Consider the following 144,179-nt stretch of genomic DNA (forward strand, 5'->3'; position numbering starts at 1 on the left):
AACTATCTGATCATTTAACTGAGAGATAAACATTTTTTTACTACATCAGTGACACATGTTTACGCAATACACAGTTGGGTAACTTCACACTTATGAAACTGTATTTTGTCTGTACTTTGTAAACTGTTCATATTTTTTCGGAATCATTGTGATACTATGAGAGCTTTGAATGATGTATTTGGTATGAGATCATGATTTTTAAAGTACGTTTAAGGCAGATGACACTTTTGACATGAGCAGAGAATTTTTTTTAGGCTTAGAAATTATTGGAGGAAGCTACGACGATTTTGAGATTTGACTGAGGTGTTATGATGTTATTTTTACGACGACGATGTGTATTATGCTGCTGAGGTATGTTTATGATTAATAGGCTGAGGCTATATGAGTTATTTGAATATGCTTCATATTTATAGTGACGAAATATTGACGAGTGTCGATGGATACGTATATGTGTAATAAGGTAAGGAGTAATGAATAGTGGGTAGGGACTCTTGACTTGTGAAAAAGGATGTTGGAAACCAAGAATCGTACTTTAAGAGTTATGAAATGAGTGAATGTATCACAACGCTGGTGAAAATTTTTTGGACACTGTTATATTTATAGGGTTTTGTTTCTACAGATTTGCAACGCTAATTCTTGACCTGTGAAATATTTTTATATGAGACTACCACGGTAGTGCTGTCGTAAATATTTCCGTACGAAAGTTAAGTGACCACCTGCACGTAATGCGTCGCGGGCACCCAGCTGTGTCAGACGCCTGGAGAAAAAGCCATTATTGCGAGCCCTTTTCAGCGGCACAGGTAGAAAAAAAAAGGGGACGTGGGACGTGTCAAACACCTGGAGAACAAGCCATTAGGGTGTGCCTTTCATCGCTAATGCGACACCCTCGTTACTTGAAAACATATGATTACTCGCACTTTGTGCTAATTACTGAAATGCTTATGAATTGATGGGAAATATTCGTACATCTGCACACCTGATTATGACAAGCGTCTTTCTATGAGAGTTGAGAGAATTTCTACTAACTTATGAAATGTCACATGACTACTGAATGATATTTTTATGCTTTGCTTTTCATAGTTGCTTATTTCATTTGATATCTGGTTTCCAGCTGTGTTGCAGCATTGCTTTTATAAAATGAAATGCATTTGCTAATGTGAACACTTTCTGTCAACAGATCTATTAAATAATTATTTTATGATCCACATTCTTTAAAAAAGGAGCACTTGGAATGGAGAGAACAATAAGAAGGAACTAGTAACTGCATTCATAATTTTCTTTTCAAGTAATAGGTAACTTTTTGGTAGAATAACTTCTTGTGGTGCACCACTTTAATTACATAGACATTAAGATGTGAACATACATTTCCCTTATCTGCATTGTTGTTTACTGTAATATTTTTTCTGCTTGCGCTATGTCATGTTTCAGTATAAGTTGCTGCTGTTTGCCAGGCATAGTGTTATTGAATTTGACTTTTGCTCATTTATGCTGCTAGCTTTGCCAATTTGCATTTTTTTGCATTGCTGTTTGTGTTGATTTGTTATGTGATGCTGCATTGCCTCGTCCCTTAGTTTAGCATCTGAGCTCAGTAGATTTAAGTTAGCTTAAGAGGGGGTAGCCTCTAAGAGAATGAGTTGCGATGAATTGGAAGAAATGCATTGAGAAAACAGGTTTAGGTAGGATTTTCTTGGAAATAAATGTTGAGGTAAGAAATGTGTGAACATATAAATACAGAAAGCATGCTTAGATAGAATTTTTTTTGGTGGAAACAAAGGATGAAATAAGAGGAAAGATATATGAAGTTTTGGGTTGGACTGCAGTACCACATGTTACACTGAAAACGAACCCTGTCCTTTCCCTTTTGTGTTATCCCACTATATGTTTGTGTACCCTTGTGTATTTGTTTTCTTCCTGTCTCTGTGTACAGTTTCATAGAATTTTTTTCTCTTTTAATATTAAGCTATATTCACTATGAGGAGGAATACTGTTATCCTCAAATATAAGTTGCATTAATAATATGTTATTTTCTTTGTAAAGTTGTTTACAATTCTGTTCTGTTTCAATGCTCATGTGTGAAGTTGATGTTTCAATAATTATTCTGATCTTCTATGTATGTACTCATGTCATAATTCCTGTAACACTGACGTATATGTCTATTTCTATTCTTTTGTAACGCCTGTTTTACTACAAATGTTATCTGTATTGTTATGTTCTTTAATGATGTATTTTGTACCTTTGTTATTGTATTCTTATGTTATAAAATTATAATTTACACCAGTTCATCAAATTAAGTAACTTGTAAGTTACATTTCACTGCACACGTTTCTGTTGGTCATAGTATATGGACAATATGTGAGAAGTAGGGACTGATAGTGTTTGCACGTGTGTTAATAATTCAGCAAGGGACTGGATAACAGCATTGCTGGTTCTGAGGACAATTCCAAAATCTTTGTGAGTGCACAAGTGGTGGTTATGGACTTGCTATATTGTCCGCAAGACTCTTCGATGGTGATTGTGCACCTGCACAGTCGCAACAGATGGCTGCTGGCCATTTCTACAAGGACAACAGTAGGTCTACATCTTTGATGACCCACCAACGCCATTATTTCTACAAGGACTGCAGTGGGTCTGCACCTCTGGTGGCCCACCAATACCACAATCTCTACCAGGACTCCAGTGGGTCTGCTCTGTGATGACCTACCTACCAATATTCTTCCAAACTTCGAATGACTCTGCTGTGGGTTTGCTCTGTTGTGGCCCATTACCTGTCAGCATGTCGAGAGTCAGCACTGTCTTTCCATTGGAAGGACAACACTACTTCTTCAAGACTGCATGGAAATCCACTACTTCCGTGTGCATTTTCTTTTACTGCTCAGACTTTGAGACAAACACTGCTATTCTCCTGTTATGTACGATTAGGACTGTCTTTAGGGACTGTGAGAAAATTTGAGCTTTTGACCAACGTTGTATCAATAAGTGTGTGCATTTTATATCTTTGTTACTGTAATTGTGAAAAATTTTTGTCAAATCTGTATTGGCCAGTGCCCAACACCATTTGTAAAAATTTTTGTGGGGAGCATGGGGGCTATGTAAGTAGGCTGTTTATGTTTTCTCTATGTAAGTAGGCTGTTTATGTTTTCTTATTGGCACCGTTACGTAGCGCTCAATATGAAAATCACTGGCTGTGCTGTGTGCAGTCTGTGGCTGCTTTGCATTGTTGTAATACTCGCCATTGTAGTGTTAGGCAGCTGGCTGTGAACAGCGCGTAGCGTTGCGCAGTTGGAGGTGAGCCGCCAGCAGTGGTGGATGTGGGGAGAGAGATGGCGGAGTTTTGTAATTTTTCATGAACTGATATATATATTATGGCATGTAATGATATTAAGGTAAATACATTGTTTGCTCTCTATTAATATCTTTCATTTGCTAACTATCCCTATCAGTAGTTAGTGCCTTTAGTAGTTTGAATCTTTTATTTAGCTGGCAGTAGTGGCGCTTGCTGTATTGCAGTAGTGGGAGAAACGAAGATTATTGTGAGGTAAGTGATTTAGTGATTTGTGAAAGGTATAGTTTAATGTTAGTCAGGGCCATTATTTTGTAGGGAATTTTGAAAGTCAGATTGCGTTGCGCTAACAAAATATTGTGTGTCAGGTTAAGCACAGTCTTGTATAATTGTTCAAAAGGGGACGTTTCAACATGTGATGTGTTACGACAGCAAATGGGACCTGTGACCACTGAAGGCAGTGCCACAAGTTCCTCCAAAAATCATAACACATCACACACACAAATGTAATACTTATTAATGTAAATCCACCCGATGATGGAGGTTTAAACCTTCGAAACGCGTCGTGGAAATAAATAAAACGGTGACTGGTAACAGTGAACTTGTGTTTCATGAAATGGTGTAGATTGAGTCAGTTCGTAGGATATGTAAACATGATTTAAACATTGATGGACGCGTTATTTTTCAGTTCTGCTCATACATTATTTAAGTACTAGGTTCTTTTTTCTTTTTATGCAGAATGGTCACAAACACTGTGAAAAGCTTGTAAGGATGTCGCAGGGTTAGTTCTCCTGACGAATAATGGTTAACAAAAAAAATTCGATACGTTGAACTGTTTCCAAGTCAACTGGCATTGAAGTTAGCCAATCAGCTTGTTGCACGTGCAAATTCCAGAGCCCTTACAAGAAAGTGACAGAAAAATTGGCCATGGGACAGTAGTAAGGATTTATTCCGAGCCAGAGGCTGAGCAGTCTCATTTACGCTATGAAAACAACTGACACTAACTGTGTCTAGTGGACCGCCTGAATCTGAGCGCGCAACAGCCTGAGTAGCTAATTTCAATGCTAATTAATTCGGGAGCGGCGCAGTATATCGAATTTTTTTTCTGAACATTGTTTCTCAGCACAAGCTATCCTGCATCACCCTTACAAAATTTCAGACTGTTTCTGACCACCCTGTAGACTAGTAATTCCTAAATAAAAATTCGTCTGAGTGAGAAATACAGCTATTCAAAAGCGACATTAATATTTAATCTTTAACGTACAGACAAACACAGATATATTTTAGTGCATTAGCGGAAAAAGATAAAATATTCAAATGTACCAGGTGGGCAAGAAGTTCCTGTTCCCACGCAATCCCACATTAGTACCAAATGTTTTTATGTAGGATGGTACGAGGGTTGACTGAAAAGTAATGCCTCCATCTTCGTAACTCTTCAACAGTTGGCAGCATTGGTATGCGGCAGGTACTGGCTTGTTCTGTAGCCTCTTCTCTACAGCTCCAGTTGGAGGGATGCCTTAGCATTGAAAAGTTGTGTGATACAGTGTAAAGTATAGAACCCTGCGTAGACGGTCGGTCAATGCGATTTAAGCAAAGTGCAGTCACTGAATTCTTGACAGCAGAAGGTGTCACGCCAAAGGAGATTCATCAGAGAATGAAAGCAGTTTATGGTGACTGTGTTGATGTGCCTACTGTGCGTCGTTGAGCGATTTAGTTTAAAGATGTTGAGGCGGGAACATCTGACCTGCGTGACAGACGAAGAGTTGGGCGGGCTGTGACTGCAACCATCGAGTTTCAAGGAAAATGTTGACAGATTGATTCAGGACGACCGTCGCGTCACCCAGAGAGAAATTTCAAGGACAATCGGCATTTCACAAGAACGCGTGGGTCACATTATTGCTTTGCTTGGCTGTCGGAAGATCTGTGCACGATGGGTACCCCGGATGCTGACTCCTGAAATGAAAGCACACAGACTTGAAATTTGCCAGGAACTCCTCTCGCGTTACGAGAATAAACGTGACGCATTTCTCCATTTAATTGTGACAGGAGACGAAACGTGGAGACACCATTACGACCCGGAGACGAAACGTCAGTCTATGGAATATCGACACAAAGGCTCGCCCCAGAAAAAGAAATTCAAGATGCAGCCCTCAGCTGGAAAAATCATGGCCACAGTGTTCTGGGATGCAGATGGTGTTAGCCATGTTTATCTCCTTGATTGTGGTACACAAATAAATTCATAGTGTTACATCACAAGGCTGCGAACTCTCAAACTACGGCTAACAAGGGACCGAAAGGAAAAGGGAAATGTTTTCCTGCAGCATTACAATGCCAAACCACACACTTCACGTGCCACCACAGCAGAACTTCAGAGACTGAATCTCACCATCGTACACAGCCCAGATTTAGCGCCGTCTGACTTCTATCTGTTCCCGATCATGAAAGACGATCTGTGGGGACATCATTATGCTTCTGATGAAGACGTTGAGAGAACTATGCGACTGTGGTTGCGGAAACAGAGTGTCGACTTCCTCCGTGACGGCTTCATAAAACTTGCTCATCGTTGGCAGAAATGTATCCAATTGGCTGGTGATTATGTAGAAAAGTGAATATTGGTAATTAAAGATCACATTCTAAGGATTATTTCTGCGTTTGATTTATTACAATAATGTTTTCGCAATCGCTGTCGAGATTTAATTTGTAGAAATGGCAGATGTCAGCAGACGTAGTTACACTGCTGGGGGCGAAACAGACTATAGGCATTCCAGGAAAGATTTAACAATGCTTCTCCGCGAAAGGTAATATTTGAACTGACAAAAGCGTGCTTTTGGCAACGTTAAAGACAGGCCAAGGAGTGGAAGGAAGAAGATGCGAGAAGAAACATGTGCCGGAGTCCTTGCTTCGACTAAACAGTCTCCTGATTAGTCTACATGTAAACATTCTGCAGAATCGGCATACCAAAGACAACAATGCGAAATCACATGAAAAAATACCTTAAAGTTAGACTTCTTCGAACGACTTTCGTAAATGAGTTATCGGATACAGACCGGAATGGGCGCGTTTTATCGTGCCGCGCTTTGTTAACTCAATTTACAAATACAGATTATGTTTTCAGATGAATGAGCGATTTATTGCAGCTCACATCCTAGAAATATTGTCCTTCGGGCCAAAGAGCTCATATAATGACATAGGTAGCGATGACATAATAACATCTGCTTGGACCGTACTTTTTTAAACGGGCTGTGAAAGGCCCTCTTTTTTTTGCAAATGTACAAATATGGTTAATACCCAAGCTTGAGGAAGGAGGCCTCGTAGAACGCTTCTGGCTGCAGCAAGGCGGAATTCCTCCTCACTCTATACTTGGTGGAACGGAGACTTCTCGCCCACCCTGATGACAATTTTCTTTTTTCATGCATATTATGTGTCGAAGTGGTAATTCGCTGCAGAGAAAGCCTGGAAAACACTGTAGTCATTTAGAGGTGAGTATAGGTACATAGTACGCGACTGCCTCTGAACGGGATACAATGGCAAACATTTTTGTGACATTACACTAAAAGAATTTTCCAAAATTACCTTGAACGTTTCGATGAACAGCACATTCTCGAGAGGAAAGTATCAGATCTGCTGCATATAAACAAGCCATGACTTGAAACTCATTCTGAAGCCATGACTTATTGTTTAAGTGAAAATGAAGGGAGTCAGAAACAACCATAATCCTCTTTTAGCATAATTGGTTACGTGTATTAAATGTCAACTTATGAAGGTATTTCTACTTAATGGCTGCTCGTGGAAGGGTAGGGTCTGTCCTGACCAATAGGAGCACCCATTTTTTAATTTCCCGCTAAGTAATTTGACCTAGAGAAGTGGAGGAGAGGGCAGGTGCAGAGTAGAGGTGGAGGGGAAGAGATCTGGCAATAATGCAGACTGGGCCACGACTGGCACTGCCCCATTACTTCAGTACAGTTGTTCAGGTAAAAGGGCGCAATTAGAGTGTGGCCTGGTGATAAAAAATATATGGCACTACGAAAGGCAAGCCTTCAGAGAACGCAGAGCACAGCTTCACCTCCAGTCTCATAAAAACACAACGCCGTAAGAAAGGGATTTTTCCGACGACTACGATTTCAAAGGGACGTTTTGTAACATTTCTGCAACGCACATCGTGTCCTCGTTATGTCACACGGCATTTAAGCCTGTCGTCTCTGAAGAGTAATTACTAAATGAAGAGTTAGAAAAAATTGGCGAGGAAAACTCTACGAAAAGATATTGCCAGAACGAAGCGCAGGTTATTTAGACATACGTTAATATTAGAATGAGCATTATAGCGTAAATCTATGAGAGCAGAATTTGAAACCAGATTACTTAGGGCCGATAAAGAAATTGCCACAGGATTAGAAATACTAGAGGAAGTCATCAGTCTTGACGAAATACAGATGATCCTCAGAAACATTTACGTATGTCCTCCCATTACCAGTACAAAGACTCTGCACTAAGCTTCAGTGTACGTCTGTAGGTATTTACTTCCGTAGCTCTTCCTATACATCAGTAGCCGGTTTGTGGTTGTTTGGTGTGGCTGGCAACCAACACCGTAACTCATCCCACAAATGCTCAGACGTCCATTTTCTGCTGTCATCTGCAAAGTGCTGTCGCTTCAAACACGTTAGCGGTAGAGACAATTGCACAAAATTTCAGAACAATATATGGACTCAAATAACTTTTACCGAGCGAGGTGGCGCGGTGGTTAGCACAATGGACTCGCATTCGGGACCACGACGGTTCAAACCCGCGTCCGACCATCCTGATTTAGGTTTTCCATGATTTCCCTAAATCGCTCCAGGCGAATGCCTGGGTGGTTCCTTTCAAACGGCACGGCCGATTTCCTTCCCCATCCTCGACACAATCAGAGCTTGTGCTCTGTCTCTAATGACTTCGATGTCGACGGGACGTTAAACTCAATCTTCCTTCCTTCGTTCCTTCCTTCAACGTAATTATTCCGAAAATACTCAATGCGTTACTTACTGAGAGCTCTTCTGGTTTCAAGGACGAATGCAGACGCAAATACGCTCTTGCGTGGCACACAGTTATTAATCAGCGTTAGTTACAACATTTATCAAAAACACCACTAGTATGACTTAAACCAATTTAGTGATTCTTGTAATGAGTCTGGCCTCTGAGCAGTAATAGATCATATTTTCTATCACACACTGACAATGGGCAGACTGAGGAAGTTGTCCCAATGATTTCGCTACCTATTCGGAGCATGGCATGCCTGTGGAGCATACAACAGTTGCTATAGGTCCTTACTCAACGCAAGTATGAGACATATTTTGACTTACTGATTTCTTTCTGTCAAGAGTTTACATTTTTTCTGGTATAAGTTGCTGAACATGCCATTCAGCAAAATTCAGTTTAACTGCTTCACCAAACAAGCTTCCAGAAGTTTAGATAATTCTACTCTTCTTGCTTTCTCGTCGGAGAATTCCACCACTCCCGCTAATTTTGCTTTGACCGTCTTCTTGTTTACTGTATCTGCTTTACTCATCCCACACTTACCTAGTTCCGATGTTGTTGATTCACTGGTGGGATTTGTATCTTTTTGTTCTCCTTGAAAGTCATATATTATTTTCAATCCTTTCTGGTTCCATTCTTTTAATGCGTCCTTAGGACGTTGGCCTCATTTTCCTTATTGTGGTTGAGATCTTCTCAGACGTACCATATAATTCTTTGTTTGATCTAAAATGTAATGTAAAGTATTTGGCTGCATTTTTTTGACACCCAGGATCTTTCTCTGACGTTTGGTCTTTCTCTGTTTCTGCAAGTCCCTTTCTGGCCATTGTCTTTGCTGCAGTTAAACATGCGGGATTAACTACGGACCTGTAGTAACTGACGTTGAAGTTACATTTGTAAGTTTCCTGGTATAATCAGAATAGCAGTCTTCATCTTTCTGGCTTTTCCTTCGACTACTGCCTTCTCAATGATGTTCAGGGTGAGAATATTTTTCCTTCGACTACTGCCTTCTCAATGATGTTCAGGGTGAGAATATTATCTAGGTTTTTTCTACGCCTGTGCTCTTTTGATGTCTCTATATATTGCCATCAATGTCCGCGTTGAATCTTGTCATCTATGTTCACGTACTCAGTCCCTTGTAAAGTAATTTGTAATCCTGTCTTCTCTGGTGCTTATTTTAGGACTTGTGTTTGTTTTGCTGCAATGTCCAGATTTTGCGTGATAAATACCTGATCATCTACGAAAACTAGCATCCGAATTCAACGCCAGTTACATAAAATCTTTTAGCAACATTTGTAAAAATTTTACGTATTCGGCGGCACAAAGTTTAACATGCAGGTATGTCATATACGTAGTGATACACGTTTATATTGCTGTTATGTTGTTCATAGGGCGGCGAGCGTCTGTTCGTTGTCGGAAGCGACTTTCAGAGTGGGTAGCATCGCTAGTCGTGTAAGTAAGAGTGTGCTACAGGGAGCAGTCTGCAGTCTCTTCCGCAGATAGCTTGTAGTTTTGATTAGGTAACACAGGATGACGCAAGACGTCCGTAATTCGGCGTGGTGCTGTCACAATTCCCTCAGTCTCTACCAGTCATGACAAGTCTTGCCCTAGCCGTGAGCTGAAGTAATACCCGAGGTCTCGCCACAGAATGACGGCAGGACTTAAATGGCTGTGCCTCTTCAGTACACTGGAAGAACAGAATTTCTCACCAGGTCGGCGCTGTACTCCGCGACGATCGTCACACAACGTAGTGCAGATCTGCGATTCATCGCTGAACTCAATGCGACGCCATTCACCAGCAGTCCATACCTCCAGCTCCTCAGCACCACTCCAAATGCAGTTCGTTTCTGTTGTAAAGTTAACGGCAGCCTAGGCATGGAACGGTAATATCCTACTATGGCTGCTAACAGTCCCCGACCAATGGTTCGGGATGACACAGAATCTTGTACGGAGTTCATTGCTAGTTCTTGGTTGCCAGACCCAGATGTGAATGGGTTACGATGTACTTGGTGCACAGTCTTGCTGGCCATGGTGGAAGTATCACAATTCATAGGGGCATGCGCAATGTGTGGACGAGCAGGTTCCTGTTGAAAAATGGCACCACAGTATTGCTGTATGAGAGGTGCCATTGCGACATCACAGTACCCTTAGTCACTATCAGCCAAGACTTGAAGTCATACCCGAGGCTACTCACAGCATGATGTCAGGTGTAACGCCGTTTTCTTTCTTTCTTTCGGCCTTTGTCTCGCGCCAGCGCCGGGTCGGCCGTGTTATTACGGATTTGTCAGTGTTAGCTGGAGAGGGTGGCTGGATGCCCTTCCTGACGCCACCCCGAACCCTCCCCCAAGATATAAGTAGTGCACCCCAGTTGTCTGCGACTAGTGTAAGCTAATAGTGTGAATGTCTTCAAATATCTGCGAGTTGTGTAACTGAGGCGGAACGTGGGGACCAGCCCTGTATTCAACTAGCGGGGTGTGAAAAACCGCCTAAAAACAACGTCCAGGCTGGCTGGCTTACCGACCCTCGTCGTTAATCCGCTGGGCGGATTCGATCTGGGGCCAGAGCGCCTACCCGAGTCTAGGAAGCAGCGTATTAGCGCTCTCGGCTACCCTGGCGGGTTCAGGTGAAACACTGTTGTTACTCTCTAAATTACTGGAAGAATGGAACCTCCCCCCAGATCCCTGCAGTACTCGCCGACGATGGTTACCAGGGGATGTGTAGAAGTGCAGTTCGTGTTGTGATATTAGTATTAGCCTAAGCAAGGAAATTCCGCAGGCCAGTTGTTGCTAATCTCCTACCAAAGGTGCAAGATGATAGAGAATGTTGCAGGGAGTCCATTACTTGTTTTCAGCTCGCAGATGCAGATGTGAAGGTGTTACAGTTTGCCTGGCTCGCAATAAGACGATCCTCCGTTTTGGTGTCAGGCATGGTCGACTGGAATCTTGAAGACGAATGTGTTTGCACTCTCATTCCAATGCATTCCACCATCTGGCCACTGTCACACCCAAATGTTGGACAGTTTTGGATATTACATGATTCGACCAGTCCGCCAGCAGTGCATCCACAATAACGCCTCTTTCAAATTCTGGCAAATGCTCATAACGCTGTCTCACACGGGTGCGCGGCCCCTCCATGTCCGTCTCAGCCGGCGCGCAACATCTGACGCTGTTCACATCCCTTTTATCCCTCACAAGACCTGGTAACAACATTATATACGAACAACACTAATGCACTCTGGTGGCCTTTCTAATTGTCATAGAGAATTGCAACTCTAATACACATCCGCCAGTTGTGTGTATGTGTGTGAAGTTACATGGACATCTGACCATGTCTTATGGATGCTTCACTCTTTTTAGTGGATAGGGTATTTCAAAATCTGTCTTCCGCTAGAGTTTTTTCTCGTTTGTCCAGTACCGCTGAAAATATTCCTCGATGTTTTAGCACAAGTCCCATCGTCATCTTCCTGATTTTCTACATTCTTCCGTAACCCACATCTCTAATCCTTCGATTCTCTTATCTTCTAGTTTTCTTTCTCGATAGCAATAGTAAAATGCAACAGAATGCCTACAGATATATGGGATTAGATTTATTTGTTGGTGAATGATAATGAGTTACATTCAGTCATATTGCACTAAGGCAATGATGATTGCATGCATTGATTGCTGCGTCTTCTGAACGATGAAAACCAAATTAAGGCAGTGCTTGTTAAGCAGAGTGAATGCGGTGTGCTCTTAAACAGCGATATTAAGTAATTCTGTACCAAGCAACAGCAGTCCATGGTTGAGGAAGGAGGAAGATTACGATTAACGTCCCGTCGCCAAAGAAGCCTTTAGAGGTTACAGACCATGAAACCGTTTCGCGGTCATTATAAATAGCAAAATGCTCTTGGATGCTCGATTCCTCGTGAGGTAATTTTTGACGCTCCATTAGCTCTGCTCACTTTTGCTGGAAATGGCGGTTTGTTGGGTTGTTTTACTGGGCTGGCGGCGAATCTTTCACCACCTGTATGATGCTGCCATTTTTCCACAGGATAATAATCGTCCGCACATGGCAAGTGTCTATGAAATGTTTGTGTGATATTGAGATACTTTCATGGTCATCGAGATCCCCAGATCTGTCCTTGATAAACCATGTTTGGGAACAGCCTGGTTGTCAACTCTGTGCAAGTGGGGTATACAGAATGTCAAGGTTCAGCCTCAACAGTTGTTGGCCAGCAAACCTCAGGAGAATATGCAGTGGCTACATGATAGCCCACTCAACTGAATCAGGTCAGATGGGATGCAAAGTCATGCTAATAAGTGCACTATTGCTGCCAAATTCTTTTTAAATTTGATTCTGTTTCGCAATCACTGAATTAACATCATTTACCCTCTCAACCAGTGAAGTAACATTTCGTTTCCTTCTCCTGTTCTGGGTGCTTTACTTTTTTTGTCAGACAGTGTCCGCAGGAGTTCCGCATGGTATCGTCCAGAGATCGTAGTGCCGCACCAAAGTCGGCAACGCTAATGGATACCACAGACATTATCGAAAGCTTTCTGCAAACTGCAACGACGAATCACAGGTGCTACTCAAGACCACGCCTCTCATCTCAGCATAGCAGCGCCCTCACACTGAGGTCAATATAATGTCAAGCATGCAAGAGCTCAGCAGTTCGAGACCTCAATTACAGCAGTCAACATCATCCTCTAGGACCAACGAGTAGGTAAAGCATCAGATGATCTTGTAGTTACTGTTGAACATTGTAACTCAAGAGAACAGTTTATTAATTAATGCTGTTAATTAAAGCATCAAGTGATGCTTTGCTAGTCTACATCCACTTTTACATAGATACTTATTAAGCCAACACACGGTGCGTGGTAGAGGGTACCCTATACAGCAACTAGTCATTTCCTTTCCTGTTCCACTCACAAGCAGAGCAAGGTAAAAACGACTGTCTACATGCCCCCGTGTGAGCCGTAATTTCTCGTATCGTATATTCATCGTCCTTATGCGCAACGTATGTTGGCAGCAGTAGAACCGCTTTGCAGTCAGCTTCAGATGCCGGTTATTTAAATTTTCTCAATAGAGTTTCTCGAAAAGAACGTTGCCTTAACAAATCTAGCAGCCCGCCTCTGAATTGCTTCGATGCGTTTCTTCAGCCCGACCTGGTATGGATCCCAAACACTCGAGCAGTACTCAAGAATGGGCCCCACCAGCAACTTATATGCAGTCTCCTTTCCACTTTTTCCTAAAATTCTCCCAATAAATCGAAGTGGACCACTCCCCTTCCCTACCACACTTCTCACAAGCTGGTACCACTTCATATCGCTCTGCAACGTTACGCCCAGATATTTAACTAGTAATACTGTATCCGAACACTGCAGGTTTGTTCTTCCTACTCATCCGCACTAATTTACATTTTTCCACATTTAAAGATAGTTGCCATTCATCACACCAACTGAAAGTTTTGTCTAAGTCATCCTGCATTGTTCTAGTCGCTCAACTTCGATGCCTTATCGTACATCACAGCACCATCAGAAAACAACCAGCATTATCAGCAAACAACTGCATATTGCTGCCCGGTCTGTCTGCCAAAACATTTATGTATACAGAGAATAACAGCGGTCCTTCAAATTGCCCTTGGACACTCCTGACGATATTCTTGTCGCTGATGAACATTTGCCGTCAAGGACAACATATTGGGTTCTATAACTTAAGAAGTCTTCGAGCCCCTCACATCTCTGTGAACGCATTCCATATACTCGTACCTTGGTTAGCAGCCTGCAATGTGGCAGCCGGCCCCGGTGGCCGTGCGGTTCTCGGCACTGCAGTCCGGAACCGCGGGACTGCTACGGTCGCAGGTTCGAATCCTGCCTCGGGCATGGATGTGTGTGATGTCCTTAGGTTAGTTAGGTTTAAGTACAGGGTGAGGCAGTGAAACGGCACGATTTTGTAAAACCACCAAAGATTTATTTACAAGTAAAATCATAATAGTTGAACATGGATCTCAAGAACAAGAGTGGAAATTAAAGATTTAACTTAAAAACAATCATTTTTTAAATATGGTGTCAGTGAGGTGTCGTCCTTGGTTTTGCACACATTGTCTATGCCTGAGATGAAATTGTCCCATGACGTTTCGTAGCATCTGTACTGGAATGGTGTTAATTTCCTGTCGAATTCGCTCCTTCAGGTCTTCTTTTGTTCTTGGTGGATTTTCCTGGAAGACTTTTCACTTGAGGTAGCCCCAAAGAAAAAAGTCTGGTGCCGTCAGATCTGGTGAACGGGCAGGCCAGGGGAAATCGCCATTCCTGCTGATTAGACGTCGTGGAAATGCAAGTCTGAGCAATTCCATTGAGACATTAGGAGTATGGCTTGTTGCACCATCTTGCTGGAAGAGTGTTTCAGCATCTGGATCATGTCGATCAATTCCAGGCAGACCAAAAATGGTCAACATGTCAGCATAACGTCCAGAGTTTACCGTCACTGTGTTGCCATCTTCATCTTCAAAAAAATAGGGCCCCACGATTCCACGAGATGACATTGCGCACCAGACTGTTACTTTTTCAGAATGGAGAGGTTTTTCATGAAGTTCGTGCGGGTTATCTGAGGAACAATATCTGAAGTTTTGCTTATTTACGTACCCACTAAGATGAAAGTGGGCTTCATCACTCATCCATAAGTTATGCACTCTTTCTTCATTTCGTTCAATAACGTTAAGCATTGACTGGCAAAAGCGTATACGGTTATTGTAGTCATTAGGTTTAAGGGCTTGCACTACCTGAATTTTGTATGGATGATAGTGAAGGTCACTCTTCAAAATCCGTCTTACTGATCGATTGCTGAGACCAAGTTCTGCGCTGTGCCGTCTCGCGGATTTTCGCGGACTTAGTCCCAACGCCTCGCGCACACGATTAATGTTCTCGGGTGTCCGGATTGTTTTTGTGCCGCCGCCTCTTTTCTTTGTTGTGCTAGCAGTAGCTTCAAAGGTTTTAACCCAAAGGAGAATGGCTTTCCTTGATGGCACGGGAGCCCGTGGCGGCAGGTTGAATTCACGATGAAAGGCGCGTTGAGCACCAACCACACTATCCGCGTTTTTGTAATATGCCTTTACGGCATATGCACGTTGCGCACTCGACCAACGCTCCATGGCTACTGAAACTTCCACCACTCTAGACGCCCAAGGTCACTTCCCCCACTCTCGCAACCCCCCTCCGCGCCCGACAACCACTATCGAAATCGTGCCGTTTCACTGCCTCACCCTGTAGTTCTAAGTTCTAGGCGACTGATGACCTAAGATGTTAAGTCCCATAGTGCTCAGAGCCATTTGAACCATTTTTGCAATGTGGCACCGTGTCAAACGCTTTCCGGAAATCTACAATTATGGAATCCTCCTGTTGCCCTTCACCCATTGTTCGCAGCAGTATATCATGTGAGACAAGGGCAAGCTGAGTTTCAATCGAGTGATGCTTTCTAAAGCCACTTCGATTCATGGACATAAGCTTCTCAGTCTCAAGAGAGTTTAACATATTCGAACTGAAAATATGTTCAAGGATTCTGCAGCAAACCGATGTTAGGAATATTCGTCTGTAATTTTGCGGGTCTGTTCTTTCACCCTTCTTATATAGTCGAGTCATCTACGCTTTTTTCAGTTATCTGGGACTTCGTCCTGGGCGAGAGATCCACGATAAATGCAGGCTAAGTGAGCTGCCAATGCCGTAGATTCTCCAAGACAATTTATTGTAAATTATTCAATACTCCTGTGGCAAAGAAGTGTGTCAAAGTTTAGTAAGTCTTTCTTAAATTAATATAGTCACAATAATCGTCTTCACATCAATCATTAAGACCTTTTTTTTATTTGCCTGCTATGATACCCATCGCTTCCTCGGACTTCCTTGACTTCTTCTCCAAACTGGCTTAAATCTTATTACCTGAAGAGATAATCTTCCTCCGCTCATTCTTTCGAGGTGTTCATGCCAATTTTTTCTATTGTCTTCTATTTTATTGAGGATGTATAACATATTCAGCTCTTGCCTAATTTCCGAACTTCTAGATCTGTCGGCTTTTGTGCATCCCTTTACTACTCTTAGAAATCATCTTCGCTGCCTGTGTGCCAGATTCTTGATTTTTGCTTCTAATCCACGATTCACTTCCTTAAACAAGAATTTGAACTGCCATTGTCTTATAACATTTCAATCTTTCCTCTTTCTTCGTTTTATTTTTTAGCCATGTCTTTATTATTCTACACATATTTCCAAATTTTTCTGATTTCTTCTCTATGTCTTCGTCATATTCATATGTGACGCCCCAATCTAAGCAATTAAAATGTTTGACCTCTTCTGTTGTTCTATTATTACTCACAATTTTTGGCCGTACAGGCTATATCCCTTCGAGAACCATTCTTTTGTCTTCTTTCCTCAAATCGTCAAATGGTTCCCTTCACAAGCCCCACCTAGTAAATGTATTCCCCTTCGTAGATCATCTTCATTATCCACCAATAGTGTGGCATCGTCTGCGTGCAAAAGACAATCCAAGTGGGAAATCCTGTTACTTTTAATTCCACCGTTAAAAATGTTCTTCCATTTCCTAATTGGGTCATTTCAATAAATCTTCCGAAGAATGAATGAAAGGCTGCACCCTTGTCTTCCTGGTTTGTTTGTCGCTATAGGCTGTATTAGTGTACCATTTATATCTAAAATTGCAGTCGTATGTTTGCACAGAATTTTTAAAACATTTATTAGGTGTGTTCCGTATATTCTCTTTTCCACAATTCTCAACAGTTTCTGTCTAACCACATTATCGAATGCCTTAATAAAATCAATGAACGCTAGATGGGTTTCCCTATTATACTCTCTCTGTTTTTCGGTTATTTGTTTTATTTCACTACTGGCCATTAAAATTGCAACACCAAGAAGAAATGCAGGTGATAAACGGGTATTCATTGGACAAATATATTATACTAGAACTGACATGTGATTACACTTTCACACAATTTGGGTGCATAGATCCTGAGAAATCAGCACCCAGAACAACCACCTCTGGCCGAAATAACGGCCTTGATACGCCTGGGCATTGAGTCAAACAGAGCTTGGATGGCGTATACGGGTACAGCTGCCCATGCACCTTCAACACCATACCACAGTTCATCAAGAGTAGTGACTGACGTATTGTGACGAGCCAGTTGCTCGGCCACCATTGACCAGATGTTTTCAGTTGGTGAGGCTGCACGATCCGTTACAGCCATGAGGATAAGATTCCTCTCATCTCGACTGCTAGTGATACGAGGCCGTTGGGATCCAGCACGGCGTTCCGTATTACCCTCCTGAACCCACCGATTCCATATTGTGCTAACAGTCATTGGGTCTCGACCAACGCGAGCAGCAATGTCGCGATACGATAAACCGCAATCGTGATAGGCTACAATCCGACTTTTATCAAAGTGAGAAACGTGATGGTACGCATTTCTCCTCCTTACACGAGGCATCACAACAACGTTTCACCAGGCAACGCCGGTCAACTGCTGTTTTTGTATGAGAAATCGGTTGGAAACATTCCTCATGTCAGCACGTTGTAGGTGTCAGCACCGACGCCAACCTTGTGTGAATGCTCTGAAAAGCTAATCATTTACATATCAGAGCATTTTCTTCCTGCCGGTTAAATTTCGCGTCTGTAGCACGTCATCTTCGTGGTGTAGCAATTTTAATGGCTAGTAGTGTATATATACTGCATCTGTCGTCGATCTGCCCCTTATAAAGCCTATTTGTTCGCCGCCTGATAAATTTTTAGGTATAATCTCTTGTTCAATTTTCTTTCATATACTTTCTATGCGGTGTCAAACAAGCTGATTTATCAATAGTTCTCGCAGCTATTGCAGTATCCTGATATCACCTTTGCTTGTGAACATGTTTCTGTAATAGCCCCTTTCTCCAATACAAATTAAATAAGTGTATTAATGTCAGTAATGTAATATAGTTGTTGTTGTTGAAAATGAACCATCTGCCAGAACATTCACAGAATTCATAGTTGTGGCCGGCCGGACGACTGCAGTTTCACCTAGTCACAACATACACAACACGTAACTAACTGGGTCAACCAATCCAAAGCGAAATACGTGTCAGGCCCAGTAATTTTTTCCCCCTCATAGCAATGCGCGACTCTACGAAGATAAGATTTCAGAACGTTAAATTGTATGGTTTTGTGTTGTAATACCGGGTGATCAAAAAGTCAGTATAAATCTGAAAACTTAATAAAGCACGGAATAATGTAGATAGAGAGGTAAAAATTGACACACAGGCTTGAAATGGCGTGGGGTTTTCTTAGAACCAAAAAAAGTTCTCAAAATATCCGACAGATGGCGCTGGACAGCAAAATGTCAGTGACTGCGCATGACAATCGTATATAAAAGGAGCTGTAATGAGAGAGAGAATCAGATGCGCCAGCAGTCGCAGCATGTTGACGTTACCTGAAAAGGCGCTTTTAGTGAAGCTGTATTATCAGAATGGGGAATGTGCTAGTTCAGCGTTACGATCCTATCGCCATAGGAAGGTGATTCGAACGGGTAAAGGTCCGTTGACAAATGCAGCTGTGGAGAGAATGATTTCGAAGTTCGAAGCCACGGGTTGTTTAGACGATAGATCCCGTAGTGACCGACCGAGCACAAGGCGCAATGCTGCTGAGACAGTTGAGGAAGAAATGGAGACTGAAGCGGGTTCGTCAATGTACGGGGAAGTCAGCGCTCGTGCAGTCGCACGTCGCATCGGCATTCCATACACTACTGTTTGGTTGGCGCTTAGGCGTGCCCTCCGATGCTATCCGACAAAATCCATCGGCATCATGAACTTTTACCTGGCGATTTAGTGAAGCAGAGGGCATTTGCGGTATGGGCGCTTCAAAAGATGGCGGAAGATGACGATTCGTTGAGTAACGTGTTGTGGACCGACGAAGCTCATTTCACGCTCCGAGGGTCTGTCAACGCCCACAACTGCAGAATTTGGGCTACCTAAAATACTAGAACTGTTGTGGAACCTCCATTGAACGACGAGAAAGTCACGGTATGGGTTGGATTTACCACATCTACCGTTATCGGGCCTTTTTTTCTTTGAGGAAATGCGTGATACTGGTTTTGTAACTGCTACCGTGACGGGTGAGAGGTACGCCGATATGTTACAGAATCGCATCATCCCCAGCCTGGCTGATAAACACCTGCTGGAACGTACGATGTTTATGCAGGATGGCGCTCCACCCCATATTGCTTGACGCGTGAAAGATCTGCTGCGCGCGTCGTTTGGTGACGATCGTGTGCTCAGCCGCCACTTTCGTCATGCTTGGCCTCCCAGGTCCCCAGACCTCAGTCCGTGCAATTATTGGCTTTGGGGTTACCTGAAGTCGCAAGTGTATCGTGATCGACCGACATCCCTAGGGATGCTGAAAGACAACATCCGACGCCAGTGCCTCACCATAACTCCGGACATGCTTTGCAGTGTTGTTCACAACATTATTCCTCGACTACAGCTATTGTTGAGGAATGATGGTGGACATATTGAGCACCGTAAAGAACATCATCTTTGCTTTGTCTTACTTTGTTATGCTAATTATTGCTATTGTGATCAGATGAAGCGCCATGTGTCGGACATTTTTTGAACTTTTGTATTTTTTCGGTTCTAATAAAACCCCATGTCATTCCAAGCATGTGTGTCAATTTGTACTTGTCTCTCTACATTATTCCGTGATTTATTCAGTTTTCAAATTCATACTGACTTTTTGATCACCCGGTATATTGATGCTCTTTTTAACATAAAACCGCGCCTGTGGTGTGGAGCTCGGCGGGTGACTGCACGTGGTGGCTGTGCCGTGTTGCAGCTGGATGCGGCGGCGGCGCTGGAGGAGAAGGGCGCGGGTGCGGCGGTGACGCGGACGCGGAGGCGGAGGCGCCATGCGCGGGGCGCCGCCCCTCTAGGCGCAGGCGTCAGCGAGTGCGTGCGCGTGTGCGTGTGCCTGTGCACGCAGCGGCCGCACGCTCCACGCTGGAGCCCCTAACGCAGGCCGGCATCATGCTCATCGTGGGGGTAGCCATCGTCCTCGCCAACATCCTCATCATCGCTACCTACCTCTCCTTCCGCGGTGAGTACACTCCCACAGCCCTGATGCTGCTGTCTCACTCTCTTTTGCTCGAACAGGAATAGCACCGTGTACGTGTTGTGGCGGTACACGTAACCTGCCCGCTAGTACCTCTGACACAGTCATCACCAACCTTTCTGAGATCATTACGAGTGAAAGAAGATAGGGATTACTCAGTATTCCCAACTAAATTTAGAAACGACGTCTCAAAACACCGCATGCTCAAAGTCTAAGAAACACAAGTCTCAAACTGGGGAACAATCAAGAATGGGGTGCCGCAAGGTTCGGTCTTGGGTCCTCTGCTGTTCTTAATATACAGGATGTTACAAAAAGGTACGGCCAAACTTTCAGGAAACAATCCTCACACACAAAATGGTTCAAATGGCTCTGAGCACTATGCGACTTAACTTCTAAGGTCATCAGTCGCCTAGAACTTAGAACTAATTAAACCTAACTAACCTAAGGACATCACACACATCCATGCCCGAGGCAGGATTCGAACCTGCGACCGGAGCGGTCGCTCGGTTCCAGACTGTAGCGCCCAGAACCGCACGGCCACTCCAGCCGGCCCTGACACACAAAGAAAGAAAATATGTTATGTGGACATGTGTCCGGAAACGCTTACTTTCCATGTTAGAGCTCGTTTTATTACTTCTCTTCAAATCACATTAATCATGGAATGGAAACACACAGCAACAGAAAGTACCAGCGTGACTTCAAACACTTTGTTACAGAAAATGTTGAAAATGTCCTCCGTTAGCGAGGATACATGCAACCACCCTCCGTCGCATGGAATCCCTGATGCGCTGATGCAGCCCTAGAGAATGGCGTATTGTATCACGGCCGTCCACAATACGAGCACGAAGAGTCTCTACATTTGGTACCGGGGTTGTGTAGACAAGAGCTTTCAAATGCCCCCATAAATGAAAGTCAGGAGGGTTGAGGTCAGGAGAGCGTGGAGGCCATGGAATTGGTCCGCCTCTACCAATCCAATCCATCGGTCACCGAATCTGTTGTTGAGAAGCGTACGAACACTTCGACTGAAATGTGCAGGAGCTCCATTGTGCATGAACCACATGTTGTGTCGTACTTGTAAAGGCACATGTTCTAGCACCACAGGTAGAGTATCTCGTATGAAATCATGATAACGTGCTCCATCGAGCGTAGGTGAACGAAACAAATGAGCTCTAACATGGAAATTAAGCGTTTCCGGACACATGTCCACATAACATCTTTTCTTTATTTGTGTGTGAGGAATGTTTCCTGAAAGTTTGGCCGTACCTTTTTGTAACACCCTGTATATTAATGACTTGCCATTCTATATTCACGAAGATACAAGGTTGGTACTTTTTGCCGATGATACAAGTAAAGCTATCACACCCAACAGACAAGAATTAACTTGTGAAATTGCAAACGATGTTTTTCAGAAAATCATTAAGTGGTTCTCTGCAAATGGGCTCTCACTGGACTTTGACAAAACACAGTATATATAGTTCCACACAGGAAGTGGAATGACACCATTAATAAATATAGACTTCGATCAGAAATCGGTAGCTAAGGTAGAATATTCCAAATTTCTAGGTGTATGCATTGATGAGGGGTTGAACTGGAAAAAAAAAAACCACTGAGGGTATGCTGAAACGTTTGAGTTCAGCTACTTATGCTATTAGGGTCATTGCAAATTTTGGCGATATACATCTGAATAAATTAGCTTACCACGCATATTTTCATTCTCTGCTTTCGTATAGCATCATATTCTGGGGTAACTCATCATTGAGTAAAAGAGTGTTCATTGCACAAAAGCGTGTAATCAGAATAATTGCTGGAGCTCATCCAAGATCATCCTGCAGACACTTATTCAAAGAGCTAGAGATCTTAACTGCAGCCTCACAATGTATGTATTCACTTATGAAATTTGTTATTAACAATCCGAACGAATTCAAAAGTAATAGCAATGTACATGGCTACAACACTAGGAGAAAGGATGATCTTCACTACTCGAGGTTAAATCTAGCTTTGGCTCAGAAGGGGGTAAATTATGCTGCCATAAAAGTCTTTCGTCACTTACCTAATAGTATCAAAAGTCTGACAGATAGCCATACACCATTTAAAAGGAAATTAAAAGAATTTCTTAATGGCAACTCCTTCTACTCATTAGATGAATTTTTGGATATGGTAAGTGGGTAATTTCCCTTAACCACCACAAAAAAATGTTAAAAATATTAAGTGTCATGTAATATTTTGTGTAATGTAATCTCTTGTATAGACACCTTTTATTAACCTGACACGTTACACATCATTGCGAAGTGTCGTATTCATGATCTATGCAACAAGTACTAATCTAATCTAATCTAACAATCACAACACTCTGGTGCGAAAGTTGTTATCGTTTGACAGCTAGCGCGACACTAGCGCTCCAAACGGTGAGAAAGAATACGATCACATGCGCCGTGACGATAAGGTTTGTTTTTAATTACTTTCTACTTAATTAACTGAATAGATGTTATATTTTTGCGTTCCATGCATTAGTAAGTTACCAAGAGACACGAAGTATCGTGAAATACGTGTAAAAACAGCAGAATCATACTGATTCAGTGACATAAGCTACAATTCATTCAGGAAGAAATGATTACGAATATGTCTACATTTACACCTTATTCCGTCTGAAAGCAAGAGAATAAAAACGTATTTCTTGCATGAGAAGCACACACTTCTGTTATTGTCTGTTATTAACAGACTGATGACCATCGATGTTAAGTCCCATAGTGCTCTGAGCCATTTGAACCATTTTTGATGTTAACGTCATAGGCACTTTCCTCGGGACTTAAAAATTTTTTATTGAGTCCAATGATTCGCCCTTTCTTACACTTCAGTCGACTTTCTAATACACGGATATTTTTTGTAAATGTAATTACTTTTTCTCCATAAGCGAATGTGTTAGAGATTCTTGCCGTTTGTGGCTCAGATCTAGCAACAATAGTGCAATTGCTTTCCCCAGTGTTGGGAAAGAGTGTTATTGTTTTTGACCAGTTATTATCACCTTTACGTGGTTTTTCCGTAACCCACAGTTAAGATGGCTTATTTCAACATAAAATAATGTAGTTATTACATTCCATATGCGTTTCTTACATTCCACATCCACTGATTTGGCTGAAAGTGTAGCAAACAAGACTGTGCTTTACCGCTCGGCCACACCGGTCGGCCCTGGATAACTATACGACGTCTTCTTGTAAATGGTCAAGTCTTCCGGTGTTTGCTAATAATTTTTTGTTATTAAAGGAAAACGACATTATTCAGGAAATGTCTGTATATTACAAGAGAATCGTTATTAAACTGTCCTGTAACGCACCGTTTCGGACATCCCAGGGTCCTTGGGAAACTAAATAATCATAATGTAGTGTAATTTCTTTAGTTATTGTCGATTATTACATACCCTCTCTATTCTATAAACTAAGTTAAAATAAATATAAGCGTTAGTATGCGCACTTATCCCATATCGTGTTCGGAAGTGTTGCTTGCTGGTCGCTTGGAGCGCTCCTATCGCTGGGTGTAACAAAAACGAGACTGTTTTGTTTGGGGGCAGGGACCAAACAGCGAGGTCATTGGTCCCATCGGATTACGGAAGGAAGTCGGCCGCGCCATTTCAAGGGAACCATCCCGGCATTTTCCTGAAGCGATTTAGGGAAATCACGGAAAACATGAATAGTGGTGGCCGTACGCGGATTTGAACCGTCGTTCTCCCTAATGGGATTCCAGTGTGCTAACCACTGGGCAACCTCGCTCGGTAAACAAAAACGAAACGGTATCTCGCGACTATTATGTTAGACTGCGGTAAGTTGCCGTTAAAAGTATTCTTTAATATGGAACCGGTTTTGGTTAAAGATTTTTTTCTAGCACAACTTCGGTTAACAGCAAGAGTTACATTGAAATGAAATGACATCAGAAAAGGAGCACAGTGTCAGATATCGACTGGAAACTGTATAGCGAGTAAATAGTAACTACAGTTTCCATTCGACTTTTTTTTAATATTGTGCTCCTTTTTTGACGTCAGTTCATTCCAATGTAACACTTGCTGCTAACCCAAGCAGTGCTGCAAAATGGTCTCCGATCGGAAACTGGTCGCTTTATTAAATAATACTTTCAACAGCAGCGTATGGTGTTACATGATGCCATTTCTGAAGTTTATTGAAGCTATGCAATACAACCACTAGAATGTATCTCAAGATTCAAAAATTTTATCACCTGACTATCAATTTTTTTAAAAAAAATCAGTTCCTTTTAAAACTAAAGATAACTACTTACTTAAAAATCGAACAAATAAAACTCACGTGTTTTTGCAGATGATTTATTGAACCATGAAAATGAGTAAATGAGACGATGCGTACTGTTTATTTCTCATAACCTTTACTATATTTGATTCGTGTCAATGAACGAATATCGTGAATCATGTTCTTAGTTCAATCCGTTCCTCGTTTTCATTCTCATTCACATTTTTTTACTGATAGTCCATCATCAAACTAGCTGAATGGACCCGACATTTTGTACGACATTTTTTAAGAAGTTGTACAGAAAACACATCAAGTATGCGTTGCTCAGCACTCGTTTCTTCCATTATAACTACTTATTGAAACTACCTTGCACCTAATATTACACAAAATAAAAATAAAAAGTGAGAGAGAGGAAATGCGAAGAAGAATAGACAGGAGAAGAGAAAACATGAAATAATTTTGTCAGCATCACAAACAATATGTCGAGGAAGCGACTGGTTGTAGACAGTTTCTTTAGTGATATAATGCAATCTCAATTGTTATGGTATGGAAGTCGAAGGGAAATTCACTTCCCGTTTCATCTTCCCGTACATCTACATCTACATAGATACTTCACAAGCCACAGTTCGATGCGTGGCGGAGTGTACTCTGTACCACTGCTTGTCATTTCCTTTCCTGTTCGACTCGCAGACAGAGCGAGTATGAGCCCCAATTTCTCTCATCTTATCTCCGTGGTTCTTACGCGCAATGTATGTTAGCGCCATTAGAATCGTTTGGCAGTCAGCTTCAAATACCGGTTCTCTAAATTTTCGCAATAGTGTTTCTCGAAAAGAACGCCGCCTTCCCTCCAGGAAATCCCATTTGAGTTCAAAAAAATGGTTCAAATGCCTCTGAGCGCTACGGGACTTAGCACCTGAGGTCATTAGTCCCCTAGAACTTAGAACTATTTAAACCTAACTAACCTAAGTACATCACACACATCCATGGCCGAGGCAGGATTCGAACCTGTGACCGTAGCGGTCGCTCGGTTCCAGACTGAAGCGCCTAGAACCGCTCGGCCACTCCGGCCGGCCATTTGAGTTCCCAAAGCATCTCCGTAACACGTGCTGTTCGAACCTACCAGTAACTAACTTGGAACTCCACTCTGAATTGCTTCGATATCTTCATTCAAACCGACCTGTTACGGATCCCAAACACTAGACCAGAACTCAAGAATAGGTCGCATCAGCGTCCTATATACGGTCTCCTGCACAGGTGAACCACTCTTTCCTAAAATTCATCCAATAAACCGAAGTCGTCCATTTACCATCTATGTGGTAGGTTAGACCCTGAAGGCCGGCCGTGGTGGCCGAGCGGTTCTAAGCGCTAGTCTGGAACCGTGCAACCGCTACGGTCGCAGGTTCGAATCCTGCCTCGGGCATGGATGTGTGTGATGTCCTTAGGTTAGTTAAGCTTAAGCAGTTCTAAGTTCTAGGGGACTGATGACCTCAGCAGTTAAGTCCCATAGTGCTCGGAGCCATTTGAACAATCAGACCCTGAAGATCCCTTCCAAACTTCATTTGCGTAGATAACTCAGCCTCGGAAACGAAAACTAGCTTACTTTCACTAGACCGGTTTCCCTTTATTTCGATCCTGGTAACGAGCTATCCGCTTTCTCCACGGTCCGTCATGTCCTTCGGCCCTGGGCACTCACCTGTTGTTCAGCGTATTCTCTTTCTGCTGTCTATGATACGACGGAGGCTATTTCGTCGAGAAGCCAAATATTTCCTCAGTCTGGAACAAGGATGCCGTGCAGTCTCCTTCTGGCACAAAGAACTCATAAACTGGACATTCCAGCATACGTGGCCTGGTGCGTTTGTTGCTTCGTAGTAACAACCAGTTTGCTAATTTCTCTGCGCCCTGTGTAAATAATCTCAGTATAAACAATGTCCTGTCGGACAGTGCACAAGAAGTTCCAGCCATTTGGAGCGTTTCCCTGACATTGGGAAGAAGTAATATTTCTGCCCTCCAGAGGCAGAAGAGTCCCATTTCTCTTGCAACTAATCTATAACACACTCTCTGATGGAGATGAGATTATCTTCACACGAGTCCCAAATATTTACACCCTCGCCACAAACATTTTCTGACTGTAGTATCAGTCTATGCACCCAGACGCTAGCACGATAACGCATTATATGATTCTTTCATATAGAGATGAAAATATTTTAGAGTTAGTTCGAATCTTATTACTTTAACATTAACAATTTTCTTTGTAATAGTCAAACCAACTCATTATGCAGCATTTACGTGGGCGTGAACATAGAATTTGTCTTACAGGTGTACCTCAAGGTCCATACCGGTGGGCATATAGCGATATAGTTAATTCTGATTACAGTCTTTCGGCTACAACTTAGTCTGCAGTGCGATGAAAAGTTTATTTACTCTGTACCAGTCCTGAGATGTGTCCAGCAGAACTCCCAAGTTTGTTTCTAATTGTAGCCTGAAGTTACCTTTGGCCAGTAGCAGGAGATCATCAACATACGTAATCACTGCCAAAGTACCGAGTTTTCCTCGTGGGTTGTTCAAGTGAAGTTCAAAATTAATGTTCCAGAATGTAGGGATAAGGACTGCTTTTGCTGTCGTTGCTATAGTAGCCGATAAGCCACTTTCACGCCTTCAAGAAATTGAAAGAATATTTTTCGGCTTTTCCCGATAATAATGGGTATTCGCTACTAAACTTTAACGAAAATGTTCTCGTTTAGGCATTCCCAAAGTCTTTTTGCAGTGTGTCTAAGAACATGAACTTTGGCCTAAACTTTACACCCTGAAAATGTTCCTTCATTCACTCATAACTGTGTTTGAAACTACACTTTTATTTGCTGAATTCCCAAATTCTGAAAATAGCTCCTAATATAATTCTTTACTTCTGAAAAAAAGACAGAATTCTACGACGTGATGAAAAATGTATGAACTAAACACAAGAATGAAGAGGGCGTATGCTGGTTTTGGTCAGTTAAATAGATTTCTCAAAAATAAGCTTCAAATATATCGAATTCATTTCATGATAGGTTTGATAGGCTGAGTGTACCTGAAGTCGTCATGGACGAACTGGAACGAGGAACAATCCCCACCCTTATCCGGGATTGAACCCCAGACCTCCACTGCGGGACTGAGTGCTACAGCAGCAAGGCCGTAATAGACTGGACTGCAAGACGTAATCATTATTCTGATGAGAATGAAACGGACGAGGACGGAGAGGCAGACGAATGGATGATAGATGATGAATTTCAAAAACAAAGAAAAGACAGAGACAATGATCTATGGAGTGTGGGTGAATCACATTAGAAAACAGACAAGAATAGTAAAGATGTGTGCAGTTGAATATTACAGTACATGGAAGGATGAAGAAGATGCCTTCGTTCAGCCGTGGATGTCAGGTGACTGATGATGATCTAATGTCTGTTGCATTCTAATGAAGTAGTAATGCTAGACATTCTTTTAAATAGTCTTAACTAAACGATAATCGATCGCTTTTTGTTTTCACTCTTCAGAGGGCAATTACTTCCAGATTATGAACCACTGGACTAGTAAATGGGACCCAAAGACACAGATTCTGTTCCGTGTGGAGCCGAAAGCATTGCACTCGATCCTACTTACAAACATGAATCAAGCAGTCAGTGTCAGCCTTTTTAAATGATGAAACCATTTAAAACGATCGTGCGTTGTCAGTTTTATTATGCAAGATATCTTTACTGCAGCTTGTATATAAATCATATTACTGGCCAGTTTCCACGTCTGGCCATTTCCGAATGTATGGGGTTGGTGATGTGTGTGTCACATTTAAAACACCATACACAGGTTGTTTGTTTTAACATGAAACAATTAAACAAAATGGTTCAAATGGCTCTCAGCACTATGGGACTTAACATCTGAGATCATCAGTCCCCTAGAACTTAGAACTACTTAAACCTAACTAATCTAAAGACATCACACACATCCATGGCCGAGGCAGGATTCGAACCTGCGACCGTAGCGGTCGCGCGGTTCCAGACTGAAGCGCCTAGAACAGTTCTGCCACAGCGGCCGGCGACAATTAAACAACTCGAAGACTACGCACCATACGAAAAAAATGTTCTGGGTGAAAGGATAATATTAGTTAACGAGACACCTGTCTGTGCTACAATTGGCTACCTCCTGAACATCCCTTCTGCGTGAGCGACGTCAAGTTTCTATTTTCAAATGGGAAGCCCTCCATTTTATTGCATATTACGATTCTACAATAAAAAGTACTTACTGTTTACTCAAGCCACTGTTTACCATTCGTGGGAGGTAGCACCGTAATTGGCAAATAACATGTATGCCTGTTTTTGCAATTAAAAACCGACGCATTTTGTTCTAGATTTCATTTATGGTGCTTACGTAGACCTATATGTTCTAATGATTGATATTTACTTTCGAAACTTACCCTAGTGTTGCAAATTTGATTGTACGGCACAATATAGTCAGCCTTTTCAATGTCTGGTTAAAAACTAGGTTTAACGCTATCCAGAAACAACGACGTGGATGTAATAGTTTTCTGTTCCAATCGGGACGCTTGGTGTCGGTGAGTTACCTTACCTTTCACCATTGGAATGCTTGATTTGGATGTGTCTTCTTGTCTCTCACCATTGCGGTTCTTGATTTCGGGAAGTCGCTTTGTCTCTCACCACTCGGGTGCTTCTTGCAGCTTTGCCACAAATTAAAGGTCTTTCGATCGTCTCTGCAACATATATAACACCCATTACGCCAGCTGTGCCAGAACAGCTTCCAGAGAGCTTTGGTGCCGAGACGTTCGGTGTTCGTCATGAAGGCCCCAGCGCTGCAGTGGGGCATGCCACATAGTGGGGCGCTGAACAATAGGGCGCCCACGTGAGTGTTTACACGATATATGTGTATCCATGGCAGCTGCACCTGTCACGACCACTTCATCGACGTTTTACCTTATTACAATGGTTATGGTTTGTATTTCGCGGGTAGCCTCGAGAGCGGCCAGTGCGAAAGCCTCAGCGATGGGATGGAAACACAAAGTCTGCCTGCTTAGCTGGGTGGTAACGTGCTCCCTCCCGTGCAAGCAGGCCTGGGTTCGATTCCCGGCCGGGTTGGCGATTTTCTCCGCTCGAGGACTGAGACCTGTGTTGTCCTCATCATCATTTCATCCTCGTCACCGGCGTGCAAATCGCCCAATATGTCGTCGACTGAAATAAGACTTGCACTTGGCGGCCGAACTTCCCGGATGGGACCTCCTGGCCAAAGATGCCATACGCTCATTTCCATTTTTAACACACACTAAAATCAGTCCTCTGATGGCGGTGTTCGAGAGCGGCCACTGGAATCAAGTATTCCGATGGTCTGGGGACTCATCACAATCAACCCTGTAGGGCAAATAACCTACTTGTATGATAAGGTAGTTTTCTGCAAACTACTTTATCATACAAGTAGCTTATTTGCCAGAAATGTCAATGTCTAGTTATGTTATTTGTACTGTACAATCAAATTTGTAACACTCAGGTAACGTTTGAATATCAGTCTTTTCTCCTTCTTCTTCTTTTGCTAGTGCCTTTGTCCCAGATTTTGTGCAGGGTCGGCACGGTTAAGGCATGGTTAATTTTAAGGGGTGGCAGATGCCCTTCCTGTCACCACCCCATACCCCCCAGGACGGAATGAGTGTACCCCAGCTGTCTGCGTCTAGTGTACACCATGAAACAGTGCGAACGTTTTTCAAATGACGCGAGGCGTGTAACTGAGGCAGGACGTGGGGACCAGCTGAGTGTTCACCTAGTGGGATGTGGAAAACCACCTGAAAACCACATCCAGGCTGGCTGGCACTCCGGCCCTCGTCGTAATCCGCCGGGCAGATCTGATCCGGGGCCGGCGCACCTACAAGCAAAGTCAGTCACTGAAGATGAGACTGCTGCATTGTACCACCTTGTGAGACACGCCAAGAATAGAAGAAGAAGTTTCATGGATGAACTTCAAATAGATGATGGTACCGTAATCACCACCCAGAAGGAAATAATTAAAGAGATCTCAGCGTACTATGAACGTATGTATGCGGCAGGGGAAACAAACGAAGAAGAATACGATGAGCTCTTTGGTACATATCTTCCACGAATATCGCGAGATGATGATGAGAACATTTCTTCGGACATCATCAAGGAAGATGTATGAGAAATCGTGTGCAGCTCCCGTGCTAGAAAATCTCCAGGACCTGACGGATTGCCCATTGAATTCTATAAACGATTTTGGACCCTAATAGGAGAAAAGTTCACCGAAATTGTCAATGAAGTCTTACAAGGAAAGCCAGTGCCTGCAGAGTTCAAACAATGCAAAATCGTGTTGATCCCGAAGAACAGAGGCTGCAAAAAAATAAACAACCTACGGCCGATTTCGCTTTTAAATTCAGATTATAAAATTATAGCTCGAGTAATTAACAAGCGCTTTACACCATGCACTGCTGACATCATAGGCCAACAGCAGAGTTGTGCTTTTAGAAGAACGATTTTACAAACTGCGGCTTTGTATCGCGATGTCATTGCGCTAGCGCAGGCAAGTAACATGAAATGTGGACTGCTTTTCATAGACTTCCATAAGGCATTTGATCAAATTAATCACAAATACCTGATAGAGATAATGCGCCGAATGGACTTCCTGCCAAAAACCATCGACATCATCAAGAACATGGCAATGGGTGTTACTGCACAAATCTCCGTTAACTGTCAACTGACAAAAAAAATTGAAATAAAAAGGGGTGTTACCCAAGGAAGCCCATTATACATGCTCCTGTTCGTTATATCGCTGGAACCTTTCCTGAGACAGCTACAGCACAGGCTGACAGGCCTTACCATTCAAGGAACAAAGACCGTGGTAGGTGCTTACGCGGACGATGTAGGCGTAATCATCAGAGACCAAACAGATGTGACACAACTAGAGATTGATACTTGCAAAATACTGTTCCACATCAGGTGCGAGGGTAAATGAAAATAAAAGTAAATTTCTAATTATAAAGCAGCTTGCTAACTTACGCATTGAGTGGGCGAACCATGTTAATGAACACAAAGCTCTTGGAATGGCATTGACAACGTCCCTTTTAAAAATGATAGCAATAAATTGGCGGGAGGTGGCAAGAAAAATCAAGGGAGCTTTGATTGAAAACTGTCAACGTAGCATAGACCAGTTCCAGAGAATACTGTTTATCAACACATATATTTTATCTAAGGCCTACTACATAGCACAAGTTCTCTCCATTCCATCGATGGTGGCGAAGACGATCATGTCCACCTTAGCAAAGTTCTTGTGGAAAGGGGAATTGTTTCGAGTGCCGGTGAAGACAGCAGTTTTGGATCCAAGCAATGTAGGAATGGGTCTAACCGACATCAAGTCCAAAGCGATGGCATTGTATGTCAAACGAACATGGAGCATAATGTGTAATGATCCAGGGTGCATTACAGCAAAACTATACGATATTGTCAGGCCGAAAGTGTAGAGCCGCCGATAAAAATACAAAAAATAAGTTTTAAGCTGAAACACATTAGGGAGTATTATCTTGAACTAAGTCATCTCAGCAAAAAGATTTTAAACTCCAAAAACGTTACAGCAAAGGCGATTTTAGCTGAAAGACGGAAACATGAAAGGAAAAATAACATAGAAACCAAATATGCTGGAATAGCATGGAATGTGGTCTGGAAAAACATCAGTAGTGATGTTCTTTACTCTGACGTGAGAACCGCGTGGTGCAAGGTAGTCAGTAACATCATCAGCACTAATGAGCGTCTCTTTGCCATCGGTTTAAGTGACACAAACCTCTGCAGCAAATGCAACCTCGTTGATAGTGTGCCTCATCGTTACACTTGTGGAGATCGGATTATCAACTGGAGGTGGACCAGGGAAAAAATTGCTCAAATAACAAGAACTTCAGCAAACAATGTACCGACTAACATTTTCTTCAGACCAGAGGAAAGTTACTATCCTCAGGCAAAAAATAACGCAGTGATTTGGTTAATGGGCAAATATACAAGTTATGTTTTTAACAATATTGGGAGCGATGAACATATTGAATACAAGATGTATATGGAAAATGAATTCGAGAAAATACTCAAATATCAGAATCACAATAAGAAATATGGTAACATGCTCCTAATTGTCTTCAATCGAATGTATATAGGTTAGGAACTGGATTCCTAGTAGAGAGGGAATGGATTGGGTCACGTTCCCGACCCTAACCTCACCTGTAAGTCACACATGAAAAATAAATCAGCAGTACAGCAGATACAAGAATATGGCGAGAAACATCTGGTGTCTGATATAAAGGAAGATCTTGAACTCCCTATAGATGCGTTTAGAAGGCTGGAACTGACAAAAATAACAAGGCGGTGAAATATTTTGCGATGTCGCTGTTCGGGATTTCTCTTCTGTCCATGTAATTTACACTGGAAGGAACACACATCAAGGATTTACTGAAAGATTAATTTGGATCTGGGAAATGATGATGAGGAACCTCAGGCAGCAGAAGAAGAAAATGTGCATGCTGATCTGCCACCAGTTGAAGGTGACAGTGAAGGTGCTAAATTGTGCTACTGCTAAAGACTCATTTTTTTTAATGCTGTAATTTATGACTGCAATTATCTGTCACCTTATTTATGTCATTTCATTGTAGCCATTTTTGTTACTGTTTTTGGTGAATAAAAAAAAAAGTTCAAAAAAAATAAATAAAGTCGAGGAAGCAGTCTCGGCTAACCCGGCGGGTAATGTTTGAATATCAGTATCAACCGTTAAACACAAAGGTTTACATTTACATCGTAGATAAGACGTAGAATCAAATGCGTCGTTTCTTAATTTTAAACACAGGCACACTTGATATTTGTCGATTACGGTGCCACCTGCCACGAATGGAAAACAATAGTTTTAGTCAACCATACGTAATTTTTGGCGTAGAATCAGAATATGTAATAAAAATTGGAGGTTCCCATTTGAAAATATAAAGGTGTCCTGTCCACGCAAGAGGCCACTGTAGCGCAGGCAGTTGTCCTCTACACTAATATTAAATTTTCACCTGCAACGTTTTTCTCGAATGATGCGTCGTTTTCGAGATATTTAGTTGTCTCAAGTTAAAACAAACTCCCTGCATGTAAACGTTCTATTTATTGTATCCGTATTGTTTATCATCCACGTTTCACCTTTCCTACAGGCCTACACTCCACACAAATACCTTCAGAAAAGAAGTGCTACCACTTAAATTTACGACTATCGTCTATGTTATCAAATTTCTCTGGTTTTGAAACGCCTTTCTCGCTATTGCCAGTCTTGATTTTATATTCTGTCAAGTTCAGCCATCGTCAGTAACTTTAATGCCCAAATAGCGAAACTCATCTACCAATTGTAACGTCTTATTTCCTAATCTAATGTCTCCTGATGTGAATCGACAACATCCCATTAACTTTCTTTTATTTTCGTTAATATTCATATTATAAACTCTTTTCAAGAAACTGTCCTTTTCGTCGTTCAGTTTACCTTCCAAGTCATTTGGTCTCTGACAGAATTAGCTCATTAAATTTTTTATTGTCTCCGAGAACTTTAATCCGTTTTTAAATTTCTCTTTGGTTTCCTTTACTGCTTTCTCGGTGTACAGATTGAATAACATGGGGGATAGCTTCACCCCTGTCTCACTCCATTTCAACCACTTCATCCCTTTCATGTCCTTTGACTCTTATAACTGCACTCTGGTTTTCGTACATGTAGTAGATAACCTTCCCAATCTAGTATTTTATCCCTGCTCTCTTGAGAATTTCAAGATTGTATTCTAAAAAATGTTCAAATGTGTGTGAAATCTTATGGGACTTAACTGCTAAGGTCATCAGTCCCTAAGCTTACACACTACTTAACCTAAATTATCCTAAGGACAAACACACACACACACACCTATGCCCGAGGGAGGACTCGAACCTCCGCCGGGACCAGCCGCACAGTCTATGACTGCAGCGCCTTAGACCGCTCGGCGATTGTATTCTACATCTACGTCTATAAACTCTGCAAGCCCGCAATATATTCCAGGAAATACTGTCACAACCGTTCTTTAAATCTCCAAATGGTTTAACTTAGGTTTGCCTTCCTTTAGTCTATCTTCTTAGATAAACTGTAAGGGCAGTATGGCCTCACATGCCCTGCAGTCCTTTAAAACCCAAAATGATCTTCCCCGAGGTTTGCTCCGGTAAATCTTTGAATTCTTCTGTGAATAACGTGTGATAATATTTTCCAGCCATGATTTATGAAACTGATGGGTCGATAACATTCACACGTCAGCACCTGCCTTCCCTGTAATTGCAATAATTATATTCTTATTGACGTCTGAAGGTATTTTTCCGGTCTCATGTACTTTGCATATCAGGTGTAATATTTTTCTTATACCATGCGTTCCCAAGAATCTTAAAAATTTTGGAAAAATACGTCAGGTGCCTTGTGTCGAATTAAGCCTCAAAATGCTCTGGCAAATTCTTCTCGCTGTGTCTTATCTCCCATCTCACCTCTATGTACTTCACTTCCGTTTGCATGACGCTCTCCTCGTTTTCTTTATACAGTTCTTCTGCATGGGGCTTTCATCTTTCAGATTTACCTTTTTCGTTTAATATTGACTTGTTATCTGAGCTCTTGATATTCATATAGGTTTCCTATAGGTGGCACCTATGTTTCCTATTGTCACACAAGCTTCTACCGCTTTTCGTTTTACCTCTAGCCATTCCTGAATCTGACCTTTTCCACTTAGTGTCAGTCTAATTTTTTAAACATCGGTATTCCTTTTGCCTACTTCTTTTTTACAAGACCATGTCAGTCAGTCATCTCCTGCAACTTCTGAAAGCCCCTCTTTAGGGACCATTTGTAAGTCTATACTCTCCTCAGATAACGCTTCGACGTGTTTGCACCTACGTTAGGCTATATGTATCGTTGAGACACACAACCTATTTCAACATGGCAATATCCATGATTCGTGAGGTGCATTACAAACTTGGAAGGCACTCTACGGTTGAGAGAGATAACTGCGATTAATGAGAAGCAAAAGTGGAACATGTCGGACCTTTACCTAGTTGTAGAGTGTACCATCTCTTTGATGTCAGGTGTCTCCAGAAAATGCAAATACAGATCTTCTCAAGAAACACAACAAAATCAACACACGACGTTCCTTTCGTTTTATGGCACAAATTCGAATACAATTGGACTAATCTAAGACAAAACCGATTTTCGGCCACATAAGAAAATCGAAGAGATGTTGCGCCCTGTGAAGGATAGTTACAACCTCAGAGTCCTGGGGAGTAGTTATGTGGGACAGCCTATTCGAATGGTTTCCCAGCGCTGTACAAAAACAGAAGCATCACATGAAGTATGGAAATCTAGGAAAATTCGCTATTGCCGGACACAACCTCACACGAATAAGCTCAAAATCTTGTCTGAGCAAAAATCGATTCCAGTCCACATTTCAAACTATGGGGTCCCAGTTATACAAGAGGCAATGTAAATCAGAATATGTGTGAAAACTTACTTTGAGATATGAGACTTGTGCTCATAGTGCATGCAAGCGGGTACTTGATACCGAGGGACAGTGTAGGAAAGGAAAAGGTACTTTTCATTCCCTGTCCCTAAATGCAGAGCTGGCTGTTTGAGTAATAACCCATTAAAGAGTCAGGAACAAGCAAATGATAACCTTGTGCTAGATAAAGTGTATTTGTATATGTGATACGTATAGTTGGGTCCTTAGGATTAAAGGGGAGAATCGACTGACTGAGTTTGGGTTACAGGTAAGGTACAATATTTATACTTATATCTATAACCTGAATAAACAGTATCATACAAATACAGATTTTATCTGATCAGGCCAAACGGCTACAACTACAGCATTTACATACAGAATGTTTCCAATACTAAATATTGACACAGCAATAAATTATTAGTAAAGACTCAGATTAAATAAAATTTAAATGAAATTGCATCATCAACAATAGAATGAGAAAACGAGCAGGTGCAAGGCTACTTTAGAAATCTGTTGAGTCTGAAATATCAAATGTTTACCATCAACACTACGAAGTTAGGAACGTTAGCTTCCCTTTTGAAGGACCATGGGTGCTTGCCATTTGAAAACGGCCATAAACATGCACCTTGATACACAGTCCACATCTGCATGTACAAGGCGGAAGATAATACCACAGAAAATAACCAGAAACAGTTCAGTGTTAGAAACAGAAAACAATCATACCTTATTCTATCATGCTACTCAGGGTGCACATCATTACAATAACAGCATCGTTAATCATAACATACAAAAACATCTAGCAACCGTCTGTCCAACTGTTGATATACAATCTATACTAAATCTGTGTCCTATACAGCAATATAATACACTCTGAGTAGCCGCCACATATCATTTATTAACACAGTCTAGCAATGCACTGTCTGTTGATAGTTGTCACATGATGCCGCTTTTAGAAAACTTCCTGCTGAGTACAGTGAATGATGTTGCTTGGCACAGCTAGCTACATGCACACCATAACTTAGTGTATCTGAGATACAAGGAACACCGAAACACTACAACCAATATCCAAAAGTCAGAGGTTCCACTGCATCAAGTCTGCTCCGCTCAGAATGCCACAATAGCTGCCATGCACATGGGTGACCTCACACGATGATGTCCAGCATCTACCTGTAGCCAGTCTTCTATCGGAGGCCGATCACCATTGTCAACACTGGTGGTTCCATTCACAGTCTTTATTCTCAGCCTACTGCATCACTAAATAAAAGCCTCGTGATGCCTGGGTGTTGTGTGATGTCCTTAGGTTAGTTAGCTTTAAGTAGTACTAAGTTCTAGGGGACTGATGACCTCAGATGTTAAGTCCCATAGTGCTCAGAGCCATTTGAACCATTTGAACTAAATAAACACTTCCTCCACTAGAGAGTCACGCCACGCTAACCAGCGGCAAATCACAGGAAGTAGTGCCAACCTAAGAAAACTAGGTAAGATAGTGCTACAATTGGTGCATAGCCCTCCCTCTCCCCCCTCCGCCCCCCATTTTAGTAACCAGATCAGCCCTGAGAATACAGATTAATCTGAGAAGCCTTGATTTCCTTGCCCATGTGTAGGTCACTTAACAAAACAATAAGGCGGTGAGAAACCTTTCAATCTCAAATGGACCCTTAAATCTGGGAAACAACTTCTTGGCCAGCATTACAGAGGCCTTACTAATCCTGAAAATTCCTAAAAAAATATATTCTTTACATCTTGGCGTGTATTTGGCCACCACTCCACATTACATATACCGCATAGGTTCCCCCTTTAATATTCTTTTTTGACCAAGCTCCATTGTGCAACCACGTGTTCAGCATTTCTCTTTTCGGGCAAGAGTTCATCAGTAGACCACAATTCACACAGCAAAGTTCTTGTACAGTAACCAAGAAGCCAACTACCACGTGTGGACTGATGGCTTTCATGACTTTCAACGTGAAACGCCATGCTTAACCAAGGGAGCAATCGATTCAATCGACTTCATCATTGCTGTAGTAGCTATCTGGACCAACCTAAGATTTCTATTAATGCGGGCCATGTAAGATGGATTACAATAGTAAGGAGGTGTTGTTACATGACAAAATCCCATGCCAAGGTAGAACTGCTTGAAACTATGAGCTATAAACGGGGTCACATTATCAGTCACTTAAGTCTGTGGAAGCGCAAAGGTACCGAAAATCCTCTGAAAATTTTGGGTAATAACGTGAGCAGTCGCCTCTTTGGTGGGTAATAACCAGACAAAATGCTTAAATGCGTTAACACAAACCAAAATACACCCGATCGTGTGTTTGACCTAGGAAACAGACCCTTAAAACCTACATGTGTTCTCTGTAAGACCATTTCTACTGGCTTGGAGGCTAAAGATCCTATCTCGGTATTTTGGGCCGGTTTACTAGCAGGACACATGTTACAATTTGATACTCTTTTACGAATTTCCTTATACATACCTGAGCATGTAAGCTGCTGCTACATTTCTCACACGTCTTCTGTACTCATAGATGGCTCCTTAGAGCTGATTCGTGAAAACACCACAACAACAATGGAACCAGTTTCCTGCTAACCATTGTCTTGGATTCATCACCTGAAAGTGACAGACAACACACTACTTTCTTTCTCAAAAAGGAGGGTTTTATTGTTTCACCGTTCTGAAGCCTTTCCTTAATTTCACGAATGCACTCGTCTTTGACTTGGATTTCTCAAATATTGTGAAATAAATGTGGAATCTGAGACAGCATCGAACTCATTATTGAATCAGAGCTGATCATCTCCTTGGTTATTCTCACTGCAGTCAAACATACTCATACGACTCAAAGTCGCATATGTTATGCACCTCGTACTTAAAGGCTAGAATTCTCATTGCCTGCCTGATAATACGAACAGTTCTCGAAACTCTGGCTGATATCCACGTGAGCGCTTGGTTTCTCTCTCTAGGACGAACTTTCAACGTTCCAGATAATATCTAAACTTCTCCATGCTACACAATGCTGCCAAGGCTACCGTCTCCTAAGCGAGGTACCTTTTTTCTAGTTCATTTAATCTCCCATGACATACACTACCATCTTCTTACCCCCTTTTTATTCCTGCAACAATATCGCAGCTATTCCTAGAGCCGACTTATCCATCTGAAGAACGTACTCCGCTTTGAAGTCCAGTAGTGCTAACAACAGCGCCGACATCAGTGCTTGCTTCAATGCCAAAAATTAAGCTAACCGTGAAGGCCCCTAATGAAATTGACATACTTTTATACATAACTTGTTAAGTGGAGCTGCCTTCTCTGCAAAAATACTTATCGAGTTCCTAAAAAAAGTTGGCCATGGCCACAAACCTGACAACTTGTTTGACATACTGTGTGGCTGGAAATTGATTAATTACTTCCACTCTCCCTGGGTCAGCATGGATCCCTCTACCTGAAACTATATGCCCAAGGAACTTGATAGAGGACATGCAGTAACAACTTTCTGTAGATCAACCATCAGCCCTGGGTTTCTTGATCGCTCAAAAACATCACACAGCTGTTGTGTACGTTCTTGAATTGAGATACTACCACCAAACCATCGAGATAATGGTAAAAAAACCTAAAATTATGTCATAAAACATGGCATACATTGCCTGCCAAAAGAAAATGAGACTTGTAGCCTAACCAAAGAGGACAAAGTTGAGCCCAGATCTGTTCCCGTCCAAAATGTGTACAAGGCTGCTTGGGCATATTGTAACCTAGTGCATGTGACAAGCAAGGAACCGTCGCAAACCGGTATGCCCTGATGGCTTAATGTGATCCGTTCTGTTGATTCTCGTATGTGGTGACAGTTGATAGAGGCCGAAACTGTATCCCGAAGACCAGGGCAGAGCCGACCATGTATGGCATCCGAAAGAGAGGACTGTTATTTCGTCGTACCGCTTCAGCACTGCATGGCAACTGGCATCTGACCTCACGGGATCCACTGGACGAGTTGCATCGAGGCAAACGGTGTACAGGAGGCTTCAGCAGTGTGGCCTTTATTGTAAGAGGCCTGCTGTATGTGTGTATCTGACGATTCTTCACAGAAGGGGACGTATATAATGGAGTCGTCAGCATTCCACCTGAACGGTCGAAGAGTGGGCCAATGTTCTTTTCACAAATGAGCCCCGATTTGGTCTGATGAATCATTCTCGACTGATTCACATCTGGATGGAAATTGGAACAGGATTTTGGGACCCCAACATTGTGGAAAGAGACTGATATCGAGGAGGGTCCCTAATGGTGTGGGCAGGCACCACTCGACCACTCGAATACCTCTTCATGAAATTGTGTGGATGAATCAGCAAGGTTTATCTGCTGACAGGTATCGTGAAGAGATCTTGGGTTCTCATCTGCGGTTGTTGTGAGATGCAGTGGGCCTAGACTTCATAATGATGGACGATTATGCTCGCCCTCATACAGCATGGGAGATTGATGTTTTCTTGGAAGTGGGAGATGTTTTGTGCATGGCGTGGCCTGCTCGCTCTCCCAATTTGAATCCCATTGCGCATGTCGTGGATGTACTAGGAAGACGGGTAGCATTACATCAGCATCCACCAACCACTCTCTGTGATTTGCGAGCAGCTCTGCAGAAAGGATGGGAGCTACAGCCATAACATGAGACTGATGACGTCACACACAGTATTCCCCGTTGTTGTCAAGCTTGTATTGCTGCCAGAGCTGGTCACATCCCATAGTGAGCACATTAAACAGCTGTCAGAATATTTGTGCAAATGCGTTAAGTTCGAAAAAATTAAGGACATTTTTGTGTACCGTTATGCATGTCACAGTTGCTGATGTTGTGTATTCTTTGCATTGCTTCTACTTTACTATCACCTGTTTGTACCGTTTTGTTGCAAAGTAAATGCAACCTCGCAAAATTTTCGTTTGTTGCTTTAATTTTGGACACAACTGTATTTGTGACCAATTTGCGGAACTCCATCGTGGTGTGTCACCTGTTTTTTTTTTTCTTTTTCTCTTTTGTCTTAGACCGTACGTCCAATTAAAGAATAGCTCAAACAGTCTTTATTACAAATGCTCAATGTGAGCACCATTCCTCACACGGAGTACGAGTGACTTATGAAGGTGCTGAACAAATGAGAGAGTGTCTCATGCGTAGCCCCAATAAAACAGTTCGGAAAACTAGCCGTGAATTATCAATTCCAGTGACGTCTGTATCGAGGCTTTTAAAGATGTGCGTACTACTACGTCCTTATCGTTTGCAGTTGTTACAAGCTCTAAAACCCACAGACAACGATTTACATGCCAACTTTGCAAACGAAATGGTGCTTCATGACAATGAAGATTTTTTGTGTTGGGTTGTCTTCAGTGTTGAAGCGACACTTCACGTAAGTGGAAATGTTGAAGTCTGGGGTCAGCGAATCCCCACGAGATGGTGCAGTTGCAACCAGACTCCCCTAAATTGAATGTTTTTTGTGCCGTATCCCGGCGGAAAATTTATAATCCTTTCTTTCTCGGTGAAGCAACTGCGATTGATGTTTTTTATTTTGATGCGCTACTAGAGGCATGGCTCTTTCCTCAATTGGAAGAAGCTGAACCATAGACCTTTATTTGGCATCTAGAAGGTGTGCCATCTCAGTGGCGTAACTCAATACGCGACTGTTTACGTTGTACCCGACCGCTGGATTGGTCCCAAGGAGATGGAAGACGGAGATTTTTTCGGTGGCCTCCACGTTCACCTTATCTAACGCCATGCGATATTTACCTTTGGGGGTTCACAAAGGATCGTGTGTTTCTACCTCCGCTACCAGGTCATCTACCCGACTTAAGAAACAAGACTAAAGCAGTTCTTGCAACAACTGTTACTCCAGACACACTGATAAAGGTTTGGGAAGAACTTGCGTAATGACACGATGTGTCCCGTGTAAAGAACGGTGCTGACATTAAACAAGTGAAAAAAAACTGTTTGAGCTGCTCTTTCAAATTCAAATGGTTCTAAGCACTATGGGACTTAAATGGGACTTAACATCTCAGGTCATCAGTCCCCTAGACTTAGAACTGCTTAAACCTAACTATCCTAAGGACAACACACACATCACGCCCGAGCCAGGATTCGCACCTGCGACCGTAGCAGCAGCGCGATTCCGGACTGAAGCGCCTAGAACCGCTGGGCGACAGCGGCCGGCAGATGCGCTTTCAATTGATGTATTATTTATAAGTTGAATGTAATAAATGCTACAAAACCATAAAACCCCAACATTCATTTCGAAATACCTGGCACACGATGATGGAAACAAAGGATCTGCGAGTGCTATTTCATCGTTAGCGCTAATATTATCTCTGGACGCAGTGTGCAATACTACATCAGTTACATCTATATAGTTCTCTTACTTTTTCGGCAGTGGGCTGCTTTTCTGACGATAATAATAGTGGATATGGTTTATTATTACTTTACATTCCCTACCCCTAAAGGAAGAGGGAATAGTTTGATTAACAATCCGTTGAAGAGTCAGGAACTTTACAGGCAAATATCTCACGACTGGTAATGAAACATAGGGAGTCCCAACTGGGAGAATTTCCAGCATTAGGTTTATAACAAAGGACAACCTCCCGAAAAACTTGATGGAAACTGGAGTAGGAGGTCTGGAGTAGGAGGTCTGACAAAAAAAAAGTGAGAAGCACTAGGATGGGAGGAAGAAACGAAGTGAAACATCACGATACAAGAGGTCATTTGAGGTTTTTCAGAGACCATAAAATCTTTGACTTACAAATAACTTGGCAATACAAGCCCACTCATTAGCAGGACGTTACATCCTCTCTGGCCTGGACGCATTCACTGAATCGGTTGTTAGTTAGTTAGTTGGTTGCGTGTTCCATTGATCAGTCGCACAGTACAGTAGCCGTTATTATGTGGAACGTGTCAATTGCACGAGAAATGCACATATGAAACTCGATTTTTAATATATATATATTACAATGCAGAGATTAATATTTCTATTATTTACCCCATTCCCTTAAATGGCACAAAATGTATATACTATATTTGTAGATTTATTTATTCCTATTCAAGAATTCATGGTCGCAGCCATATTCGTCGACTATGGTCATCCGAGGTTCTGCAGAACCGCGATTAATCGCTAAAGTAATCCGACGCTATTCACCGGCCGCCCACGCTTCTGGAACACGGCATACTCCAAACGTAGACATTTGTGTTGTGGTGTTAACGGCAGCCCAACCAAACATAATAATTCAATAGACCGCCTGCTTCAAGTCTCCGACCGATTTCGAGGTGCTTGGTGCATATTAAGGCAATGCTCCCTTGTGGTGGTCAGACTTGCTCGATCGGAATCTTGGCGATGGGTATGCCTGCGCTCAAGTTCCTATGTAGTCCAAAATCAGGCCACTGTCACATCCGAATGCACCATAAACCTGGATACTGCACCGTTCGACCAAGGCCACAGTGAAAACACTTTCAAACTCTGTCAGATGCTGATAACGCTGTATCACGTGAGTAAGCGGCAGCTCCATGTTCTTCACACTCATCATTCAACATCTGACGCTGTTCGCGCCCCTTATATACCATGGTATGCCTGGTAACAACATTAAATACGAACAACACTGATACACTCTATGAGCTGTTATATAGTTACACATGACGTCATTGACATGTATTCATTGTTGGACGATCTGTTCAAACGTTCTGTTCAGTGTGATTAATTCTCTGTTACCTCATGGTAGCAAAATAATATTTTTTTACTTCACTCAGATATATAATACGCTGAAATCAACGTCTTCAAAACAATGCTGATTGTAATTCTGTTTGTAATAATAATTAATTAATTTCCTCTTTCCGAACATAAATGCGAGCGTTGCTTTTCCGCATCTTAACAGTTCTTCGCTATTTTTTTAATAAATTCTTCAATGATCCAATGACATTAACCACCATTAACCACCATTCGTTAACAACCTGATCTTGCAACATAATTTATTTTATCAGAGTAGGAACTGAATGAGGATTCTGGGCCAAATTGTGCCTTTACTTTGGACCCTGACTTTCCCTTCTCCTACCCCTATCCCCTCCTCATACCCTCCCCTTCCCTCTCTAATTTCATCCCTGTCCCTCTCTCCCTCTCGTCACCCCCTCTTTCTCTCCTACCCCAATTACTAAGTTATGCACCTTTCTTGGAAATAGTCCTATCAGAGGTCTTCCAAGCCAATTGTGTTAGGCATTATTTTGAGCTAATACTTCAGTACATGGTATCATCTCATGTGCGTAACAATTAAAATTTACATCTTTCACGCAGATACAGTACATAGGTTACATTTTCAGTACATTAATTCAAGACGAGAATTTTACTGTTTAATCAATTTAAAATTCCCCCATCCTTGTTGCGCATACATCTTCTGATCAGCCCTGTCTGCTCGAAAATGACCCTGCAATGCAGTAGTCGCTTTATCATCGAGTATCAAGGGTTTATGGCACTTTGTCCACAATGCCAATTTACATCGCTTTATAGTTGAAACTGTCCACCTTCATAGTTGAGTGGTCAGAGTGGCTGACCGCCAGGTAGAGCCATAGGTTCAATTCCCAGTACTGACAGGAATTTTTCCTCAGTGGGAGGATTAGAACAGTATGTACTCAGTGCCGCGATGCTAACTGAGGAGGTACTTCACCAAGTAGTAGAGCAGCCCCATGTCTGCTAACCTGGTAACAGCCAGGTGAATGATCTGCTAACCCCAAACCCCTCCATACCTCATAATAATGACGTCATTGTCTGAGGTTGACATGGCGGTCGGAAGTACCTGATTGGACTGTCTGTGACCAGAATGGCAGTGCAAAATGTGATAAAGGAAACTGTATATAGCTTGGATTGTATTATAAACTGAACAGCCGATTCACCAATCATTTAATACATGTTCTCAGTATTCATCAATGCTTAATTCCTTTTATGAGGAGACTTTTCGCACCCATCACTTCATCCAATACATGTTGTGTTTCAGTTTAGAGATCATACATTTTGCCCTCAGTCCTGTTCATTCTGTAATAATTTCCCTAGTAATTCATCTTTAGTTAAATCCATTTTAGTAATGCTCCCCAGTAATTCATCTTTAATTAAACCCACTTTATAATTACATAACATGCTAAGCTATCTGTGTCTGTGTATTACATTTTAACATTGTTCGTCCAAAATTTCTTCAACATATAGCTGTAATGGAAATCTACAATAATTTTAGAAGTATCCGAAATACCTATTCCTACAACTATGTTTTTGTTAAAAGCAGTGTTTCGACTACTAAATTCAATAGAAACTTAATTTTCCTCAAATATGAAGTGTCTGAAATACCCATTCCTACAGCTATGTTTTTGTTAGAAGCAATATTTAGACTACTAAATTCAATAGCAACGAAATTTTCCTTAACCTGAGCTAGAAATTCGGTCTTGCAATCAAATCAGCAGTTCCATATCTACGCTCCCAACTTGTTACTTGCTTCACGTCAGTCATTTTTCGGACACTCTCCATTGCCACAAACACTGTTATTCATCAGTTTGACAAAATTCTTTTCAACGTCCATCTTTTTTTCCCAGTACTCATACATACGTTTCTCAGCATTAATATCAATAGACAGTTTCACGCAAGGAGCTAGGTGGAATGGTAACGGCCAGTGAATTTTGCCTAGAATAAGGTTATTTTTCAGGCATTGCTTTAAATCTGTGTAATGAATGACATAATATTTTTTTTTATTTTATAATGCACAAATCAGTTTATTTGGAACTTGACTTGTTGATGCTTGGTGGTGGTCCCGTTTTCTCTGTGCGTAACGGCAGATCGAAGTGAATTTCATGGATATTTCCTGGATACTCAAGGTGTACATCTAAATTGTAAAGTACGTAGTAGTTTTCAGCAGTGCATCCCACACTGAACCAGGCGTATTCACCTAACAATTTGAGGCACAGTACGCGAAAATTTTCAGCCACATCTACCAACAGCAATACCTTGGTTTTTAACTATGTTGTAGTAATCTCTTAATGTCTTGAATTTAAATGGAGACCATACCTTGCAAGCTCTTTTGTATTCATATTCTTTGATAGTGGTTTCATCGGCCAGCACGTTTTTGAATGCTTCAGTTGACAGGAACTGTTCATCCAACTAAATAGATTCATCAGTTATATACTCATGGTGAAATACAAGTTTCTTATTAATCAAATTAAATTGTTCACTGTTGTGGAAATACTTCCTTGTTATTTTCAGCTCGCCAGTTTTTAAACATAATACACGTTTTTTCCAACTAAGAAGCCAGAGAGTTGAAAGAATCTCTAGACTGAAATTTTATGTTGCAATGATGTTCCAATGCGACAGATTTTATACTGTTCCATGTTTGTTACAATCACAAAAACATTTCCTGCATTTATTTTCACCGTTTTATTATGCTTCATTTGTTCGCTTAGGTTCATAATTATAAAATGGGTCTTGTAATTTATCAGATTTTTAAAATCAGTAGGCACTACAGTTAGCATGTGCAGTTCCTCGAAATCTGCCTGTAAAATGGCAAATGATCTTTGTGTTTCACTTCATTCTACTTGAAGCGTTTCTTGCAGATGTGACAAATTTCTGTTGCTGGAAACTTTGCTTCCTCTTCAAGGTTAATATTCATCTACTTGTTTCAGAAAAATTAATGGTTCACGTATTCGGCAATCAGATCCAGCTGTCTGTTAAACTATTCCATACAATCAGAACCTAGATACAACTGAAACTCTGCACATTCCTCACTGTAACTACAGTGCATGTCCAAAACAATTCCGTCTGGTTTGTGCCCACGGATTTCTTCACCAACACGTGGTTGTAGCTCGCATTTGATATATGCATATACCACAAACATTGGCTTTAATTGCTGTTTACACTTGTCGAATTTTTGTACAGTTTCTCTGCTTTGGGCGTGACATTGTTGACTGGTTTGAATGGCAAAAAATCAACTAAGTGAGCATACAACTTCCCTTTAGAATGAGAATATCACTAACAGCGCTCACTTCTTTCAGTTGACTGGTGATGGCCAGTAATGCTACTGTATGTTAATCTCGAAAGATCTTTTATGTAACAGAAATGATAAATTCCTGAGTTTTCAACAGGCAGCATTAACACCTTCACATGTTTTGCACGTTTATGATGGTTCAAGACATACAAATGGAACAACTTAAAAATCTTTTTCCTCGTATCCTTATTTCGCTTCTATAATCATCCACTCGTGGTCATAATAATGAATACCATACACAATAACAGACACGTTTTGATGTTTTTCTCAAATATTTCTACACGATTTAAATTGCTAGTAAATTAAATGTTCGCAAAATTTAACGTGTTATAATTAGGCAACCGGTTCATGCGGCCATTTGCTGCGCACAAACCAGCCATAACTGTGCATTTGAACTAATAATTACCAATGTTTGAGGCAACATTTATCATGGCATGTTTATCTCCAATGATGATTGGTAATGTTCTAGACTTTCCTGCATCATAGCCTTTACTTATATTCATGTTAACATGAAATTTCAGAATTTCTTTTAACGCCCAAACTGAACCAAAAACTTCGAAGTGGCCAGTTTTTTAAAAAATAATGCTGGTCTGTAACATTGGTTGATTAACATTCCCTGACGTCAATAGGCAGCGACAGGGACACATTCTTTCTGTCCATAAACTTGATGTCCGGGTTAAACATATAATAATACCAGAATGAAGAATGCTCCTATCATGGCACAAAAAAGGCTAACATGTGCTGGGCAGACTAGGGACGTAAACGAAACGAATTAGCTTCTCGACTCATCTGGCAGCCTCAAAGACATTCAAATCAAAACATCTTGACATATTTGCGCTTTTTTACTTGTTAGTATTAGTACCCACGTCATCTAACGTAACAGATCCTGTCCAGTAAAGTAACATGATACATGACGTGTCATATAACATGACGCACACCATCACGTCATCCAACATGGCATTTGTCATGTCGTGCAGTATGATAAAACTCGTCTTTAAAGTTTAGGATGCGCCATCCTTACTCTGGGATATTTCCTATTACAGATGCACCCCCGCTCTTGGATACTTCCTATAGTAGATGAAACCCACTCTCTAGAATCATATACATGTAACAGGGGATGGGTTTGGGGCACGAATGGACCCCTCGGGAATAGAAACAACCCTCCAACCACAAATCAAAACATTGTTTTAGTGTCCCCCCACCCAGGAACAAATCCACCCCCGGAAATCCCCCCCCCCCCGGAAAATTTTTTTAGCTGTTACATATATGCCCTTCAGTCGTACAATATTATATATTGTTTACTGTGGGTGGCGAATCGGCACAGGATCAGAGGCTTAAGTCTACAAACTGCAAGATGCACACGTGTCAGTTCCTGCAGCTACGAGAGCTCACTGCTGTGGGGAAGTAAAAAAGCGCGAATATGTTAAGATGTTTTGATTTAAATGTCTTTGAAGCTGCCACATAAGCCGAAAAGCTAGTTCCCTTCTGTTACATCCCTAAGTCTGGCAGGGCACATTGGCCTTTTTTGTGCTATGACAGGAACATTTTTCACTCTCGTTACCAGCTTTCACTCTACGGTAATTTTGACAATAGAACGTCATAGACTGGCAACCAATGTAAATTGTTGTTGACTCGGGCTACGACTGATCCGGTATAGGCTTTTTTATTGACTATCAAACCATGTTGCTTGAGTTGAGCATCGCTAGTATGCATCCTCTACTTGTTACATCTGAACGTATCGAATATAGTCTGTCCTCAGAGCACTTAACCCTCACTACTCAAGGTTACATACCCGGAGAAAGCTTTTTTTTACTTCTATTTTTTCACATTTTGTGTTTTCTATTATTAATCTTATTTTTTATATTTTTAATTTTTTTAAATTTTGCTTGACTTTTATCGTTTTCTTTTATGTTTATTTCGCAGTTACACGCGTTTTATTCACATACGCTTGAGACTGTATACGCAAACATCCGAAAAATACCCATAAAGACTTAATACACTGCACAAAATAACAGCGAACATAAATACGATACCAAACGAAACATTAAATACTGTGAGAAGTTTATAATGATAAGGTATGTAAACAACTTATATTTCGTAGATAAACTTACGACACGACCACATGACATAGATAAACTTGCTTATAAGCTTACTCTATCACAAACTGAACGATTCATGCAACAAATAATAAACTACTGAAAAGGTACATGTTGTTCTTATCTCCTATTTTCAAATTCTTGTCGTTGTTTATTTTAAGTATGCAGTAGTAAAAATTGAAAATTAAGAAACCAACACTAGAAAAACTCACGTTAAGAAATTTGGCGCCAAATGTTGCAACAACCGATCCGACTAAATATCAGTATGACTGACTGAAATAAGCAGAAGAAATACAAAACAATTTATGCACAAGAAAATACTGTCAACTTTTTAGTCCTGTAGTAAAATTGACGAATTTAAGCTTGTTTTGTGGGAAAATAAATTCTATATCGAGAAAATGCAGTAAGACACTTTCTATTTGTTAGAAATAAGGTGACCTTTACTCTCATAGTTATTTTTATAGCAATTTTCAGGTTAGTTTAATTTTCTGTGTGGTTATCAATAAAGCTTTAAATGCTCGATCAAACAGTATATCAGCTTTTCCATGGCTGGGCATAATTCTGGTCTGGTACATGCTTTGTTTTGCATGTCAAAACATTTTTCGATAATTTTAAGCCAGTTATATCCAAATGCGTTACTTAAAATGCAAAGTATTTCTACGAAAGACAGGTCATGTGCAAAGTGTGATTTTTCGTACGTAAGTTCCGAACGATGAACGGCTTTTGCGAACTCTTCTAACTGTTACCGTAACAATATATTTTCTATAATATCTGTATCACTTTAAATCGTCTCAGCACTTGCGACTAGCGTAAAACCGGATTTTACGTGCATCTTATGTGCGACTTCAGACTGCTATATCGTGGCGGCTGATAAAGCTTTCACAAAACAACAGGACAGCAACTTGTCACATGTGTTTGTCTACCTCCTTACAAAATTTGAACCGATTCGCACAAGTTTGAAACATTGAAGTTGCGCGCGTGAGAAAAATGAGTCTTTTGCGAGTAAAATCCAAATGAAGCTAGATTCTTGAAAGAGAGTTTTCAATTTTATCGTAAAAATGCATTTTTTATTTACTTCATTCACTTCAAACCGTTCCAGGACATTCAATTCACGTAAGAAAGAATTTTACGTGCTACATTGAGCTCGACTTTAACCATCGTAAATCGACAACGGATAAAGATTATTGGATAAAATTCGTTTTGACTTTATTCCTTTATCTATCTTCTTGCAAAGTTTGAACCAATTCGTGTAAGTTCAAAGCATAAAAGTGGCACGCTTCAAAACCCTCCCAGAAAAACATTTTTTTCACGTAAAATCCAAACGAACCAAGGTCTTTTCAAACGGTTAAAACTTATCTTAGACCAAGGTCCGATACACCTATGGACCGAATCTGAACCATCAGTCCGGAGTTGTATAAGGATGACTATTTTTACACGTAAAATCCAAATGGTGCACATACAAATGGTGCCATTATTTGAACATTAATTTCATCCCATTATCGGAGCATTAATTTCAGCGCAATTAAAATCTGTTGCAAAGGGATTTGATCGATTCGCAAAATTTGTCTGGGTGCCAGCTCCAATTCGTCGTTCAAACCTTGCTTAATACACTGTAACATAGCTACAGCAAGACATATGTCCGAATGGCTAAAAAAATTTCCCAGGTCCAGGCTAAACCAAAAACTTTTTACCCCCTATTCTCAGCTCAAATAGGAACCGACCACCAACCGCGATTTTGCGCGCATCTTTTTCGAATATATTTTTTTACAGCCATTCCTCGCGGTAACGATGCAATGCAATAACTTGAGAGGTAACTGAAAAGTTTGTAGGAATTTTGTTTCTACAAGTACGGTAGCTCCAAATAGTTTCTGTGTTTGCTTGAGGCAGTTGGTAACGCGCGCGCACGCGCGTGACTGCTTCGTTCACGTAAACCCGCGTCAGTAGCCATGTAGTGTGTGGACTCTACAGCAGAAGGTATGCTGTATACTTTCTCTCGCGGAACCTGAAGTGTGTTACACTGGTACAACGTCGCTTACGGAGTGAGTACGGACTGCAATCAACTAACAATGTTCTCACTTACATAACAATTAAAAAATCGGACAAACGGCATCGGCAAACAGGGAGTTACTTTCGATGTCGGGCCACAAGAAGCACGCAGTTCCACGCCACTAATGATGCCTATATCGAGGTATAGTAGATGTGTAAAAAACCATTTTGAATTACCATTCTTGTAAAAACTTATCGCCAGTAATTATATCAATTACTTCTCGAATTACTAAATTTTATATCAGTATATGCTTAACCCGGACACCCTGTGCCTTTCCCATATATCACGTGTCTTGGGAAACAGGAATTTTTGCACGCAAGTGAGACATTTATCCCAAGAGGTAGATTGAAGTCATGTACTGTGTTGATAAAAACCGGAAGACAAGCGTCAGGAAGTAATTGGCTATTACGCTAGTGTATATTCGACTTTTAAAAGCATAATCGAAACAAAACCATTAAAGAGTATTTTAACCTGCTTTGCAGATGGTTCATCCAATTATTTATATTTGTATAGACCCTACTACTGAACTAACTGTAACAGCACCACTTCGTCACCAACATGCTGCAAATGGTGATATACGTAGTATTCCGGAATTTCGTAGTAATGTTGCGTAGTTGCTACATGCATGAAGCAGATTGTCTGAATACTCTAGTGCACAAAATACAAGTAACGTCCTTACACTTACGTTTTGAAGCTAAAAACAGTTATGTATGTGCGTAAGCAGAATCTCTCGAACACACACACACACACACACACACACACACACACACACACACACACACACAAATGAAAGGTAACTGTGGCAGCAACAGTTTCCATGATTTGCTACCACTTCCTACCTTGCCTTTAATATCTATCTTAGTGTATAGTTAGCAAGGTCGCAAATGCGTCGAGACGTGTTGATTTCTGCACATGTGCGTGCATTCAAGGAATTGCTGATGCATTTTCCAATTATGGTATATTTTTCTGAGTTGACGTAAATATACGTGTGACATGTGTTTATCTTGTCACCTGTGAGCTATGTTCCTTCATGCAACATGTTTTGATCTGCCTAAAGAACAAAGCGATGTGAGACATCTGATGATGTTGAGCAGATTTTGCAACAGTTCATTCAGTAATGGCGTGACTTGCCATAAAGAATGTATGGAATACTGTAGGCAGAAAATGATATGAAGTAGTAGCTGTTACTATTGATGAACTATATTCCCTACATCATGTTTGATTAAATCCGTTTGAGGGTTTTGCTGCAGCTTATCTGCAATGTAGTGCGACTCCGAGGCGGCTCTATAAGCACCGACATGTTGGCAAGGGATCAGCGTGGCACCGACATGTTGGCATGGGATCAGCATGGCATTCGTCTTCCCGAAGTACGTGCAGTAAATGCGGAAACCTGAACTATGGCGACATGATTACCAAATGAGTTGAAACAGTACCAACGTGGTGTTATTCTTTTCTTGGCTGCCGACGGACAAACACCGGTAGAGACCCATTGAGGAATTAAGAATGTGTATGGGGCAGCACGTCTGTCGAAAACTACCGTTGCGAACAGGTGCACCAAGATCCGTACTGTTTCACGATAACACACGTCCCCACATTGCAAATGTCGTAACGCTTAAGTTTCGCCAATTGGGAGATAATCTAGCATCTGCCCTACAGTCCTAATCTCTCCCCGTACGAGTATCACGCTTTCGGTCCCTTGAAAAAGGCACTGACGGATCAACGATTACTGTAGGACGAGGAAGTGATGTAGGCAGTTACAGTCTTCTTCACGCAGTAGATACGGTGTTTTACCACACGATATCTTCAACCTGGTGCGCCGGTGGGATGATTTCCTCAATGCTCACGGAAATTTTGCCTGATGGGCATACCGATTCTGGAATATGCAGCCATCGAACGGAAGTTTTTTGATAGCCCTTATACCACACCGTAAGTCCGTCACAGATGGTAAAGGACCTGGAAGACAAGTGGAAGTGTCTTAAAAAGAGGTTATAAGATATCAGTAAAAGTACAAGTAAATCAAGATAATGGAATCTAATCAAATTAAATCAGGGGAATCTCAGGGAATTAAATTAGGAAATGAGACACTAAAAGTAGCAGACGAGTTTTGTCATTTGGGCAGCAAAATAACACACTTTGATCTAAGGAGGAAGAATATAAAACGTAGACAGGGAATAGCAAGATCCGCCATTTCTGAAAAAGAAAAAGAAAATTTGTTAATACCGAATACAAATTTAAGTATCACGAAGCCTTTTTTGATGATATTTGTCTGTAGTGTAGCCCTTATATCGAATTGAAATGTGAACTATAAGCAGTTCAAAAGAGAATAGAGCTTTTAAAAAACGGTGTGACAGCATGTTGAACACTATAGTCGGATTAAAATTACTTGATGATTGACACTTTGCGCGTTAGAGCTGCTTTCCCCCAATCACAGCGCTCAACTTCACGCCCGAAACATTCACCATTGCGAAACCACCACAACGATTTGTCAGTTGACTTCCAGTTTCTTGTTCAGCATTCTTTCCTGATGTGTTTGTATCCCGAATTATGGGTCACAAACAACACGCACGTAAACATATCAATGCTAATGAAATACACAAGTTTCATACACAGCACTAACTAAACACTACTAGATACTTCAGCATAAGACGCGATTCAGGGCCACAGATGTGGCCATCATAATCACAGAGATCGGCTTATGTCAGATAAGCTTCGCACAAAACTGCACAGAGCTTTTGAAGGCTGCAATTCATCACAGCGACTGAATAATCACAATCAAACATAAAACAATTAGACTCGGTGTTATACTTTAGTGAAACGGTTAGCATATTAACCGGCCATGCGAAATGATCAGACCTTCCATAGTGCTGTGGAATTTTTTTTATTTCTAAATATAATCAAAATAAACTTTGATTATCTTTTTATTCGGTTAACTGGTTTAAATGTAACTTTTTTTTCATTCTTTGCCAAGTCATTTTCATCATCTTATCGACTTCTTTATTCGCTCTTATTTTTGTACTGAAATGAAATGAGCGTTTGGCGTCATTGGCCGGGAGGCCCCTTACGGGGCAGGTCCGGCCGCCTTGGTGCAGGTCTTATTACATTCGACGCCACACTGGGCGACCTGAGCGCCGGATGGGGATGAAATGATGATGAAGACAACACAACACCCAGTCCCTGAGCGGAGAAAATCCCCAACCCAGCCGGGAATCGAACCCAGGCCTGTAGGACGGCAATCCGTTACGCTGACCACTCAGCTATCGGGGCGGACATTTTTGTACTTATCATTCTTTTTTCGTCTGGAATCTGCTTGTGTCGTCTACAATCTGCATTCGAGTGCCACAAAAGATTGCTCATCGGTTGGTAACACGGCAGCTCTTGTAGCCATGAGATGATAGTTTCAGGTAAAAAACGGCAGCAAGAAATTAGTTTGCTTTTAGCGCTGAAATTTTTCTCTCTTGAATTTGCTCGTAAAGGTTAGCTTTAATAGCCGGCAACAAAGTGATCATGGTTTCAGGGCTGCAGCACATTGTTAACCACCGCTTTCTCGGGTACATTACACATTGCGAGGTTGTGGTTAGGTAAAGACACGACTTTAAATTCAGGGCTACAAAACGCATCTCACGCCGTAGTTCCGTCATTGGACACCTAAAATCACCTGTCAATAGAGCATCTCGCATTTCCAACTTACCTTGCGGCGGCCACTTCCAACATTACGCATTAATAACATTTGTGAAGTTATTTCCGCGTCTGTGTGTTACCTGTAACAAAGAGGCAGCTGGTGGTCGATGTGGCAACACCGTAGCGGCAAGTGACAAACGTCAACTACCAAGTAATTTTAAACGGTCTACAGATGGTACATCAGATGACAAATGAGCTACTGAAATGAATTGGGTTTGACTGAAAGAAGGGATCGACTGGTAACACACATTCTGAAACGTCAAGGAATAGTCAGTTTGCAAATAGGGGGATGTGGGTGGGGTTGGGAGGAGGAGGGGGCATTAGGGAATTGTTGAGGGAGACCAAAGCACGTAAAACATGAACGTAGGTTGCGGTAGTTATGCAGAGATGAAAAGACTAGCGCAGAATAAATTTGTGTCGAGAGTAGCATCAAAATAGTTTTCTGGAACTACATTCTATTTTATTTTCGTAATTATACCGTCCTCTTCTTGTCTTTTATTATGTCTGGTCGCGCCTATTAAGCGGCATTACCTCACTAGAACATTGGCTATCTAACTTCTCTCGCTACTAAAAACTTTGGAGATATTGCAACTAGGGTCTTTTAATTACACAAGTTACGCTTTTGTATGCTAGTGTCGTGGACGTTGGAGATATGACTGGGTTGCTGTAGAGTAATATCAATCGAGCGTGTATTTATTTGTATACTAGGTTTTAGACGGTGTTTTACATTGTTTATGTATTAGAGGTCATTAGAGTATATGTTATTGTTTCAGTGGGTATCCATCTTTGATACAAGTCAATAGCCATGGTAATTTCCAAGTCGCTGCTGAGGTAATTTGTAGTTTATGTTTGCTGAGTGTGTTACCGCAAATTTTCCAGTGAGTGGTATTGGAATGGTTTTGCAGACCATTCGGTCTGGATATTTAACGACCATTTCCTCTTTTTAAGGTGTGTCGTTTGTTTGCCCTTTTACTACTTTGTACGTGTGTGTGCGAGGTATTCGATGATTTTGTTGCGGGTGACGTTACACTATATAATGAATAACTTCAACTGCCACTTTTGTTTTTGTTTAAAATGTGTGATTGGGTCTGGTTCATAAGTAACTGGTAGAGGGTTCAGTGTTGATTTCTCTGTACATAGTGCTTTTTGGGCGCACAGTTTAGTTCTACACTGGTGTTCCGCTATCACAGTGTAGTTTAGGGGTGCGGAGTTTTAAGATATGAATTATGCGTTTCGTCTGTATTACTTCGCGTAGACTGTGACTGGGCATTGGTTGTATGGCACCACATTTTTCTAGGTTAGCGAGGACATATAACGATGTGCTCGGCGTTTGTCAGGTTAGTCTAAGTACTTGTCTGGATTCTCCTTCTTATGGAATCATCGGAGTTCATTGTCTTGGTCTTGTATGGTAATACATATGTGTTCTTGATTTTATTCTGCTGGATTTCCATACAGACGTTTCTAACTTCATGGTTCTGTGTGTACGTCCAATTATGTGGCAACTGGTTTTACTGATTGCCTTCTACTAGATTACTTTGTAGGCTATTGTTGTATGTGAATAGTGGATTTTCTACACGAGATGTTCTTTGGCAATTGTTCGTCGACATGTATAATTTATGTTACTTTTAACCCTGTGGATGCACATTGACTAATGTGGGCAACATTGTTTGACGTCAAGTAAGTTTCTTGCACTTAGTAGAAACATTGGCGACATGTCTCGATGTTACTTTGGAGACATTCCATTACTTAAACAAAGGCACATTTGTATGCTAGTATCGTGGGCCTCAGGGATTTGTGGTTGCTATAGAATAATATCAATGGAGCATGTGCCTATTTATACACTGTATATGTATTAGAAGTCATTAGAGTATATGTTATTATTTCGGTGGTTCTGCATTAACCATTGCACGTTTATTCATTAGGTTTTTTTGCATTTGTTCACCATAGCCATTTGGTATTATGTTATTAGTTTGTATCATATTTTGTTATTAGTACATCCCATATTCGTAGGTGTTCCAGTTAGGGATGTATGTGACTTCGACTGCTTTGCTGATGTAACTCATTATATATGTGAGTTCCTTGGCGTGCATAATGGCATTGGTGTATGTTATTATTGGATTAAAGTATATATAAAAACAATTAAGGAATATAAATCAGATGCTGAATTTACTTTTGTATGAATAACAATAGTATATTTTTATTATGCAATTTTACAATATTGTTTTTCCCCTTCTTAACCACGAAATATGATTTCTGTTGTTTGTACTCTCACACTCTTGTATCATGCTATGTGTGTTTCCATGTACAGAGGCCTCAAGATGAAACTTTTACAAATTGGTAGCATGTTTTGAATAAACGACATTGGATTACAGCACAGCTGTTGGTTTTGATTATCGTAATTCGATGGATTACCGGAGACTATTATTGCAGAAGTGCTAATTATCGACCTCTGTCATAAATTATACCAATGTTAGCACAAAATATTTAAAATCTTGACGAGCACATCAATGAATGACTTCACTCAACTAATGTTAGCTGCATGCGGTATACATCTTTCGTCATAAAAGGCTTTTCAAAACACTGAAACCTGAAGGCATATCTGGCAAGCCTATCTGGAAGCCGTCCACTGAGTCAGCCTACTGCGCATTTTCCCACATGGAAAATGCGTTCCCGAAACGGAAAGACAAGTATAGAAGCTTCACCGTCCTCAGGCCTAATGGCTTCCACATTTCTTCCGTAGAATACTAACTCTTTTCGTAATAATAAAGTTAATCCTTAGGAAGAGATCAGATTTTTACAATTACGATTTTCTTAAATCTTTGAGTATTTAATATTGCAATAAAATGCAATTACTAATCACGGTTTATTTTTACAACTATTTGATAACATCAATTCCGCACAGGCATCATTAAACAATCATTACTAAATCATTTCAAATATCGACAACACACTACGTGAACACAAAAGTAAAGCTGTTCCGTTACCTTGTCGTGACACTAACAAAGTTCAACATCCGGAATGAATTTTCAGTCTGCAGCGGCATGTGCGCTCATATGTCACTTCCTGGAAGACTAAAACTGTGTACCAGACCAAGATTCAAATTCGGGACCTTTGCCTTTTGCGGGCAGGTGCTCTCTATCAGGTGAGCTACCCAAGCAAGACTCCCGTTCCCTCCTCTTAGCTTTACTTCCGCCAGTACCTCGTCTCGTACCTGCCAAACTTCACAGTTCTCCAGCGAAATATTCAACGGTTAACTCTCTTGACTGTAATTCTGTAAATAAATGCACTATACTCCATTCACCGAAACGAGAGACGTACTGTAAACACGGCAAGGCGCGTGACCACGGCGCTGCCGTCGAGGGGTGTACAAGGCAGGGGCGTCAGAAATTAAAAAATGAAAGTCGTGTTTTTTATAATTTGGCACCTGAACATGATAAAGTGATCCGAGAACTACCTTCTGACACTTTTTTTTACATTACATTAAAATTTAATGTCACTGAAAAAGAGAAATAATCTAAGCTTTCAGGAAAACTTGTTTTTTCGCGTTACTCTATATTTATCACGCCATATCTCCTAAACTCTGTGTCGCACAGCAAAATAATTTCATAATTGTCTTCAGTACTATATGTCGATGACGTCTGCAAATTTTCTGCCCAATAGAGTCAGTAACAGTGAAGTAATAAATTAAAATCTCACGTCTGATGCAGAACTTTTACCAAATCATCATTCGAAATATAGCAAGCGACAAACTTTTCCCCTTTAAATTTTTTTGTGGGGGTGTAAGCGAGAAAAGTTTCAGAAAGGTTTGAATTTAATTTTGTAGTTTGTCCGAATGCGATGGGTGCAACCGTTTGTCCTTTATGAGCGACGCATTGTGCGGTTTGCAGGCGCGGCGCTCAGTCAGCGTGGCCGTCTCAGTTGCAGGTATGACCTCGTTAGTGGGTGTTGTACAGTGGCGATTTCAGTATATCTTCAGTTCATCTGTAAAGACGCTTGAAGGACTAGTTGTTGATTATTAGAGTAAGTATATGTGTTAGTAGTCACGCTGAGTATTCACTGTTTATGTGCGCATCCAATAGCATCGCATGGTTTCTTATTTTATATATTCCCTTATTTCATTAGCATCACATACGGCTGTCCTCATTATGTCATCCACGGATTCAGCGAGCGAGGTCGACGTGTCAGTTCTGAGTCCACCAAAGAAGCGAGCAAAGAAGAAATCATAAGTTCTTCTGAGAAGCACATGGTGCTTAATGTGTGTAAAACGGAACTGTTACATCCAGAGCAGTCGATGAGTGACATTGTTTCGAAAACAGCTGCAGCTACAGGTGTTGGACGTTCTTCAGTGTATCGTGTGATAAGTGAGTACAAAGCCACACACTCTTTGAAGTCTCCCAAGAAAGGAAAATTACGACAGAAACTTTCTGAAAGTGTTGATGACCTCGGTAGAAATGCGATACGAAGGAAAGTGACGAATTGCCAACAATTGACAAAGTGCTTACAGTCGTGAACGAAGATGCAGATCTGGGCAATTTTCGGAGAACTACATTTTATAAGTTATTCAGAGAAATGAATTTCAAATATGTCCGACGTGGGCGCGATAGCTTGCTAATAGACAGGGATGACATCATTTTATGGAGGCGGCGTTATCTTCGAACAATTAAATGGTTGAGAGATGAAGGCAGATCCATTTACTATTTGGACGAGACGTGGATGAACGCAGGACATACCCGAAGTTACGTCTGGGTAGATGACACTATAAATTCCTCAAAACACCGTTTCTGTCCGGATTATCCACCGGAAGCAAGGGCCCATAAGGTAAAGGGAAACGTCTGATTATCGCGCACATTGGCTGCAAAGCAGGGTTCGTTGAAGGATGTTTGTGGACTTTCGAATCCAAGAAAAGTGGAGATTATCATGAGGAGATGTGCGTCGAAACCTTCGAGAACTAGTTTCAAGATGTTCTTCCTCGGCTTCAGCAAAATGCAGTTATTGTTCTTGATAACGCGCCGTACCATTCTCGGAGAAAAGAAAAAGTTCCCAATGCGAATTCCAATAAGCACGAAATATCAGAGTGGCTAAAATCTAAAAACATCGATTTCGAAGACGGTATGTTGAAGAAAGAACTTCTAGATATAGTTAAAAATCACAGAACAGCGCTCAACGAATACGCAATAGATGAAATGGCGAAGAATGCAGGGAAAACAATTCTCAGAATTCCTCCGTACCACTGTGAATTAAACGCCATCGAGTTAGTGTGGGCCAGAATCAAAGGCTATGTTGCAGCGCAAACAAAACATACAAAATGTCGGAAGTTAAAAGTACTGCTAGAAGAAGCAGTAAGAACAGTGATTGCAGAGGATTGGAACAAGTGCGTCCTCCATGTCGTAGAAAAAGTGGAAACTCAAATGTGCAAAATTAGACTGCATTATAGAGGAGAGAGAGGAGCGGTTTGTTATAAACCTCAATGCAAACAGTTCAAGTTCGACAGAGTGGACCTTGTTTCATCCTTTATCATTATTATTACTGATATGTTATTAAAATTAACAATTAATTGTGTTTGAATGGAGCGTTTTGTTAGCAACCTGAATGAAAATAAATCTGCTTCGACAGAACGATCTCAGTTTAACATTATTTTGACATTATTGTTAAATTTATTTCGTACATTGTTGCCCAGGTTTCTCACGGTCCGCTGTTGACAGCTCGGCAGCCAGCCGAACGCCGCCGGCTGCAAAGCGTGCGCCGACGATTTTCCACACCCCTACATATCACGTGAACACCGAATGCTTTCTCTGGAAACGAGCGTAGTCGCTCACATGACACTGTTTATGTTTCGTCACGTAATAAATGACCGTACTCCACGATAGTGAATCCTTCACTGCCATTGGCGGAAGTGCTCGCCAGTGCTCTACAACAAAAACAAAAAAGGACAGACTTGCAGCCTATACAAGAACTTTCCAAAAAGACTCAAACATTTAACAAGCCGACCCTCCAAGCACAGAATCTACGGGGTGTTCAAAACGTCTCTCCGCAGTGTCGTATGATTGTTAGTCACGCGTGCCGTATGATTGTTCGCCTGCCTGGGTTACTTCAAGTGGACTCTCCCAACATTCCACTGTTTGGTTTTTTCAGCCAGCGTAAGTAGTATTGTTGGTGTGTGTCGTTACGTGTCGACGTGATCATTTTAGGTCCTTTGTTCGTTTGTCTCGTTTTTGTCACTGTTAAAATGCTGACCATTGAAGAATGTGTGTTTTTAGTTGAAAAAGTGTTCAAAGTTGGCGGTAAATACACGGTTCAGTTCGTCAAACATTCAATTCTGTTTTCCCGGGGACAACACTCCCACATCGCGATACTGTGCGAGACCTGATTAACAATTTTCGAAAATGGTTCAAATGGCTCTAAGCACTATGGGACTTAACATCTGAGGTCATCAGTCCCCTAGACTTAGAACTACCTGAACCTAACTACCTGAACCTAACTAACCTAAGGACATCACACACATCTATGCCTGAGGCAGGATTCGAACCTGCGACCGTAGCAGGACCGTAGCGGACTGAAGAGCCTAGAATCGCTCGGTCACAGCGGCCGGCAACAAATTTCGAAGTACGGGTTCAGTGACAGATGCACCGAGAAGTGGTCGTCCTAGCTTTTTGTCTGAGGATAAACTACTCGATATTTCCGATAAAATGTCCATGAGTACGAACAAGTCAGTAAGAAAACTCGCCCGGGAAATCGATGTTAGTGTCGGGACGGCCCACACAGCTGCAAGGAAAAAATTAGAACCTTTCCCATACAAAGTGACAGTTGTGCAAGAACTGAAAAATACTGATCAAGGCAAGAGACTGCATTATTGTCAATTGTTCAAAAATTTCGTTCAACAGAATGGCAGGGATATTCTTAATGAAACGTTTTTCACTGATGAGGCGCGGTTTCATTTATCTGGGTACATGAACTCGCAAAATTCTCGTATGTGGTGTACTGCAAATCCATTGTGTATTCATGAGGAACCACCTCATTCTGTGAAAATAGGAGTTTGGATTTGAAGCTTCTAGACGTCGGATTGTGGGTCCCATATTTTTCAACGAAACAAACGCACAACGATACTGCAGTGATATTCTGTACCCATAACGCGCATACAGCTCGCGTTTCAATGTCACTGCTTGTTGATGCTTTTTGTGATCGCACAATTTCACAGGGACTTTGGCCTCCACCATCGCCTGACCTAACACCATCTGACTTTTTCTTCTGGGGTGCAGCGAAAGCAACTGTCTATAAAAACCGTCCAAAATCCATCGATGAATTGAAAACTGCAATATCCACTCTCACTGCTTCTGTTACAGGTAAAATGTTACAGCTTGTGTTTGGAAATATGATTAGACGAATTGAATTGTGTGTTCAACAACAGGGGGGACACTTTCAACATTTGATGTGAAAATTTGTAAGTAAAAATGAATATTCAATACATTAATAACTTGTATTTCACTGAGTTTCATTTCGGTATATTCACTGCGGCATACGGCACGCTCGGCTAACTATCATACGGCACTGCAGAGAGACTTTTTGAACACCCTGTAGTATTGAAAGATACTGTACTCATACAAGGTGATATCGAAGTACTCATACAAGGTGATATTGAAAATGTATCTCCACAGATGTAACTGCCTTCCCTTCAAAACTACCGACGTCACCTATGTCATCAGGCGTGAACATAGTTTCACGACTGAACAAAGAAGTCCACGATTAGCAATTCAATTACTCAACTACTACAGTCCAATCGTTGAGGTTCATTGTCAGTGGGACGTTGTTGCTAACACAGAAGATAAGTCTTGCTGACGTAATATTCGTTAAATTCTTGTACGTGATACACGTTACAGCTATTTCTGTGCTTGTCACAGAGCTACGCTAAGCTGAGCGATGAACGACTTCTGCTTCACTGTTCCATCCACTTTCTTCAGTCGCATGTTCAAAATAAATGTACCTACTGCGAATTGCACACATCTCATAACGTTAGTTCAAACCTAAACTCTGCCGGCCGGAGTGGCCGTGCGGTTTTAGGCGCTACAGTCTGGAACGGAGCGACCGCTACGGTCGCAGGTTCGAATCCTGCCTCGGGCATGGATGGGTGTGATGTTCTTAGGTCAGTTAGGTTTAAGTAGTTCTAAGTTCTAGGGGACTGATGACCTCAGATGTTAAGTCCCATAGTGCTCAGAGCCATTTGAACCATTTGAACCAAACCTAAACTCTACGCTTTTGAAACCGGTACGCTACACTCTGGAAACAGTATTCTTAACAAGCACTATACTATCTCCCTTCCAAAACCTGTAACCTTATACCAAGGCATCGTATCAGCACGAGTAAATGTGTTTGGCGTCGCTTTAAATACTCATATTACTGCAGACAGTCACCATGAAATCGCAGCCTCGTTTGATTCGGCGATGAGAGTCGTAATTGGCTGTCGTTTATTTCGTAATGCATAGACAACGGAACTTACGCGTTGAATTTGAGCCACTGGAGAAACATGCATACTTATTTCATTTAGCTTTTTAATTCGAAATTGTTGAAATAACAGCTTTCTTAAATATTTCCGTTTCCTCCTCTAATTTTACTCTGATGCAGTTACAAGTGTTTACATTTTGACACGATAGACCCTTGTTTTATAGTATGGGAGCGGCAAGATTTTCCGCTCCGCAGGAACATTTTTCTCATAGCTCAAATTTTGTCAGGGCGACTAACGACCATATACATTGTACTTAAGATGCAGAAGCCCTCGAAAAGGATGGAAGATTAGAGTAAACAACCCGTCGACAGTTAGACCATTAAGGACAGAGCTCATACTAGGATTACGAAAGGGTGGGCAAACAAATCGGCCGTGACCTTTTCAAAGGAACCATCTCGGCATTCGACTGGAGAGATTTAGGGAAATCAGGGGAAACCTAAATCTGGATGGCCGGAGGCGGTTTCAACTGTCGTCCTCCCGAATGTGAATCTAGTGTGCTAACCACGGTAGCAGCCCTCGATTCCTCGCAACTGCCAACCACTCCGGGGCTAATATTTGAGGGCGATATATTAGCCCAAACAGTGTATGTAACAGACATACTCATTTCAGACCTGTAAGAACATAGTATATCGATCACTGTGTTACGTTTATGAGTACCACAGAAAAAGGACTCTCAAGCAACAAGACCCATGGAAAAATGGACTGTCCTTAGCAACTTTACGAAGGTCGCTAATAAACTTCGTATCGTTCCGTATAAATAAAGTGAATATCTATACAATTCGCATATCGCATATATGCATATATGTTAAACACAATGTTGCAGATTCATTGAAAAGATGGCTATTACAACAAATTCATGACAAGGGACTTACCTAATTTAGTTGCATTTTTGAGGTCGACGTTTAGGTTTATTTATAATGGTCCAAGGACCTACATAGGAACGTGAATTATCTGAAAAAAAGTCACGTTTTCCTTATCTTTACATACTACGAGGGGCGCTCGGTAAGTAAAGTGACCTTTTTTTCTCGACAAATTTCGGTTGAAAAAACGCGGAATTTGTTGTGGGTCATCGTAGAACATTCCCGCTTCAACCCCTACACTTTCAAGAAGTTCCGAAAGGGGGGCGGTGCTATACGTGACATTCAAAGTGGCGTCTGTTACGGAGGTGTGTTCCATGCGGAGAGTCGTCATTGAGTTTCTTTTGGCGGAAAACCAGAGCAACTCAGATTTTCATAGGCGCTTGTAAAATGTCTATGCAGACCTGGTAGTGAACAAAAGTACGGTGAGCCGTTGGACGAGGCGCCTGCCATCATCGCAACAACGTTGCGCTAATCTGTCCGATCTCTCGCGCGCCAACCGACCGCAATGTCGGGACGTCCGGACACTCTCATTCGAGATTATCGACGGGTCACAATCAAAGACCTCGCTGCAAAGCTGGACGTCTCTGCTGGTAGTGCTGACACACTCGTTGATCAGTTGGGGAACTCAAAAGATGTGTGCCCGCTGGCTTCCTTGCCGCCCGACAGAAGACCATACAGGGTAACGAAGAACCATCTGTGCGGAACTGCTTGCGCGTTACCAGGATGATGGGGAGATTATTGTTGAAGCAAGACGTTGGATCCGACGTCGACCAGTAGAGTGGTATCATGCCGGCATACAGTTCTTTCAAGTAAGATGACGTAAGGCCGTCGCACTCAACGAAGATTGTGTTGAAAAATAGGGTTTTGTAGCCAAAAGAGTGGCTCAATAAAAACCAACTTGCTTTCAGAAAAAAGAACGGCTCTCGCACTAAAGTCCCTCGCCAAGTTTTTCTGTTGTATGTGAAGGCTAAGCTCTGACACGACTTTCACTAACAGATAGACTGATTCACGAGGAAGCTTTCTGTTTATAATGTAGAACTGTTACGGCAGACTCGTTGTCCGGGGGTAGATACTTGGTGATTCCCTTACAAACACACGCAGCCAAAAGTGCAAGGTAGGTACTAGCTTGCGCTTGTATATGATAGAAACACTTAACATTTATAATGTCATCTCTCTTGGACGCCTATGTGGACAATTTTGTAAGGCCTCCATGTTATAGGCAACTATTAATATCACCATTGTTTGCCTTGATGTTGTAACCTGTATGTGTCTTAAGATCCGATGAAGGGGGCTTAGTTTCGCTGAAACCGGTAATCATGTAATAAAAAGGATTCTTGCGATCTTGGCTACCAGTTTATTGTTTTACAAGCCTTTAGACCGCTCCCTCATGAGCAAAATGTTACTCCAGACCGAGCGGTACAAAAAGGAACATGCATAACCCACTGTCTCTGAACCTATCTTGCTACTCTCCCATGCAAACCACACATACTTAAATTACATGAAATACATCACACTGGCAACATAGAATACATCACAAAGAATAGTCAAAACGTTAGAATCACTTCACTTTCAGCTTTCCCACTTCAATTAGTATTCATCCTAGTTTCACACGACACTGCCCCATTTCGTAACTTTTCTTTCCTACTACGAACTCTGGAGGATATATGCACGTCTTCCTGTGGAATGCAAGCCAAGTGGCGTTGCTGGATAGACGGCTGACTCACCTTGCTTCTCTCTCAGAGTATTAGAGTTTGAATCTCACGTCACACGGAAACATAGCACGCAAAGTAATATCAAGATCTTATTCGTCGCACACGCGAGCCCTCAACTGACACCTTGGACGAGTACTTCTCTTTATCCTTTGTCTCATACACAGATTGAGACTCACACAGTACTCACCATGTGGAAGTACTCGTATCTAATTTCAAGTCCTGCACACGCCATTTCTTATACCTCTCCAACTTATAGTACATACGCCAGTAATTCAGCTTAACTTTAGCACTCGGAAGTTTTTCAACTTAGTACTAGCACTCGCAAGTATTTCAACTTATTGCTACACGTGGCTTCATTGTGACCGTTGGTCACTTCCGAAGATTACTACGATCCCCTTAATATTACCTGCCTGTCATTTAATTCTCCCCCCAAAAGTTACTGAAATAGAGAAATAATTATTCCAAACTACTCTTAAGTATTTCACATGCATACCATTCTCTCCACTCTTTTGTCTTTACGGAGCACACCTTAGACAGGTCTTACCAACACAAGATCCAGCGCCAGAGTGTTGAAACATGGCCGTTCTTCAGGTCATCTCGCACCTCCGCCGAGGTGGGGGACCACCATGCTACCGTATTGGTCAGCCACATTTCAGGCGCTCAAAGCTCGGGTAAATTTCATCGCTTTGGTTCCACCAAAGGTGGCCAAAGGACCGTCTCAAAGATGATCATATATTGCACATTCACTATCTGCGGTTAGCAGACGACCATACATTTATTCATTTCGCAGATCTCACCAAATTGGATGTATGGATTTATTTTGTGGGAGTGCACATGTGATCAATTAAATAAATAACTTGTCCTTCTTTCCTACGCTGCTATCCGGCTTCGGTGTATTAAGTAAAATTGAGTTATTATTACAAAAAATATGTTGTTCTGACAAGAATAACGAAGAATGTTGCACCTATTTTCAATGTCGGGCGGTACTGTACCCTTTGAAGTTCACATAAGAACGAATTTTAGGTGTTACATTTAGCTCTAATTTAAACCATCGCATCATGACAACGAATAAAGATTATTAGATTAAAAAAATTCATTTTGACTTTATTCCTTTATCTACCTTCGTGCAAAGTTTGAACCGATTTAGTATAAAGTACGGAAGTATTCTTTTTAAAGTGTAGAAGTGGCGCGCTTCAAAAACTTCCCAGAAAAACTTGTTTTTTGAATGTTTTTGCACGTGAAATCCGAACTGTGCATATGCAAATGGGGCCATTAGCTTAGCATTAATTTCAGTCCAATTAAAATCTTTAGCAAAAGCATTCATCGATGTGCACAATTTACCTGGGCGCCAGCTCCCATTCATTGCTGCAGCCTTGCTTAATACACTGACGAGCCAAAACATTATGACCATCTGTTTAATGGATTGCTTCTCCGTCTTTAGGACGAAGTACACCACTGATTCTGCGCATCAGGGATTCGACAGTTTATTGGTAGGTTTGTAGCGGTATGTGGCGTTAGATATCTACGCACAGGCCACGTAATTCGCGTAAATAACGGGCTGTTGATTAGCGTACGCGGTGATGGCGTCCAGTAGCGACCCAGGTGGATTCCACTGAATTTACATCAGGCGAATCTGGTCGCCGAGACATCAACGTGAGTTCACTATAATGCTCCTCAAACAACTGTAGCACGGTTTGGCTTCGAGACACGGGCAATTATACTGCTGAAAGAGGACATCGCCGTTGGGGAAGACATCTAGCACGAAGAGATGCAGGTGGTTTTCTGTTGCAGCGTGTCTTCGATTACTGCCATAGGTCCTTCGCCAGCGCAGAAGACTGTCTCCCATAACATAACAGTGCTCCCACCAGCCTGTGTCCGAGGCGCGCTGCACGTTTCGATCCGCCGTTCACCTGGATGACGGCGTTTGTGGAGAACACCAGCGACCTAGTGTAGCAACAATGTGTTTCACCCGAAGAGCCGACAGATTTCCGTTGATCGACGATCAAATTCCGAGGGTCCCGTGCCCACTGCAATCGTAATCGACGATGTCGTTGGGTCAATATGTAGGGGTAAAATGCTACGGAGCTCCATGTTCAACAATGTGCGATGAACGGTGTGCTCAGAAACACTTGTGCATGTACCTGTATTGTGCTCGTTCAGCAGAGATCCTACTTTACAGAGCTGACAAGCCTCCGAACCCCGCGTTCTGTGAAGAGTCGTGGACGTCGACCATTTAGCGCCTAGAGGCAGTTCTACTGTCCTCCTGCCTCTTTTCGTAGATGCTCACGACAGTAGCACGTGAGCATTCGACCAACTTCGCCGTTTTCGAGATACTCGTTTACAAGCTGTGCGTAATAATAATATTCCATTTGTCAGAGTCGCTTATCTCAATGGATTTCCCCATTTGCAGCCCATATCTTCGCTAGGGTGATCCCCCATCATGTCTGCTCCGCTTACATACCTGTTACTGCGTCAAATGCCCGCAACGCAAATAGGCGGCATCCAACGTCACGGTGGGCTGTGATCATAACGTTTTGGCTTATCAGTGTATACTGTGACATAGCTACAGTAAGACAAATGTTCGAATACCTATACAAATGGCTACTCTGTGTTTCTAGGTCAGACAGGAACAGAGCACCAAGATTCCGCCCCCCCCCCCCCCCCCCTCCGTAACCGCGATTCTGGGCGTGTCCTTTTTAGGCGTATTAGGTACAGTGGCTTTCCGTTGTAATGATTCAGATAAAAGTTACTACAATAAAGAAATCGGCATACCGCAGCTACACTGCTGCTGCCACGGCCCCACGGTCCGCATCTAAAGTATCATAGTAATAAAATAATATATATTTTTAAAAATTCAATTAAGAGGTACTCAAGTTCTAGACAAGTGTCGCAAGTAACGGATAACCATTGTGACGGCCAGCGGCTCGTTTCGGTACAGGAAGAAAGAAATTCCAGAACAAATAAATGTCGGTAAGACAAATCTTTTCACTTACGTATTGTAAACCTAAACAGGGCTGATATTTAAACGTAACGCAAGCCACTTCAAGCAATCAATGCAACAGACAGGCAACAGTACTTAGTGGTTCCAATAACGGCCCAACCGCCCTTTATATAAGGAGGTGAGCAATCAGTCAGTACGCTATATCTATTAACACTATGTAAGGGGAACAGTAGAGAATTTTAGTTTTTGGAAGCACCAACTACACGAGGATCATAACAATGGTTATCCCAAGCAGAAAGGTATCAGAGACAGTTTTCAATCAGGTAACCCCTTATTCGCAGTAACGGCCAAATGCCGATTTGAAGTTCTTTTGTAGGTACATCCAACGGTATATGAGGAAACTCTCTGCGAAAGGCGTTGCGAATGAGTTTAGTTAATGAAGTAGTAAATTAAAACATCATGCCTCATGCGGCAGTTTTACTGCTTGAACAGTAACAACGTAGTAACCTATACAGTTTTTTTGTTTCATCATTTTATTCATGGCGTCAGTGAGAAAAATTCTCGTAAAGGTTTGAAATTAAATGCAAAGTTTGCTGCAAGTCATCAAGTCCTCTCGTTCTCAAATATTGACTATTTGTACGTCGTGAGCTACGATCCTTTTTTACCTCCTTCCCCACCCATTTGATAGGGAGTTTGTTCTTATTCCCACAGACAGTAAGTGACATGTGTGTATAAAGATTGACTGAAATGGATCGATTGGTGTAGGATGGTATGTAGAACGTACATACATACATATCCTACACATTTAAATTATGTACACACAGATGCTTTAACAGCTCATCTGAGCTGCATCCCTAGAGGACTAAATTCTGTGTCTATAGATTTCTGATCTCGTGACTCCATACACAATGTTATTTTGTACAGCGAATTGTACCTGTTGTTTTTCTTGCTACATTCCAAAACATTTTAATGCAAATTCTACAAAAAAATATCACCTCCAGTCCTTGTAAAATACTGCCAAATTTATGACTTTTGCTTTTTAAAATAGTGCGACAACAGCATTTTCTGTTTGAAGGCTGTATAGTTCAGAATCGGTTGCCAATCACGTAAAATCGCCTTGCGAATTGAGGAATTCATCCCACCGACGCACCAGGTTGAAGATATCTGTTTGATAAAACACCGTGTCTTGCTGCGTGAAGAAGTCCTTAACTGTTCGTTACACATCCTTGTGCGGCAGGAATCGTCGATCTTTCAAGAGCTGTTTTAGGAGACTGAAGGCAGCCGCATGGGGGAGATCAGACCTATAGGACGAGTGTTCAAGTGTCCCCCACTCAAATTGGTATACCTTCTACGTTACAACATTTGCACTGTGAGCACATGCGAAACAGTAGCACCCTTTGTCGCAGTTTTCCACAACGGTGATTTTCAACATACATGCTGCCCCATGCACGATCTTCTTTCTCCGATGCATGTCTACCGTTGCTGGTCCTTCGGCAACTAATAAAAGAATGACAGCATGTTCGTCCTGTTTGGACGCATTTGGTGACAACATTGCCATATTCCACGTTGTGGCATTTACCGCACACACACTGGAAAGATGCGAATGCCACACTATCCCTTGCCTGCTTGTCAGTGCTTACATACCTGCATGGGAGTTGCGCTAATTACTTATACGCTGCAGCAACGCCCTCAAACGGAAACTTTTTGATTGACCCCTATAAAAGTGTAACACGGACAGAAGGAATACCGGAAAAAATAATCAACGGGTCTCAAATATGGCGTTATGTAAAATCGCTGAAAATTACGTGAACTGATATAAAAATACAGATGTTTGTGTGTGTGTGTGTGTGTGTGTGTGTGTGTGTGTGTGTGTGTGTGTGTGTGAGTGTGTGTGTGTGTGTGTAAGGTGAACTGCACTTGTAACTTTGTAAATTTAAAGTCTTCGGAAGAATTGCTATTGGCAAGGTATTGTAGCGTAATAGGTAAACGCTGACTTAGTGGAATTACGTCGCTCATTGCAGTATTTTGTCCTTTCATCGAGGGAAATTTAACCGACGGGTGGGGGGGGGGGATGATACTTTAAATTGCCATTTTTTATGTGAATGAGTTGGTCAGATTTTGGATGTAACATGCCTCAATATCTAAATTTTATAGGTGACATAAAAAAACATTGTATCTCAGATGTTGATGCTTTATCCAATCAATATTTGTTACAAGAACATTGCTACGATACTTAAAACAACAAACGACTATACAGCATTTGCAAAAACCATAGTATTGTCTCCCTACGAACAGCCACGTAGTGCTACATTCGGTTAAACGAGAGGCTAGGCAGAATCATGGTTTATCACTTGTAGAAAGTAGTAGGGAGCTGGGGTTACAGGTGCAATTTTGATATCAAATTGATATGCAAATTGATTAAATTGACTAATTAATCATCCCTGTCCCCACCCACCCCGCCCCCGATCAAGCCAACCCCCACCCACAGATGACGTCACGTGTTTTTCTCAGCCTGCACGTGGGCCCCTGACCCCTCCTACCCTCCCGGCCCTATCCCCTACCCCAACCTACCTTATTGATGGAAATTTTGAATTTTGCCAGGAACTTCGAATTTCAGTGGGAATTTCTTTGTCCCAGGGCTGTGCTGACATCCCACCCCACCCCCACCCGGAAATAGGCGGGAAATTAAAATTGGCGGTGAACTTTCCAGGACTCGAAACCTGGTACTCCTCGACGGAAACCCGAAGTGCACTGTCCTAACACAACTAAACCACCAGAGGCACTTGGAATTGATGGGAAATTAAAATTGGCAGTACCCCATTTGGACTCTAACTCCAGTCCTGTTCGATGGAAAGCCCAAGTGCACCCCCCTACATATTGTAACTGTCCATAGGAGTTTGGAATTGACGGCCAATTAAAAATGGCAATGACCTTTCTGGGACTTTAACCCTGATTCTACTGGATGGAAAGCCCAAGTGCACGCCACCTACACATGGAAACTGTCCAGATGCGGGAGAGGAAGGTTAGGTTAGTGTACTTTATTTTGCTCGGGAAACTGAATCAAAGATCGGTCCTAATTATGTAATTAATCACAAATATCGGGCCTAATTACACAACTATATGATTAGCGCTACATAAGGACTGCATAAAATCGCAATACAACTCAAAAACTGATGATGCCATACATCTGGTGTTATCCTGCTGCGAAAAAATTTCGCAGTACCACTCGAAACTCTACCCTACACCTACAAACTGGGGAAAAAAGGCAGGGGTGTATGGTCCTACTTTTATTCTTTTTGGCCGGAAATACGTTCATTCGACAAGATGCTGCTGTTGGACAGAGAGGATTTTAAAAAGTGTATTACCTATAACCATACAGTACCCACCACTGTTTGACATCAGAGTTCACTACAGACGCCTACTCAAAAACCATCCTGCAGCCCAGGTAATCGAAGCCAATACATGATGTCACAATTAATGGAGCAAAATGGGTCACAGTTCAAATTGTACTTCGAAAATGTCATGAAAAAACTAGCACTCTTAAAGAACAGGTCATAATGTAACACATGTACTGCGGAAAATCGTCGTCCTAAAAGACTGCAAAGGGGGCAGTAGTTGAACATGCATTCTCCTCGATATACAACCACAAACTGCTTAAAACCGAGGCCCTCTCCGTTGCCTCCGCCCTGCCTCCCTCCATCCACCTATGGGGAGGACACACGATTCTTCCAACGGCCATATGCCCAGCAGAGTGTCTCACTCCCCCACTACCACCCCTCTACGGTCGCTGGCCGCACCAGGCGTTTCGCTATCCTCTGTGGTCGCTCGCGTCAGACAGCCTGCCTCGAGGCGGCGCCCCTTAGCACAAAAGGGTAATTTACCAGCATAACCCCGCCCATCTGAAGAATGGTCCAGATGGCCCGCAGCACCCGGCTTTCCACCATCTGGACGACGCCTTAAGGCGACCTTTCTCTGCCAACACAACAGCGTGTATAGTCAACTAAGCAAAAGGAGATAAAACGACAGCTGTCCTAAGTGCAACTTGTTGGTCTAAAGTATAGTGAGACAGCCGCCCCTAACGATTAGCGGGCGCTCCTGTGGCGGCGATCTGACACAGACTAGACATGCCCCTAACACCTCTAACAGTCCTCTCGTACTCTGATGGGAAACACTTTTATTTAACGTCAACAATTCTTTCCTGCTATCTGTTAAAAATATTGCGATAGTAATAAATGCCCTCTTTCCTCTAAAATAGGGAAAGTCCATTTTCTTTTAGTTCTATGAACAAAATCTTTACAGTTTTTACGTTCGAATGCAGAATACAATTCGCATCTCATTATTTTGTCACGTCCAACAAAGTGCACCACCACCGATCACAAATGATCAGCGGAGACATGTCCACCATGTGTAAAATCAGGAAGAAAAAACTTGGACTATTTTGCTGCGAAAGTCACCTATCACCACGCAATGTCCTCGTTATCTCGAAACAGTCATCGGAGTAAAGAAAAAGCGAGAATTTAAACTCCAAAGGAAAAAATATATATATCTTATGCAATTTCTTTCAGCTTGTTGAACAAATTACACAACTTGAGAGCGTCTCTTGCGTTCAGTGTCTGTAAATAATCCGACATGCACGTGTGTATTACATACGTTTCCAACAATCTTTCACGCCATTGGCTCACATGTTGACATCTTGGAAAATAACACATTTATTTTGCGTTTGACAGCAAGAAGCTATAATTCAAGAGAAAGTAGCAGCATCGTACACTATGACAGGTCTCCTTTTACCAATGGTGCCCTAGCCATCTCCTCCACCCACCAGACGGCACGCCATTGATGTTTATCTGATAGGCTAAGTAATTAAACTGATCATGAGTGTCAGTTTGCATTTCAACTTTTTTTTTTTTTTTTTTTTTGAGTGGTCGAATTACCACATTCTTATGCATTGCATACACACGGAAATTACTGTTACAGTGTACTTATGGAGCCCAATGAGTGAATTGCGTAATTTCCGGTGAGAAAGAGCACTGGCAAACAGTCTTCGCTACATTAGGTTACTTAATCTGGTGTCACTCTGAGCTAGAATTTATGGTCAGCGATTAAGTGTAAGGTCAACGAGTCGGATGCGAGTTTTGCAACTGTGAAATACTTTCCTACATTATAGAAGCGAATATTAAATGTGAACTAATATAACAAAAATTTGTACTAGGATAAGTAGAATGAAAATCTTTCTGTTTATTGCGAAGGAAAACAATTGATTTTCTAAAACATTGTCTGTCATGCACAACTTGGCACAGGTCATGTCGACCAAATCATATGGAAGAACTGACAGCGACGTATATCGGAAGGCAGTAAGGTCTCTTGCCTTTTGGTTTGGCAGTACTCGATAGCCATTTCTAGGCGCAAGTAAATTAATAAAGCCAGCGCGTTTTTGTTACCAAATAACGTCTTCATCAATTACTTTACTTTTAATGTAATCTACGAGTAATTACTGATGACTGATATTAACATGAAAAGGATTCCGTAGACAGGGAAAGAACCTGTTCTTGGGAAACTACTTCTATAGTGACCAAAAGGCATCACATGATCTTCAAGTACAGTGTTCCAGCAGCGGTATGAAGGAAATGATAGTAATAATGACGGTAATAATCGAATTATACGGTAACTTCACACTTCCCAGTGGATTTTCTCGAACTAAGAAATTTGCTGAATTTGTGAAAATTTCAAAATGGCTTCACATCGGGCGTATGATGCCTAGAAGAGTCTTTACATCCTGCTGACATGAGAATAGCATAATCTCCGCTTCAGAAGCTTGCTTCTACTTAACCATTTAATAGACTCGCGTTTTTTCCACCGTGACTAATTTTGTAAGCTAAGCACATCATCTGTTACAGCACACTCCTGGGGCTGGGAAATGTGGCCACAATGGTCTGCAATGCGTGGGTTCAGGCATTTACTTTTAAGAGGAACAAACAGATTTACTTTACCCCTGGTAACATAAAGAGAAAGACGTTATAATCCAGAATCCGCATTAAACATCACATTCCTTCATTACCAACTGGGCAGAGCCGGTTTACGTTGGGAAATGACATAGCGGAAGCCATGGTAAACAGAAATATAGTCGCCAGTAAACTTACTTACATTAGAATTTTTTTTTTTATTTGATGAACCGATAGCCATTTAAAGGAACAGGGCTCTTACTTTACTTGTACTTGATTGAACTAGAGACGTAGAAAAATTTAGTGCTGCATTGTGATTAGCGTTCGAATGAGGATCCGCCGAGCGTTATACCGGGAGCGATGTTGGGATGCGAATCCACAACATACCACATCTGGAATGGGATTTGAAGGTGGATCCGCTGCGCGTTATATCCAGAGCGATATTGGGATGCGGATCCCCAATATACCATATCCGGTATAGGATTTGAAGGTGGATCCGCCATGTGTTATATCCGGAGTGATGCTGGAATGCGGATCCACAACATGTCACATCTGGGATAGGGCTCCAAGGTGGACCAATCATGTGTTATGTACGGAGATGTGTTCTATGCTCGAAGTTGGACCCACCAACGGGAAGATCACATCACTTGAACGCTAACTCGGGTCTGCTGTGGGAACTGCGAGCCTTCTGCCCCACATGTACAGACAGAGACATACATAAAACAGAGAAAACGTGTTGCAGCTGTAGGATATGCTGCTGGAGGTGCCTGGTTGGTTTCAAGCACAGTGCTATACTATGCCGCCTGACCAGAAAAATAGTGCATTTGCGCTAGGTGTTGGCCATTGTACTACATTTACAAGCAGTTTTAGAACACGGAACGAGTAGTGATATCGTGGTAGCAAGGACAGAAGTGACATAAAATCGATAAAACGACGGAAAACACGTATTCATTAGGGGAAAATACGCTGAAACGCGAGGAAATTGAGGGAGTACTTGCATGTCTTCTGATTGGCGCAGAACAACTCTTGTACATGGCAACGAGTAAACGACAGCAAGAGAAATACGGAAAACGTTCAGATGGAAGCACCGTGAACCAGGGAAACAATCTTTTACTTTTCGGCAGGGCAACATTGTACTGTATGTCTATTGGGGTAACAGCGACATGTAACGAAATGTATGACAGTGTACAAAGCGTGTTACAGCAGAAAAAGCGATGTATCGAACAAAAAAACAAGGACCCTCTCCTATGACTGATAACCGGTGGGAGATGGTTCTCATACAGTACAGACGATGAAAGTTCACACTTGTCTGTGCAAGCGACGTCGATCATTGCCAATGGATAAATACCTGTATATTTAACAGGATCACCACATATGCTCGATGCCGGCATGTAGACGGTATTCGTTTTCGATACATCGGAAAAGCGACATGCAGCAAAAATCTATCAGATGAAGTTAGCTGAGCTTTTATAGTTCGTGATTTTGCTCTGTTGGATGGTACAGAATAACGATGATAGAATGTTTGGGTGATAGACGTGAATGGACCCTGAGGGACATGGATCTGCTTCGGCTGCAGTACCTGTATGATGTTGAGTCTTCCCAGTTTTCCCAATAAGAAACAACACCATAACTGTTCGTACTGTCTTTTATACTACGTCATGTTGCAGGAGCAGGGTTCATTTGGCGCTGACCTTGCACATCGTACAGGGGTGGTGGAGTTAGGACAACGTTCCCATTTCCACTGAGTGACCAAAACACGGTCCTACAACATTAACTCAGCTCACTCTGTTTCTACATGAGTTCCTCGATGCCGGCACATAGACAGTATTCGTTATCGATATGTCGGAAGAAAGATACGCGGTAAAAATCTATTAGATGAAGTTAGCGGAGCTTTTATAATTCGTAACTTTGCTCTGTTGGATGGTACATACTGTCTTTTATAATAGGTCGTGTTGCAAGAGCAGGCTTCGTTTGGCGCTAACCTTACACATCGTAAACGGGCGGCGGAGCTAGGACAACGTTCCCATTTCCACAGAGTGGTCAGAACACAATCCTATAGCATTAACTCAGCTCACTCTGTTTCAACACGGGTTGTAGAATGTGATAGATATTGCTCTCTCAAACTTCTGGGTAAAATTGATCTCACTATCAACTGCGGTGTATATTAGAGTACATCATTACATATCAACGGTGTCTTTCTCATTCCGACCGTCCACTGGGTACGCTAACGATTACCGCATAATTATTGACAGACACCACTCGGCTGAGGTGGAGGGAGCCTTCGAAGAACATCAGATACCTGCTACTTGTCCCTGTGGAACATGGGATTAAATTTAGACGACATCACCTCCATATAGTTGTTTGGTAGCGTTCATCAATGCTGCACACTGGTCCTATTTCCATATGCTGCGATGCCCTCCACGTTTTTTTTTTTTTTTTTTTTTTTCACTAATACGGTCACAGTACCTCGTTATTTGCACTGCCCCATGCGTAATGTGAACTTTCTGGCGATGGTCAACATTGGAACAGTAATCATGTACATGACTACAAAATGAAGGAACAATGCTTTTCGAAATGGAACTCTGAGACATCCGCTACCCTGTCGATGGGGAAGATAAGATTAACTGTACAGGTCATCACCTTCGAATAGCTGTTGCAAGCGTTCTTCAATACCGCAAACTCTTTCAGTTCCATATGTTGATATGTCTTCCACATTTTTGTCAATAAGAAACGTCGCCTATGTGTTTTATTTCTACCAGCCTGTGTTGTGGTAGCTATACAGTTTATGTCAGGCAATGTTCAGCCTTCTGTGAGAGCTGGAGGTTCGAAACGTGAGCCGGCTGTTGTGATCGTGCGGTTCTAGGCGCTTCAGTCTGGAACCGTGCGACCGCTACGGTCTCAGGTTCGAATCCTGCCTTGGGTGTGGATGTGTGTGACGTCCTTAGGTTAGTTAGGTTTAAGTAGTTCTAAGTTCTAGGGGACTGATGATCTCAGATGTTAAGTCCCATAGCGCTCAGAGCCATTTGAACCATTTTGAACCATCTAAACGTGTTAATGTCTGTTTAGCAGCAGCTGACACGGATCTCTAAGTTATGGTAGAAAAAATAAAGTGTGTCATGGTGTACACTGATTGGGTGTGTTACAACAGGAAAAACAATGTATTAAACTGCATATGAAGGAAAAATGCAGGTGTGATTGATAATCTGTTGGATATGGCCATCCTGTAGAACAGGTGATGAAACTTTACACTGGTCTGTGGAAGCGAGTTCGATCATGACCAAGATGCAGAGGGACTGTCTAAAATGCAGCGCTGAAGTTTTTGCTCTATGGGATCTTTAGCAGATAGGTTCGAAAAAGGTGACTCGTTTCGAGATATGAGAGTGGAAAGAATATGATTCACCAGTGGCTGTAACCATTAAGACATCTCTACGAGATACAACACAAATATGTAGTAGAATGGATAGACTTGATTCCAAATCTCAGACAGCATAACACTATCAACGACTCGAGTGTGCGCCTGTAAACACGAGACCATTTTTTATGCATGTTGACGGTAACATAGTCGCTACTATCGTGTTTTTAATAGTGCAGTTCTTACGCGAAATGTAGGGTGTGGGCTGTAGAATCCCTCTGCGGTCCGCTTCAAATGTCGGTTCTCAATAGTGTTCCTTGAAAGGAACGTTGTCTTCCCTCCACGGATTCCCATTTGATCTACCTGGTGAGTGTAATCCGACTACTGCAAAAAAATAAATAAATAAAATTACTCGCCATGCAAACTGACTCTCATGACTAATTTAATTACCTAGTCTATCAAATTGATATCAATGACGAGAAGCCTGGTGGGTGGACTGCACCCACTGTGACTAGGGCACCACGGAATGATTCTTGACAGGAGCTTCTTTTTTTTCGTTTCAGCGATATCTTTTAACTAAATTTCAATCTCCACACAGGGCGAGACAGCCTCTCATGATTTGCTTCGTAAACGCTAGTATGATATAGCATCACATTGGTAAAAGTGGACCTATCATAGTGTACAACACTGCTATGTTCTCTTGAATTATAGCTTCTTGTTGTCAAACGTAAAATGAATGTGTTATTTTTCCAACATGTGAGCCAATAGCATGGAAGATTGTTTGAAATGTTTGCAATACACACTTGAATGTCGCTTTATTTACAGACGCTGAAGGCAAGAGACGCTCTCAAGTCGTGTAATTTGTGCAACAAGATGAAAGAAATTGCATAATATAGATTTTTTTCTTTGGAGTTTAAATTCTCCCTTTTTCTTTACTCCGATGACTGTTTGGAGATAACGAGGATATTCTGTGGTGATGGTAACTTTCGCAGCAAAATAGTCGACGTTTTTTGTCCTGAATTTACACACGGTGGATATGTCTTTGCTGATCGGTGGTGGTGCACTTTGTAGGACGTCACAAAATAATGAGATGCGAATTGTATCCTGCAGTTACACGTAAAAACTATACAGATTTTGCTCATAAATCTAAGTGAAAATGGACTTTCCCTATTTTAGAGGAAAGAGGACATTTATTATTGTCGCAATTGTGTTTTTCTTTTTTTAAACACATTGCAGTAAAAAGTTGTTGATGCTAAGTAAAAGTGTTTCCCAAACCCAGAACGAGAGACCTATTAGAGGCGTTGGTGGTCTCTCTAGTCTGTGTCAGGTCGCCTAATCATTAGGGGCGGCTCTGTCACTATACTTTAGACCAATAAGTTGTGCTTAGGACAGCCGTCCTTTTATCTCCTTCTGCTTAGTCGACCATACTCGCTATTGTATTGGCGTAGGAGCGTCGTCTTATTAAGTGGCGGAAGGTGGAAAGCCGAATGCTGCGGACTACCTGGCAGGGTTATGCTGGTAAATTTCCCTTTTGTGCTAAGGGACGCCGCCTCAAGGCAGGCCGTCTGTCACACGGTTCATCTGTGCTCGGTCAAAGCATGTTTTTAACGTTGTTGAAGTTGCGTTCCGTTTTGGAAATCTTGACTCTTGAATTCCTTTGTTGTAACGTAGTTCACATCCATTTATTTACTGTTTTCATTTCAGTGAGACGCCTATGTGGTATCTCGCCTGCTCTCACAATTCATCGCGATTACTTGCGACGGTAACGTATTCTGATCATATGACTCATATTCCATATCCAGAGTATAGTATGATAACTGCCAATACTACAGAAAGAAAGCAAACATTTCAGTGACCGGACGGACAGCTCACAATGTTGCGAAAAAAAATGAAATTAAATGTTACGAGGGAGTATTGAACACGGCTCGCCTGCCTCACAGTCTAGCACCGTGAACACATTTTTTTCTTCATTCTTCATTTTTTTCGGTATTGTTCGTTGCGTTTGGTATGGGCGGAAGTCATATATCATCCGTTCAAGTTGATCGTTGATTCCTTTACTCAGTTTTTTGTTGCACAGGATAACCAGCCCCCTGACCAAACACGCTGAGCTACCGTGCTGACTAACCACGACGCCGCTGCTGTTAAGTTTCTCTCAATTTTGCACTTGGACCGTTCACTGTTCCTATTTTGCTTTTTTTCTCATGCTTTTTCATGCTTGACCCGGGTTCAGTTTTTGACGGGTTATCCACTAAGCCATCTTACCATTAAACCTGACGGGGGTGCGATGGGAAGTTTTCCTTGTGTGAATCATGAGGACCTAAAGCACATCACCATCGATTGTGAGATTGTAGCATTATTTCACGCTTTTGAAATCTGTTGATCTTATGATGAGTCAGGTTTATCTGTGCTGTAGGCCCACATTGCATATATGAAAATTCACGGAAAGCTGCATCACTGATTTCTCCGATATTCACTTAAATGTGGAATCGACGGCGGTGTGATTTAGGCCCTTATGGATCTCAGCGCCTCGTTTGTATTCTAGTCAAGTGACCATGTTGGTAGACATTACTACATGACTTTAATCATTTCCACAAACGGTACTTTGTGTTTGGAGTTGGTTGTGTACTGTGCAAGAATCGGCTTTCGTGTGCAGTGTAAACATGAACAATTTTAAGTGCTAACAGAAAAGTAAAACTGTGAAGACGGGTCGTGGGTCGTACTTGTGTGACTCAGTCGGTAGAGAACTTGCCTGCGGAAAGCAAAAGTCACGAGTTCGGTTCTTGGTCCAACACACAGCTTTATTCTTCTAGGAAGTTTCATATCAGCGCGCACCCCGCTGCAGAGTGCAAATCTCGTTCTGGGAACAGAAAAGTAGATTACCTGGAGAAGTTAGCCTCAAAGGAACTGGGACCTCCGAGAACTGATTCTTTAATTGAGAGAATGACGAAATCAAATAAGCGTGACTACAAGCGAACAAGGAAAGTGTGCAGTTAGCACAAGTTGCTGTGTGTGTGCATAATAATATTTGATTTTCAGCCCAGAAGTAAATTCGTGAACTTACACATCTCTTAGGGATCTTGTATATTTGCCCGAAAAAATTGAAAAGCAAGAAAACTCCCACTTACATAAAAATGCAAAACGGAGAGTTGCGAAAGTTTACACATTATTTCGTTATTGCCCTAAAACGTACTTAATAACGTACAAAACGACAAAATTCCACAAAAACAATTCTTCGTTTTGTCAGAAGTTATGCATCTTATTATTATTATGTTGTTGTTGTTATTATTTTTATTATAATTATTGGCAGTGACTATAGTTGTACAAATTTGTTGATAAGCATAACTGTTGTACAGAAGATGCTATTAATTTCGAACTCTCAGATTTATCTGAAGCTAAAAATTTGTGAACACCCAGAACGTATACTCATGAGTCGCCACTGCCTATGGGGAACATTTCTTATCAAGCGTACAAGCTTTACGCTGGCGCAAATCATTTTTGGAAACCGAGGACACGTTGAAGATGAACCTCGCTCATGGAGACCTTCAGTTGCAAAAACCGATGAAAACATGAAACGTGTACATACTCTTGTGAGATTGTTCCTCCAGGACAAACTGTCACACGGCCGCTTCCGTCGCGGAATTTTTGACCTCCAAAGGCTTTCCTCTGTTCACCTGATGTGAGTCCTCGTGAATTTTTTCTTTTCCTGACATTAAAAAATGTCTTAAAAGGACGTCATTCTGGGCCTCTGGAGAACATTCAAAATAATGTGATCGACATGTTAAAGGCCATACCAGTTGAAGCCTTTCAGCGCTGCTGCCAAGACTGGGGACAACGACCCCGCCAGTGTACAGATGCCGAAGGGACCTACTTTGGAAGGAGCAACACTATTGTTTGAAAAAAAAAATAAAAACATTGGTACACAAGAAATCAGTCTCATTACGTTTCTCACGCTCCTTGAGGTCTATTTGGTGTATACCAAATAGCCCTCCTATGACTTTTCATTAAGAGAAAAGTAGTTTGTTCCTTAGAGTAATGTGTGTATTTCTTACAATAGGGGTAGTGAAATGGGAAAATGGACTCCCATATAACGCACTTTTAGTCTCACTTCAAGTTCCTGTCGGGAATACCTTATTTTGAAAAACAGACGGCTGATTTTCGTGCCAATTATAACAGAAATATCAATCTGCTGTGATAGTTAACACAATAGTAACTTTCATATTCCAGTAGAAAGAGCTGTAGAAGAGCAGCTTTCCATTTGGATTTTCTGAAGTTCTTTTTCCACAAAGCATGGGTTACGAGATGCTTGTCCATACATCGAAACAGCTTTGTGGATGTTTATGACAGTTCCAAAACAGCAGCGTCTTCTCAACGCCGTTTTAGCATACCGAAGATGATAAAAAAACTTCTTAAGTGACCTGGACGTCAGGGCCTCTAGTTTTCACTAGTATTTCGAAACTTAATAACTCAAAAACTTTAACAGATGTTAGAATGGTGCTTTAACCAAATAATTAGTATATCGTAACCCCTATGCGAAAAAATTTGAAAGCAGTGGGATACATGGTGGGGTGAATATTGATTTTTTCCTTGCATACTGATTACATGCAATTTTTATTTTAGGTACACTGTACTTCCGTACTAAAGAAAATAAAATGCCAAAACGAATATAATTCTTTTGATTACTATCTTATTGAAATATTAAACCAGGAATATTTACCAATTTATTGTTTTGTGTATTGTTAAAAAACGTTGCTTAGAAGTCAGTTTTTTTTCTCCTAATAGTTTAAAAACGTATGACATGCTCCAGCTTAAAACATTTAGTACATAGTTGGATGATGTGATTCATTGTGAAGGCATGCACTACATTGTTAATCATGCAATATTTTGTTTTTATAGTTTTAATATTGGATGAGATAATGACACCTAAGTATGCAAAAACGTTGATTCCGGGAAACAGAAACTAAACATCTGCATGTTATTTTCATCTCAGTGATGACATGTCAAAACATTTCAGCTCCATAATCTAGCTGATTCTTAATTCCTTTTCTTTACTTGTTATTCTGAGGTCATTTCCTTGCATTCTGCCTTCTTCAGTTTCACCGACACGTTTCCTGTCCACTCGAAGCAGCCCATATTTCATATCGTCCCAGTTTTAATGCCTAGTTTGCTCATGGTTTTTAATCTGCTTGTTACTAAACGTACTATGGCGTCCATCAAACTAATCTGAAAAGCTGACATGCCAACACAAACAGTTTACAACATGAAAGCACGCGAAAGACATACGTAAACTCAAGTAGTCTAATTGTGTTGACAGAAAGATCGATTGCAATGAATCGCTGCTCATAGTGCAGTCGATATGTTCTTCAAGAATATTATACAAACGAGTTGCTCTGGAAACAGCGGCGTCAAAACTAAATTGAGAGATGTTGTAAGCAAGGTTTTGTGTTTGACAATAGTGTGACAGCTAGGCATCCACGAGCCGCATTTGCTTTAGAAAGGCATTTAAACACGAAAATGATGAGGAACTATACATAAAACTTATGTTTTTAAAACGGGAAGAATCACAGAATTTTATTACGTTAAAAATGTCATTCTTTGGGCCCTCATGACATCCAAGTCCCATAAGTTCGAGTACAGTTTAAGCGGACTGTCAAATTCATTATCTTGTCAACAGAATAGATACAGATGATAAATTTGATTTCAGTGACATCATCAATTTATGTACCATGCTACAATGATAATCTAATTTGTTGTGTGGAACATTTTCATCTATATAGCTCATTTAAGAAATATTTTTCACTATCGCTTCATCTATAATAACTTGGCTTTAGAAATTACAAACTTTCCGTAATAAACTTGCCTTACAAATTACAAAATTTCCTAAGCATATACAGGAAAAGATTTCAGATAGGGTTTTTTTCTGGTGCCATGGGGGGGGGGGGGCTTCAACTTTTGCAGTTCAGGCAGGGGCGAAGGATCACCTCGGTACGTCTCTGACCGTGTAACGCTTCATGATTGTAGCCAACTAACATATACTGTTGCTAGACGTGAAGCCAGTCCATCCGCGTTTTCAGTACACACTGATCAGCCAGGACATTTGACCACCTACCTAACAGTCGGTACGCTCATCTTTGGCACGGATATTAGCAACAACGCGTCCTGGCATGGAAGCAGTGAGCCCGTGGTAGGTCGCTGGAGGGAGATGTCTGCACATACAGCCACCAATTCCCGTAGCTTCCGGGGATTGGGACGATACGCTCTGACGCCACGTTCAATCACACTCCAAATGTATTCGATCGGGTTCAGATCTGGCAGGTTCGTGGGGGGAGGGGCGGAGCAACACATCAATTGGAACTCGCCACTGTGTTCCTCGAATGTTCCATCACACTCCTGGCCTTGTGACATGGCGCATATCCTGTTGAAAATGCAGCCGCTGTCGGGAAACATGATTGACATGAAGGAGTATACAAGTCTGAAACCAGAATACGGTACTCCTTGGCCGTCATGGTGCCGTGCACGAGCTCCACTGGTACCATGGATGCCCACTTGAATATTCCCAAGAGCATATTGGGATCTGCCGCCAGCTTGTCTCTGTCCCTCAGTATAGATGCCAAGGTGCTATTCCGCTGGAAGACGATGGATTCGCACCCTCCCATCAGCATGATCGGTAGTCATCAGACCATGCAACGCTCTGCCACTGCGCCAACGTCCAGTGCCGATGGTCTACATCTACATCTACATTTATACTCCGCAAGCCACCCAACGGTGTACGGCGGAGGGCACCTTACGTGCCACTGCCATTACCTCCCTTTCCTGTTCCAGTCGCGTATGGTTCGCGGGAAGAACGACTGCCGGAAACCCTCCGTGGGCGCTCGAATCTCTATAATTTTACATTCGTGATCTCCTCGGGAGGTATAAGTAGGGGGAATCAATATATTCGATACCTCACCCAGAAACTCACCCTCTCGAAATCTTGAGAGCAAGCTCCACCGCGATGCAGAGCGCCTCTCTTGCAGAGTCCGCCACTCGAGCCCGCTAAACAGCTCCGTAACGCTATCACGCTTACCAAATAACCCTGTGACGAAACGCGCGTCCACTTGGTCATGTGCCCATTTCAGTCGTAGTTGCCAATATCGTTGTATTAACATTGACACGTGCACGGGTCGTCGGCTGCGAGAGCCCATCCTTGCGAGTACTCGGTGCACTTTGCGTTCTGGCACACTTGTACTCCGCCCAGCAGTACAGTCTGATTTTAGTTCCGCCGCAGTTCGCCGCCTGTCCTATTTTACCAGACTGCGCAGCCTACGATGTCCGGCTTCTGTAATGAGAGGTGGCCGCCCAACCCCGCGACGTCCAGACGTGTTGAGGACACGCACCACAGCGCTCTTCGAACACCCGGGAAGTCGTGCACTTTCCGAAATACTCGTGGCGATCATGGAGGCCATCACAATCTGCCATCGGTCAAACTCAGATAGATCGCGCCCCCTTCCCATTCTACACACGGACAGCACGCTCACTGATTATACACTCACAGTGCGTGTGTCCAACTAGCATTTATTCCTCGCCAGGTGGCGCTGCTATCGCCTGGACGGGTTTATATGGACAGTAGGTCGGTGGGCCTAATGTTCTAGGTGATCAGTGTAGAATGTCAAGTGGACCCAGTCAGGTGCAGTGATCTTTTCTCTGCCGATGGGTTTGAACTGATTTGCAGTTACACATGGAGTTACTTGTGTATCAGCCATTTTCTCATCGATGTGGCGATATTAAGTGAGAACTGTGTTGTGATTTTCTTCTGTGCACCTGTTTTCAGTCATTATTTCACCATCTACCGTCTCATTGGCATCGTCATGACAGGCTACAGGTACATTAATTTTTTTAAGATTTTTCGACAATTCCTCAGGTAAAGTGTTGCTTTCGAATTCATTGAATGTATCTCGCGTAGCTGGGATTACGCATGTTTTTGCTTAATTCAGTTTTCTTCTGATAGACTGATTTACGATATGACGTTTCGTTTTTTAACCCAACTAGAAGTCGAACTCCAGCTGCTTGAAAGTGGCCGTCAAAGATTAACTTACTTTGTTTCTTCTCTAAATATAACGGGGTTCCCACAATGCGTCACTAACACGCAAAAGAAAATAATTCCTTATCTTGCATCCACCTCCAGCGCGCCCATACGATGGTTCGTAGGAAAGGGGTGGGGTGGAGGGGAGGGCTAGATCTAGGGATGTGGAGTATTTTTAATGTTCTGGAAGACGAATGCCGACTTATAAGTAGCCATAAAAAAAGTTTTAGTTCCGACCCTGTTTGAAACCTCTGTAGTATCGACTTTTAAATCATTTTGTTGAAAGAAAAACACCTGACTACACCATGTATTTTTCCTTTCCCTCTGAGCTACTGGGGAGAGGGGAGGGGGGGGAGGGCGGCCCATCCCCCTTGCCCCGGTCTATGGGCGCCCTTGACCCACATGAGCCTATTACGTCGAATGTTTCAGGTTTCTGAAGAACAACAAAGAGCACTGTTTCAAAACGGGTGCAGACTGTTGACGGTTCTGTTGATCATTTCAAAACCTTAGTGTGATCCATACTTTGACACGGCGATCAGAAAATTGAATCTGCTTTATTTCTCTTATGCTTTGTTGTGAAGAACAACGCCACACGATGCAGAACAAAACCGATAAATTAGGAACTGTATAAGCCACATCATTAAGTACGTGTAATTCGTAAAATCGGTTGCTGCAAACACTGTAGACGCATATTGAGCAACGTAAACACTGCCTGCTCAGAAATGTCCCCATTGATAAAGATTACAAATGAACTAAACACGTAGCTACTCATCAAATGTGCAGAGGCACCTACTTCTCAGTTTAAACTGAAATACACTTTTATATCTTATGTACACTCAGGTGACAAAAGTCATGGGATAGCGATATGCACATATACAGATGGCAGTATTATTGTGTACACAAGGTACAAAAGAGCAGTGCACTGGTGGAGCTGTCATATTTACTCAGGTGATTCATGTGAAAAGGTTCTCGACGTGATTGTGATCGTACGATGGGAATTAACATACTCTGAACGCGGAATAGTAGTGGGAGCTACACGCACGAGACATTCCATTTCGGAAATCGTTAGGGAATTCAATATTTCGAGATCCACAGTGTCAAGAGTGTGCCGAGAATACCAAATTACAGACACAGGGTTGCCACAAGTATCCCCAAGTGAAATTCCCTCTACAACTACATCTACGTGATTACTCTGCTATTCACAATAAAGTGCCTGGCAGAGGGTTCAATGACCCACCTTCAAGCTGTCTCTCTACCGTTCCACTCTCGAACGTCACGCGGGAAAAACGAGCACTTACATTTCTCTGTGCGAGCCCTGATTACTCTTGTTTTATCGTGATGATCATTTCTCCCTATGTAGGTTGGTGCCAACAGAATGTTTTCGCAACAGAAGGTTTCCCTCATTTCCAGACAAGTTTTGGCATTTTTCCCTCACAAATTTGGAGATCTTAAGATTAGGTAAAGACATAAGTTGACAAAAAAATATAAGGACTTCTATATTTCTAAACGTGTAAGCAAAAATCTTAAGTACAAACATCAACATCTTTTGTAATGAACTGTTTTTAGATGGAGAAAACAAGCCAAATTGTACACTCCTGGAAATTGAAATAAGAACACCGTGAATTCATTGTCCCAGGAAGGGGAAACTTTATTGACACATTCCTGGGGCCAGATACATCACATGATCACACTGACAGAACCACAGGCACATAGACACAGGCAACAGAGCATGCACAATGTCCGCACTAGTACAGTGTATATCCACCTTTCGCAGCAATGCAGGCTGCTATTCTCCCATGGAGACGATCGTAGAGATGCTGGATGTAGTCCTGTGGAACGGCTTGCCATGCCATTTCCACCTGGCGCCTCAGTTGGACCAGCGTTCGAGCTGGACGTGCAGACCGCGTGAGACGACGCTTCATCCAGTCCCAAACATGCTCAATGGGGGACTGATCCGGAGATCTTGCTGGCCAGGGTAGTTGACTTACACCTTCTAGAGCACGTTGGGTGGCACGGGATACATGCGGACGTGCATTGTCCTGTTGGAACAGCAAGTTCCCTTGCCGGTCTAGGAATGGTAGAACGATGGGTTCGATGACGGTTTGGATGTACCGTGCACTATTCAGTGTCCCCTCGACGATCACCAGTGGTGTACGGCCAGTGTAGGAGATCGCTCCCCACACCATGATCCCGGGTGTTGGCCCTGTGTGCCTCGGTCGTATGCAGTCCTGATTGTGGCGCTCACCTGCACGGCGCCAAACACGCATACGACCATCATTGGCACCAAGGCAGAAGCGACTCTCATCGCTGAAGACGACACGTCTCCATTCGTCCCTCCATTCACGCCTGTCGCGACACCACTGGAGGCGGGCTGCACGATGTTGGGGCGTGAGCGGAAGACGGCCTAACGGTGTGCGGGACCGTAGCCCAGCTTCATGGAGACGGTTGCGAATGGTCCTCGCCGATACCCCAGGAGCAACAGTGTCCCTAATTTGCTGGGAAGTGGCGGTGCGGTCCCCTACGGCACTGCGTAGGATCCTACGGTCTTGGCGTGCATCCGTGCGTCGCTGCGGTCCAGTCCCAGGTCGACGGGCACGTGCACCTTCCGCCGACCACTGGCGACAACATCGATGTACTGTGGAGACCTCACGCCCCACGTGTTGAGCAATTCGGCGGTACGTCCACCCGGCCTCCCGCATGCCCACTATACGCCCTCGCTCAAAGTCGCCCTCGCTCACGTCCACGCTGTCGCGGCATGCTACCAGTGTTAAAGACTGCGATGGAGCTCCGTATGCCACGGCAAACTGGCTGACACTGACGGCGGCGGTGCACAAATGCTGCGCAGCTAGCGCCATTCGACGGCAACACCGCGGTTCCTGGTGTGTCCGCTGAGCCGTGCGTGTGATCATTGCTTGTACAGCCCTCTCGCAGTGTCCGGAGCAAGTATGGTGGGTCTGACACACCGGTGTCAATGTGTTCTTTTTTCCATTTCCAGGAGTGTATATATGTTTCATTAAGACCACTGATATTTTATATCATAAAACAAAACACATTTGGTGACAAAAATACGCATTTCCTTGGAGTCGCAAGACAGATTTAGATACCCTTCACTAATTTCAGAAATAATCTCAGTAAAAAGTAAGCCTCTTGAAAGAAGTGCATAAGGCTGGGAAGACTTGTGTAAACCAACACTATAGATGATCGCAAATAAAATGTTGGTTAACTATGTTTGTTATTGTCGGTTATTACTCCCTATGTTATGTCTATTATTTTACAGGTGTTGTGTGATTTTTCTATTAAGAAATACATGATTACATACTGTACAAACTGCCGGCGACTGTTGCAATTTTCTTCTTCTTATCGTTCACATTTTCTAATATATAAACTACTTTCGAAGTGCCAAATGCACTAGAATAACAAAAGTCTATAAAATACCGCACTGTACAGTATACTCGCAATTCCTGAAATCCAACGCCCATGACCTCTGGCCTGCCGAGGAGCAGCACAGTCCTGAGTCCATGGATAAATCACGAATGTCGCATTACGTCAAACACAAACAGACCCAGTCTGCGGCCAGATCAGTAAGACTAGATCCGATGGGCAGGGTCTGCACATTAGTGGGAAACTATGGGCTTCAGATTGGCAGGCCTGATGCATTAGAGATACCCACAAAAAAGTACTGTGGTTTTGGCTCGTCTTGAAGTCCACTCGTGGGGCCACCTACCCACATGTCACAGACACGAAGTTGATGAAATGAGACTGCGGTTATCAATCCATGCAAATTTAAACAGACGCAAAATCCCCAAGATTGGTGAACCTTTACAGAAGATCGAAATTTAGGGCGGAGTTCAATGCGAGATGCTTATAACAGTTTCCACACCGAAACCTTGTCTCGAAACCTGGCAGAAAATCCAAAGAGATTCTGGTCATATGTGAAGTATGTTAGTGGCAAGAAACAATCAATGCCTTCTCTGCACGATAGCAATGGAGATACTATCGAAGACAGTGCTGCCAAAGCAGAGTTACTAAACACAGCCTTCCGAAATGCCTTTACAAAAGAAGACGAAGTAAATATTTCAGAATTCGAATCGAGAACAGCTGCCAACATGAGTAACGTAGAAGTAAATATCCTCGGAGTAGTGTAGCAACTCAAATCACTTAATAAAAGCAAGTCTTCTGGTCCCGACTGTATACCAATTAGTTTCCTTTCCGAGTATCCTGATGCATTAGCTCCATACTTAGCAATCATATACGACCGTTCGCTGGACGAAAGATCCGTACCCAAAGACTGGAAAGTTGCACAGGTCACACCAGTATTCAAGAAAGGTAGTAGGAGTAATCCACTAAATTACAGGCTCATACCGTTAACGTCGATATGCAGTAGGATTTTGGAACATATATTGTGTTCGAACATTATGAATTACCTCAAAGGAAGCGGTCTATTAACACACAGTCAGCATGGGTTTAGAAAGCATCGTTCCTGTGAAACACAACTAGCTCTTTATTCATATGAAGTGCTGAGTGCTATTGACAAGGGATTTGAGATCGATTCCGTATTCCTGGATTTCCGGAAGGCTTTTGACACTGTACCACACAAGCGGCTGGTAGTGAAATTGCGTGCTCAGTTATGTGACTGGATTTGCGATTTCCTGTCAGAGAGGCCACAGTTCGTAGTAATTGACGGAAAGTCATCGAGTAAAACAGAAGTGATTTCTGGCGTTCCCCAAGGTAGTGTTATAGGCCCTTTGTTGTTCCTTATCTATACAAACGATTTGGGAGACAATCTGAGCAGCCGTCTTCGGTTGTTTGCAGATGACGCTGTCGTTTATCGACTAATAAAATCATCAGAAGATCAAAACAAACTGCAAAACGATTTAGAAAAAATATCTGAATGGTGCGAAAAGTGGCAGTTGAGCCTAAATAACGAAAAGTGTGAGGTCATCCACATGAGTGCTAAAAGGAACTCGTTAAACTCCGGTTACACGATAGATCAGTCTAATCTAAAAGCCGTAAATTCAACTAAATACCTAGGTATTACAATTACGAACAACTTAAATTGGAAATAACACACAGAAAATGTTGTGGGGAAGGCTAATCAAAGGCTGCGTTTTATTGGCAGGACACTTAGAAAATATAACAAACGTACCAAGGAGACTGCCTTCACTACGCTTGTCCGGCCTCTCTTAGAATACTGCTGCACGGTGTGGGATCCTTACCATATAGGGCTGACGGAGTACACCAAAAAAGTTCAAAGAAGGGCAGCACGTTTTGTATCATCGCGAAATATGGGAGAGTGTCACAGAAATGATGCAGGATTTGGGCTGGAAATTATTAAAAAAAAGGCGTTTTTCTTTGCGACGGAATCTTCTCACGAAATTCCAGTCACCAACTTTCTCTTCCGAATGCGAAAATATTTTGTTGACACCGACCTACTTAGGGAGAAACGATCACCACGATAAAATAAGGGAAATCAGAGCTCGTACGGAAAGATACAGGTGTTCATTCTTTCCGCGCGCTATATGAGATTGGAATAATAGAGACTTGTGACGGTGGTTCGATAAACCCTCTGCCAGGCACTTAAATGTGATTTGCAGAGTATCCATGTAAATGTAGATAACTTGCGCGAATACTCTGAGAATCAGTACTAATAAAGATAGGTAGCAACTCACTGTAAAGATGATCGCTGAGCCTGCGGACAGAAAAGACAATCACACTCTCACAACTAAATGTTTGACCATAGCGTTTGTCAGAAAACATACACATTCATACAGTCACTCAGACAACTCGTGCACACATGACCGCCATCTCCGGCTGCTGCGTCAACAGTCTCTCAGAATCTGATAACAAACGAACCACTACTCACTCCTGCCCGCCTCTCTTCGGCAGCTGCTGGGCTAGTGGCAAGAAGTGGTGGCAGCACTGACTGCAAGCTGAGGGGAGTAGTAGAAAGGGGAGAAACAGTGAGAATGAGGGAGTAGGGAAGCAGCGCGCATACTCAGCAGCGCCCTGCCAGCAACGGTGCATGGCATCTCAGTAAAAAAAAAAAAAAAAAAAAAAAAAAAAAAAAAAAAAAAAAAAAAACCACACACATTTCATCTACTCTCCAGAACTTGTGGCAATCCTGAGACGTTATGTCTTACCATGGACAACGGAGTAGCCGACGGCCTTCACTTAAAGGCTGAGATCAGCGGCAATCACGTAGAACTGTCATTGCCAACAGACAAGCAACACTACGTGAAATAACCACAGAAATCATTGTGAGACGTACGACGTATGTATCCGTTAGTACAGTGAGTCGAAATTTTGCGTTAATTGGCTATGGCAGCAGACAACCGACGCGAGTACCTTTGCTAGCAGCACGACATCACCTGCAGCGCTTCTCCTGGGCTGATGGCCATATGGGTTGAACCCTAGCAATCTGGAAAACTGTTGCCTGGTCAGATGTGTTGTGATTGCAGAGCTGATGGTAGGGTTTGAGTGCGGTGGAGACCGCACGAAACCATGCACCCAAGTTGTCAACAAGGCTCTGTGCAAGCTGATGATGGATCCATAATGGTACGGGCTGTATTTACATGTAATGGACTACGTCTTGTGGTCCAGATGTGTTGTGATTGCAGAGCTGATGGTAGGGTTTGAGTGCGGTGGAGACCGCACGAAACCATGCACCCAAGTTGTCAACAAGGCTCTGTGCAAGCTGATGATGGATCCATAATGGTACGGGCTGTATTTACATGTAATGGACTACGTCTTGTGGTCCAACTGAACCGATCATTGACTGGAAATGATTATGTTCGGCTACTTGGAGACTATTTACAGCCATTCGTGGACTTCACGATCCCTCACAACGATGGAATTTTTATAGATGACGGTGCACCATGTCATCGGGCCGTAATTGTTCGTGATTGGTTTGAAGAACATTCTGGACAATTCGAGTGAATGATTTGGCCACCCAGATTACCCGACATGAATCCCATCGAACTTTGTGTAACATCTCGAGAGGTCAGTTCGTGCACAAAATCCTGCCCGGCAACACTTTCGCGATTACGGGCGGCTGTATAGGCAGCATGGCTCAATATTGCTGCAGAGGATTTCCAACGACTTGTTGAGTCCATGCCACGTCGAGTGTGATTTACCGAAGACGCCAAATAGTTAATTATTATGATTATATGACCGTGTGCCTAATGGATGAAAGACCATCAATTTTTCTGCTGTGGTTTCGGTGGTATTTCAACCGAGCGCGGCTGTTCTGAGACGGAATAGTTGATAATTGAAAGTTTTTCTATTATTATAGTCCACAAAGGTTGCGATATGCAAACTGATACGTATTTTCTATTAACACACAAATTCTGAGGCAGTTGCTACCTTCGCCATACACGTTTAATTACAGTTATATCTATTATTGGTTGCTGATTTTAAGTAATTCGTCACGCGCAATGATGATGGTTAACATTCACAACAATCCTCACTGCAGTCCGTGGTGAAACATGTAATTTTTGTTGGAAGTTGTTAATTGCCCTCATTCCCAACTACTGGATGAATTAAAAGCGTACATTTGCGCGCCGTCAAGTACTCTGCCTCAAGACAAACACACGGCTTGTATTAAACTTCTAGCATAAGATTATATCTCTTAATCAGTAGATTGTGACAGCATTTTAAAGTTTTAAATCCGGTCATTAATTATGCGAAATATTGAAAATCGAATTTTTGTTGCCCCTACGTTGCAACTGGTACCTGGACAGTGTCTGCTGTTGAGTGAGTACTGTGACAGATACAGAAATGCCACGTGCTCAGCATCTGATCGAGCTTGAAAGCGGCGTCATTGTGGGGCGCTATTTGACCGTCTTGTAGTGGCAGTGGCCCGGTGTTGGACTGCATGGTAAAGTGAGGGCAGGAATGCCCATGGTCAAGCCTCTGTTCGGACACGGCTGCCATCACCGTTTTGTGCCCGTTGCAAATTACGTGTATGTCTGCCACTCGAGTGCAGGTAACTGACTCCCTGCAACATTTAGTGTCATCTCGGGCAGCATTCAGATTAGGGAATTAACGGTCCCATGCGCAGACTGCCGTTAACATAAAAGTCTGTATTTGGCGTAGTGGTGTGGCCAGGAAGCATATATAATTTATCATTTAAATATACAACGTTTACTGTAGGTTGTCCAATGCTAAAAAATCCCGAATGAGAAACAAAACCAAATAAGAATATTTCAACTTGTATAGAATATAAAATTTGCTGTACCTTGAACATAAATGTTCCACGTCTACGAATAGTTATGGAAATAATCCATTACTTTATATGACATTGTAGGGACTTACTCATTAAAGATGCGTTCGTAGATGGAGTCTTATGAATTCTATATTACATTAATTGAGGTATTTTCGTGAGATTTAGTGCATCTGCTACGCCAAAATGTCATTTCTGAATGATAAACAAAAGTTATTGTATCACGGAAATGGTAAAGACGACTGTAATATATTGCAGCTGTACTTATAGCAAGTATATAGTTGCAAATGAAAGAAAAATGATTTTGATCCTTCTCATTAAGCAATGCTCAGAAGAAAAGTTCATTATTTCAAATTCTAGACGACACGGTCAAGAAACAGCATATATAACATCGCAGCTATAAAAAAAGACGTCGGAAAATTTTCCTCAGGCGTGAAAGTAAAATCACTGCCCAAGAGATTGACAAGAAAATACAAGACACTTTACACACCTTTAGTGAAATACGCTGCTCCACAATCGACTCAGGAAACAATTGCAATGATTTTTCGTAACATACATCTAACTTTCCGATGTAAGTCACACCGTTCTATCATTATATGTACTGAATTATTATAGTGTACATCGACTGCTGATGAATGGCATCGTATTGTTTTCAACGACGAATAGCAGTTCTGCACTACCCTCGCTCACCATCGTCAGCTACTATGGCGGCAGCCTGGGGAGGTCCCATTCTTCCAATGTTTTGTGGAGACACACAGCGGCGTTATTCCTCGTGTCACGATGTGGAGTACGTCACGAACATACAGCGCCCACACGTATTATCTCTCGTGTGACACTATCGTAGCGCCAATATTCAACAAGACATTTTTTGTCCACACATAGCGCTTGTCTATACAACTGCTTCAGGTTGAGATAATACTGTAGTCAGGAAGATTCCTAGATCTGTTCCCGACGGAAAGTATATGGGATCAGCTCGGACAGCAACACTGTCCCATTGCCAGTATCTGGTATATCAAGTGCCGGTTATAACAGTTCTGGGCCAACTTGCCCCATTATATCCTTCCCAACGGATTGAGCGTATGTATCCACGCCAGAAGGGGTGCGATGTCATACTGATAAGTCAGCTCATACTGCCAAATTCTTCATTAATTTGATCCGATTTTGTAATCAACGGCGGCTGGTCCCGGCGGAGATCCGAGTCCTCCCTCGGTCATTGGTGTGTGTGTTTGTCCTTAGGATAATTTAGGTTAAGTAGTGTGTAAGCTTAGGAACTGATGACATTAGCAGTTAAGTCCCATAAGATTTCACACACATTTAAACATTTTTTATAATCAACGAAATAATATCTCCTGTGGTACACACTCAACCAGTCAAGTTTCGTTTCCTCTTCTCGTTGACATTTTTTTATCAGACAATGTATTTCTGGAGCACAACATTTTCCTTTACCGTTCGTAGGGGCAAAATCGCAAGAGAGGTTGAAAGCTTCCCATCTGCAGGGTGTCAGTTTATTACTGTCTCACAGCACTCTAAAATATAATTTACTGCCCCCCCTCCCCCCCCCCCCCCAACAACACCCATTAACAACGTGCCACAGATGCGTAGGATTTTAATAACAACACGATTAAAAATTATAAAATGTTTTAATCTAATTTTTCTATAACGTCTATATATGTTAGACTACAGTTGATATTACTGGACCGCTAGTATCACTGCAGCTCTTTGACGGAGAAAAAGAAGGGCACTAAGTGAATGAAACCAGCTAAGGAAATATTTTTTTTTGTGCAACTGCTTGTTGATTATTTTAATAAATACTTCTATACTACAACATAAAGCCGGCCGGAGTGGACGTGCGGTTCTAGGCGCTACAGTCTGGAACCGCGGGACCGCTACGGTCGCAGGTTTGAATCCTGCCTCGGGCATGGGTGTGTGTGATGTCCTTAGGTTAGTTAGGTTTAAGTAGTTCTAAGTTTTAGGGGACTGATGACCTCAGAAGTTGTGTCCCATAGTGCTCAGAGCCATTTGAACTACAACATAAAGAGAAGTCGTTGTTTTTCGTTGTTACCAAAAATCTCCCGAAGTAATTTACCAACTTGCTTCAGATGACATAGGCTACATACCTTATTTAATATACGTGGTATGCAAGTACATTAAGTGCATAAAGCGACATCTAGCGGTTCTAGGCGCTCAGTCCGGAACCGCGCGACTGCTACGGTCGCAGGTTCGAATCCTGCCTCGGACATGGCTGTGTGTGATGTCCTTAGGTTGGTTAGGTTTAAGTAGTTCTAAGTTCTAGGGGACTGATGACCACAGATGTTAAGTCCCATAGCGCTCAGAGCCATAAAGCGACAATGTTATAAACACAACTCTTGATGAGTTTTTGACAGAGTTACTTCACATATTTTTTAACATACATGGTGTGTAAATATGTATTTAAAATCTATACTATTGTATAAAGACAAGTCGATATTTAAAGTTGTTAGCAAAAATCTCGAAGAGTTCTTGACCGATTTACTTCCAATTTTATAGAATACTCTAATAAACGTTCGGACCGATCAGTCTTTATATAGTGTGTGTGTGTGTGGGTGTATGTGTGTGTGTGTGTGTGTGCGTGTGCCACCTCAAATATCTCTGGAACAACAATAAATATTCAAAAACGGGTCTCACCAGCATGAACGTACGGCAGGGGCTTAGGAAACCAAATACAATGCTAAATTTTAAAACGTAAGCAAATACTATTTTCAACACAGACTTGTATATTTTTAAATGGAGACCCCCCCATTATTTCGTATGCAATCAATAGCATCAAAAATCACAAAAATAATGCCCTTCGTTGCATCGCAGTATGTCAATTACATCCCGAGAAATTGCGAAGCGAAGTTGACGCTTGAAATAAATACAGCGCACAGCTAGTGCACGCCCTGAGACTCAAGCATGTACGACACGCTGCCTGTGTCAGGAGATCACACAATGGGAAGGTATGCACAATCCACAAACATAAACAAGTAACACGTCCAACGCAAAGTTACGTTTTCCAACTTGTAAATTTATGTTTATTTTAGCGAAATGACAACTAAAACTATAATTAGGGATAATACACTTGAATTCACTTTGCTAAACACACTTACTAGTGCCCTGTCACCCACAGAAACTGTATTGATGTGCATTACATCCAGCATAAAAAATACGCCCGCATCCTGACCAATGAAACTGTGTCAAGTCAACTTATGTTCGAAGTGCCCTCCGTTTGCATCAGTACACGTTTGCAGACGGGTAACGAGAGAGTGTTGCACAGATTGTAGAGTTTCTACAGATAATGCCGCACACGCCGCAGTAATACGATGTTGCATATCCTCTACTGCCGTTGGGTTTTTTTGATACGCTCTGTCTCTCACTGCGCCCCGGAGAAAGAAGTCTAATGGCGCCAAGTCGGGGGACTGTGCTGGCCATCGCACAGTACCTCCCCGCCCCATCCACCTATTTGGAAATGTCGCATCTAGAACGTCTCTTGCAACTTTTGCATTGTGTGCGGGTCATCCATCATGTTGGAACCACATTAATCGACGAGTTTCAAATCCTAGATCCTCCATGAGGAGCGCTAGTATGTATTGAAGAAATGATGTACATCGCTGTCCATTCAATGTTCCACGGTAAAAATAGGGACCTACAATACAGTTAGCAATGATACCGCACCAAACACTGACACTCCACTGTCGTTGATGAGTAACTTGGCGATTCCAGTGGGTATTTTGCACGGACTAGTAGTGCATGTTCCGCAGATTCACATTACCATGATATGTAAATGAAGCCTCGTCCGTAAACAGCGTATTGCTTAGGAATACTGGATTACCTTGCAACTGCTGAAGTGCAAAACGACAGAATGCAATGCGGGATCCAAGTCATTCCCGTACAGTTCTTGGTGCAGTGAGATATGGAACGGATGAAACCGATGCCGATCCAAGATTCTGAACACGCTACTGTGGCTTATTCCTACACCTCGTGCAATTTCTCGTACACCCACCTGAGGATTGTGCGCTACAGCAGCCAGAACAGCAATTTCGTTTTAATTGCCAGTCGCTGGCGTTGTACATCGACGTTTTGTGGGAGCCCAGCTTCCTGTTTTCGTGAGTGTCTTGCAGATGTTGCCAATGGTTCAACGTGACGGACACCGCCGATCTGGGTAGCCTTCAGCATACAGTGTCACAGCTGCGGTTGCATTTCTGTGGCATTCGCCATAAATTAAAATAACATCTAGTTTTTCTTCATTACTGAAGGCCGGCATGTCGACTAGATGACGGCAAATGTAACAAGCCACAAGAAAATAAGTTTTAATGTGGCAACATAAGTGAATTACATTATTGTATGAGAGCAGTTCAGCAGACCTGATTATGAGTTAGCTGTACATCGACATCTACATCTACATGACTACTCTGCAATTCACATTTAAGTGCTTCGAAGAGGGTTCGTCGAACCACAATCATACTATCTCTCTACCATTCCACTACCGAACAGCGCGCGGGAAAAACGAACACCTAAACCTTTCTGTTCGAGCTCTGATTCCTCTTATTTTATTTTGATGATCATTCCTACCTATGTAGGTTGGGCTCAACAAAATATTTTCGCATTCGGAAGAGAAAGTTGGTGACTGAAATTTCGTAAATAGATCTCGCCGTGACGAGTAACGTCTTTGCTTTAATGACTTCCATCCCAACTCGCTTATCATATCTGCCACACTCTCTCCCCTATTACGTGATAATACAAAACGAGCTGCCCTTTTTTGCACCCTTTCGATGTCCTCCGTCAATCCCACCTGGTAAGGATCCCACACCGCGCAGCAATATTCTAACAGAGGACGAACGAGTGTAGTGTAAGCTGTCTCTTTAGTGGACTTGTTGCATCTTCTAAGTGTCCTGCCAATGAAACGCAACCTTTGGCTCGCCTTCCCCACAATATTATCTATGTGGTCTTTCCAAGGCCACACCATACAGCAATCTTTTCTAAATCGCTTTGCAACTGATACCGGTCTTCGGATGACCTTACTAGACGGTAAATTACAGCATCATCTGCGAACAACCTAAGAGAACTGCTCAGATTGTCACCCAGGTCATTTATATAGATCAGGAACAGCAGAGGTCCCAGGACGCTTCCCTGGGGAACACCTGATATCACTTCAGTTTTACTCAATGATTTGCTGTCTATTACTACGAACTGCGACCTTCCTGACAGGAAATCACGAATCCAGTCGCACAACTGAGACGATACCCCATAGGCCCGCAGCTTGATTAAAAGTCGCTTGTGAGGAACGGTGTCAAAATCTTTCCGGAAATCTAGAAATACGGAATCAACTTGAGATCCCCTGTCGATAGCGGCCATTACTTCGTGCGAATAAAGAGCTAGCTGCGTTGCACAAGATCGATGTTTTCTGAAACCATGCTGATTACGTATCAATAGATCGTTCCCTTCGAGGTGATTCATAATGTTTGAATACATTATATGCTCCAAAACCCTACTGCAAACCGACGTCAATGATATAGGTCTGTAGTTCGATGGATTACTCCTACTACCCTTCTTAAACACTGGTGCGACCTGCGCAATTTTCCAATCTGTAGGTACAGATCTATCGGTGAGCGAGCGGTTATATATGATTGCTAAGTAGGGAGCTATTGTATCAGCGTAATCTGAAAGGAACCTAATCGGTATACAATCTGGACCTGAAGACTTGCCCGTATCAAGCGATTTGAGTTGCTTCGCAACCCCTAAGGTATCTACTTCTAAGAAACTCATGCTAGCAGCTGTTCGTGTTTCAAATTCTGGAATATTCCAGTCGTCTTCCCTGGTGAAGGAATTTCGGAAAACTGCGTTCAATAACTCCGCTTTAGCGGCACAGTCGTCGGTAACAGCACCATCGGCACTGCGCAGCGGAGGTATTGACTGCGTCTTGCCGCTTGTGTACTTCACATACGACCAGAATTTCTTCGGATTTTCTACCAAATTTCGAGACAATGTTTCGTTGTGGAACCTATTAAAGGCATCTCGCATTGAAGTCCGTGCCAAATTTCGCGCGTCTGTAAATTTTAGCCAATCTTCGGGATTTCGCGTTCTTCTGAACTTTGCATGCTTTTTCCGTTGCCTTTGCAACAGCGTTCGGACCTGTTTTGTGTTCCATGGGGGATCAGTTCCATCTCTTACCAATTTATGAGGTATGAATCTCTCAATTGCTGTTGCTACTATATCTTTGAATTTGAGCCACATCTCGTCTACATTTGCATAGTCAGTTCGGAAGGAATGGAGATTGTCTCTTAGGAAGGTTTCTAGTGACACTTTATCCGCTTTTTTAAATAAAATTATTTTGCGTTTATTTCTGGTGGATTTGGAAGAAACGGTAATGAGCCTAGCTACAACGACCTTGTGATCACTAATCCCTGTATCAGTCATAATGCTCTCTATTAGCTCTGGATTGTTTATGGCTAAGAGGACAAGTGTGTCTTCGCAACCATTTACAATCCGAGTGGGTTCGTGGACTAACTGCTCGAAAGATAGAGCGTCCCGTGGTGATATTGGTATGTTTACGGCAGAATACAGGCGCTAGTGCAGGCAACCCCTGCTCTGAGCACAGTACTGCATTCGATGCATTACGTCAGAAACTGTGACGCCGTTGTTATCCTTTACAAGCCACATATTTCAGGACCTGTGAGGTTTAGAAACGTGAAACCAAGTGTGTCATTTCGCAACAATAAACATTATGCACAGGACATCCATCAATCTGATACCCCATTATTTGACACATTATAATAGGTGTATCGGTTCAAATAAGGTACAGCACAAGAAGGGGCTAAACTATCCCCCTTTAGGAGTGCCATCAGTGAAATAATGGGCGAATGATGTGTTGTCATACAATACCACACCATACATTAACACTCCACTGATGTAGTACGTCAATCACATCACGATTACCAGCAGCGTGAGGTGCACACTCGAGTCTCAGGACGTGCACTAGCTATGCGCTTCATTTATTTCAAGCGTCAACTTCGCTTTGCAATTTCTCGGGATGTAATTGACGTATTGAGATGCAACCAATGCCATTATTTTTGTGATTTTTCATGCTATTGATTGCATAAGAAATAATGGAGGATGTCCATTTGAAAATAAACAAGTTTGTGTTGAAAATAGTATTTGTTTACGTTTTAAAATTTCGCATAGTATTTGGTTTCCTAAGCCCCTGCCGTACGTTCACGCTGGTGAAAACCGTCTTTGAATATCTATTGTTGTTCCAGAGATGTTTGAGGTGGCAGAATTACGTGAGACACCCTTGTAATATCAAAAATTATGTAGACCAATTCCGCTCAAATGTTTATATAGGAAACGTCGTAAGAAAAAATCTCAAGTTCATTCACCGATTTACTTCAAATACTCTAATAAACATTCAGATGGACTTTGGCTACATACTTTTTGATAAACATGGTAAGTAAGTTTAAAAATAATATGTACATGGGACACATTGTTAGAAAAAACTCAACAAGTTCTTAAGCAATTTCTTCAAATATTTAAACGATACTCTACTAACGTTTGGACAGAGTTGGGCTATTTTTTTATATGCATACGGTATATAAGTATGCATAGTATGGTGGTGGTTAGTGTTTAACGTCCCGTCGACAACGAGGTCATTAGAGACGGAGCGCAAGCTCGGGTTAGGGAAGGATTGGGAAGGAAATCGGCCGTGCCCTTTCAAAGGAACCATCTCGGCATTCGCCTGAAACGATTTAGGGAAATCACGGAAAACCTAAATCAGGATGGCCGGAGACGGGATTGAACCGTCGTCCTCCCGAATGCGAGTCCAGTGTGCTAACCACTGCGCCACCTCGCTCGGTGCATAGTATGAAAGGCTCAATGTTATTAGCAAAAATTTCGAAAAGCAGTTGACTGATGTACTTCAAATTTTACACGATGCGGTAATGAACTTTCAGAAGGATATAGGCTACATATTTAATGTATATAATATATAATATAAAAATTCATATGTAATATACAGAGCGGGGCAAATAAAAGTGCCCCAGAGAACAGAGTTCCAGGGTACAAAGAAACACAGCAGAGGAAAGGAAATACAATACTGACTTGACTATAGCAGATGGCACTTTTGGGCCTTGGGCAGCAAGTTGCTGAAGGCGGACCGGAACGGGACTGCTGCAGTCTCATCCGAAATGTTCTGCTGCAGTACTTGAAAACTATGAGGATAATTGCGATACACTTTATACTTGAGGGCTCCCCACATAAAGTAATGGCACATTGACGGATAAGGTGACCAGGGTGACCAGCTAGGGCCACGACTTCTGCCAACAACTTTGTGAAGATTGTCGCATAAATTTGCTCCAAGGTTCGTAAGGCAGTGTGCTCCATCCTATTGGAAGTACTGTTTGGCCACAATAACCCGAAGCCAGAAGCACAAAACATCAGCCCTGCTTGAAAGATATTCATTTGTCTCCGAGCGCTGCCGACGTCAAGCTGCCACTAGACGCGAAGTATTACAAAAGGCTTGCGCCCACTAGCAAGCAACTTTTGTAAGCACTTACTGAGGTGTTTACATTAGAACAAAAACTTACTCATGTTTACTGATTCAAGCCACTGGGGCAAATTTATATCAGGAACTCGCCGCAAGTACTTGTTGCGAAAGTGCAGTTATTCTTAAAAACCAAAGCAGTCGCCACTGTTGTAGCAGTATTAATGAGTAAAAATCGTGGCGAAACACAAAAATATAAAAAATATTAAGGGAGTACATATTTATGTTGCAAAGGAACATAATTCAATTAACTAAAATCAAAGGACTTCCGTGTTTAAAAATTTTGAGGGTGTGTACGCAAATTTCGAACATCTCTCTCTGTTTATTGTATTATCAAATATTCGGCAACAGGAAACAAAAATGCGTCGCGATATCTCACCAAGAGACTGCGTTTTAATTACTCATCGATTTTTGAATGCAGTTTTTACTGCTTTCAATGGTAACATTGCAAAAGCAGCTAAAATTTAAAGACGCTTGTACTGCCATTCTATTTTCCCTTCTGGTCAAACTCAAATAAATTGATTGGTAAACTCTTTTCACAGTTCCTTGATTGATGGTGGCAATTATGTGTTTTCCGGGGTTCCAACGGTACTTTTGTTTCGGCCCATCAGTCTTTGTGTCGTTCTCCTTTTCACAGTGATATTTTCACACCGGTACTAAACACACACTAGGAAAACTTCCGAAAAGACAAAATGAGCAGGTACTCGCAGCAAGATGCAAGAAACTAGAACGAATTTTCACCCTGCAGCGAAGTGTGCGTTGATTTCAAACTTTAAGACAAATTAGAACTGTGTGCCGGACCAAGACTTGAACCTGGGAACTCGATCTGGCACACAGTTTTAATCTGTCACGAAGTTTCAAGCAAGAAACTGTTTCCACTAACCTGCGAAGTTCTTGAATTTGACGAAGCTATCGGACGTTGACTGAAAGGAGGCGGAAAGGGGACTGCAGATATGGTGGTTCGTTGACCCATTAAGGCCCAAAGTTGCGCTAACGCAACATTTCATTCGTAATTTTTTTTTTTTGTTTAAAATGAGTTGCTCAAATTTAGAATTTCCTTATTACAACATTAAGAGAACATCTGAAAAAAAACCTAGTTTAGGCATTTTATTATATCACTGCTCGTTATGTTGACCACCGTGAATTTTCAGACTTCCAGATAAATTTGCGTATTTCGTTGCGAAAGTTTTCACTTTCTTTCCTAATTAGCACGTAATGATTTTTAAACGAATTTTATACAGTGAACTACTTTCAACTTCTGTTATCATAGCACATTACTGTTTAGAGACGTCAGTAAGAATTCGAGCTATTTCTTTTTTTTTTTTTTTTCGGTAATGTTGCGTTTACACAACTCTGAGACCGCCGAGTATATTTGTGGAACAGGGCTACTTCGTTCTACCATAATAATAAATCAGTATTCCATTGTTGACCGAACAGCTTATTATTGTTAGCCCTTGTTTAAAAAATATTCTTTCAGTTTGGTTGCAGTTTCAATGCGTTTACAGGTGGAACAATTACTCTGATGTAATATTCGCTACCAGTACGTCAGTTTTACTGAAGTTTTACATTTTATTTACTTTTGCGTATTACGAACTGAATCATAATTTACCACAGTTCTGCTGTAAATGAATGCAGACAGTACATACAGGGATTTCTGCTTGTTTAGGAATGTCTGACTATGACACGAAACCCCTATCTACTGCGGAACTTAAGGCCATATTGAATGAAGATGAAGAAGTTGAGGTTGCAGACAGCATCGATTGTACGTACATTCCACTAGATATTGATCAGATCACAGATGAACAAGAAATTGATGAAGATCTTCTTGTTGAGGAAGAGGACGCAACAGATATCGCTGGCGCGTTTGAAATACATGCACACAGTGAATTCAACTGTAGTGTCAGAATCCTGTGCACCTGTTAAGAAAAGAAAACGAATTGGTGTGAATGTAACGAAAAGAAATGAAGATGTTCCGAACTGAAAGAAATTCAACTAACTTAAACTTCTTCACCAATAACGGAGGAGATCACCAAGACAGAAGACGTAAATAATAGAGTAGAGAGTCTATCGCCTTATGAAATTTTTTCACTTTAATTTGACTCAGAAGTGTTTCCAAAAATTACTGAATACGCAAATAAATATGCACAAGATAATAATTGCCATTCATTTCAAATAACTGTTCCATTCCTGAAGAAATTTATAGGAATAATGATTCTTTCAGGATATCACACGTTGCCTGCAATGAAACTGTACTGGTCGAAATATGAAGACAAACGATTACCAATTGTAAGAAGTTGCATGAGTCGTAATAAATTCTTGTCAATCAAATAAAACATCCACTTGTGTGACAATGACAGACTGGATAAAAATGTCAAGTTTTCTAAAGTGAGAACAATCTTTGATATAATTTGTCTATTGAGGAGGACATGGTCCCTTATTTTGGGAGAAGTTCCTGAAAGATGTTCATCAAAGGAAAATATGTCAGATTTGGCTTCAAATTGTGGTGTTATCCAGTTCAAATCGCTACTTGTACAAATTCATTCCTTGTGGTGGGAAGATGGCAGGATGTGAAACATCTGAATTTTCTTAAAATATGGGTGAACAAGTGGTTTTGAATTTGTTTTCAGTTGTTGAAGACCCGCCTCGTCATTGTATATATTTTGATAATTTCCTTTCCTCTTATTCTTTATCTTGTTTTTTAAAACAAAAGGGATTGTTTGCCACTGGCGCTATTCGGGAGAACCGCACTGCAAAGTGCCCTTCGGAATCCACCTCAAGCATGAAGAAAAAAGGCAAGGGTGTGTTTGACTTTGTGTTTGACAACAAAGCTGAAGTCATGATGGTAAAGTGGAATGACAATTCCATTGTGACAGTAGTTACCAACAGCGGCACCATTCAGCCTTTAGCGAATGCAAAAAGGTACAGTCGAAAAGAAAAGAAAAGTATATCTCTGCTCCAACCCAGGGTAATATCTCAGCACAATCAATGTATGGGTGGTGTTAATTTACACGATAATGCTATTGCCAATTACAGAATTCAAATAAGAGGCAAGAAATGGTGGTGGCCTCTCTTTACCAACTTGATAGTGTAACTGTGAATTCATAGAAAATATACAATCTTGCAAATGAAGAAAATATGTCACATCTTGAATTTCGATCATTCTTATGCGTGACCCTAATGAAATCAGAAGATGCTGCAGTCGAGAATGAAGAAAACAGAGAAACTGCAACCCCACAGGACACAGAAAAATGCAATTACGGACGTCCGTCCAAATGCTCTCTTCCGAAAGAAATACCCTGTGATGATGTAGGCAACATAATAATAGAGGAAAACGAAGCAAGAAGAAAACGTAGGTTATGTAAAAGTATAATAATTTACAAATACAAAAGCTGTAATGTGCATCTTCATTCAAACTGTTTTCAATCATTTCATTAGAGAGAGAAATAAGACTCCTTATAGTCCCACAGTTACGTAAACGATACATTTTGCTGTACTTTAATTAGGACCTGTATATTTCTTTTTTGTATATTTGTGTCTATATGAGTGCACAATCAGATCTAATAAACATTATTTTCAAAAAAAAATCATTATTTTAATGCTTGGTCCTTAATGGGTTAACTCCACACAATTATGTGATTGTATACGAGTAGATAATGCTCCATACCATAACAGGGAGTTCGACGCAATGCCTAATAAGTATGATTTCGGGGTTACGATGTTAGAGTGGTTGTAAGATGGGCAGATGAAATGCAGCAACTCAGTGAGGAAGGCTGAACTGTCATCTACAATAAAGGAAAACAAACCAGTCGCAAAAGTGTACATCGTGGAGAAAATCGACGAGGCAGAGGCCACAAAGTTGTGCGTTTACCGCCCTAAAACTGCTATCTAAATCCGGTAGAATTGGCATAGATTGTCGAAGGTAAGATTGCAGAATCTTGTTAATGCTGCTTTCCTTTTAGTTACTCCACAGGATTGGCAAGCTTACTGCGGTAATGTTCAGTAGCTGGAGCAAGGGCACAGGAGACGAGATTGGATAACAGAAATGACCGTCGATGAAGTTATCCTCAGTACCACGCCCTCAGGCGATGACGATGACCATCATCATCATCATCTTGAATCAAACACAAATGACATAGATCTTTAATGAAGCTTTAATGAAGATCATTTTGACAGTTAAGCTGGCAATATTTCCGTGAGTGCTGCCTCCGATTTCATATTATGCACAAAACGTGGGTAGTGGTGCTATCATTGCCTTCCCCTTACCGCTCCTCTCCTCACCGCAGCCATAATCCATAGAGTAAATATCTCTGGAGTGAGCATTCACATGCGCAGAACAGACTTTGTGTTGTCAACATACATTGCCGGCCTGGTCACGTGTTCTCGGGACGTCGTGTGTTTGTCCGTATAGCACCCTGTATATTTAGAATGTCACTGCATCCCTAGTACAGGCAGATTCTTTTCGTAAGTGTCGTGGATTATTTATATATATATTGCACAGACATTTTAACAGTATCTATTTGATACCGGGAATAAACCAGTTACGTAACTTTTAAGGACAAGTGATATTACACCCTGCTTCTTTGCGATAGGTGTCACAGTTCAGATGCACTCGATTTTTGGTAGCTTTCGGTATGATACGGCACTTTATAGTATTACATAGTACATTTTTGCAGCGATAGTCTTGCAAAACGACTTGACAGTATGCTAGTACTTTTGCAAGTGTGCGAAAACACGGAATTTGCCACACATTAGCGATTATATCCCTGCTAATTCGTCCTTTTTTTCTGTTATTTCTGCGTATTTATTTTCTTGTTTTTGCTACCTAAGGCACACAATTTTTCTTACTGGTGACACTTCGAAGTATTTATTTAACGCATTTTACGTACTTGCTCCCAGTTTATTAAATAAATAGTAGACCGAGTAATCTATATACATAATCGATAAGTCACTGATAAATGCATGGAGGATAGTATGCTGAAACAACTAACCATTTCCTTCCTGTTCCACTAGAAAATTTACGACAGGAATCGATTGTTTGTACGAGCCGTAATATCTATTATATAGTCATAAAATCGTAGAAAAATAGGTCTACAGAATCAAGCCTTAATTCAGTGTGCGATTTGCAGGGGAGGAAGGGGGGGGGGGGGACTTCCTCCCCTCTGCATCAGACCATCCCCTCCTCTGGTTTTAGTTTATGCATCCCAACCTGGGATGTGTACACTCCTGGAAATTGAAATAAGAACACCGTGAATTCATTGTCCCAGGAAGGGGAAACTTTATTGACACATTCCTGGGGTCAGATACATCACATGATCACACTGACAGAACCACAGGCACATAGACACAGGCAACAGAGCATGCACAATGTCGGCACTAGTACAGTGTATATCCACCTTTCGCAGCAATGCAGGCTGCTATTCTCTCATGGAGACGATCGCAGAGATGCTGGATGTAGTCCTGTGGAACGGCTTGCCATGCCATTTCCACCTGGCGCCTCAGTTGGACCAGCGTTCGTGCTGGAAGTGCAGACCGCGTGAGACGACGCTTCATCCAGTCCCAAACATGCTCAATGGGGGACAGATCCGGAGATCTTGCTGGCCAGGGTAGTTGACTTACACCTTCTAGAGCACGTTGGGTGGCACGGGATACATGCGGACGTGCATTGTCCTGTTGGAACAGCAAGTTCCCTTGCCGGTCTAGGAATGGTAAAACGATGAGTTCGATGACGGTTTGGATGTACCGTGCACTATTCAGTGTCCCCTCGACGATCACCAGTGGTGTACGGCCAGTGTAGGAGATCGCTCCCCACACCATGATGCCGGGTGTTGGCCCTGTGTGCCTCGGTCGTACGCAGTCCTGATTGTGGCGCTCACCTGCACGGCGCCAAACACGCATACGACCATCATTGGCACCAAGGCAGAAGCGACTCTCATCGCTGAAGACGACACGTTTCCATTCGTCCCTCCATTCACGCCTGTCGCGATACCACTGGAGGCGGGCTGCACGATGTTGGGGCGTGAGCGGAAGACGGCCTAACGGTGTGCGGGACCGTAGCCCAGCTTCATGGAGACGGTTGCGAATGGTCCTCGCCGATACCCCAGGAGCAACAGTGTCCCTAATCTGCTGGGAAGTGGCGGTGCGGTCCCCTACGGCACTGCGTAGGATCCTACGGTCTTGGCGTGCATCCGTGCGTCGCTGCGGTCCGGTCCCAGGTCGACGGGCACGTGCACCTTCCGCCGACCACTGGCGACAACATCGATGTACTGTGGAGACCTCACGCCCCACGTGTTGAGCAATTCGGCGGTACGTCCACCCGGCCTCCCGCATGCCCACTATACGCCCTCGCTCAAAGTCCGTCAACTGCACATACGGTTCACGTCCACGCTGTCGCGGCATGCTACCAGTGTTAAAGACTGCGATGGAGGTCCGTATGCCACGGCAAACTGGCTGACACTGACGGCGGCGGTGCACAAATGCTGCGCAGCTAGCGCCATTCGACGGCCAACACCGCGGTTCCTGGTGTGTCCGCTGTGCCGTGCGTGTGATCATTGCTTGTACAGCCCTCTCGCAGTGTCCGGAGCAAGTATGGTGAGTCTGACACACCGGTGTCAATGTGTTCTTTTTTCCATTTCCAGGAGTGTATTTCCCACGCACTGGAGTAAAACTTTACACATAATTTAAATTTGTGGAGCCGAACACTGGAAGTTTTTAATACAGTCTTACTATTAATATGTTTGCAGTAGTTAAGCACTTCAAAACATTTAGAACTAAATCATAATTCTCATGTTGTCATTGTTGCTTTCGTCTAAGGTGCGTCATCCGTTTACTTGCGAGCTTGCGAGGGAAGTTGTGTGGCAGTCATACCGCAGCAGTCGTACAGCAGAGTTGGGTGAGCTGGGGGCTGAAAGTCCCACCCCGGGCCCTGACACAGGGTGGTGACCGGTCCGGCTACCTGTGCGAACATTTACCGTTAGGCCAACTTTTGGCAAGGTATGGCGCGGACTAACGCGCCTGGGACGAAAGCACACATTACTAAAAAAACGCACCATCGTCTGCTTCTAGTTCCTAGGATACTATTTCGTGGACCTTCTTTAAATACTCTTCTCTTCCATCATCGTTTTCTTTTCCTTTGGTTTTCATTTCCGTTGTTAGCTGCATGTGCAAGTACCAAGTAGGCCGCCGCTGCGATACTTTATCATCCTTTATACTACAAGACCGACACACGTGTGGCACAAATTCTGTTACTTTGGTATAAATTAACCTGCCGCATGCAACATATGCCGCAAGATGTTGCTGTTGTAGCATGCTACAAGACGACGCACGCCACATTTCCGTAGCATGCCACAATGTTGCAAGACGTCGCCCCAGCGTAAACGAGGCTTTAGAGCCAGGTCTGTATTGAATGGTGGATGTGATGTGTTGCATACGAAACTAAAACCTGCAATCAGATCCAAACGTCGTCGAAAACTGTGAAGAAGTGTCGTCCTGCAGCAAGATAATGCTCGCCCACATTCTGCCAAACGGACAGCCGACGCAATAAAGGAGTTGAGATTCGAGGTGCTGGAACATCCACCATACAGTACAGACCTGGCTCCAAGTGATTTTCACATGTTTGGACCCTTAACGGAAGCACTACAGGAGAGAAGATTTGAAAGTGATGAAGACGTCATTGCTGCGGTGTAAAATTGGTTACAGATGCAACCGAAAAACATATTTTCTGATGAAGTAAAAAAGAAACCTCGTAAAACGTCGGGAAAACTGCATTGAACTCCACGGAGTTTACCTAAAAAATAACGCATGTTTCAGTTTTCTATCATCAGAATAAGTACAGCTTTTCACAAATGTACCTTTACTTTTTGAATTCCCGTCGTATACCTGTATGTAGATGATTTTGTAAATAAGCTTTACCTATAATGTACTTTTAAAGATACAACAAGCGATGGCTTTTCTGATAGTGCATACGCGTGAATAGTGGGTTTCGGCATTAACATCTATTTGTAAATAACTGTTTAACCATGGGTAACGCCACGGTCCAAGCTAGTAACATATGTAATTCTACTAACCCCCTAAGACATCCCCCCCCCCCCCCCTCCCACTGGTAAAAGCACAAATCGCACACTGCCTTAATTATAATGCGTCTCGAAATTTTTAAACATATACAGTGTCTCTTACTAATATGATAACTATAATTAGAGCTACATGGTATGTACCCATGAAAAGTTACTATCCCTCCTTCATATATTTTTCTTTGCATCCGTAGCAACAACAGTAATTCACCATCGCTATTACAATATCAACAAACGGTGAAAGACAACAAAAACTCTTGATATTATAAACTTCAAACGCTGCAGAAAGCACACACGCACAGCGAAGTCCCAAAAACACGTGACAATCCTGGTTTAATGTTGACAACATGCGCAGAACGCAATGCTCGCTCCAGAGATATTTACTCTATGCCATAATCCAGTGGCACGGCCCTACCCGACCGCCAGCGCGCCAATCGTCAACTTATCGTGTGGAAACAGTAGCTGTATGTCTCTTCCTCCTCCTTTAATGCTGCCACAAATGCTCGTCCATTCGTCCGGGTCACTTTTATTTAACCCACCCTGCATAAAGCGGAAACTTTATTACCAAATATTTCAAATTTTGACATAATATAAAATTAAACATTCAAATACATACCTTTTTTCAGACAGTTATGCGCAAGTTTCTGTTGAAAATGGCTGTGAGAAAGAAAATGCTGTGGTGTTCTGTGAAAATGTTCGGTTTTGTTTTCTTTCTCCCCGTCAGTTCCAACTACGATAGGAAGGCATGTAAGCCATTAGACAAATTGTTTCCCACAGTGTATTCTTTCCACTTAAATATTTCAATTAAAAAATGTACACACAACAATGTTCAATGTTTTGTTTTCTTCCTTGCCTTCGATTTTACAGAAAACAGGGAATGTGTATTTATGGCTCATCAGTTTATGATTAGAATGCTACAACGGAATCTCATCGTTCGAAACTTTGTAATCCTACATATTCAGACTTAACACTAAGCAAAATACTGCCATTGGCGCTACTACACTCACAGATGTAGCAGGTGAAGGAAGCCTATCTCTTGAATCCCATATAGCTTCATGTGCCCATGCATTTAAGCGACTTCCATTCCTAATCAATATTTCGTTCACACTAAAAATAAACAAAGCTCAAACTCAGAGAGGGGAGACAATATGACAGACAGAGAGGGAGAGAGGAAATGGACTCAGAAGGGGGAAGAGATGATGCAGAGAGAGAGGAAAGGAAGGAGCAGAAGATGGAGAAAGAGAGGGAAGTTGAGGAGATAGGCAGAGAAAAGGGGGGGGGGGAGGAATTTAGGTGTATACCCAATCCCCATACAAATTTAGTAATTGTGAATAATTGCTGTGTTAGCTGGTATACCAATAAAAACAATATGGTAATTTACTTACATCAGTGCTTAGTACATCATTTTAACATCACTCCCAAGAAAGTGCTGTTAAGAGAAATACATCATTTGAGAACCGTTCCTCTAATTTGAGAAGCATATGTATCATGAAACTAATTTAATAACTATAATAGAAACAAACTTTCAGAATTTTGACAACATTATACTGTGCACAATGCAAAATCAAAGTTTTCACTCACCACTGTCAGTACTGCAGTTATTACCATGGTTGTAAACATATATCTGCAGACTGTGGCTCCATGAACGTAAATGGGGAACTTACTTTTATTTCAGTTGTTTCCGCTTATTTTTCCAGTAGTCAGTATTTTTGTTAGATTTTTCTTTGTGATGGACCTCCCCTTTCTGTCTAGCTTTACTCAATTTCTTGTGGTTTCGCAGTTCTACATGTAAGCTCACGAACTGTTTTGGATTTGTTGCTGTCATGCACCTTTCCATGTAGCTGGAATGTTTTCTACAACCACTCAGGCAGCAAGCTCACCCTTCTGGACAAGGAAGTGAAAAATATCCTTCATAAAACACAGCTAGTAATTCTCTAGAATTCATTGCCATTTTCATGAAATTTAGGTTTCACACTACTTCATTCTAAAAATACTAGCTGAGAAATCTGGAAATAACAGGTAGAAATGAAAATAGTTTTATTAAACGTTTCTGTTGGGGGGGGGGGGGGAGGGCGGCTATGTGCCCTCCAGGATCCCTCACCACTCCTTGATTCAAAACTGGTTTCATCTAGGTTGTTAAGACATTTTTGTCCATTCTCTGAGAAGTCCACATTTCAAAGCAAAGGCGTGGGGAGTGACACATGTCTAATTATTACTGTTCAGGACTAATGACAGAATTCTTGCTGATTATCATTATGTTGTAGCAAACTCACGTTCTTGCAGTTACGATATGCAATGAAATGTTAGCTTTCTATAAACTTATTCACTGTTTTTACAAATAGATGCTGTGCTGCTTCTCCTTTTTAAACAACTCAAGGGCCAATGTCACACACACTTACAACTCTGCCCTTATTGTCTAAGTAACAGACAGAGCAACGTGTTTTCACTTAACTGTTGCCAGGGGATTTATCTACTAGTATCAAAAATTTGTGCTTTGTGTGTGATATGCCATTGCCCTTTGGTGACTGTTATCAATTATATTCGTTATAGTAGCTGTTGTTTTGTTTCATTTATTTGCATGGAATACATTATTCTTGGCCATGAAAAGCTATTAATGTTGATGTTTGTAATGTAAGCTTTCAGTCTACAACCTCAAATCTTACACTTTGCTTTGCAAAAATATTTAGGTCTGGAAATAGCTTCTTACCTAATTCACAGCAACTTATGATTTCCCTGTAATACTTCCGCTGTCCACATTGTCTTTTCAGTTTTGAGAGCCATTTCAATAAGACTTAATTATGCAGACACAAAAGATGGCATAACCTGCCCCACTATTTGTATGACCACAGGCTTGTTTTATTCCTTGGTATACATGATTTCCATTCATGTCCTTCATCACACTCCTCCTTCCTGGCCTCATCCCATTTCTTCAGTGTCAGCATATTATTTTTGCACTACGGTCGCAGGTTCGAATCCTGCCTCAGGAATGGATGTGTGTGATGTCCTTAGGTTAGTTAGGTTTCAGTAGTTCTAAGTTCTAGGGGCCTGATGACCTCAGATGTTCAGTCCCATAGTGCTCAGAACCATTCGAACCATTTTTTATTATTTTTGAATTTGGCTATTTTACTGGTAGAGAGTGGCCAGATGCCCTGTCACCACCCCTTTCCCTTCTTCCCCATCCCCCAAGGAAATTTGTGTACCCTATCTGCTGCATTAATATGAAACCTTTCTGTGTTTACAAAACAGACTTTTTGAATGGTTACTTGCAGATGAAGGCTCAAAATTTCAACCCCTAAAGCAAGTAAACCATTCTGTCTCACAATTTCATAATTTTCTTAACTGAATTTTCCTTTTGACACATTAATGAAAAAAACTTACTTATAGGGTGGAATACATTCACTGAACAGAAACCTGCCTCTTCAAATTCTCCAAACGAGATGAGATGGCTCTTTAGTTTGCTCGAAATGTGTCACTGTGATTCCTCCTTTCCTCATCTCAACAACCATCACAAATATTACAGTGGTAACTCGTAACATAACGTAGTGACCATACTTCTAGACATCTTGTGACCACAAAAAAAGAAAGAAATATATCTTCCATCAAAAAGTTAAAAATTGATGCATGTTGTGATATGTTTCTGAAATTGGCAGTAACGTAAATTTTAAGTGCATGAGAAACTAAATTTTGTTAATACTAACACATGAAACAAAATGTATCTATTGAACATTACATACTACCATTACTAAAAATTGTATTAAATCAAATATCAACACCATTTTACAGATTTCTTTTATTTGTTTCAGGTCCATCAGAGATGATCAACATCTATCTCCTGTCTCTAGCAGTAGCAGACCTTCTCTGTGGCTTATTCGTAGTTCCACTCTCAGTGTATTCAGCCTGGCTACAAAACTGGATCTACGGAGATTTGGTGTGCCGCTTGATGGGGTATCTTGAAGTAACGCTCTGGAGTGTTAATGTCTTCACCTTCATGTGGATAAGTGTTGATCGGTATCTGGCAGTGCAAAGACCGCTTCGGTATGATACAGTGCAAAAGCGTACCCACTGTCAATGTTGGATGGTGTTCACATGGGTCTCTGCTGCAATGTTGTGTTGCCCTCCACTGCTGGGAGTCAATAAGCCACATTTCGACCGTGATGCTTTTGTCTGCATGTTGGACTGGGGAAATATGGCTGCCTACTCTATAACAGTTGCCATACTGGTGCTAGGCCCCAGTCTCATCACAATTGTTTACACATACTACTACATATTTTCCATGATGAGAATGGTGCGAAGTGGTGTCCCAATACATGATAAAGAATATGCATCTGCTCTGACTGAAAACTTGTCTAACCCAAGTCACATAATGTCTTTCGTGCTTGTGCTGACATTTTGGATTTCATGGACACCGTATGCAACAGTCAAGTTCTATGAGTACTTCACAAACAGCAGGTATCAGGTGCCATATCTACACTTTGTAATTGTGTGGATAGGTATTCTGAACTCTTTCTGGAAAATAGTGATCCTCATCGCTCTGAGCCCACAGTTTCGATTAGCAGTGCGTGTCTTCTGTATTAGACTCTGTTGTCGCTACAAAGGCAGACTGCAGGGTGAGTTGATTGATATGGATGATGATGATTAAGACTATTTGTTGCTTAGTGATGAAGTGACTACCTTCTTGCTCTGCAGTTGTGTCTGACAGGAATCAGGTGTTGTGCAGGTGTCTCAGGGAATGCATTATAATATATACATCTCTGTAGCTATGTTCTATTCTGAAATGGCTCACAACTGTTTGAGAGATGGAAACTAACTTTCATTTCTTACATCTTGATGCAACAACATTCTAAATGTCTCTTTTTCAGAAAAAGTCTTGTGATTAATATATTCCCCTTGTTGTAGTATTTCTACAAATGTATTGTTTTATGAATTGTTTGATTTTCTGTTCAGAGGAGTAAATAATGTATAATTCATGTAAAAATTGTTTTTTGAACACTAGAATTACAAAAATAATGTCCAGAAAAGAAGGTATTCTCAGGTTTATTTCAAGACATTCAAACAGATCATTTTCTGACGAACCTGTTTCACTCACCATGATACAATTACTAAACTGGAATTGGACATTCCGAAATTTAACACACGCTGTTTACCTCTGTAGGATGACTATGTATTTACAGAATGGTAAATCTATTTCTAACTTACCATGTGCTATAAATCATGATTTTCTCTTTCATGAATGCAACAGAAACTTCTTACTCTGATCCTGTATGTGGTAACAACAAATAATATTTCTGATACAAAATCAACTGTTTTAAAGTGAATGTATTCTAAAGAATACATGTGGAAAATTAAACTTGATGAATGCTCTTACTAATAACCACATAGACACATCTATGAGATTATGAAAGTACACCATCAGGAGATAGTAAAATGCTTCCAGCTAGTTCCATCAAAGAAAAACTCCAACTGCAGTTTTAATTAATGGGGGATTTTAAATACTATGCTAACTGCTCAATTCAAATTTTTGTAACAGATGTTTACAATATCTAGTATCCTAAAATCCATATGGTAGCAACAAGCAGAAACATACAGGCACAATACGTATGTAGATCTACAATAACAGAAGTTTATAATTAATCTTGCTATTCAAAAACCATGTCATTTTTAATTTTCCAATTGTCTTGTAAGTACTTTCCATTATACAGTAAAACACCAACAAATAAACAAGAAAATAGGTCAGGTTTTCACACTCTGAAGTATGATTAAATCTATTATAAAAACCTTATCTGTAAAAGAGTCCTATTAGGAGCTCATGGTACTTACATACTTTTTAGACTGAAATAGTTACTCAAAGCAGACTCTTACAACCTGTACCTTATAAAATCATTCCTGTTACTTCCTATATTGTTGGCTTTAAACACCACACAAGCTTGTGCTGCCACAAAAATTGAAACATTTATTATCTAAATTGCTTTGCAGAAAAGCTCATGGAAGATTCACCTATTTCCCTGATACTGAAACTGTAAGTGAAAAGGTTGTTTCATTAGTTATTCCTTTCATGAAAAATGTTTGTTCACATGAGGGGATACATATTCAGATCATTAAGAAAATGTCAGTTTTGTGTAGGCTCTTGCTCAACTGTTTTCGCCAGAAACTACATTGGGTAGTTAATTCACAAATACTGACTTTTCCTTTTTAATCAAAATATTTGTGACAGAAGTAACTTTCTGCTTGTGACTTGCCATGTGTGTCATAATACAATCAATAATGCCTGAAAGAGAAGCCCCAGTAAAATTCACCATTTCACACACCTGCGATAGCAGTTCCTGCAGAACAATTTTTGGGACATACCTAGTATATAAAAAATTACTACTGCATGGGATAAGTAACTTCTTCCAGTAAATCAGTTGTCTGTTTGTATTCATTAATCACTTCTACTGTGCTGAAACAAGGCTTCCTTATTGCAACTGAAACACTGTGTTCAGTTCAATGTCGACAATAATGTTTTGAGCAAAATGCAATTTCTTGGGGATTTCCATGAAACTATTATTTGTGTTATATTACTGTAAATGCAGATTCCATCAAAACACCAGCCATAGTCTGCTGTTTTCCTTTAACACATGCAAATCAGGTTTCATTTGTCTCTCATTTTGACAAATGATAACATGTTTTCCTCACATCACACAGATAAGTAAAATATCTTCTGTAAATGACAATTAAAATCAAATTAAATTCAGTACTAGTGTTCAAAAAATATGTTCTAAAAATGGTTGTAAGATATGTTTGAGTTTACAATAATGTAGTAAAAAAACAAGTTTTCTAGTGGGCAAACTTGATGTCAATATCTCTTAATTCTGTGAAGGCTGATTCCTGACATGATGTAAAACCCTTGTTAGAAAATTTTATATAAATGTGCCCAACTCTTTAATTTATATGCATAACATGTATTCTTGCACTTTTATTTTGCCAATAATACAAACCTGAAATATAGGAAACATGCATTAGAAATAGTTCAATTTGTAGCTGTATTTTCATACAAGTTGTTGATATATTGAAATTGTTAACCTGTTAAAATGTATTTCCAACCTATGTACTGGAACCTGATTTTTTGACATAAATACAAAAGTAGGTGTCTGCAACATGTCCTTCATAAATAATGTGCCTTAATTTGAATAGACGCAAAAGTAGGCTTATCAGGAAGTTATTTTATTTAGAGGGAAGTGCCATCTGAGTTCCAAGAACTAATTTCTAAAATATAAGAATGGAAACAGAAGTGTCCTACACAGTTAAATCTGAAAACACCACAATTTTTTTAAAAAAAAGAACCACAACTGTGACTGTAATTTCCCTGTAAAAACTCAATTTCTTTTGTGCTTCACCCTGTATTCTTGAATGATGTGGTTCATGAATAGGAAAGTGTAAGGAATGACAGGGATGATGGACAACAAATCGTGTAATGGGTGTAGTCGGTGCTTATATAGATACCTATGTAGAACTGCAGTCATTTAGTTGAATAATGAAACTGCCTGTCACTGCGTGTAATCAACTTACACTTTATAACTGTTGTTTTGTCATTATGTGCATTAGTTTCTATGCAAGACTCAACTTTTTTAATAGCTACAAATTTTTTCTGTGCTAAATGAACAGTTGATAATTTGGCAATGTTGTGGGTAAAGATTCATAATCTATGTGTTATAGAAAAAGACTGTGTGTACCATTTTTCTTTAGATTTAAATTACAAAATATTAAAAAAAAATTGTGTAATTATTTATGGGAATATTTGGAGAACTTTGTTACTTCCCACAATCAAAACTTATTCACTTTGAATCGTAGTTCAAATATGAGAACAGCTTTTTGATATGTAAATGATTAAGGAAAATGTTTTTTGCTGACTGCCACATTAAGATTGGTATAAAAGATGTTAGTGTTGTTGATAGATATTAACATTACTATCTGTGTGTGCATGCTTAAACTCTACACATCAATGTATGTTCTTTTGATGAGTGGTACCAGACAGAACTTTCATAGATTCATTGTTGGTACTTAAAAAACAGTGGCTACTAAAACTACTTTCTAATGTTCCTGGCAAACAAAAAATATTAACAGGCTTTTACAGGTATACATATTTCCTCATCAGATGGGGAGTCTAAAAAGTGACACAAAGAAATGTAATGTATTTTGTCTTAAGATTTACAAGAATAGCAGAACTTCATGAAATGTTACACACTTTAGATAACATCTGTTGTAAAATGGTATTTACCTATGGTAGTATCATATGTAGCATAAAGATGCAATAGCCGTCACCCTTAAAATGCTGAACACCATAATAATGCAATCTTACTATGGATTTAAAATCCATGAATAATTTACTTCTAATTCATTTAGAGTTCTGGTGAGGTTGAAAGACAACTAGGAAAGTAAGGAGAGAAAGGACACTAGCATTTGGTATATACTAGTGAGGGCAGGCATCAAATTCACAAGAGTAAAATTTTCTTAAATTTTCTCATTTTGAGAAGGAGCAATCTGTTCTACTTGCAAAAACCATTCTAAAGCCAAGAAAGCATAAATATTTGTTTACTAAAACAACTGATTTTGGCAGACTTTACGGTCATATTGGGAACTTAAAAAATTTTTTGTTGTGAAATGTGTTCATTTTAAGTTGGACAAAAAATAGCACATTATAAAAGGTTTGTCATAACTAAAATATTTCAAAACATGAAGCACTTGCACAAATGGCCATGTCTATATATAAACCACTCACAGATCATTGTTAAATCACAAAAACACAGTACACAATAGCACATCTGTTTACATAAGCTGGACATATTCCGAACATTGAAAATTCACCTTAAACAGAGTATAAGCTTATGTAAGCTGCTGGGCTACTGTGTACAGTGGTTTTTTATGTAACAATTGTCTGTGAATGGTATATATATATGGATTGTTGTTGTTGTGGTCTTCAGTCCTGGCCATTTACATGAGGTACTTTATATTTTTAAATGTTTTATTTATGAACAAACCTTTTATAATGTTGTTTTTATCCACATGACAACTTGACGTGTGGTTCAACTTAAATTGAAGACATTTCATAACAAAAAGATTTTTTACGACCTGAAGGTGACTATGAAGTCTGTCAAAATTGGTTGTCTTAAATAACAAAACATTTATCCAATCTTGGCTTTAGAATGGTTTTAATGAGAAAATTTACCCTTCTGTTACCCTGTAAAATATCGAACACTAAAATGATTTGGAAGAAAAACATCTGTGTACCGACTATTGAGCTAGGAACTGTAATAGCAGGGCTCACAACTCTAAGAACTTGAGGAACATCATATCTTTGCAGGAAATTTTAGGTGAAAAGGAGGGAGGGACAAAAAAACAGTAGAGGAAAGATGTCATTTGTAAAGTATTAGACACAATTCGAATTTCTCAGATTTGCACCACTCTTACCTGTTGGCAACTACACCCTCTTCTGTCTCATAAACTAAACTTCTTTGTCACTTTTTTGTTATGAAAACATGTACTACAGTAATGATGCACACAACTTTGAAACTAGCCTGCCAAACAACCAGAATTCAGTTTTTAAAATGGGGATCCCAAATCAGTGTTCATTTGAAAAAGCTTCCATAATAAAGTTAGAAATTAGTTTTGGTTTTATTTATAATAAATTGGTAAATATAAGGATAACAGAAATATGACACTGACAAATCATAAGAATGTTTTAGTTAAGTTCTTCAATTACATACATTTTCGTAATGCTTTGATCGCACACACAGCCTTCATGGTTGACATCTTAGTTCAGTCAGTCCAGAACTTTGCATGTTCTCTGAAGAGAACTGTATAATCATTGCAGCATTTGGTGTTGAATAAAGTTATTATTATTATTATTATTATTATTATTATTACTATTATTATTATTATTATTAATCCTCAAGGGCATACGTTAAATGGGCACTCATAAATAGGTATACTAACAGAAACTATGTTGACTTTGTCATCTTTGAATGTTTGTTGCTATGAGCTAAATAATTTATTTTTTGTCTCCATTGTTTAAATTTTTCAGAAGTTCACAAAACAGGGCTCACAATGTTAATACTTGACCCTTTCTCCTGTTTCCATTGCCATCCATCCTTCTTCCTGTTAAACAGTCTGTCCTTTATACCAGAGTGACCATCACATATGGATTACACACTTTTCTACACTTACTGAAAATTAATCCCTGTAATATTCTCTACAGTTCTCTACATAATTGTGCAGGAGGAACAGGTCTAGAATCCCTTTCAAGCATCTATGCTATTTATTAATTAACATAACAATTCAATCAAAAATTTGTTGAATTAAGGAAACTAAATTCTTGTATGTCTTGACAGGAAGTCAAAAGCCTAGAGGGAACACAATGCACACCAACCAGAGTATGACTATTGCAATATTTTCCGTTATTATTCTTATTTTAAAATATAAAGCCCCAAATTTTTCAAATTCCTTTAAATCAATTTTTAATCATCTGACAAATATATAGTTATCAACAACACAATGACTGGTACAACTGGTACAATAATGTCTGCTTTATTATAATTTACAGAAATATATCTAGAATTCATCTTAGTCATTTACATAAACATTGGTGATACACTGCCTGACAACTTACCTTTCCCTATGGTTACAAGCTGAGTATGTAAAGTTTGTACTGAAGTTTACCTAGTGACCTTTTTAGATCATTAACAATTACTTGTTATTCTACTACTAAATTACAATATTTGGATGTCCTTCCTACAGCATCTTCATAAACACAACTGTATTTACTGTAAGATAGGTAGGCAGATGAGCAAGAAGGCATTTACACATGTGGCTTTCCATCTCAAGACATTCTGAAAGAGATATTAGAGATGACAAACTGGTATAATTCTGTAAATTGTGCAGGAAAAGCAATTTCCTACTAACAGTGTGTACAATTTTTAAGATGTCAAATATATTGTTATGTCTATATAAAATAGGCATTTCTGATTATCAAGATCATAATCCAAGAATTTTCATAGATTTTTGTGGAAGTAACAACAAGAAATTCTCAGTCAGCTTACATGCCCTTCAAGCAAAAAATTATATGATTTAAATGTCTGGCTACTTGCTACAACCAAATCTCATAGTTAAAAGAAGTCACATATATTGTTACAGAAAACCTATTGCATATGAAAAATGTTTCACTTGCAGGGCTCTAGAAATAACATTTCACAAATCCTTTTAGCTCACACTAGTGTGACAGAAAATGCCTAATTTCTTACACAAGTTTTAGTGCTCAGCTGTAATTAAATATATAAAATCACAATCAATTTTTTGAGAGAAAGTTGCATTGAAGGTGTTAAAATAATGTAGAAAATGCCTCTTTTTCCTGTAGTGCAGGCTCTTAAATTCCTGGAATTCTTGGAAAATGATATAGGTGCCTACATAACTGACAATTTAGTTAAAAAAATTAGCACCAACAATTTCTACTACTCTGATTTACAAAAGGGAGATTTAATTATACCTCTGAAAATAAGGTTTAATGAGAATCAAAAAAATATATAGTTTGTCTGCTTCCATGTTTCTAAAGACACTCAGTACCATTTTATGACAGGCAGTTTTCAGAGAAGGGAAATTAGTTTCACTAGAATCAGCATGTGGTAGCATCAAAGTAAACAGAGAAGTTCAGGTATATTTTATGCATTTGAAAATAGTTTGATAGATTTTTCATAAGACAAGAGAACATGTTGTTCATCTGTTTAAATATTCAAAAGATACACTTCCACATCTGTCCTCAACCCCTGTTAATTCATATGCTAATAACAACAATAAAATTTGAATAATTGTATATTTAGGCTTTTATATGTCTTCATCCTTCAAGTTCTTCTTATACACCTCTTATCTCGAAAAAGAGAGAATATAGCAGACTATTGGAGGTGATAATTGGAAACTGTATCCCAGACTATAACACAAACACAGATACTTGCCTATCTTGAGCTGTTTTGTTGCACTAATGCCTTAGAGAAGAGACAAAATTTACACCTGTCACAGGCTTCACTCCAAAGCATGTATCCAGGGTTAAGTTGAAGTCCAGCACACATTTTTAAAAATTTCACTATTTCAACACAGTAGACATTCCACAAAATAGTAGATTTCTTTCTTGTATAACTGAATCCTTCCTGGACCTCTACTGGCAGTATGTACCTGAAGACCTTAAGATTATGGCAATGTTCAAAACTTCCGTTCGTTGCATGAAAATTGGATTTATTTACAACTCGTTCATACATAGAACATTTAGTGAATACAAAAGAAAATTCACCATAAGTATTCTACTCTGAACCTCCACCAAGTGGTGTGCAATATTTAAGGCACTGTATTTCCATTTGTGAGGCTCAGATCCAAATTTTTGTACCTACGCCTTATTTTGGTTTCTGATAATTTCCAAAACACACAAATGTCAGCAAAATTCTGGTAACAACTGCACTGTTGATACATTTCCCTGTTTTTCTGTAAATGATTTAATACATTTGTTCTGCAAAAATATTTTATAAAAGTATAACAACAGTTATTTTCTTCCTAAAATCACTAACATGAGCAATCCAAGCAGGTGACTGAAAAGAGGTAATATCAGATGTCAGTGGCATAAGATAACTTCTATATTATATCAGCAGGACTGCAATGGAAATCTGGAACTGATTCTCTGCTGCCAGAACGAGTGGCTCAAACTTAATTTATATGTATGACTGTAGTAATATGTATACTCTAAAATGACAATCAATTCACCTGCAACTGAAAGTCAGTTATTAGTAACCTCCAGAAAAAAATGAATTCTAGTAATAGCAGATAAGCTCAGAAATTTTGGTAAAGTCTGTAAATTATTACTCAAGGATATACATATTTGTGGTTTGATATTAATTTATGGCAGCTACATGAAGGAATCATATTACCCATCATTTGTAAAAAAATTGATGTTTTGGTGCTGCAACTCAGAGGTTGACAAAGGGTTTAATACATGTCTATCAACAATTTACTGGAGATAGAAATTCACCACATTGAAAAGTTGCAAGTTTTCAAATCTGGCTAAAACTGTCAGCTGCCCCTAATTTACTGTACAGCCAGGGTAACAAAAGAAGTTTAGGAAGTCGTAGCACTGCAGTTGCGAGTAGAGTGTATAATAACTTATTGTTATATTTGCAAGAACTTCAAAAACATGGCATGTAAATGTGAAAGTTGGACATGAAACCTTTTCAAGAACTTTTATATTATGTCTGTATCACACTGAGTGATAATACTACTTCACTAACATATTATTGTAATGAGATTTGAGAGTTCGGAAAACAAACATTGAGTTTAAAACCCTTATGAATTTTACAAGACAATCTGTATAGATGGAGCTCTGAATACAATTTGTATGTCTTAAGTGCCCAACAGTCAGCTGTTATGAGGAATAGAGAATTCATCACGTTCAGTCTGTTTTACTAAATACATCAGTAAAGTCAGTAAAGTATGAACTATAATCATATTGCTTTTAGTCTTGTTTTTGTAGCTGTTACAGCTACTTTTCTTGGAATGCCATATTAAATTCAAGAAGTTGAAAACTAATAGTATAAAACATACAATTTAAGAAAACCACATATGAAATTCAAAACTCATGTTGCAGATGCAATCAAAATAGATAAAGAAGGAAGAATAGTACTTAATAGTTTAATTGCCTTTCAAATAACCAGATTTTCCAACGAAAGGAGTAATCGAGAAACATACATTTTCTTCCCCTTCCTCATTTGTTGGCATGAGAAGCAATAAGACCACTTCTGGTGACATCATTGTTAATGGAACATTAACCCTTAACAATTTTTCCTCCCAAGGAAAGAGATATAATAGTTTTTGAGAACATCGATAAAGTTATCTGTAATATGTAAAGAACGCACCAGTGTAAGTAGACTAGACTCCAGCCTGTGAAGTGCGTGAACAGAATGTATAAAAGGGAAGAGATATTATGGATACTGCTAAAATAGGATTACAAACACAGGAGCAGTCATGAACAACTTCCTTTAAAAGCGAATATTTATGAAGAAAATGTCAATGAACTTTGTAATTGGCTTTAATTTTCATAAATTTTTCATCACCTTTCTCAGTTAACCAACTTCTTCATGTATCCTCTTTTCATTCTTATTATATAACCACGTTTTTATTGTAACATTTTTGTATCTAAACAATACTTTTTATCACTGTAGTTCTTTCTTCACCAACCACACACCTTGTTTGTGTTACCCTGCCACATGTCTCCTGTGTTACAGTTTTTTCGCTGAGTTCACAGTTTAGTAACAGTCTACACAATTTCCATAACTTCTTCTGTAACTTCAGTCAGCCTATTATCTCCACATACAAAACAACCTGTTTTCAACTTATCCAGTTCACATTGAGTTTCAGATTCAACAACTTATTGGGTATTTCAGAATCAAAAGGGTCTGATCTGATTAAGTTAATTTAGTACATACTTTATTGATTTTTATCACTTCTCGATATTTGTCTGCAGCCTTTAAAGCACGAAGTAGCAGCCAGATATAAATTTATATCTGAAATTAAAAAAAAAAATTCACTCACCTCCAGAAGATTGACATGTGATGTGTAAGTACATGTGATAGCAAAGGGACTTTTCTCCGACCTGGAATTTTTCTTGTTGCAGAAATGTTCACTTAGTGACATGTCTCAAACCACACTCACACTTCAGGTATTCATTGTGCATTATTTTTATGTATTATGATGATGCACTTTTTAGCACAAAAATAACAGATATACCTTTAACACCTCATTATTCAGTGTCATGCCTTTAGCACTATGCCATTGCTGCCAGTGTAAGAGATTTGTGATGTCATTTGATAGATACAATGGCTCTACAAATTGTTTGTTACTGTTAGGAAGACAGTTTATCAATCATCAAAACTGATATATACATTTTAGCTGTGATATTTAAAGAAACTAAAAATGATGGCTCAAATAACTGATGACCTGTGAGTCTTTCGTAGTTGTTCCATTTATGGTTACAATAATATTAAGATAAGTACTTTGCATTTGAGATGGTTCTGTCTGGTAACCAAAGAAGGGAAATTTCTGAAACACTTTGTAAGTTATGTTGTTTGTGCAAACATCGATTACCTTATTTACGTTGAAGTCTGAGGAAAAGTATAATCATTAAATCTTTATACTGTAAAATTAGTAACAAAGTCTTTTTTATGAAGATTGCAACTGAAAATCTACTTCTTGATGTTATTTTTAAAATACTGTTTCTTTAATAACTGTATTTTAGTTACGAAAGTTGATGTAAAATTTGATAATTTAAACTAAATAACAAACACAAGGCCTTATACAGTTAGTATTAAGATGTCACAATGGCGCTGCAATCACTCATGGAAATTGAATAAGCTTGAAGCAACGCAGTTGCTGGCTGAATTTATGTAAATAACGTGTGTGTATAATGGAGCTAACTGTTTTTAGAAATAGATTATGGTTGAAATATATGTTTTGTAAAAAAATGTTTCTTCTGTGCTGCAATAAATTGTACAAATAGTGTTATCAGCAAAATCAGTATTAAATTTTATTAAGTCAAAACAACTGAAAGAGCTTGCTGCATGTGACCTTAATAACATCTTTCTCTTTAAAATGTATGAAGCTCATATCTTACGTACAAATAAAACTTGTATTAATCAAAAAATTAGCTATAAGTAAATTTCTCATCACCTTGTTATTTATAGAGTACTCTAGTTACACCATATAACTCAAAAAAGAATGTTGAGATGGTTCCCATTCTCATTGAGTCTTCTACTGAACTGAGTTCACATTGCACAACATTGCTCCATGTGCTGGCTTCGCGCACCAGAGAGGGGAGATATATCTATGTGATGTATGTTACTACAAGTGCATGACAGAAGATAAATTTCATTTTATTTTACCACATATTATAGATTCCTCCCATTAACATTTATTAAAACAAATCTTCAATGTTCCCCAATCAAGACTGGCTACACTGAATCAATTTTACAGTATCTGGAATAGATACAATTAAGACTACACAGGCAATAAAAGAAAAATAAATTAATAAAAAATGTGGGCTTAGTATATGGTTTAATAATGAGACACATAAGAGTTTAATATCTGACACATAAAGAGTTTAATATCTCATTAAAAGTGTAGCTTGTTCAATTAAAAAATACTTGCAACAACCCTAGTTTAACAGCTGTGCCTTTTTTGATTATGCATACTAGTAGTTTCACACATTCATTCTGGGACATCAATACCAAAAAATTAATAAACTGAATGCAGAAATTTTACAATTTTTGCCATCAATATTTATAATGGTAAACACTTCAGCTGGCACACATTAAAAATGTTCATTCCCAATACAGGAATGTGTTCCATGTTTTGGAGTAAACAGCTCATGATGTTTATGTTTCCTTCCTTACAAGTTCTATAATTGTGGATTTCATATCTCTTAATAAATGTTTTTCTTGCCCATAACAGATCCTGTTGAAGGTAATATTGACAAAAGCTGCATTCCTCACAACTGGATGATCAGAGATCTGCAGCAGTCCAGTTCCTTACTTTGATGCTAAAATTCAAAATGCTTTCTTGTGGTGTATTAGGATATTTCTGCAACCTGTTGAGCACCCTCAATACTATAATAGACAACTGATATGGCTCAATACTACAATATATAACTGATAGGTACAGTATATTTTTACAAAATGTTGGGGTGTTATGTATTGTAATTTTGTTAAGAAATATAACCCACATGAAGGTTTTCTAAACACATGTGTGCAATGGTTCCTTTCCATGCAATCTTTTTATCAGTAATGAAATCAAGAAACATTTCAGTGCCCACTTTGTCAAAGAATGCAGTGTCATCAACACAACATATTATCTGAGTATTTTATCTTCATTTTGTATACGTGCGGCAACAGGAAGGGAGTCCAGCCACAGTTACAATGAGATAATGTTAATGAAAACAGGAAGATCTTCATTTTGTCTTCTGTCAATTATTTCTTGATGATACAGAATAGTATAGCTGCTTCATGAGGTGCCTGAATAAGGGAGTAAGATCTTTATATTAAATGAAATATTTCTATCATATGCAAACAGTAATACCTGACCTATGTAGTCCACATATCTTTAAAATGCTGGTATTAGAAACGCAGAGGCCCAAGTATGAATCCTTGAGTCATGCCATACTCCACATTCTGTTCATCACATGTTACTCTTTAGACAAACAGAATTCTCTTTTATAAGTTATATTGTAAAATTTCCAGGGTACCACCACCAATACTGTAGCATTTCATAAATGTTACTACGGTTGTACTTCTCTTCATAGGCCTTCATGATCTTCCTTAGCAGATCAAACTCTGCTGTTTAAGCCTATCTCTCTTCCTCAAATCCACATTACATTGTGAAATATGATGTCATTCTGAAGTAATTCGTAGTCTCATTTTTTTATTTAAAAGATTAAGTTATTGTCATTAGCATGTGGCCTGACACTTCTCATGTGGCCCGACACTTCATCCACAAAACTTGTTTTTGTAAACTGTGCAAGCTAGTTTTAAAAACTGTGGAAATGCTGAAAATGAGAAGTATTTGTTTCTTGGTGCTGTAAGTGGTCATCCAAATTTAAAAAATGGTTTGCTACCAGACTCCACACAGTGTAATGTAAGCACACAGCATACTGTAAGTACCAAGAAGCAATGAAGGCTTTAAACAGTCATTATCTTTACATACTCATTAGTCACCTTCTTCCATGTATTCGTATTACAAAATGTTGTTGTGCATTAAAATACTTGTAGGCTCAATTTCCAAATCTCCAGTCCCATCTACAGCTTCTTCTACTTTTCTAATAATATACTCATTAAACCCACGAGCACTATTAGAATTTACAGACACTATAAATTTTATCCTAGGTTCTCAACCAAGTCCCTAGCTGCCTATGACAATTACGGGCTATTTCTCTCTCTCTCTCTCTCTCTCTCTCTCTCTCTCTCTCTCTCTCTCTCTCTGTGTGTATGTGTGTGTGCGTGTGTGTGTGTTGTATGAAATGCTTTCTTGTTGTACATATTCTTTCCTCAATACTTTTTTTTCCTGTAAATAATGTTAATGATACACACAAATTAGGGAAGACTGCTACTCAACACACATATGGTAGCAAGCACTGAGGGGCAGAAAAGCACATTTAAAAGTTGACTGTTGGATATTATTAATCTTTTGGACAAAGTTTTTTATCATAGCTGGAAACACACACACACACACACACACACACACACACACACACACACACACACAGATATATATCACATATCGGCACTTCTGTCTCCCAGATTTTCTGTTGTTTAATGACTCATGTACTTTAAAATCGGATCTGTTGTTGCTTAGAGACAGTCATTTAGCATGAGTGAAATGTATTTTACATTGGCTGGTACAGTAGTATATCACATTTTCTGTTCAGTTATTTCTCACCTTTCTTATGATATCCTGAGAAGATGTGACTTAAATACCAGTGAAATTACATTATTAAATTTGCTGTCCTCCCATTAATTCCATGTTGCCAATCAAGAAATAACAATGAAGTTTTCAGATAACATTATTTATCCTTTTAATGATTTTGATGTTGAATCTATCATTTCTGTTTCAAAAATCAAGAGACTAATTGCCTACTGATATCATATGTAACATCATAGTTAATGCCCACTCTGGTATTGATGTTTCCACCACAGTTCATCAATAGTTACAAGTAGATAGACTTACAATCTGCATCTATGACTACATCTGTATTCTGCTAAATGTTGTAAAGTGTTTGGCAGAAGATACTTCCCATGGTACCACATATTACGGTATCTTACAAACAGGGGAAGAATGAGTGCTTACATGCCTCTGTAAGCACTGTATTTAGTCTAATATTGTATCCAAAACACTTACTGGAGTGATACATAGAGGACTGTATTACATTCCTGCATTATTCATTTAATTCTGGTTCCTGAAACTTTGTAAATAAGATTTCAGGGGTAGTTAGCATCTATCTCAAAGGAAACTGTCAGTTCTGGTTTTTTCAGCATATCCATAAGCTTTCACAAGGGTCAAACAACATTATGACCATTCCTGCAGTCCTTCTTTGTACACATTCAGTATCCTGTGTTAGCTGCATCTGGTATGGATTGGATCCCATACACTTGAACAATATTCTAGGATAGGTCAAATTATTTTGTAAGAGATCTCCTCTACAGACCGACTGCTTTTTCCCTGTGTGCTACCAATATTCATAAATCTAATACTTGCTTTACCTAAAACTTGAGGCTGTGTAATCACTCTACTCACCCACAATTTTGTTAAATCCACAATTTGCATTTAGGGACATCAGAGAGTAAGTTACTCATGTCGTCCCAGACTGAAACAATTGCAGAAAAGAGTGGGGCAATCAGAAGACAATGCTCTGTTCTGGAGAGACAGTTCTGCTGCCCTACAGACAACAGGTGCACCTCACTGTGTGACTGAGATGGCTCAGAAACTGGAACTTACTCCAAAGTTGAAGTATGCAGATCAATATGATTCTTCTGGGCCAAACTTTTAACATTACACACAGATTCTCCATGAAATTCTGGCAGTATATGGGCTAAATATGATGTCTTGTTCAGCTGTAGTGAAATGGTTTCAACAATTTGACTCAAGGCCAAGATACCCTATCCTCATTCATTCATAACCTCAACAACTTCTCTCCCATCTGCTTCACCTGGTACGCCTCAACCCAACATGTCACCTTCTTGGATGTTGACTTCCACCTCTGTAAAGGCTCCATCCACAGCTCTGTCACCCCTTCTATACCTTACATACAGCCTGGCCATCTTGGGATGGTGTATTTTCATTGATGTGAACTTCCTTGCCCAGTATGCTGAAGATCTCACTAGCCACCATACCATATCCTCACACACCAATCTTCCCACCCCCTCAAGAATTAGCCACAGAACCATATCCTTCATCAGGGCTTTAATTATCTATCATCATGCCCTGAACTTAGGAATATCATACCCGAGATCCTTTCCACCCATCCTAAATTGGTGTTCAGTGATCATAGTCTTCTGAAAGACCCAGGTGGCACACCTGCCCAATCCATCCAACCAGCAGTTCCTACTTCAGTCTGGCCACATGCTTATTCAAAACCATCAGAGGCAGCCATGTGTCTGTGAAAGCAACCATGTTATATACCAACTCTGCTGCGATCACTGCACAGCTTTATATGCCAGTATGACAACCTACCACCTATCCATCAGAATAAATTACCACCGCCAAACTGTAGCCAAGAACAAAGTTCACCATCACGGTGGCACAACATGCAGCTAAGCACCACATGCTCAATTTCAATGGCTGCTTCACAATCCAGGCCCTCCACTACCAGCTTCTCTGAATTATGCCGACTGGAGTTGTCGTTGCAACACATCCTCTGTTTTCATAACCCATCAGGTCTCAATCTCCGTTCACCCACTCTCCCAGATCCTCCAACCGTTTCCCCTTCCTCTGCCCTATCATCCCCTCTTAATTCACATCTCCAAATCACCTTCATCATGTGATGCTCCCCACTGGCTTCGAACCTGTACATCACATGCCTAGCATGTGCACCTGCCAACCCTCCCTCCCAAATTCCTGGCCAGTAAACTGGCTGCCTCTCTCCGAGCCACTACCTACCACTCCCAGCTCCTCTTCCTGCCTCCCTCTAGCCACCCCACCTCCATACCCCTACCCTACCCCAGTCCTCCTGCACTCCTAGCATTGTGCTTCCCTCTGGTACCAACATTGGGCATGTAATAAGGACCCTTACAGATATAGCTCCGAAGGAGTGGAAGAAATCAAGTGTGCATACCAGGAGGAGTCATTCCAGATGTGGGACAGTTGCTTCCAGATGCCATGAAGAGCACAAAATGCAGCGAACTGCAGATGGTGGCTCATGTTGGTACTAATGATGTGTGTCACTTTGGATTGGAAGAGATACTCTCTGGTTTTGTGCAGCTAGCTGAAGTGCTAAACACTTCCAGTCTTGCTTGTGAGATGAAGGTGAAGCTCACCATCTGTAACATCATTGAAAGAACTGACTGTGGTCCTTTGGTTCAGATGTGAGCAGAGGGTGTAAATCAGATGCTCAGGCGGTTCTGTGGGTGAAGGATGCAGATCCCTTGACTTGCTTCATAGGCATGGTGGTGTATGGGTTCAGCTAAATAGATCAGGAGTCCACTACACGCAGGAAGCAGCAGCATGGGTAGCAGGGGCTGTGTGGAGGGAACTGAACAATTTTTTTAGGTTAGACGGACTCGGGAAAGTGCAGAAAGGGCTTCAGTTTCAAAGGGTGCAGGATGACCACAGGAAGATGGTAGACAGAGGAACAGTCAATATCGTAGTTGTAAGCTCTCACAGCACCAGAGCTCCAACAGCTAACTGAAAGTACTGAAAGGACCTAACCATCTTCAAAAAGTTTAAAGTAAATGCAGTTGGTGGTGGAGTGTTTATTGCTGTCAGAAGTAGATTATTTTGTAGTGAAACTGAAGTAAATAGTTCCTGTGAGTTAGTATGGGTAGAAGTTATACTTGACAACCAGGACTAAATTATAATTTTTTCCTTTTACTGACCCCTCAATCCAGATGATACAGTTGTTGAACATTTCAAAGAAAACTTGAAGGTCATTTCAAATAGGTACCCCATTCATACAATTATAGTTGGTGGTTAGATTAATCGACCCTCAACATATTGGTGGTGGACATAAAACATCATCCAAAATCATACTGAATGCCTTCTCAGAAAACTATTTTGAACAGCTAGCTCGGGAGTCCACTTGAAGTGTAAATAGTTGCAAAAACATTCTTGACGTCTTAGCAACAAATAATCCTGACCAAATAGGAAGCATCATGACAGATACAAAGCTCAGTGACCACAAGGTTGTTGTAGCTAAACTGAATACCATAACATCCAATAAAAATAAACACAAAATACATCTATTTAAAAAAGGACAAAAATTTGCTTGATAATCTTCCTAAGAGACAGTCTCCAGTCCTTCCAAACTGACTATGTAAAGTGTAGACCATATATGGTTTAAATTCAAAGAAATTGTATCAACTGCAATCAAGAGATATGTACCAAATAAATTAATAAGAAATGATACTGATCCCTCATGTTACATGAAGCAAGTCAGGATAATACTGCAGAAGCAACAAAAAAAGAACGACAATTTTAAAAGAAAGCAAAATTCCAAAGATTGGTGAATTTTTACAGAAGCTCAAAATTTAGCAGGAACTTAAATGCAAGATGCTTCTAATGGATTCCACAATAAAACTCTGTCTCAAAATCTGTCAGAAAGCCCAAAAAGATTCTGGTTGTATGTAAAATATGCCAGTGGCAAGATGCGATGAATACATTCACCGCACAATAGCAATCGTGATGTTATTGATGAGAGTGGCACTGAAGGAGGGTTACCTAAACACAGTTTTCCAAAATTCCTTCACAGAAGAAGACAAATTAAATATTCCAGAATTCGAATCAAGAACAACTGCCAACATGAGTAACTTAGAAGTAGATACCCTCCTTGCAGCAAAGCAGCTTAAAACACTTAACACATGCATGGCTTCCGGTCCAGACTGCATATCAGCCAGGTTCCTTCCAGAGCATGCTAATACAATCGCTCCATTCTTTCTCCATTTTCAATCATATACAACTGCACACTCACTGAAAGATTTGTAAGCAAAGATTGGAAAGCTGCACGGGTCACACCAATACCCAAGAAAGGAAACAGGAGTCATCCGCCGAATTACAGACACATCACTAACATCAATTTGCAGTAGGATTTTGGAACATGTACTGTTCTCTAACATTATGAATCACCTTGAAGAAAATGATTTATTGACCGATAGACAATATGAATATCATTCTTGTGAAAGACTTCTAATTATTTAATTTCGTGAAGTAATAAATGCCATCAGCAAGGGATTTCAAATTCATTCCATATTTTTAGATTTCCAGAATGCTTTTCACACTGTTCTTCCTAAGCAACTTTTAATTAAATTGTGTGCCTATGGAGTATCATCTCAGCCATGTGACTGTATTCGTGATTTTCTGTAAGAAAGGTCACACTTCATATTAACTGATGGAAAACCATTGAGTAAAGCAGAAGTATTATCTGTTTTTGAGGAAGTGTTATTAGCCCTCTGTTGTTCCTTATCTACATGGATGATTTAGGAGACAATCTGAGCAGTCTTCTTAGATTGTTTACAGATGATGCTGTCATTTACAATCATACGAATTCATCAGATGATCAAAACAAATTGCAAAATGATTTAGACAATATGTCCACATGATGCTAAAAGTGGCAACTGACTAAATCATCGAAAGTGTGAAGTCTTCCACAGGAGCACTAAAAAGAATCCACTGAATTTTAGTTACATGATAAATCACACAAAGTTAAAGTCTGTAAACTCACCTAAATACCTAGGGATTACAGTTACAAATAATTTGAATTGGAAAGGTCTTATAGATAATGTTGTGAGGAATACCTAAGACTGTCATTTATTGGCATAACACTTAGAAAATGCAACAAGCCTATTAAAGAGAATGTTTACACTACGCTTGTCTGCCCTCTTCTGGAGTACTGCTGTGTCTTGTGGCATCCTCATCAGATAAAATTATAGGATGGATGGAGGACATCGAACAAGTTCAAAGAAGGGCAGCTCATTTTGTATTATTACAAAATATGGGTGAGAGTGCTACAAATATGATACACAAACTGGGGTGGCTGTCATTAAAGGAAAGGAATTTTTCTTTGCAACAGGACCTTCTCATGATATTTCAATCACCAATTATCTTCTCGGTGTGAGAAAATATTTTGTTGGTGACCACCTACATAGGCAGAAACAATCATCATTCTATAATAAGAGAAACCAGAACTCACATGGAAAGATTTAAGTGTTCTTTCTGCCCTACGAGCTGTTCGAGAGTGGAATGGTATGGAAGTAGCTTAAAGGTGGTTCCCCCCCCCCCCCCCCCCCCCCCCCCACTGTGTGTGCCTGTTGATGACTCAATGCTTCTGCTTTTCATTCTGCTTTTCAGTAAGTGGTCCCCTTTACCTCTAAGGTATTTAAATTCTGACATAATTTTCCTGCTATAAGAATCCAAAATAAACAATGACAAATAATCATACTTTTCACAGGTGTGACATTTTGGTATTCCAAATGAAATACTTAAGTCAACATGGACACACATACAGCATACATCAAAAATCACCTGATATGTGGCATACGAATCACCCCAAATTCTTTTCCATTTCTCTTCATTTCTTTTCCAATGAACTGGATCACAATTTCTCTTCTTTGCTTTATATTTTTGCTGTCTTTCACCAATATCAAAGTTTGATTTATCATACAACATAATGAAACAAAATTAAAAGCAAAATTACAGCCAGTTATTAATGATAGTAAGGACCAGACATTATATAACAACTAACTGCAGTTTGCTGAACAGTTCACATTAAATGGAGCCATGGAACCTCAATGTTAATGAAGAATAGAGGTGACAATGAGGCACTGCTATGAGTCAAGTTGGTCAATGTCAACAGTACCCTTTTTTGACAACCTGTGCCAGTCGGTTTGCTAGATCTGTCAGACTGTCTGTGTTCTGCCCTACTGACAAGTATATACATGTTAACAAATAGTCATATCTTCTATAAATAAATTCACACAAGATTTATTCCTGTACCAAAACATGCAGAATCAATTACTAAAAATGATGTATACCTTGACTCACTTTTACCCAAAATCAGCTGTTGATTTTTTTCACCAAAGGCCTCAGTTTCTTTCATTTGTGTGAGAGGTTTTCTGATAATCTGCTATGGTAGTCACTGAAGGCTTCATGTATTGCAGTAGTCCCTGTTTCTTTAGAAGTTTCTGCAGAGAGACTGTGTATTAATAAATGTCCCAACATCACAAACTTTTCTACTTGATATATATCTATCCAGTGCTAGACCAACTATTCTTCTAAACTTGGGCCACAGTCCCTGAACATCCACACCAAAGTGGTTCAAGTTCCTCCTTGAGAAGTAATACTGCTGCCTCTTTATCTAGTTCAGTGAACATATAAATCTTCCCATTTATTTTCGATGCCTTTTGTATTTTAGTAACTTAACCACAGTTGCTAAAAATTCCCCAACGTCACTCATACCAGTTTCTATGTAATCATCCTCAAATAGGTAAGACCTATTATTGTTGCCATTGTAATATTACCTTTGTATCATGAGTGGGCTTCCAAAATATCTGTTTGAAGTAGTTTTCAGAGAAAGTATACTTTTGCAGGTTATCTGGTCACATCTACTAAATAGAAAACTTTAATTATGCCAGTAGATAGCTAGATAATTAAAGCCTCCTCCAACAATAGCAGTATGGTTGGGAGAACACATGTACTAGTGAGCTGTGGCTTACTCAGATGTTTTAGTTACATTTGGAGAGAGTCTGGTGTTCAGTAGATGGACCCCATCTCACAGTTATGGTCAGCCTTGATACTGAGTCTTACCAAAACAATCTTGCATGCAGCTTCATGTTCTATCTCAGTGGAACTGAGTCCCTTGTCTACTGCTAAGTGTGCACCACGCCACTTCCATTTCCCATTAACTTATACTTTCAATACACATTTACATTTATCCAAAACATCTCACTGCTGTAAATTTTGGGTTATAGACAGCTTTCTGTTCCCAGTTTTGTCTGAACTCCTCTGATTTTGAGGAGTGCTTCAAACTCTGATGCTTTGTTGCAAATGCTTCAGCAGTTGATCAGTAATATTTTAATAGTTCTGTCTTTGAAGGGTATTTCTTTGGCTTTTCACCAATACTCTAGGGTCTCCTACAGTTATTAATATCTGGACTGGATGGAATATTATCTAATCTAAAACCTATTTGCTGTGTGTCTGAACTGCCGACAATTATCAGACTGCTAGACTTTTGTGCTTACATCTGAGGAGTGTGTTCGGGTTGGCTGCACCAATAATCACACCCCTTTAACAGTAACACATACAAGGATCACAAAGAACTGAACTGCACATGGTGGAACAGCCAAAGATAACGCTTAGAGTCCTAAGATGAATGCATATCGATGTTGGTGTCGATTTCATCGGCCACCGAACCTGGAAGTTGTTGAAGTGAGCCGGGCGTTGTACTGGGCATGCTGGTCATGCGGCAACAGGTAGGCCGGCGGTTTGCGGGTGGAATGGAGCAACTACGCCGATGTCCCCAGAGGGCGTGGCGAACACATGAAGCATGTCCAGGTCGACGTCAGGCGGGAGGGGAACACATTTCACCAGGCGGCAGGGAATGGTGGAGGTTGTGTCATGAGCACTGGATGAAGAGAAACACACGACGAACAGTGTATAATCGCACAGTATTTTTGAGATGTCTTGGATTATGTCGGGGGGGACAGGCACAAACACCACACCCGAGGGCACGTTCAAGATGGGTGGGGGGGGGGGGCCATGAGAGAGCTCGATAGGGTGAGGCAGGCGACGGTGGAAAGGTCGAAGGGACCAGTGAAGGGGCGGGCAGCAAGGGTGTGATCCTAGGTAAGCTCGACATGGGGGCATGTGGTCACTCGATGGAATGCGTGACACCGGAGTAGAGGGCGAGGTTGGAGGAGAGCTCGACGATTGGAGCTGGAAGTCACTCGACAGAGTGTGTGAGACCGGTGTAGAGGGTGAGGTCGGAGGAGAACTCACTCAATCAAGTGTGTAAGTCTGACGTGAAGGGAGTGGTTGGAATGTCGTGGGCCACGACAGTGAGTGACGTGGTCGTGGCCTGAAGGGGGTAGAAGAAGGGTTGACATGAGCAGGCTTAAGTCTGTTGAGAGGGACTGTAACAGCTGAATCTTTCATCTGGATGTCATAGGTGTTGGCTGAGCGCCAGAGAATTAAGTATGGGCCGGTATATGGAGGTTGGAGGGGAGCACGGACAGTGTCATCTCGGAGCATGATGTACTCGCAGTTGTCCTCAGAATTTGGGACGTGAACCTTAGGGCGGGAATGGCTGGCGGGCGGAGGGATATGGAGGTTGATGAAGTGGCGTCTGACATGGTCCATTAAGGAAGGTAAGTCAGACTGAGGGAGAGAAGCGGAAGAGTTCACAAGTTTGTCAGGGAGAACAATGTTCTGGCCATATACGAACTCGGCTATTGTGCCTTTGACATCTTCCTTATAGATCGCACGAATGCCGAGTAGCACAAGGGGAAGGGCCTCCATCCACAGAGAGTTGTGCCATCGAAGAGCCACCTTGAAAGTGCGGTGCCAGCGCTCGACTAGCCTGTTACTTTGCGAGTGATATGCTGTGGTATGGACGCACTGGATGCCGTAAATGTTACAAATCCCGTTGAACAGGGTCGACTCAAATTTTTTCCCCTGGACAGTCATGATGATAGCTGGACATCCGAAACGCGATACCCTTAACTTGAGCAACAGTTTCTGCCATAATATTGGGGAGGGGGACAGCCACGACCCAGCGAGGGGGAGAGAGGGCAAACAATGTCAATATGAATATGCTGGAAACACCCAGGAGGGATCGAAAAGGCACCGAGGGAGGGAGGGGGGGGGGGGGTGAAGAGTGCTTGTGTGCTTTGCAGCATTGGCATGCGACGCAGGAGCGTGCCCATTGCTGGCAGTCCTTGTTGACATTTCTCCACACAAAGTGCTCCGCTACGAGGCAGGCAGACGCACGAACACCGGGATGGGCTAAATTATGCAATGCGTTGAAGACAGCTCGACGGAGCATGGTTGGGATGAGGGGGAACAATGTGCCCGTACTGTTGTCGCACCAGATCTCACCAGAAATGCCAGGGAAGGTGGTGCACACGAAGAGTCTGAAATCAGGTTTTGTGTTTCCTCGTCGGCGGGTTGGAGGTTAGGTAGTTCAGAGAGGTCTAACAGCGAATCGACGGTGTTGACTCGTGAAACGAAATCAGCAACTACATTGTCAGTACTCTTTACATGTCTGACATCGTTGGTGAACTGAGATATGAAGTCCATGTATCTGAAGTGGCGAGGAGGCGGGTCAGCTGGCGGGTTTGTAATGGGCGCAGCCAGAGGTTTGTGATCCGTTAAAACATAGAAAGGGCGTCACTCAACGTCAATCTTAAAACGCTTGATCGCTTCATAGGCCGCGAGCAACTCAAAACATTTCTGTTTTGCATTGGTGAGCTTACGCGAGAAGAACTGCAGAGGCGAAGTTTGGCTGTTGATTGTCTGGCTAACGACAGTGCCTATGGCAGTATCACTCGCGTCTGTGGTGATGAAAAGCTGCGTATTGGGATGAGGATGCGCGATGGTGCAGGCCTCAGCAAGAAGATTTTTGAGGGCAGTGAAAGAGTCAGTCATAGCAGGGGTCCATGGAACGGGCTGAGATCCAGAAGTGTTGATGCCTGCCAAGGCGTCCGTCAGTGGATCCTGAATCTCTGCCATCGGCAGAGACCCGAAAACCAAGAAAAGTGACAGCGGGTTGATGTAGCTGCAATTTGTCCTGGTTGGTCTCGATGCCGGCTACTGCGAGAGTGTTCATAACAGTTTGCAAATGTCAAATGTTGTCCTCAATGGAGGAGCTGAACACAAGAGTTTCATCAAGATATGCAAAGCAGAATTTTAGGTCAAATAGCACTTTGTTGATGAAGCATTTCCATGTCTGGGTTGCATTTTTCAGACCAAAGGGCATGAATTGAAACTGAAATAACCTGATCGGGGTGGTGATTGCTGTCTTCTCGATGTCTTCAGGTGCCATGGGGGTCTGATGGTTGGCCCATTTGCAATCAATGACAGAGGACATGGTTGCACCTGCGAGGGAACTGGTAAAGTCGGCAATGTTGGGTATGGGGTAGATGTCCATAATTGTTCGTGCATTTAGTCGACGGTAGTCTCCGCACATGCGCCAGGACCCGTTTCTTGGGTGTCATATGTATGGGCATAGACCAGCTACTAGCAGAGGGTTCAATGACGCCGGAGCTTAGTGAGTCAGAAATCTGATTTTTAAGGTCGGAGAGGCGCTCAGGACAAAGTCGGCGTAGTTTACTGGAGATCGGAGGACCTGGCGTGAGGCGAAGCTTGTGAACCGTGCCATTGGTGATGACAGAAATGTTGCTGGCGGCACGGGAGGCGGTTTGTTTACAATGTGCGGCGGGCGGGGCAGGCGAGTCGTGGTCGTGGTGTTCAGATCCACTCGGCGGATCCGACGGGGGCCAAAGCGGCAAAGTGTCCCAGGAGTCAAGGCGACAAGATGGCCGCCGGCCCGAAGCAGTGGCACCGTGGTTGGGTGAGCTCAGTAGAGCTCGTGAGCCGTTAGTGAGTCCACTGTCCGAGGGCGCGGCCTGTGGCAGCATGGTTGCGGGCAAAATGCTTGGCACGAGTGCACTATTTGTGCTGTCAGTGGTGGTCACACGGCGGAGCGCAGGAGCCGAAGTTGCATTGTTTGAGGTGCTGTCCACAAGGGGCGGGGTAGGAGCCGTCAGTTCGGGAACATGTGATGCTCGTCGTGCATGCGCACTTGTGTCCGGCCGACTGTCAAATGCTGCCGTGTTAGGAGGGTGTGGCCCTGTGGAACTGTCGGTAAATGTTATGGCAGTCTTGATAGCACAGTTGCGAGGGGTAGCGAGAGGTAAACACACGAAGGCTCGATTGCTGGGACTGCAAGCAGATTCGGCGCACTTACTGACCTAGTTTTGTCCTTGCTGTAGTGTCTGTAATTCCTTTGTTGCATCGGAGAGCTGGAGCTGTGTTTCGAGGAGCCGGAGGGTGAGTTCATAGTTTTCCTTGTGTAGGCGAGCGAAGTCTTCAAGCTCGACAAGGCACTTGTGCGTGGTTTCTTGTAACATCGTCGACAGAGACAAGCATGTACGGATGAGATGAGCCCGGACCGATGTGTCACAGGGGGTGGAGATTTGCTCGATGGAGCACAGGGGAAGTGAGTCTTGGACGGATGATGAAACATGGGTCTTTCGCACTAGGTCCAGTGAAAGTTTAAGGTGTCACAAGAGGTCAATGCCTAGTATAGGTTCGTCAATTTCGCACACTAAAAAAGTCCACTCGAGTTTGCAGTTTGTGGAGAGTGAGACGACGTGGGAAGTTGAACTCGAGCATTGTACTTTAGTTGAATTCACGGCTTGCAGTGAAGTATGATGAGGGCAGATGTTCGACGACGCTAAGTACGTAGGCAGCAGCGAAACATAAGCGCCTGTGTCCACTAGGAAAAGGTATCCCGCCGATATGTCTTTAATGTAAAGTCGTCCGCAATTATCCTGTCATTCCTGAATAGAATGGAGCACTGGAGGGTGCCTGTCATGTTGTGCGCAGGAGGCAGCACCCGGATCTACTTGCAATCGGCGTTTGGGAAGTAGCAGAGTGGTCTGCAGTTCCGTGACGCCTCACCAAACTGTGTGTGGAAGTAACAGTATGGGTAGTGGGGTTGCATTTCCTGTGGAACATTCGTTGCCAGTGGCGGTGGCCGCAGCAGGTTCGGTTAGAGGAGGGGGTGTGACCGGGGCAAAAGGAACGGTCGGCACAGTACAGCCCTGGCCACGTCCGGTCGCTGGACGATGAGCCTGAACCTGAGACTTGTCAGGTAGGCAGTGGCTGGCGAAATAGAGCAGTGATGCATTGTGTAGCTTGTCAGTAATTGTCATTTTTTGCTCAACAGGTTCGGGAGACCTTTGAGACAGAGCAAAGCGGATGTGAGGAGATAGTTTATCTGACTAGATGGCGAGGAGAGCTGTGCCAGAGAGTAGATCGGCGCTGACCAGGGCACGTAGCGTCTCCAGAGCTGGGAAGGTTTGTTGTTGCCTAGATGCTTGATGTGGAGCACTTGCCGTATTGCTGCCTCAGATGAGCAAGCAAGCCGACGTAGAACTGTCTTTTTGGCTAAAGTGTACCGGGTAGAAGAGTCCAGGGCGTCGACCAGGTCAGCAAGCAAGTCCTCCTGGTCGTGCAGGTGGGTGATGAGGCACAGAAACCTAGTTGACTCGTCGAGTTTGTAATGGTCAAACACTTCATCCACAATTTTGAACCAGGTTGTAGCTCTGTAGGGATTAAACAGCGGAAGCGTTGGTAAGCACTGTAGAATGTTCGGAAGAACAGGTTGAGTTGAGTTCGTCGGGGCACTGCCTGAAACGAGGTGTTGTTGCTTTAGTTTCCAGGAGAGTGTGCCTCCAGGGGATGTGGCAACGACGGCTGTTCGGGTGGCAGCGTGAAGGTGACACGTTGTAGTTGAGCATGATCCGTTACGATGCGGAAGGCCGATGAGGGTGAGACACCGTAATGTGTCGATTGCGGTTGCGGAAGCTCAACATGTTGCGGGTGTGTTTGGATTGACCTGTCGCGGAAGACTGACGTGGATGAGGCACCGAGATGTGCCAAGAACAGTAGCAGAAGCTCAACTGGAGCCGGCACGGGGGCGACAGGTGAGAAAAAGTTCAAAGTTTGAGACCGCATGTTAGCCCGCAGAAAGCTCAACGTATGATCAGAGCTGGGGCCACCTGTGTTGCAGGGAGGCTGCGGAGGTGTGGGCTGTCCAGAAGCACAGTGTGGGAAATGATGTCGAACGTGGGACGGAATGTGTGAATGTTCACTGTTCATAGTCACTCCACTCAAAACAGTGTGCGGACAAGGTGAATGTCGTGGCACAAAACACTGAGGCATAGCAGTGGGATGGAGGTGGAGGTCAGGCACATATAACAAGTTATTGTTCCTGTTGCAGGCCGAGGTATCGAAGTAGGAAGGCATGTGCTGATGATGAACTGAGGCAGGCGCACACGTGGTCGGATGCTGAGGAGGTTGACCTGTGAACGAAGCAGTTCTGACCACGTGGCAGGTATCCATGTGGTACTGCATGGATTTCGGCGAGGCAAATAGTTGTCCTGCCGGTAGTAGGTTGTCTGACGAAGCAGTTGCAGAAATCGGCATTGGTCCCGCACTGTACGGAGATCCGTAAGAGGTAACTGCACAGTCGATGAGGGAGGGCACATGTGACAGGAACAAAGGCGTGTGATAGCCGGAGTCATGCGCACTCCTAACCTCACTTCTTGTTGCAGGCTCAAAAACGTCCGGGGAAATTGGCGGAATCATTGAGTGAGAGGCATCATGTTGCAGTCCTGGAGGGTGTACATCGCCCGCAACATGATGCATGTCGATCACAAAATCCGGCATTAGGTGCTGGGCCAAAGTCATTGCCCAAATGCTGTGTCGATGTAATACACGCAAAAATAACCGATGTGGAGGTCGCGGACACAGTAAAACGGCGAAAACGGAAGACGTTACAACTCGGGGTCACCAGTGAGGAGCGCATTTGGGTTGATTGCACCAATAATCACACCCCTTTAGCAGTAGTTCATTTATTAACCTTAATACATACAAGGATCACAAAGAACTGAACTGCACATGGCGGAACAGGCAAAGATAATGCTTAGAGTCCAAAGATGAGTGCATATCAATGTTGGTGTCAATTTCATCAGTGCCACACATCTTCCTGCTTTGGCATGAGATACAGCAGATTTTCCAACAGCTGAACAGTGCTGACTTACTCAGTTTCAGAGGGTGGCAGCACCTCAAACTTGTTGGTTATTTAAATGCATGTCTGGATGAACAGACATTAATCACAATCAACAGCCATCCAAAATTAATTTGAAATAAATTTGACGAATGTGAATACAGTTCACTACAGTTTAATTTACGGATTAATATTTCTAAATACTATTTACAGGACACATTAACAATTATGCACATTGTAGAAAGTGCAGTGGTGTGTGAGTGTAAAGTATGTTATTTCTTGGGGGTTATTAATTAACCTTCAATTCCTATATTATGTGTCTTGAATTTTACCTATTTTGTTGGTTATATACTAAGTGTTCGGTTATAAGTGTTGCAGCCCAACAGCAGTATAATAACCACAGGATGGATATGCATG

At 41.4% G+C, this 144,179-nt stretch overlaps 1 protein-coding gene across 1 annotated transcript; it reads left to right on the forward strand.

The window, feature by feature from the left end:
• The first annotated feature begins 9,616 nt into the window (after positions 1 to 9,616).
• Positions 9,617 to 116,442, forward strand: LOC124613589 (G-protein coupled receptor 52-like). The gene is made up of 4 exons (XM_047142304.1): positions 9,617 to 9,622; positions 20,120 to 20,150; positions 20,267 to 20,380; positions 115,015 to 116,442. Exons 1-4 carry the CDS (start codon positions 9,617 to 9,619, stop codon positions 115,848 to 115,850), a joined length of 987 nt encoding a protein of 328 aa, XP_046998260.1. The 3' UTR covers positions 115,851 to 116,442.
• The last annotated feature ends 27,737 nt before the right edge of the window (positions 116,443 to 144,179 follow it).

The sequence above is a fragment of the Schistocerca americana genome, chromosome 4, assembly GCF_021461395.2.
Source record: "Schistocerca americana isolate TAMUIC-IGC-003095 chromosome 4, iqSchAmer2.1, whole genome shotgun sequence".
Taxonomy (NCBI): domain Eukaryota; kingdom Metazoa; phylum Arthropoda; class Insecta; order Orthoptera; family Acrididae; genus Schistocerca; species Schistocerca americana.

What these genes read in the sequence shown, in the direction of transcription:
- LOC124613589 (XM_047142304.1), top strand. An exon ending in GGCGGCGCTGGAGGAGAAGG is followed by an intron (nt 20,151 to 20,266) that starts GCGCGGGTGCGG and finishes CTGTGCACGCAG; the next exon opens with CGGCCGCACGCTCCACGCTG. An exon ending in TACCTACCTCTCCTTCCGCG is followed by an intron (nt 20,381 to 115,014) that starts GTGAGTACACTC and finishes TATTTGTTTCAG; the next exon opens with GTCCATCAGAGATGATCAAC.